The sequence below is a fragment of the Adiantum capillus-veneris genome, chromosome 7 (genome assembly GCF_014529385.1).
Source record: "Adiantum capillus-veneris isolate H3 chromosome 7, ASM1452938v2, whole genome shotgun sequence".
Taxonomy (NCBI): domain Eukaryota; kingdom Viridiplantae; phylum Streptophyta; class Polypodiopsida; order Polypodiales; family Pteridaceae; genus Adiantum; species Adiantum capillus-veneris.
Window position 1 is genome coordinate 168802051 of NC_140937.1, and position 139289 is coordinate 168941339.

Genomic DNA, 139289 nt, shown 5'->3' on the forward strand with positions numbered 1-139289 from the left:
AGTCTAATGGTAGACCTACATAGCTCATCAAGCTCTTCCCACTAAAACTAAGTCAAGTTCATGTCTTCAGTTCGTGCCGCATAGATAATAGGCAATTTCTGTTTCTTTTGGACAAGCACATCTTGCATTTGGTTTTTCCAAAGCTGAAAATTAGTGCCATCGAACTTCTTTAAGTCATAGATATCACGCTCCTTGGTAGTAGACATTATGACAAGTCCAAAAGATTCTGGGAAAATTTCAGCAGAGGCTCCTTTATATTTGGGACTATATCAATCGAAATGTAAGAGATAAAATGACCAATATATCAATCAAAGTGCATAAAGAGGACAATGCCACTCACAAGGCATACAATATAGAGAGCAACTGAGGCACATAAACTGTCACACTAACGATAGACTGCCAACTTGGCATCAAGAGCACCTATCCCACTCTAGACATGTCCTATGGAGAGGTCCGTAAGGGTAACTCCAGCTACCTGTATCACCGAAGGTATCTCCACATTTAAGATTACCCCAGCTCAAGAAAACCTCAACACGACCCTCTCAACGTAGGATACGCAACAAACATATAGCCAAGTCTCAAAAATGGCTATCTCTTCCAGACCAACTCTCAGAAATGGCTGGGACTGCCATATAAGCCAAAACTGGCTCCACAAAGGGTGTACAAAGGCAGTATCCACAAATAACGTACAAGATCTCACAATGCGCTCAAACAAGCACCAAAAGCATATGCATACAACCGCAAGTGACTCCCATTTTGCCAACAAATCACTCTTTCAAGAGTGTATGCAATGCATAGAAAATCTCAAATCCAAGATAACATCAACCGGAATGGCATTCCATGTCAAATCTCTGACAATGAAGAAACTAGTGTGTGTCAACTGTCACCTGCACTGAAGTACCTGTCACCTAGACTGAAGAAAACTCCCAATAGTGCATGCACAAGAGCTCTCAAGCTCAATCACATCATAAGTGACACATAAAAAAGGTCATGTTGTCAACAAAATGTATCGTGCATAAGCTCTATACACTATAACATGTAGCCGCTCATGAAAGAGCCATGCTACTCAACCACAATGACATACATCAATAGAGCATGCAAGCTCTCAAATCTGCAGAAGAACTTGCAACCTGTAAAGAGCACGGATATGGTAGCTCAAATGAAGGAGCTATGCAAGCCCTCAAACAAGAGGCAAAACACCTGTAGAATGCAGATCTACAAAATCCATGTTGTTGTCTGCTGCCTACAACCTGTTGCACGTGAAAGTTCACAAATATCTCACAAACGGTGAGGAAACAGCAGATGCACGTGAGAGGCAAAAAGTTGCAGAATGCCGTTTCAGTAACCAGTGCAGATAGACTTACAAAATCAAATTTTTATTCAAAATTTCTTTAATGAGCACTAAAAACGTGCTGAAATCTACAACCCAACCCCACTCAAATACATAACCACCTACAAGCACACTAATGTCCTGCAATGTCCCAGATATGTGGCACCTGTAGTATGCAATACAAGCTCCAAAAGCAAGTTGAAATTATAGGTAAAGAAGCACACCAATGTCGAGGAAAAACAGCCCCCAAAATCTCTCAACAATAGGGTCTCACCGCCAGCAACCTTGCTCTGATACTAGATGTAGGAGAAGAGCCAGGAGCACATATAGAGAGGAATACACACACACACACACATATCCACACATACACACACACACACACACACACACAGCTTGGAGGGGGAGAGCCAACACATTGTGCTCCCTTTATTTTTCTTTATCCAATTATACACACTAGACTTAGTGTTAGTGGCTCACACAAGTGTATAGTTGTACTCTAACGGTTAGTAGCAGTTAGGATGGGAAGCCGGCCACATGTCCATTAAACCTAACAACTCCCCTTTGTGGATTGATAATGTCCTTAGGGCATGGCACTTCCCTATACTCTATGTGCCAGCTCTCGTTCATTGCATCAGTGCCAGGGGGGACTTATTACTAAATACATGTGATAATGATGTGTGTGAACACACTTAGGACCACCGGGGCATTTTTCCCCTCACTAGGAGGTTTTTTCCCCCGTACATTGCCACTAGGACTTAGAGAATATGATTCGCTCTTAGTGCTTGCTATCTACGCGGGCGTGAAGGATCCTAGTGAAAAGGAAGAGAAGGTCAAATTTCAAATTGACTTTGAAGACCAAGGTCTCCCAACAAGCCTCTCTTTCCTCCCCAATGAAAACAAGCAAAAGCTGGTGCAAACGGTGGCAGGTACCCTTGTGGGAATCAAATCATGTGCCTCATTTTATGAAAGCATCCCGAAAAGCTCTTTTCATCCACACAAACCGTTGATTACAATGGGTGGAAACGATCGAACTAGCATCGACCTCATGAGGAAAACTCTTCAAGAGATTGACAAAGAAACTAAGGTAAAACATTTTTTAACCTAGTCGATTGTCTATTATTCCTTACAACAAGTGTTAAAGTCATATAAAATATTTTGCAGATTGCATACCATGTTGATAACTTTGCAATGCGAACTGGAGGTTCTTGCAACGTGCCCATGGGTAGGGATAGCTCCCTGTGGCACTACTTGAGTCACCTGGGGATTTCCATCCCAAATGAAGATTCCCTCACCCTTAATGCTCACAAATGTATATTGCTGGACTGGGACGTGGCATTGTATGCCTTTACATGCAAGCAACTTGGATCATCCCTCTCTCACTGCCTTAAGCCTAGGTCAAGGGGTGACAACCCCAGAAGAAATTCTAAAAACCCTTGGCATTAAGTCAGTCATTCGTCCAATACCCACAAATGTAATTCGCAAAAAAACTAATACCCCATGATGTAATATCCAAATAAATATAGAATAATTTTGTCTTTTTTATTATTTTTTATTCCATATTGTCCAAAAAAATCATTTCCACAATGCGTGCACAAAACCTCCACCATTCAAGCACCCGATGGTCGAGAGGCAAAGCCCGGTGATTTTTTTACAAAACCGAGGGATGGGGGGTGGGGGAAGGGGCGTGTACAAGGGTGCCAGGATACCCACGGCACCCGACGGCTGGGAGGCAAAGCCCGGTGGTTTTTTTACAAAACCAAGGGATGGGGGGTGGGGGGAGGGGGGTGTACGAGGGTGGCAGGATGCCCACAGCACACGACGGTGCTCAACGGGGTTGGACGGCTCAAAAAAATCCCTATGCACCACGGAGCATAGGGGACACATGCATCATGGGTGTCCTCCCCCCGTACGCCCCCTGTTGCCTGGTTTCCTAAAAAATTCACCGAGATTTGCCCTCCGCACACCGGGTGCTTGAATGTGGAGGTGAGTTTAAATTTAACAAGTTGAGTAATTCAAATACTAAAAGAACACAATGTAAACAATCGATTTTTACAATTGCACCGAATGGTAGAAATTAGACTCATTGACATTATCTGAAAAGATTAGATTTCTCATAAAAAGAGATTACATGGAATAGAGTGATTTTTATGCAAGTACCCTTCATTTCGCAAATTGATTGCTAGAGCTAAATCCGTATTTTTAAGGGTAACTCGCCTAGCATGCACCATACAGGAAACACCAACCTCGAAAAGCTGCACCAAAATGTCATCAATGGCATCCTATAGGGTCAATAAAACCGCACATTGCATGTGGGTCATAGAATCACTATATTCATCCATTATCTCTCACCACCCAAGAGAAGGCCGCTTTTGGTATGATCGGCTCATTGCTTTTCTGAGACTTTTGGATCTCTTGCAAAGCAATTGTGTCTGGCCTCATCCTCCGTTTCTTCTATGTTGTTGGTGGTGGTAGAGGAGCTTCTTACCTGGCCCATTGAGGAGGATCATTTTTGTACTTTTTCCTCCTCTCTTCCTAGGCCCATCGCTCTTCTCGTGCGAGCTTGTCCTTCTTCTTCTTTGCACATTGTTTTTCTTTTTGAGGAGTTTTGGAAGGCCTAGAAATCCCAGCATTCGCTTGTTGGGCGGCTTGAGCTCTGACTTCTGCCGCTTTCCTCTCTACCTCTGTTCGTGCTTGGAATTTAGCCAAGTGAGCTCTCTTGGCCTCGGCTCTCTGCCACTCCTCTTGCTCCCTCTGTCTTCTCTATTCTTCTTGCATTCTTTGTGTTTCTCTCTCAGTTGCCTGTTTCTTTTCCATCTCTTCGTTTCTCTTCCTTGTCTTGGCTTCTCATGCTTCAGAAACGGGGTCACCTGGTATTACTTTGATCACCCTTCATTTCCACCGTTGGGAAAATTTACGCAGTGTAGTTGACGTGGTTGCTTGAGAGCTAGGCGTTGTGACAACACGTGAGGGCTCCTCATTTAGTAGCGGGGACCCCACTATTCTTCTTTTCTTGCTCTTGTTTCTTGTGTGGGTCTATTTAGAGATTATATTGGTGGGGGATATTATAAAGGTGTGCGGTTGGCATGATGTAGTGGTTGGAGGTCACCAAAAATCTATCGCATGGTGGTTTGATCACCTAGATTTGAAGGTTGGGGAGACTATTGGGCTTCTGGAGTAGGTTGCAGTGTTGAATTATCCACATGTGATTGAGGATGTGGATTTGAATCCATACATTCTGCATGAGGTGTTGGCTACAAATTTTCAGTGGTGTGAGTGGTGGTGGTGACATTGATATGCCTAGTGGTCTACTCTTCTGAATCGTCCATGTGGTGCAAGACATGAGTGCGTGCTCGTTTGGGCTCAAGAGGATCTTCTAGAATGTACGAATGCAAAATGAACTTCAAGTTGTGACTTTTGACTTATATAGTACTTAAAAGTTTTTTTAAATAATAAAAACTCAATAAAACTAATAAATAGAAAACTCCAAAATAGACAAACTTGACCCACGGGACCACTGATTGGTGAGTCAACAAATCACTTGGCATCACAATGCATGTTTACAATAGAAATGGTTAGTGTCAAAAATTTATTAGTTTTCCACCCAACATCTACCATTTCGTCGCCTTTGTCTCCAACCACCACCGGAATCAATCTTTTGCACTTGAAGCACGATATAATTGTGATCACCTCACGCAAACCACTTTTTATATTTTGCATTTCAAACTTCTTTGCACTCTAGTCTTCTTCCTCTCTCTCCCTTCTAGAAATCTAAAGAACCAATTGAACATCTCATGTAGGGCATTGTTCTTTTCCCTTCTACCTCCATGCCGTGTATTTTTGAAATAACAGCTTTTGCTTGATAGTGTGAACACTCCATTCCTTGGCTACTCCAAATGATCAATGAACCATAAGTATTGAGAAAAAATGCATTATGTGCAAAAAGAATGTGCTAGGGAAAAAAAACAAAAATTAGTTCAAACACATATACATTTTGACTATAGAGACCAAGTGTTCAACCCACCATGTAATGTGTTATGTGTGTCTCCCCAAGGCATCCACCATTTGCATTGTGAAACTATTGTTTACAAACTTTAAGGTGGATATCTCATCACAGGTTAACTTTGCCTTTTCTAGCGGACAAAAATATTATCAACAGACTGCCACTCGCGAGAACACTTAATTCGTAGGACTGCTTCGATACCTCTGTAGGTGGTAATGTCACACACCTTTTTCCACAACTGAAACTCATTAAGACTTTGGAAGTCAGAATAGTTTAAAATCAAATACCTAGCTTTACTACCACCCATACATATTTTATTGAGGTGATCTTGTGTACTTCCAGATGCCTTCTTGTTCTTTGATAGCTCCATTGCACCACCATGCAGACCAACACTGGATAGATAGCATCAAGTTCTCTTTCCCTCTTTCTGCAGGCTCCATGTTCCAAGCATAATTAATATGGAGCATTAGTAACTTGTCAAGAATTTGTAGACGTGCATGAAGGGTGCACACATGCACATTTATCAATGGAATCAATAGAATAGGATCCCAATTTGAATTGTCAATGGCTCGATTATATGGTACACTTTGGTCACAACTGAGGATACCTTGAAACCATTGTTGTAGTGCTTTACCCACTGTTGTGTAGTGGACACCTTTCACAGAGTTGACTGCAACTTTGCCACCCTTACCCTTACCACCCTTTGACTTGATGTCCTTTGTACCCTTGCCCTCAGTTCCCATTGAGACTTTACGGTGGCAACAATAAATGCATGGAAAGAGGGTCATTGCACCTTGCTTGCACCCTAACATACACTTGAGAGTTTTCAAGTCTCCTATCATATGCCACTAAACTTGGAACATACCTAGACCCAAAACCTGCAATCTTTACCCTTCTTGTTGTTGTCGAATGACGGCAACAATTGCGGTGTGATTGCAATACCATTTCAGGTACTCATGTGTCTCATGCGGGAGATGATAAGCTGCCAACCACCAAATATTCTTCCTTGATTGAATACCTAAACATGTGTTTCTCTTCTTGCTGGCATTTAGCTTAATATCGACTCCCACCAAGGCCCTATTCATCAGTGTAACGCTTATCCTTTCGAGCCGTTGACCTTTGACAATCTGGCACTCATCAAGCTTCATTATAAACATAGCTTTTCCATCACACTCTTTGTATGTCAACCCATAAAATCTAATCATTGACCCTTGGAGCTTCAAGAAGTCAATATACATGTTGTTGAACTCATTGTAGCAAAAGGGATTTGTTATCTTCTAATGGCATGGCATCCTCCCCATGTTGAAATCCACCCAACAATCTTGCAACATCATAATTGGCTTTTTTTTTTTTTGCAACACTGACACTGTAAGGTGTTGGCAGCAAGTTGTAACCTAAACAGACCTTTTGTCCTATGACCTAGTGTGACAATTATGTACAAAGCTTCGTTGGCCTTGAAACTTATTCATGGACTATCACACACCTCCATCATCTCATGCGGTGACACATATTGTTGAACTCATTGTAGCGAAAGGGATTTGTTGTCTTCTAATGGCATGGCATCCTCCACATATTGAAATCCACCCAACAATCTTGCAACATCATTATTGGGGTTTTTTTTTGCAACACTGAGACTGTAAGGTGTTGGCAGCAAGTTGTAACCTAAACAGACCTTTTGTCCTATGACCTAGTGTGACAATTATGCACAAAGCTTCGTTGGCCTTGAAACTTATTCATGCACTATCACACACCTCCATCATCTCATGCGGTGACACAATTCTCTTTAGCTTATTGAAATACTTTTAGCGCAAAGTGTTGGCAATGCCACCATTGGATGGATCATTGGATAGCTCCACCAACTCCTTTGTCTTGATGATATGCTGCAGTAGAGTATGTCCTGTCGCTTGAGCATCGAAATCAATTCCCATCATCATCTGAGCCAAGTTCTTGCATATTGAAATAAAGTTACATCAGCCTGCAAAAAAATAGAAATTCACAATTCGTATTCTTACCGAGTTGGACGGACACGTTTCTTTCGAGCTCCACCACTTGAAGATAGCATAGACATCGCGTGTCTCTTGCATTTACGAATGTGATAGGGTAACATGTGTGAGATGATCAATTTGCCAGCGCATATTAATGCAGTGTGCTTTAGCTTAATGTAATTGTATAGCCGGCACTCTTGCTCCTTTTTTTGTTGCTCTACATTTTTATTAAGTTTCACCATCTCATTGTTCAGCTTCTTCGTCTTCTCGTTGGCTTCCTCTCTAACTTGTTGAATTTCTTTCATGTACTTCTCTTGCAATGATGAATAGGCAGCAAAGAAATGTTTTCTTGCTTTCCTTTCATTGACAAAAGCTGAATACAATCTCAAGCAGTAGCCAAACAGTCCATCGCTTCCATCTCCAATAAAACTCAATAGCTCAGTGACGTTCTGAAAGGGTGGTGATGTATTGGTCATTGGATTTCCAGGGTAAATATGACCATCAATCCATAAGTTGATTGCCTTGTACCCAATGTTCCGTAGCTAATCTGCAGCATTGGGATTATATGTGCCAAGTCGCACAATAGTGTACTCTTGCTCCAAATCATTGTTTAATCGATATCATTTTGGCTATTAGTAATGTCTTGTAATGGTAGGGGATTGAATGACATTTGTGTTAGCTAATCAAGAAAATTAGAGAGAGAATGTGTAATGGTGACTGCTACAAGCAAGTGAAGCTGGCTATGGAGGGAAGAAGTGGAGAGTACTCAGAGGTAGGAGAAAAGGATTATGTTATGGAAGGAAGAAAGAGAGGGAGTGTAACTCAATCTCCTTTGAATTCAAATTGTTGATTATGAGTGTTTTAGAGAGACAAATGTTGGTACACACAGAGGTAATGGAGTTTTCCATTACCACACAGAGGTAATGGAGGTAATGGTGTTTTAGAGAGACAAATGTTGGTACACACAGAGGTAATGGAGGTAATGGTGTTTTAGAGAGACAAATGTTGGTACACACAGAGGTAATGGAGTTTTAGAGAGAAAAAAGTTGGTACACACAGAGGTAATGGAGTTTTCCATTGCTCACATGGAGCTGGAGTGGGAGAAGTATGAGAGAGAGAGAGAGAGAGAGAGAGAGAGAGAGAGAGAGAGAGAGAGAGAGAGAGAGGGGGGGGGGGAGAAGAGTGTAAGAGAGAGCAGATCTACAACCTTGGAGGATTTACACTTTTTGTCAGAAGTAGGCAGCATAGAATGTCCCCTCAATGATTGGGAGGGGGGAGAGAGAGGAGATCTGCAACCTTGGAGGATTTGCACTTTTTGTCGGAAGTAGGCAGCATAGAATGTCCCCTCAATGTTGAGAGGATAAAGTGACAAGATAGAAAAGGGGGAGGAAGAGAGAGAGTTGGCTCACGTTTTAGAGAGAGAATGCAATGAGAGAAATTGAAAATTCTACTTTTCTAGCAAGGGGGGTTGAAAAGTGCTTCCTTTAATGAGATCTAAGTGAGAGAGAGTGTTTATATGTAAGAGAGAGAGGAGAGGGGTGGGAAAAAGACATTCTAAAATTCAATTACCCACCTCTCTTTTGGGTTAAAATAGACTATTTTCAAACGCAAAACATAGAAATTGTATTTTATTATATCCCAACAAAGTCTTTTTTGCCCTCTTTTAGGCTTGGTCAAACTTAGCTTAAGCTTTAAGCATTTCCTTAAACTACCAAATAAAGAGGCCCTCCTATATCCCATTTACTTCCTAATGAATATTCTATCGAGTCAAGAATAATCCATCTCTATATGGAGGTATTTACCTCTTGTAAAGTCCTCTTGTAAAAATAGAGTGTGATCACAGGTTTTGAACTCACATAGTCAGTGATGAAAATCCCTGCTCTAAGCCATGCGAGAAAATGCCCTGCATGATGCGCTATGCATTGAACAAATTATAAAAAAGACTCATCAAGCATTCCCCTTCCCCCCCCCCCCCCCCCCCCCCTTCGGAAGTAGAATTTGCACTTTTTGTCAGAAGTGGACAGCATAGAATTTCCCCTCAATGATTGGGGGGGGGGGGGAGAGAGAGAGAGAGAGAGAGAGAGAGAGAGAGAGAGAGAGAGAAGATCTGCAACCTTGGATATTTGCACTTTTTGTCAGAAGTAGGCAGCATAGAATGTCCCCTCAATGACTGGGAGGGGGAAGTGACAAGATAGAAAAGGGGGAGGAAGAGAGAGAGTTAGCTCACATTTTAGAGAGAGAATGCAATGAGAGAAATTGAAAAATCTACTTTTTTTGGCAAGGGAGGCTTAAAAGTGCTTCCTTTAATGAGATCTAAGAGAGAGAGTGTGTTTATATGTTAGAAAGAGAGGAGAGAAGTGAAAAAAAGACATTCTAAAATTCAGTTATCCACCTCTCTTTTGGGTTAAAATAGACTATTTTCAAATACAAAATATAGAAATGGTATTTTTTTAAAATCCCATCATAGGTTTTTTTGCCCTCTCTTTTAGGCTTGGTCAAACTTAGCTTAAGCTTTGAGCATTTCCTTAGACTGTCAAATAAAGAGGCCCTTCTATACCCCATTCACTTCCTAATGAATATTCCGTCAATAGTCAAGAATATTCCATCTCTATATGGAGGTATTTACCTCTTGTAAATTCCTCTTGTAAAAATAGAGTGTGATCGCAGGTTTTGAACTCACATAGTCAGCAATGAAAATCCCTGCTCTAAGACATGCAAGCAAATGCCCTGCATGATGTGCTATGCGTTGAACAAATAATGGAAAAGACTCATCAAGCATTCCCCCCTCCCCCCTGGGCCCCTTTTTTCTCATATGTGCTCTCCAATGCTCGTTGTGTATTTTGGAACCTCAAGTTAATAGCCCAATGTGATTCTAGTTTTTTTATTTACAAAACTCACAAACTGTGAGTTATTTTATATTATAAAATCCAAAAAAATTGACCACATACAGACCGTGCCATGGCTCTCAATAGCAGACCACCCAACCAAACAAGACATTGTCTCGAGGGCTTTTATAGGGAGCCCCCAAACTCTACGACATTACAAAAAAAAGACCATGTCCAGGCTTTTACAAGCATCCACAACCTTACATACAACCAACACATAATAATGCCAAAAAAATAGACAAAGTCAAACCTTCATAGTGGATGTCACCATGCTTGGTGGTCTGTCACCCTAGCCCAGCATGTCCTCCGTGTAGGAGAACCCCCGTAGATGCACTATCTACTTAAAGCAGCCACTAAAAGACGGACAAGAATCCCGAACCAGTTCAGAGCCAGAAGATAACAGTGAACCTTTGGCCACCACCACCCGGGCACACATGATCCCTTCTCAAGCATCGAAAATTGGAGACCATCAACAGATACCAAACCATCTGGAGAACCGAGCCAATCCAGGCAAAGCATCACCTCTACAAGCTCTTAGAGGTGAGCCAAGTGCTAGCAAAAAGGGCCACATCCTCGACAACTAGAGCCACCAAAGAGGGGAGCCCTGTCATGAAACCTCCACTTCTTGCACTCAACAGGACCCTCATGAGCATTAGCCACCATTTGCCCCCAAGCAAGGGGAGAGGAGGGTGGCCTCCCTCGAATCCCAAAAAAAAGGGAGATGGCAAGGATGGAATTGAACCAGCTTGGACGGAGATGCAGGATCCTCTATCCGTAGGACAAACCACCTTCGTTGGGGTGCTGTCACCAAGAGGACAAGCGCTATCGGTAGACTTCAGTGAAACAAACGCCTTGCCTTAAGTGAGCGCCTTGAGCCTCCCCGCTTTCCTGAGCCTCTTAGGGCTCAATAGAGAACGCTCCCTCAAATCCTAAGGCCGTTTTTTTAGTACCTACCCCCCCCCAATCCAATTCCCAATATTTATTTTGGCTTTAGGTATTTATTTTACTTATTCGTCAAAGCCTTGGGTAGGGCAATCTGATGAGGGGAGTATATAAGCACCCAATGTATAATTATCTATTTCATTGTCGAGTTGGTTGGTTCAATAAAATCTCTCTCTCTCTCTCTCTCTCTCTCTCTCTCTCTCTCTCTCTCTCTCTCTCTCTCTCTCTCTCTCTCTCTCTCTCGTGTATTCACCCATTGATCTACGCTTCTTCATTGTCAACTTTGACATGGTATCAAAGCACTCGGCCCATTGATCGTGTGGGAGAAAGCAGCACCATGGAGAAGAAGAAGATCCGAGGCAAAAGAACCTTGCCTCCAACGTAGATTCGGGTAGAACTATTAAAGTTATAGCATCTGAAGTGAATGGCCAATGTGATCCCAATATTTACTATGGCTTTAGGTATTTATTTTGTATTAAAGAACTAGACTTTGCAACTCACAAATACCATTTTGAGAGTCGTTTCATATATCAAATTAGCATAGAAATTCATTGAAACAACAATCAAGAACTAGGCTTTGATACTAAAGGACGCGTACAAGGGCAAAAGGCAAGCGGAAGGTATAGATTACAATGCGAAAGAGAGAATATGTAATACAAGAGTGTGCAAGGGACCGCTATGGAAATTTATAAAAGAGGCTTAAGTGAATATGTATACAATAGGCTAGACTAAGCTTGTGAGAGAAGCTTCACTATGAGACTCAGGTTATGAGATAGTTATGCTCATTTGAGATACGCTCAGAATGAGATGCAAGATCTACAAGATGAATTTCTCATTTGAGATTATTTTCAATGATGTGTGGCCTCCTTTATCTATAGGAGCACAGCGGCTTGAGGAGCACGTTAATGCCTTGGTGGGAAAGGTAGTGGGTTTCCCTTTACAATAGTGGGTATAATTGTACACTAGTGGGTGTCAGTGTGCAAGGTGGTTAGGTCAAAAGGTGGTGGTAGGTGGAGAATCTTATTGCACACGCTTTTTTCTAGTCACATAGTGTTAGCATAGCCGTGGTGGATGACATAAGTAATTATGTCACTTGTAAGATTCTTCTTGCTTGGCTAAGCAGTGTTATCATCCCACCCCACTTGTAGAATGAGTCGGTGTCACAAAAACCGCAACAAAAGTTATTGCCAACATAGGCAGAACCTCATTCAAAGTCCCTCAAGGTGTATCAATTGAAACAATTAATTTTACATGGGAAAAAAACTCTAGAAGGAATATGACAAATGCAAAAACTAGAGCATGAGTCAAAGACTGGTTCAAATGCTATAATGGAAATTGTCAACAACTTGACTACTTTCATGAAGATTCAATTTAAAATGGTCATGGATTTGTGAGGACGACATCCCATCAACTCGAATGTATGTATGTATACCATCTCAAATGACATCATTGCCTAGCCAAACAAGAAGAATCTTAGAGATGACATGATCACTTATGCCATACGCCATAGCTGCGTTGACACTATATAGCTAGAAAAAGCGTATGCAATAAGATTCTCCACCTACCAACCCTTTGACATGTCCACCTTGTTAATCCCAATTGGATATGACGAATGCAAAAACCACAACAGGAGTCAAAGATTTAGTTTGTATTCTATAAAGGAAATTGGCTACCATTCGACTACTTTTATAGAGAATCGTTTTATAATGATCTCTAAGTAGAATGCATTCCCAATGACATCATGTCTCCTCCCTTTGATTATGAAGGTGATGATGATAAATGATCCATGCGAATCAAAAATAGATGAAGAACCTTAAGTTCCCTTACAATTGGATAAATATGAGCCAATGAAAGAAGCATCAACTAGCTCTACCAAAGCACCATCAGTTCCTTAAGTTCCCTTACACTTAGGAGAAAGATGAGCCAATGGAAGAAGCATCAACTAGCTCTGCCAAAGCACCATTAGTTTCTCAATCTGTACAAGGTATAAAGAAGGTTGCCAAATCACCTTCTACAGACTACAACATTGGATCTACCATCAAATGCTTTTTGGTAGAATGAGACAGCTGACCACAACTGACCACAGATGAAGCTACAATCGATGGGTTTACATAAATTCTTAAGCATTGGTGGGAACTCCTTGCTAATCTAATGAAGAATTGATCTTAAGGCCTCAAGTAAATAGCTCCCCTCTTCTTATCTTGATTGAAAATATCTATAAAGAATTTATAACATAGCACTGCAAGCATTCCATGAAGCACAAACCTACAACTTCTCTTTTGTTTGGGATTTTTATTTACTGCAAAAATTCAATCTATAAAGCACATAAATATCACTCTGGAGAAATCCAAGCAAGAATTTGTTCATTGGCTTCCAAAGCCCATCACCAAACTACTTTTAGAAAACTTGGATAATCAAAACCTGGACCTCCATTCGACAACATCAGGAGATATTATCCAAGCTTTGTAAGTGGTAATGCATGAACTCTGCATACAAAAACTAGCACAGAAAGAGTTTAAAAACTCTAAACCGTCAAAGAAGTTAGGCAAACATAACTACTACGCCAAAGATTTTTGACTATACTGATTATAAAAAGAAATACTCCAACAAACATAAAAAGAAGAGGTCCAAGGAGAAGAAGTTCAAAGGAGAACCAAAACACCGATTCTTCAGAGAACGTAAGTCTATTTCCTTAAAAAATGATAACAAATGTTTTTCATGTAGAAAAATAGGAGACTAGGCATTTGAATGTCCTAAGAAGAAGAAATCAGTTGTCTTCAAAAATATTATTTTGGAAGATGGATATAGCTATTCTAAGCTATCATCAAATGAAATCTTTGACTTTGAGTCCAACGTTACTCAATTTAAAAGTGAAGCCTCTTCATCAATAAAGGACACCTCCGACTCAGAAGTTGAAGGTTACCCCATAGCTCTCAATGTAAAGATCTTCGAAGATTTCATGCCAACTCCTTTCAATCCCCAACAGCGGAAAAAGCTTTACAAAAATACAAGATTGACGAGTCTGAAGCAAGTGATTTCAAGATCCAAAAAATTAGATAAAAAGGTCCAAGCCGAAGTATTTGCTTATTACTTTAAAAGAAGCAAGTAAAATTGAAGCACTTGCTTTTTTAAAAATGGTCATTCCTACCTTAGCCTCTCTTTGATACCGCTTTCATCAGTAACTTGATAAGTGGAAAAATAAAAGCCACACTAATGTACTATCACCAAAAAGAGAGCCTTCTTCCTCTTCCTTCAGTTATGAAGAATGGAAATATCTTGAAGATCTTCCCTCTACTTTGCAAAAACCGTGTGCTTTCTCCTACGACCAATTCCTTCAAAAGAGAAAAGGTTTAAGCAACGTGAAGAACTTCTTGAGAAACAAGAAGCGCTGCTTCAATGGCAAGCATGTGTCTCAAAACTAGAGAAAACTCTTTACTCTCTACATGTGGGGAGATAACCAGTTCTTACCAAAAGATGTTCAAAGCCTCAAAAAATTAATAACTCTATTCAAGAAGCAAACGATTCAGACACCCATAAGAGAATCACATCCAATTTCTTCAAAAATTAAAGGTAAAAAGTCTCGAGCAAAAGACTATGTCTCAATAAAACTAAGAGGCAAGTGAAACAAAGAGACAAGAAATCTTAAAGTCTCCAACTATCAGTATCAATGGTATTCCTATAGAAGAATTTCCATTTCTAACTCCTGAAGAAATGGTACACTCTTACATCCAAAATTCTTATGAAAAGTATGAAACAATTTTAAATTTGGAATACCCTCTTAGAGTTCATTGTGATAAATCTCAAAGGATTGACACTGCTATTGCAATACAAACAGCATCACAGTGCATAGACTAGAGAAGGCTTTATAATAATACCAACAATATAGATATCAGTAGAGAGTCAAATATCGCATAAGTTAAATAATCCCTAGCAATTAGATGCTAAATAGGTTTTGCCACTTAACTTTCAAAAGCTCTAAAGAAATCTTGGATCAATCATATCAACAAATAGGTTTGGCAAAGGATTGATGACCCAGCATGGCTTAGGATCTTTGCTCAAGTTGAAGATAAATGGGAAAATCCAAGAAGAATCGTCTATACCAAGCATAAGAAAGTGTAAGCAACTGAAATAAGATAGGTTCTAGACAAGCACTCAATCAAGAATTCAAAATGATACAAGCTTGGTCATCACCAAAATAGAGAGGTGAAAGGTTAGAGTTAAGGTATCATGACTAGTGTAGCATCCATAATGAGCAATTAGAGCGAGCAATTAAATAATGCACAAAATAGAATACGAATGACAATACTTGATTATGAAATAAATAGTCAACAACACTAGTGTGTGTGCAGACTACTATAAGAGTAACATATGGCTAGGTGCACCTCGCAAGGACCAAAATGCATCTCCTAAAGGGAAAGAACTAACCTTCCCAAAGGGTAAAGGTCTACCTCCCAATGTGGACCCCAAAGGGCACTCTTTTGGCTCCTTCTGCAACTCATTTAAGGCCACATGCTAACCGAATATTGATTAAACTAGAGATGGTACATACCAAAAAGATGTGGCATAAGCTAAAGGCCACATACCCAACAACCATTCCCTGGACTTAAAACTAATGACCATCTGCAATGAAACTACACTGTCACAAAGGCAATGCCACAAAAGCTATGGCATGAAGGCTAATTGAACCATGTAGGTTATGTTGTATCTCAAAGGAATATGGTGCCACAAAGGCCAAAGACTCCTCCCCTTGAGCCAAGAATCTCTTAGAACCAAGCTATTCGCAAAGATGACTCCAATAATGAAGCTGAGATTCACCCATATTTGCCTTCAAGCTATCAATGTCACTACCAAGTTATTGTCTTCCATCTTTGTTCGTCGCTCCTTTCATGTTGCTTCTTCAATGCTATTGTTTCCTTGGCATTTGGAAGAGGGATGTCTACTTTCCACAATGTGCACATGCTTCAAGTTTCAGCAATCATTGGCTATGTGCCCTAGTTTTCTACACTCGTAGCACTTTCTAATGCCTTCATGCTTCTTGCTACTACTACTACTACTATGCTTGGCATATTTGTCACACTTATCTAGCCTAGATGATGATGGTGATGATGCCCTAAATGGTGATAATTCTCAAATTTCCCAATTCCTCTATCCCCCATAATGCAAGTAGAGGGGTCTTAGCTATTAGCAATGTGCTAATTCCAATGCCTAGCTTCTTCACAGGTGCACTAAAATCAAATCATCAACATACACAAGAATAATTACAAACATTGCCCAAAAAATATGCCTCGGTTGCAATAATTAAATTTATATTTCCTTTGGTTCTTGAGAGAGAGAGAGATCCTTCTTGGTCTGTGCTTAATAGAAGACTCCTGTTGGCTTTGAAACTCAATTATCATGTCCTTTGTGAGAAAGCTTGCTAGTAGTTGCAATCCCCTTCTTGAGGCTCAATTCGAAGCGCCTCAGAAAAGCTTTTGTTGATTTAGAGCTTTGATTGTTAAATCTCTCTTTGATGTTTCTTGAAACCCTTTCGAAGACTCGATGAATAAGCCCCTTTGAATGCTCGTGAGAATGTAGCACTATTGTGTATCATCACCTTGGGAAAGATGTGAGGCTTGACGCCTACAAGATGGGAAGAATCCCCTAGTAAAACAAGAGCTTGAAGTTCTTATGCACACACGAGATAGGCAGCTTCAAAGCTGGCTTAAAGCCAATTTGATAGGGGATCATATCCAGACAGTAAATGACAAAAAGAAAGTGTTGGTGTGGGATACGCCTCTTGCAAACCAACGAAGGACCATCAAGCCATATTTGAGTTTCAATCTCATGTTCACCAAGGTGCCTTAAAATAAACAGCATAGTTATGAGTCCACAACCAAAACACATTATACATATATATATATATATATATATTATAGGGTGAAACCTTTAACTACACCACCATGTGCTTTTGAGTGGTTATGGAAGCCTCCACTCTGCAATAGATGCACACATAAACTCACACACAGAGAAATGGATAATGATGTTGAGAGGGCTCTTGACGTCAGTATGAAGAGCTTGAAGGATTTATGGAAAGCTCAAGTATGGGGCCTTTTAAACAAAAAGGAAGGCTATTGATAATGAGCAAAAGGGAGGAATTGATTATTGGCTTACAAGTTCACAAAAAAGACCAAAAATGAACACAAAAACCAAGGATATGTGTGTGTGTGTGTGTGTGTGTGTGTGTGTGTGTGTATCAATTATCAATTTATGTCCATATATATGTCAGCTTATCTCAAACATATCAATCCCATCCTATATGCATAACTACGGAGAAGAATTTAAACACTATATGCATAACTATGGAGAAGGCTTCAAGTCATGTGCCAGAAGTAAAAGCATCACACCGATCTAGTACTCTGTGCTTGACTGGTTAAGTGGCAATATCAGCGAACGTGAGGCTTCCATGATTGCAGCAATCGGGTCTTTTTCAATAGGTAAAACCTGCGCTTACTTGCAATTGCCAGTTCTTAAGTACATGTGCTGTAAAAACTGGATTTGAGGCTTTGTTTTGCAGCAGCTTCAGCGCATTGGAGTAGCCCCTTGTATGCTAACTTCGCATTCCAAAAGGCACAACTGGCACTTACAAAGTTGACCATCACATCCAACTTGAATGCTCTGAATACATACAGAGCATCGACAATAAATAATAAATGACACAATGTAAGTGTTACATCGTGTTTGAAAGAGACATGGCATCAAAGAGGTTTGAAAAAAAAGGGATATCTCCATTAGCACGCCAGCAGTCGAATGCCAGCCACAGAGAGAAGCCCACTACAGTCTCAACAACCAGCCTTGAAAGGACCTGTCTCATTTGTTTGCCTGCATCTTGTTTTGTTGCATTGGCTCCTATTCCAGGCAGGTCGCGAAAACGTAAAGTCTCTCTGTCATGCTTAAGTGCATGCACAACTCCTTTCATATGGCCCCGCCCAACAACACCCACAACTTGTGGACTCCCATTCACTGCCTTGCTGCGAGTCAATGCCCATGCTAGATACTGTTCATTAGTAAATGAGCACAGCTTATCTCTCTCTCTCTCTCTCTCTCTCTCTCTCTCTCTCTCTCTCTCTCTCTCTCTCTCTCTCTCTCTCTCTCTCTCTAAAGAGGCTGTGACTTGAAAATCCCCTCAGGGCACCCAAATGGTGCCAATCCTAGAGGGGCACATACAAAACTAGAAGTACAAAGTAAGCTCGTAGGCTGAAAACTGTAGCTGCTGATACAATCATACAACTGAGCCACAACAGCAAAACTGCAAGACTGAAAAAACTGAATACTGATGGGGGGGAAAACCTCTCATAAAGAGAGCAAAAAGTGTGCTGGTCAACAACAAGGAAAAGTGGACTCCTGGCACCATCTGGGAGAGAGGCACCTCAGACCAACTGATCTCCAAAGGCAGGAATGACAACAAGCCAGCAATCGATAATGGTACTACCTGCTGCCCTGAGGAACAGTAATCGACGATCTGGCTCAATGCCTCCAATCAACGTCAGCTCCTGTTGCACTCGTGGTGCATGCGCGGGGGGGGGGGGGGGGGGGGGGGGGGGGGAGAAATGAAATGAATGTTATATTAAACGTCTTGAGACCAAACTCATTCATTCTTGGTGGATCTAATACAATGTCTGGGTACATAATAAATGAAGTAAAATAAAAGCTAAAATGAACATCAGTGTCCGAGGATGCCCATTGTCCAAGGATATACTGCATCGGTCGCTGAAGAGCATCGTCAATGTCCACCTCTGTAAATAGACGTACTCAACATCTTTCATGTCATGCTAGAATAGTCCTCATCCTCTGATGGAGCCTCCGTCGATGTCGTGGTGGCCCTCGTAGACGTGGGCATCTAGCTCTCCCAAGTTCAATGGCTCTGTCAGTCAATATACCTCTCGCATAGTGGACTCTTGAGTTTCCTGTGAAGCTTTCTCATCCAACTGCGGAATCTCTACTCTAAAGAAGTCAGTGATCTCTCTTTGTGAATGTCTCCCACTATCTAATCTCCTCAAGAGACTCTCTCTGTGTCTGCACAGCTCTAGCAAAAACAACCCGAGGCATCTCTGATCCTGATATCTCAGGACTCTAGCTAGTGGTCCAAAGCCCTCTCTGAATAGACACTGAAAGCGGCCTCTATCTCATAGTATACGAGACAATGACATATGAAACCGGCCCATAGGGTGATAGACTTTGGCTTTCACCCGATACTTTATATTACTTGAACTTTAGGACACAAAGGAACTTCACGAATAAACCTGTGATTGGAATTCAACACTTCAAGACATTTTACGACTTAGTAGCTAGAGCGCTACCAAGCAGACAGCGACACCCTGTAGGCCCCAAAGACTGGCGCCCCTTTCGGTATTTCTTTCTTCTTATTAAACTTGAGAAAAACCTGTAAACTTCTACAAGCTGTCCCACTTTTATCGGGCTGAAATTCCTCTACTCCAACCCGATTTCGGTAACATAACCACAATAAAAGTCTTCACAAAATTCTCTGTTTTGTGCTCCAATTCACGTGCCAATCACTTCTGTGGATAGCCCTCGAGCTCTCACACCTGAAGGGTCACTTGCCCTTTGAATTAGACGAGATTCCTCGCCGGAAATCTCTCTAAATTGTCCTCTACAATCACCCGAGGCTTTCCCGAGGCTCCCTTGGCATTACCTTGCCGTTTAGGTGCGAAACCCTAAACCTGCAGAAACCACAGCAGGCTGTAATTTTCAGTTTTGCATCATTTTGAGCAGAGCAAACACGTCTATGCGAGCTCCCGCACGCAATGGGACAGTTCCCATGTAAATCGGACGAGTTTTCACGCAAGAAAACTCCATTTTCGCATTCCTTCGCGATGAATTGTGCATACTTGAAGGGGATTAGCAATTAGCTAATCCGGTTCATGTACAAGAGGCTCTTGCCTTGGCAAATGTGCATAAAACCCCCAGAAATGTACATGATCGTCTGAAAAGCCCAACTAGAGGGGCTGTCACAAAGTGATGACGTGTCTGCCCAAGAGCATGCGGGAAACCCTAACCCTAAAACCTGCAAACCCTAAAATCTACCAAAAACCCTAACCCTAGAACCTTGTCCTAAACCCTAACCCTAACCCTAGCAGCAAAGGGGCAGATTTCCGGATAATGCGCTAGAATGCTGACGTGGCACCGTACGAAAAAAGCTGACTTTTGCGTTGATTTTCAACCCTCCAGCAACGGCAGCTTGTTGCTTTTTCTCTACGCATGGGCAAGGAGAGAGAGAGAGAGAGAGAGAGAGAGAGAGAGAGAGAGAGAGAGAGAGAGAGAGAGAGAGAGAGAATTGATTGCTTTATTTTGTAAAAACTCAAGTGAGTTTGTGAGAGAAACAAAAAAGAGAATTTGCTTTTGGAATTGAAGCTTTTGGGACTCTGCTTTTGGGCATCCCTTGTAATCTTCAAATAAGTGGTTTAGGGCTCACTCTGCAAAGCATCTGGACGCAGAGTCTGAGAGTGAAACCCTAACCGCTCTCTTGTACTTTGACATTGATTTAATACATAAAGAAATACCGAAAGGGGCGTCAGCCTTTGGGGCCAATATCTCTAGGCACGGAACTCCGCCGGGCCAGTGCAAATCTATTGTGATCTGTGAATTGTTTTGAAGTGGTTATTTGGTGATGTCGTGATTGATTCTTGACTTGAGTGTCCAAATCTGTTACAGTGGTATCAGAGCACGGCCGATTTCTCTTCTACGGGACATCCGATCCCCAATTTTTTTTCCGCGGCACCTATGGCTTCACACAAGGATCAGTCAACTCCCTTTGCATCTGAGATGCGGGCAAGGATCACAACGAAGATTCTGGCAGAGAGTATGGCCCGCCCTCGGCCTACTCAAGCAGAGCAAAGAGAGATGAAGCGTCGTCAACTGATCGATGATGCGACAGAGATGATGCTCAGTTTTGCGAAGGATCCAAAATTGGCAAAATATATGAACGAGACTTCTTTTCAGGAAGTGCATGCGCAATGGCAGAAAACCACACCACCACCCCCGAAACCCGCTCTCAAGAAACCTTCTGAACACAAACAATATTCAAAGAAGCAATTAGAAGAGGTGGTTGATGCACGGATTGCTCAGCTTTTTGACGCGCAAAAGAAAACCAAAAAGCACGGCAAAAAGCAGAAGAAAGGCACTGACTTCCCGGGTTATTTGGGTCGTCAGTCGACATTTGACAAAGCAAAGAAACAGAAGAAGCGTGTTCACTTTGAAGGAGTACCCAATTCTTCTTCTTCTTCTTCTTCTGACAGTTCTTCTAGCTCTTCAGATTCGAGCGAAGAAGATAGAAAAGGCAAAAAGCGAAGCAAGAAACAACGCTTCGGAAAGGGCAAGAAAAAGGCAAAGAAGCCTAAATCTCACCCAGTGACTCACTTCCACGGAGGACTCGTCTACAGACAGTTCAGACTCCAATGACGGAAACTTTTATGCGAACAAGAAGAATTTTTATAAAGCCAACCAGTATGACTTTCTGCAAGATAAAAGCAAGAAAGTCCGAGAGTTCAAGGAAGGTGGACAGTCGATCAAATTTGACACTTTTTCAGGTATACTCAGATGCTTCGAAGGCTTTGTCTTTTATACAACAGTTTGACATCGCTTTCGCGGGAGGACGCTACTCAGAGCACTCCAAGATTCGGAGAGCTGCCTCTTACTTTAAGGGGAATGCTCGAAATTGGTGGTCCACGCTTCCTTTAAACAAGACTCCGCCAGTTAAATGGCTGAAATTTAAGAAGATTTTTATTTCTTCTTGATTGACGCAAGAGTATGAACGCGATATACGAGCTGCTTGGAACCATCTTCGGATGACCAAGAGAGATACAATAAATACTTACTCTGAGAGATTCTCGAGCTCTTTTCTACCCGCCTCTTCATTCAAGAAGATCTCGTTCAGAGAACAGATTGAGCGGTTCACCCTGGATCTACCTACAGAGATCCGAGATCACTGCTTGGAACAGAAGTCGGCTTCTATTCAAGAGTTGATGAGTCATGCGAAGCGGGGCTTTGCCATTCACTCTGGCAGTCTGACCTACCCCACAGATGAGGCCATGACACAACAAGCCGAACAAACTTCTGGGAATGGAAGTAGAAAGAGAAAGAGCAACCCAGAGAAGAAGGATGCACGACCCAAGCTTACTCCTCACGAGCGAGCTCGCTTCATCAAGGAGGGGAACTTTGGATGCGGGGAACATGGACATATCTCCGCGAAGTGCCCTAAAAAGGCACAGAAGAACAGAATGATAAGGACGACAACAGGCCTCAGAGTTCGAGAACGGCTGAGGAACGTGGACGAAAAGACAAGATGAAAACAGGACTAGTTCCAGATTGTGTGGGTATCGATCCCAACACCATGGACGAGAGTACAGAACTTTGTCGAGCTTGGGGCAAAGTGAAAGATCAAGAGGCCCAGATCTTCTTTGATGGAGGAGCCACGGCCAACTTCATTTCACCGGAATTGGCGGCGTGGCTCGAGATCAATCCCGATCGGATAGAACCACTTGCGGAGGCAGTTCTAGCCGCACCCGGTAGAGACGTAGCCATTACACCTGTCATTGGCAAACTTCGGTTGCATTGTCAGGGGTATTTGGGGCATGAGGACTTTTTCATAATGCCTTTGGAGGGTTGTGATGTTCTCTTAGGGATTTCCTGGTACCATAAGAACAACGTTGTGGTCGATTATCGGGCGAGGAAAGCGACATTGACTACAGATAAGGGCAGAACAATTGTACTTGATATTAAACTGAAGGGCGAGTCTGTCCCCATTGTATCGGCTTCGGCCATTTCTAAATTAATGAAATCCAATCTGTTTGTTTACTCAATCTTTATGAAAGAATTGAGCGATAATGATAGGACAAATATGTCTAAACATGATAAAGAACGCCAAGATTTTCTCCACTCTCACGCCGATTGCTTCTCAGAGGGCCTAACAGGCGAGTTACCACCTGCTCGTCCTGAAGATCATACCATTAATCTGATACCTGGAAGCACACCACCGAACAGGCCACCTTACCGTGTGAGCCGACAACAGAATGAAGAGATTATGAACCAAGTGAAAGACCTCTTGGAAAAGGGTCTTGCCCAGCCTAGTACTTCACCGTATTGCTCTCCAGTGTTGTTGGTTTTGAAGAAAGACAGATCTTGGAGAATGTGCATCGATTATAGATCTCTCAACAAAATCACCATCAAGAACAGATTTCCAATTCCTAGGATCGATGATATACTCGACAGGTTACAGGGATCCTCGTGCTTTAGCAGGATTGAACTCAAGAGTGGATATCATCAGATCAAGATCGCGCTAGGAGACGTCTACAAGATAGCTTTTCGGACGACTTTTGGGTTATTTGAGTTTTTGGTGATGCCTTTTGGCTTAACCAATGCTCCTGCGACATTTAACCGGATGATGGTCAGGATTTTTCGAGAGTACAGGCTATTTGTTTGCACTTTCTTTGACGACATCAGTGTTTGGGGCAGAACATAAAGATCATCTGCTTCAGGTCTTTCAAGCATTACAAGATCACAAGTTAGTGATTAATGCAAAGAAAAGTGAATTTTTCCTACCAGAGATACACTTTTTGAGACACATTGTCTCAACAACAGGAGTGCAAATGGATCCGGCCAAGATAGAGACTATCCGTGATTGGCCCGATTTGAAGAATGTCCATGAAGTTAGAAGCTTCTTGGACTGTGTTCGTACTACAGGCGGTTCATTCAAAAGTTTGCAGAGGTTGCTTCCCCTCTGCGTATCTTGACACAGAAAGGAGTCCCTTTCTCGTGGTGATCCACAGAGGTGACTGCCTTTCAGACATTGAAAGAGAAATTGACTACGGGACCAGTTTTGACTTTGCCGGACTTGCAGAAGTCATTTGGAGTATATTGTGATGCTTGTGGTCATAGTCTGGGTGCAGTCTTAATGCAGGAAGGTCATGTCATTGCTTACGAGAGCCGATTGTTCTCAAGGCCGGAGATGACAGCACAGATTTATGAGAAAGAGCTTTTGGCGGTTATCCATGCTCTTACTCAGTGGCGGCATTACCTACTCGGAGCGGATTTTACTGTCTTTACAGACCATCAGAGTTTGCGCCACTTCTTGTCAGAGATGCAGCTTTTGAAAAAGCAGATGCGGTGGGCGAACATCTTGTCACAGTTTCACTTCCAGATTGTCCACGTGCAGGGACAAAGAATGTGGTGGCAGATGCTTTGTCTCGGAAGCCGTTGGTTCAGGCTATTTCCGCGATACATCATAGGAGCTTCGAGGATATGGTCGACCAGTATGCCACAGATCAGATTTTGCAGATATTTTCACACGGATACGAGATGGGGAGACAATAGCAGGATACTCCATTAGGGAAGGCTACTTGTTATGTCCCGCTCACAGGAGAGGGGATCCAGCCCAGATGCCGTCGGGATGGACATCCAGTGTCCGGGCAGACGTAGTGTGAACACGGCCAGTGTGGCCGGCCATTGTTATAAAAGGGAGGCCAAGGCCTCATTTGCAATTATTGACCCCCACTGGCAGAGTGCCAGTGGTTAGCCCACGAGGCTAGGAGTGCGCGAGGTCACCTCGAGGAGGTGAGGCCGGGTGGTATGGGACACTCGGTCTTACACGCGGTCTGTGTAGCCGGGAGATCCTCTCTCCCTATGTTCGGTTCATGGTATCAGAGCTAGCTTGGCTACACGAAGGACCGTGTGCACACCTACGGATTGGTTCGAGTCGAGGAGCCTTAATTTCACGTAATCTTTAGTGATTAATTTGCTGAAATTACTTACTTTTCTTCTCGAAAGCATGTTTGAAGGTAAGAAAATAGTGTTTGGTTGCTGATTTTTGATGAAAATCAGCAAATTGGCAAGTGACAGTGTTGAGAATTGATGGACTTTTATTGCTTTTGCTGATTTTCGATGGAAATCAGTGGTTTATTTATTTATCTGCTGACTTTAGACTAAATTCAGCACACAAAACTTCTAATCCTTCTCTGTGCTCCTCTTTTGTGTGTTGTACACAGAGGGAGAGAGAGAGAGAGAGAGAGAGAGAGAGAGAGATACCTCTCTCTGTGTGTTTATTCGCACCTACAGGAGACAGTGGAAGGGCGACAGGTTTGTAGCGTTGGTTTCCAGCAGCGTTGCTGTTTTTTTTTCCAACGTGGACAGCGCTGGCATCTGAGTTGGGCTGCGCAGCGTGTGTTGGGCACGGAGGGGCACACGCTTGTTTCCTTTGGCGCCTCTCTCTCCACACGTCCGTAAGCAGCAGCAAGTCGGTGATTTTTTTTAACGCAACAAGCTCACGCTGGTCTTCTCATGCTATCAAGTTCTTTTTTTTAATCAATTGACCCTTTTTTATTAAGGGTGCCCAGGACACTTTGTCTTTTTTTTTAAAAGGGTCTGAAACCTATAAGTTATTAAAGAAATCACTTACAGAGACTTCAAAATCTACAGCGAGCTTATTTCTCAAGTCTCCTGTTTCTCTCTCGAGCTTCCTCTCTCTCACCTACTCGCACTCCCGCACTCCTGCCATCACCTGCTCGCCTTCAGACGCTCACGCCCACGCGTGGAGCTCCTCGCACTTCAACTTTTCGCGACCGAAAAGTGCAGAAAAGGCCCGGTTTCGCGTGAAACTTCCAGTTTTTCACGCACTTCGCCATGGATTCCTCCAGCTCAGATGTGCAGCGTGACGACGCGCCAGGTAACATCCAAATTCCATTCACGCATGCTCTCTACACATGGATTACAAGTACTTTCCAAAGTTTCGACCAGCATGTTACCGCTCTGGAAAACGCGAACGTTCAGACGAACCTTCGCTTGGCCTCTCTCGAAGGGGTCGTGCAGGGACTCAGTTCCAGACTCTCTACTCTCGAAAATATGGCTCAATCGACGACTGCGCGTATTTCCGAGGGCGAAACCCTTTGGGCGTTCACAGGGTGGTCCAACTGCCACGATTCCGTACAAAACTACAAATTTCTCAGGGGAAGAGAAGGAGTGTACGGAACTGGCCATGAATAACTGGTTGCACCAGTGGACCACATACTTTAATCTCCATGGGGAGCATGATGAACGGAGGATTCAAACGATTCCTCTCTATCTGCACAGTAAGGCGCTTACCTGGCGGCACGACATGACAGAGAAGCCTACGACGTGGGCTGATTTTTGTGTGAAATTCAAGAGGGATTTTCCTAAAATGGACCCTTTGAAAGCTTATGCCAAACTACAGAGTCTTTCGATGAAAACTCTGTCTTTTGATAAGTATACGATAGCTTTCAAAGAGGCGCTCACCTTCTGTAAGGTGGATTCTACACACGTTGTGCACATGTATCTACTGGGGTTGCATGAGGACTACCGTTGGGCCTTAATTAAGGACAAAGCCCCGACTGATGTCGAGGATGCAGTGGCAAAGGCTAGGACGTTCCATTTAATAAATGGAGCGAATTATGAGAAGCAAAGAACTGCAGACCATCAATCCGGTGAGGGTGCTTCGAGGAAGCGACCCCGATTCCAGCATAAGTCCAAATCATCGCCGAGATCTTCTCAGGAGAAGAAGAAAGCCAGAAATGCTTCAGTCGCTGATGCAGTGAAGAAGGAGGCTTGTTTCGGATGTGGCCAGGCGGGTCACCAAATCAAGGATTGCCCCAAGAAGGAGAAGACACAAAAACCGCAAGGTTGTCCTTCGGTTCAGATTCACGAGATCTCAGGTAACTCTGACGTTGTTCAAGTTGAAATCCATCATTTAGCGCACAACTCATGCACTAACTGTACTTTTAGCACCAAAGTGTTCGGTAAGTACGATCTTCTCCGTTTCCCCGAGAAGATCAATGGTCACGACGTGACCGTACTCCTTGATAATGGAAGCTCACACAGTTTTGTGGATGCAAAATTGGTGCAGAAACTGAGCCTGTGGACGCGGGACAGTGACCATGAGTATCGCGTGAAGATGGCTCGTGGCGTGGATACGGATATATGGAATCGGATGGTTCCAGACTTGTCGCTCGAGCTGGCTGATTACAAAGAGAAGTTAGAACCTGGATTTCCACATCATGCGCCTAGACAGAGCAGATGTTATTTTAGGAATTCCATGGTTTTATGATAAACAAAACTCATTGTGTATAGACTATGTACATCATTCTCTTGTTTTTGTTAAGCAGAACATGCCCCATGTATCTGTGTCGCTTTGTAATCAAAGGTCTGTAAATAATGGTTTTGCAATACCATTATTTAATGGTTTTGCAATACCAGTTGTTACTGCTTTGGAAATGTATAAAGAAATAAAGTCTTCTGATGTTGACTTTTATCAATGTGTACCATCTGCTTGGTTTGATTCATTAGTGCTTGGTACTTGTGTCACTGAATTTCGTAAAAATGTTTCATGTGCTTCTGTTGAACTTGGGGATTCCGACGAATCCAACCTTATCCGAGGAATCATGACTGATTTCGAGGATGTTTTTCCTGATGATCTACCTCCTGGCTTGCCGCCTTCGAGAGGAGTAGATCATGGCATTGAGTTGGTGGCTGGTAGCCAACCCTTCTCAAAGTAACCCTATTGGTTTAGTAAAACCGAAGAGGACGAGATTCAGCAAGAGCTGAAAGATTATCTCGACAAGGGTTTTGTTCGACCAAGTCCCCATGGGGAGCGCCAGTGTTACTTTCTCGAAAGAAGGATAACACTATGCGCTTCTGCGTGGATTACAAGGGGTTGAATAAGCTCACTGTCAAGAACAAGTATCCGCTCCCGCGCATGGACAATCTGATAGATCGGCTCCATGGAGCGTTGTATTTTACGAAGATAGACCTGCGATCAGGCTATCATCCAATACGGATTAAACTGGAAGATATTCCTAAGACACGCTTCCATACGCGTTATGGTCACTACGAGTTTTTGGTCTTGCCTTTTGGTTTGACCAATGCTCCAACAGATAATGAATGATCTGCTGAGACCATTTTTAGGCAACTTCGTTGTTGTATTTCTCAATAATATCTTGATCTACAGCCGAAGTTTTAGCGCATATACACGCTGTTCTCAAAGTACTGCGAACTGAGAAGCTTTACGTTAAGGCTTCTAAGTGTGAATTCTTTAAGAAAGAGCTTCTGTACTTGGGTCACATCATTACTCGCGATCGAATTCGCGTTGACCCGGAAAAATTGGATAAAGTGCGAAATTGGCCCATTCTGAAGAATGTACGCCAAGTAAAGTCCTTTTTAGGCTTTATTGGATTCTTTCGCAAATTTATCAAGGATTACTCTAAAGTTGCTTCTCCGTTTACGCAACTTTTGAAAGGAGGGATGAAAGGGCCGAAGACTTGGGGTCCTCATCGTAAAGGTAATCCCCCTGTTGTCTGGAATGAGCGTCTCGACGAGAGCTTTCGGACACTAAAGCACTTGGTGACTACTGCGCCAATATTACACATTGTGGATCCTAGCAAACCGTTTGTGGTTGAAACGGTTGCTAGTGATTATGCTATTGGTGCGGCATTATATCAGGATGGACGTCCTGTTGCGTTTGATAGTAAGAAGCTTTCTAACGCTGAGATGCATTATCCAACGTATGAGAAGGAGCTTTACGCCGTAGTCCACACCCTGAGGAAATGGCGGCACTACTTGTATGGCTCTACGTTTGTTGCATGGACAGATCATCACTTGTTGCGCTATATCTGTGATCAGGGTGATCTCAGAGGCCGGAAGGCTAGATGGGTTGAGCTTATGCAAGAGTTTTGACTTTGAGATCCGTTATAGAAAAGGATCCAGCAATCGAGTTGCCGATGCGCTCAGCAGGAGTCCTGAGGTTAATGCCTTGTCTATGGCTGAAATCTCGACGAATTTCTATCTCTCTCTCCGAGGGCTATGTCGTTCCGATGGCCATTTTGGCAAGATATGGAACGAGTCGAAGCGGGGCATGACTCGCATACAGGCTTGGGTGATCCGGAGACCCAAGTGAGTTGTGCTGGAGAGACAAGACAGCGACAATATTCCATAAGAGGTGGACTATTGTTCAGAAATGGTAAAGTCTACGTGTCGGAAATCGATGAGATTCGACAAAGGATTTTGTGTGAATGCCACGATGTTCCTAGCACTGGGCACCCAGGCATCCACAGAACTTTGGCTTTGGTCAAACGATATTTCTATTGGCCAAGAATGCGCTCTTACATAGAGAGCTATGTGAAGAGATGCGCTTAGTGTCAGGTCAATAAGGCAGAGCGCCTTAGGAAAGTTGGCCTGCTACATCCATTGGAAATCCCAGATGCCAAGTGGCAAAGTATTTCCATGGACTTCATCGTTGGTTTGCCAAATACTAGTCGGGGCAATGACGCTATTTGGGTTGTGGTCGATAGACTCACAAAAATGGCGAAGTTTATACCAACAAAGTCGACAATAAAAAGCCATGAGTTGGCGGTTTTATTTGTCGATCAACTTTATAAGCTGTATGGTCTGCCAGAAGATATCGTCAGTGATCGAGATACTAAGTTCACTGGCTGATTTTGGCGAGATGTGTTTGCTCATCTTCAGACGAAGTTGAGTATGTCGTCTTCTGACCATCCTGAGTCCGACGGACAAACTGAGAGGATGAATCAGACGTTAGAGGACATGTTGAGAGCCTATGTCTCTCATAGGCGGTCTGATTGGGAAAGGTATCTTCCACAATTAGAGTTTGCCTATAATAGTAGCAAGCATTCTGCTACTGGATTTAGCCCATTCATGCTGATGTATGGATTTGAGCCTAAATCCCCAATTGCTATTGGCTTAGAGAAAGTCAAGGAACGCCAAGCTCGTGATTTCATGTATGACATGCAAGAAATGCTCGAATTGGCTAAGGATAGTATAAGAACGGCTCGTGATCGAGTCACTACTTATGCTAATCAAAAGAGATCTCCAAAGACTCTAGATGTGGGACAATGGGTCTATCTAAAGATGCCCAAGGATTCCAAGACTATGCGAACATGAATGCATTATAAGCTTTCAGCTAGATATTATGGTCCGTTCTTCATCACAAAGAAAATTGGCCAAGTTGCCTACAAACTGGCTCTTCCTTCGGATGTTAGTGTACATCCAGTGTTTCATGTCAGCCGCCTTAAAGTGAAATTGGGCGAAGCCGACGTTGTTGTGCCTATCGAGGAAAATGTATGGCAAGATATGCAAACTGAGTATATTCCTCGAGGACCAGAAGCAGTTTTAGATCATCGTACCCGTCATTCGCGTCAAAAGGCTTATGACGAGTACTTAATTAAATGGAAGGGTCAATTTGAAAGGTTTGCTACTTGGGAACCCGTTAGAGCTCTCAAGGCTCAATATCCCCACTTCATTGATAAGGACATCAATGGTTCTTAAGGGGGGAAGTATGTTATGTCCCGCTCACAGGAGAGGGGATCTAGCCCGGATGCCGTCGAGATGGGCGTCCAGTGTCCGGGCGGACGTAGTGTGAACACGCCCAGTGTGACCAACCATTGTTATAAAAGGGAGGCCAAGGCCTCATTTGCAGTTGTCGACCCCCACTGGCAGAGTGCCAATGGTTAGCCCGCGAGGCTAGGAGTGCGTGAGGTAACCTCGAGGAGGTGAGGCCGGGTGGTATGGGACGCTCGGTCTTACAGGTGCAGGCCTACGTCCTCGAACGCTGGTCCCAGCACGGGGGAGCTGCTGGATGGTGGCTATGGTCGGGTGGTTCGTCCGACGGGTATCTCTAGGCGGTCTGTGTAGCCGGATGATCCTCTCCCCCTGTGTTCGTTTCACTACTTGATGAGAAAAACCATGTTGTGCATTACACAGCCGTTGAGGGAAAAGGTTATGAGTGAATGCCACTGTCCACCTTTTATGGGTCACCGCGGCATTGCTACCACCATGAAAGGGGTAGAGAGATACTTCTCTTGGCCAAGACTCAAAAAGGATGTGGAAGAGTTTGTGCGCAGTTGCTTGGTATGCTAGAAGGTCAAGTTTGACAAGCATAAGGCACATGGATTGTTACAGCCTTTACCCATACTCACCCGCCCCTGGGAAAGTATTGCAATGGATTTTATTTTTGATCTCCCGAGAACACAGAATGGTCACGATGGTATCTGGACTGTTATTAACGGATTTAGCAAACTAGCTCATTTCATTCCAGTGAAGAAAACAGTCAAGCCGGATTACTTAGCGAGACTGTTTGTGGCCCAGATCTTCAGATTACATGGCATGCCTGAGACGATTGTCTCCGACAAAGACCCCAGATTTACGAGTTTGTTTTGGAAGGTAATTTGGGAGAACATTGGCACGCGGTTGCAGTTCTCGTCATCGTTCCACCCGCAGATTGATGGGAAATCTGAGATTGCAAATTCACTGGTTCTAGATTTATTGAAGTCTTATATCTCAAATCAGAAGTCTCAATGGGAAAAGTACCTACCTTTGGTGGAATTTGCCTACAATAACACGATACACTCCTCGACGGGGAAGGCGCCATTTGAGATTGTTGAAGGTGCTGCGAAGGTTCCACCCTTCCTAAGCACGAACGATAAGATTTTTGAAGCGGATGAATATACGCGAGACTTGAATACGGCTTTTGCCAAGGTTTGCGAGACTTTGCAGAAGTCTCAAGAACGACAGGAAAAAGGCAGCGGATCACCATCGTCGCGACTTGAAATTGAAGGAGGATGATTGGGTGCTCTTACGTTTTGAGAAGGCACGCTTGAGAAAGAAAAAGGGAGAGGAGAGGCTTTTTCCAAAGCCTGATATGCGATACTACGGCCCTTTCCAGATCACTGAAAAGATAAATGATATCTCCTTCCGACTCAAACTGCCTGATACTTGGAGGATTCACAATGCATTTCATGTGAGTCTCTTGAAACCTTTTAGAGGTGATGTGCCTGATGATGGGGAGCCTAATGAGCAACCCGAAGTGGAAGAAAACGAGGAGATCCTTGTTCCTGAAAAAATTTTGGCACATAAGGATACGAAGAATAAAGGTAAAGTCCGAAGGTGGTTCTTGGTTAAGTTCAAGAACTATCATGCATTGGATGCGAAGTGGATGGAGGAGGAGGACCTAGCAGATACTCCTCAGATTGTGAAACTTTACCTCGATGATTTTGGTTTAGCATAGTCTACTCCAAATGGAACCCAGAATTCAGCTTGGCCGGAGATCTGGTGCCGTGGGATGCACAAGAGGGGAGTCACTCTGCTCCTTTGTCAATAGATGCCTTGATTTAGATACTAGAGTCACTGATGTCTCTTTAAGCTTCAGGGATACTAAAAGCTGACAGTATTCTGCTGTATGACTTTATGAAATGGAATTCCTGATTATGATACTAATTTGTTCTTGACTTCTTTTAAGTGCAGTAAGTGATAGACGAAATGATTGCAGCATTTTGGTCTAAATTGATCTCGAATAGACATGGTTGCAATAGGGGTTAGTCAATCGGACATCGATGAGGTCTCGATTGGATCTAGATGCGATTGCTAGCTACATTGCCGATAAATCATGGTCTAAGATCCGAATGAATGTTGGATGTCTAGTGATGTCATGTGATGTCGTGTGATGTGACTGTCGATTTGGTACATGTGCTAGATGTGTGTTCCTAGTACGTAGGTACAAACAGTCAGTGTCTGCTCAAACAGTTTATGGCTTCTGTCTATTTTGCAGGCGTAATCGAGGGCGATTACAATGCTTTCAAGAGGGGGGTATGTCACAAAGTGATGACGTGTCTGCCCCAAAGCATGCAGGAAACCCTAACCCTGACTGCTGTGGAAAACCCTAATTCTGCAAACCCTAACCCTAAGACCTGCAAACCCTAAAATTTGCCAAAAACCCTAACCCTAAAACCTGTCCTCAACCTTAACCCTAACCCTAGCAGCAGAGGGGCAGATTTTCGGATAATGCGCTGGAATGCTGACGTAGCACCGTACGGAAAAAGCAGATTTTTGCACTGATTTTCAGCCCTCCAGCGACAACAGCTTGTTGCTTTTTCTCTACGCATGGGCAAGGAGAAGGAGAGAGAGAGAGAGAGAGAGAGAGAGAGAGAGAGAGAGAGAGAGAGAGAGAGAGAGAGAGAGAGAGAGAGAGAGAGAGAGAGAGAGAATTGATTGCTTTATTTTGTAAAAACTCAAGTGAGTTTGTGAGAGAAATAAAAAAGAGAGTTTGCTTTTGGAACTGAAGCTTTTGGGGCTCTGCTTTCAGGCATCCCTTGTAATCTTTAAATAAAAGCATCTGGACGCAGAGTCTGAGAGTGAAACCCTAACCGCTCTCTTGTACTTTGACATTGATTTAATACATAAAGAAATACTGGGCACCAGTATTTGGGGCCAATATCTCTAGGCATGGAACTCCGCTGGGCCAGTGCAAATCTATTGTGATCTGTGAATTGTTTTGAAGTGGTTATTTGATGCTGTCGTGATTGATTCTTGACTTGGAGTGTCCAAGTCTGTTACAGGGGCATTACCATATGTGCAAAGGGGGGAGAGAGATGCGCGAGAGCAAATCATTGCGTTGCATGAGACAAGGGAGAAGGCAAGCTTTACATTAAAACTGTGATCACCTACACCCACTACTCACACACATTGTAGCACACTTACTGAGCCAAAATCAGCCTCCCGTCTTGAAATGGGCGCCCCCTCTTGCTGATGCTTCTGGCAAATCGCTCTAGAGTCGCCATGTGTCCAGTTTGCCTATTTAGAGTCAAAATCCTAGTACCCACCAACTTATAAGTGTAGCGAGGGGGCCTGAATGACTTTGAACTGAGCCTAGACACCCTTTTATTGCTCGGATTCCAGTGTCGATTGGCCCGACCATCTCGTGGCAACTTGCCCTTCCCATCTGCGGGTGAGACTCTCGGCCGTTGGTTGTTTCATACTGGCCATGCAATGTCTGGCCATTTGTGACTTCAAAAAGAGGGTCCCAAAAATCAAATAAAAATCATCGAAAAGAAACCAACAACTAAAGTTAGCAATTGCCACGTCCTCGTGACAACATATGTGATGTCTCTGACTCTATATGACACAATTGGCAAAATCTTGGTCTCTATAGGTACTCTCCTAAATCTGCCAGTCTCAATCTTCAGCTAATGTGATGATGTGCGCATGTGACCAATAGCACATTGTATCCCATGGGATAAATGAGTGTCTACATAAGCAAGTTTGATCACATATCCATTCTCTGTGAGCTGCAAGGTAATTCAAAACGTACTGTATGTGGCGTGTATGTACGTACTGTACGTTGTTCCGTACATGAAAAAAATTTATGTACATAAAAATACGTACTCTTGTAAAACAAACTCAATTTACCAAACTTTCTAGGACATTTCTTATAAAAAACAAGAGAGGGCAACAACTTTTAGAGACATTTCAAGACATGTTTTACAAGACAACCACATACTGTAACTACTACAAAAGACTTCAAAGTTTAGGCAACATTGGTGATTGAATATGCATATCAAAGCTCAAATGAGAACTGGTTTGGTCGCCCAAAAGTCAGCAAAAATGCATCAAAAACCCTCAGCCACGCTTATCTTCCAGATAAAACATATTTAAAAAGTGCCCTATACCGTATACGGATCGATCTGTACCATATGGATCGTACAATACGTCCATACTGTACGGAACGGATCCGTATGTACATTTTGATCCTACCTTGGTGAGCTGGAGAAGATGCTCTCTTTAGAAAGCCATCTTGGTGCCAAGCTCTCATGTCGGCTATGTCCATGTCCTCCTGGCTGAATCAAATCCTGTCTGATGAGACGGGTAATCTTGCTTCGTGTGAGGGATGAGGATGCACCCAGCGAGTACTAGAAAGGGGGTAGTTTGTCCATACTAAATCCATGTAGCTGAAACCATGATGTCATCTGTGCATACCAACAAGATGTGTCTCCCTGTGAGGCAAGCTGTCGAGAAGACTCCAAGCTAGGAGAGCACACCTACCTTTGGAGAGATCCCAGATACTATGTATAAAAGAGACGGATCTGGTAAGTGCCTCTATGACCATCATAACTTTGTTCTTGACAAGGTTCATTGACAAGTTGCTATCAGTAGAAAAAGTATGCAATGCATCCAAAGTGTCACTGCATCCCCTCTGGCAAATCTAACACCAACACAATATCATCTGCATACAGTTAATGAGATCCAGTTCCATGCTAAATGTGCTCCTCTGTCTCCTCCCCTCTCAATATAATCTAAAACCTCATCTAAATGCAAACCAAACAAGGTAGGACAGAGTGGGCATCCCTGTTTCACTCCAACAGTGGAGTGCATAAGCTCAAATCCCCTTGGGGGTACGAACCTGCCCCACGACTGACCTGTATAAAGCCACGACTCCCCAATCAACTTTGTGGGTACTCCAATCTCCTGTAGTCTTTGCATCAGTTGAGCTTTGGGGACCGTATCAAATGCTTTGTGAACCACAAAGGTACAATAAATCCTCCTACCATGTCATCTACTTTCCTAAATAACAAATCTCGGTGTCAATATATGATCAAGAGTAGAAAAACCCCTTATGAAACCTGCCTTGCCTAATGCCCGAATGCCTCCTCTCTCTGTCTATCTACTCAGATATTACTCAAGAATGGATGCATACAACCTAGCTAGCGTGTGCCCAATCATGATAGTACGGTCATTTCCCGGTACCATGGGATCTCTTACCTTGAAGATAGGCACAATAGTAGACATCCTCCAAGTATCTAGAAAACCCTCACACATGGCTCAATGTGCTTCATCTTCAAAAGAAACACTGGATTCCGTGCTAGCTAGATAGCACTTTGACCCTCACGATGCAAAACTGGAACTTCTTCGTTGATGTCCAAATCTCCCACTAGATAAGTAAGCCAAATAGCTTCCTTGCTTGCCTTTGACGCAACAACATACTCGGATTCTGTGGTGGACTAAGGCACACCATCTTGCAAACAATATCACGATGAAACTGCACCACCAATGAATGTAAAGACATAATATTGACGTAGCCCTTTTGTTGTCCACATTCTTTGCATAATTTGCATATGGGTAGAGAACCACACATACTTCCTTACCTCCAAATCAGCTCCACAACTCCTTTGTACCATTCAAATATCTCATCAAACCTTCCATTGCCTCCCAATGCTACTAGCATGGATTGGCCATAAATCTAATAGCGACTCTACTGCAAATGCAATGTTTGCACGAGTCCCAATCGTGGCGCACGACAAAGAACCAACTACAGATGCGTAAGGAATCTTGACAATCTGAGGCTTTCCTCATGAAATTTGGGGCAATCCTCTTGGCTCAGTTTCACATATGGAGGCACTGGAGTAGATAACAACTCCCCCCCCTTCCATAATGAAACACTTCAGTCCACGGCATACATACTCTTTCTGTGACAGGTAAAGAACCTTCTTTGACCTGTCCCGCATAATGAGCAGCCAAGAATACGGTTTGCTCCACCAAAACTTTCATGTCAAAGTTTTCATGTAACTTCGCCTTCAATGCATCCACCTCAAGACTCTTCTTCTTAGCGATGAGTGTATCATCCACATATAGGATCAAAATCAAAAGACTACAATCTATAGCTTTATTCTTATAGAGACAATGATCGATTTCACTCTATATCCTTAAAAGCATCCAACGTATGATACCATTCCCATGGTGCTTGCTGCAAACCATAAATGCTTCTTTTAAGCTTACACACAAACGTCCCTTTACCATTCTCAACAAAACCCTCTTGCTCCTACATGTGAATGTCCTCATGAAGATCATCCAATTAAGAACGTTGTCTTGACATTCATTTGGACTAACTCCATGTCCTCTTTGGCAACCAAATAAGATATTGCTCACTAGAAATTTGACAACTAGCGAAAAAACCTTGTCAAAATATATGCCTTGCTTCTGCTTGAAATGTTTGGCTACTTCAGCTTGCCATCACTGGCAATGAGCTTCAACTTATAGACCCAATTACACAACAAATAATTCTTCCCTTTTGGCAAAGGTACCAAGTCTCAAGTCTCATTCTTCCCAAAAGAATCACTCTCTGATTTCATAGCACTCTCCTACTTAAGCTTGTCATCCAATAACATAGCCTCATCATAGGAGCACTCACCAATCCATCAACATAATGTAGTCTAGGCTCGGCACAAACCTCTCAAATGGTCTAGAAACTCTTGCTCACCTCTCAATGCAGTAGAGTAATCAGTTGTGTCACTTGCATTTCAACACCACTTGATGCCCTGCCACTACTTTCTGTAAGGTTAGACTACTGAGAGCATCACTTTGCACACTTTCTTCACTCACTATGAAGTGAACAAACACAACAAATTGTATTCTCATAGTAGACTTTGCCAATGCATCTAACTCAAGCCAATCCTCGTCAGACACGGACCATGGTAGAAGGCTTAAACACCAAGCCAAACAACGGCTTTAACAGCTTACATGTTGAATTTTCTCTTCCCACAAAGAGTAATTGCTACCCCGCATGAGAGGCATTATGAGAGAAAAACATTGCTCTCATAATGCATATATCATAGGCTGGTATCAACAAATCATCGAGTATCAAAGTAGCGTAAAGATGCTCTAGTCTCGCATCATGAGAGCACATAAACTGGCATGCATAGCTCAATGATAAGGAGAGCAGTAATGTAGTGCCACATTACATAAGCAAGACCATAAGTTGGCTCAAATCAGCATAAGTCTGATGTCTCTACCACACACAATCAAGAGTGCATAAATTGTGCACATAAGCTCACATAAACATAAGAGCATCAAATTTGTAGCAAGGTATTACAATCTGTAAATACTCTCCATAAAATGTCAAGACAGCATCAAAACTGAGATAATCATTATCGATGCACAAACAGCCTTAGCCACCATACATACGTAGTAGTAACAAAGCATACACTAGCAATGCACAACAGCTCATAGAGTAGCATAAATGGCATCCATATTGAACAGTCTACCATCACCAGAAGCCGTTGTGGAACAACGAAGATACATAAGCTCGAGAGTATCCAAGGGTGGGCTGATACATACGCGCTGATCTCTAGACTGCGTGATCTGTCGTAGGGTAGTCTGTCCTGTGAAAAGAGCCTCATATTTGTCTTTAATACTCCCGTATGCTCTACATCTGCAGACAAACTGCTCCTCATCCTCAATCACCTTCTCTGTGCAAAGAGAGAGAGAATTGTTTGTCACCATGGGCTTTCTTTAGGTCAGCCACTCCTTCCCTTGTGAAGCAATGTGGTCCTCCCCTCCGACTCCCACTGTGGGTTGCCTCCTTCCCTCCCCCTTTTCTTGCTCTTGATTTTGCTTTCTTCCTTGTTTCTGTTTTTGCTTTCTTCTTGATTGTTTTCTCTAGTTTTGTTTTCTAAGTTTCTTGTCTTCTTCTGTTCCTCACATCAAGCAGAATTAATTAAAAAATACAGTCTACGAGCTTGCTATAGTTTTGTGCTTCCCCTCTATGACCTGCTCCCCATGTCACAAAACCTGCATGCAATTCTACACGCTAAAAGAGAACGCAAATCACTTGCCAAACCCTTCTGTACACAGCATATTGCACCCCATGTCACAAAACCTACATGTAATCCCACTCGCCAAAAGAGAATGCAAATCGTTCACCAAACCCTTCAGCATGAGGGCAAACCCATGAACAATGTCGTACGCTCATCCACTTGAAGCGGGCAATGAATGTGTTAAAATATACAACATAACCAGCCCAAAAAAAACCGCCAGCCTGCATGTGTTGTCATCCACACGAAACACCAGATCCAAAGATCCAATAGAGTAGACCAAAACTGAGTCATAGCAATACTCAGAAGAGGACATTAAAAACAGGGGATTGCTGCGGAGATGGTAGCACCACTCGGGAGTCCCAATTCCCAGAATAGTTGAGATAGTGGTAGGCACTCCCGTCCACAATAACACGGGTGAGAAAGTGCGGTGAGAATGATATACCTGGATGAATACAAGGGGGAGGGGACGAATGTTGAATCTGCTCGACAAGGATAGTGTAAGGCGCAGCGGAAGTGAATGTTAAACTTTGCTCAAGATGAGTGCTCTGAACTGTGCTCAAGGGTTCCTTTTACTGACGGAAGGGAGAGCCTTCCGTTCCTTTAGTGGGAGAGTGCAAATGATCACAAACAAAGTGAATGACACTGTGAATGAAGGTGTTGAGAGAGAGAGAGAGAGAGAAGACGACACCAAAATGTTGTCAAACCCTCCTCCAAGGGCCCCACTCTTTATGACGAGAGAGGTCTATGCTATTGATTGCACAATCCTCATACAATGGTCTAAATGCAATGGACTTGCCGACAATGTCGACGACGATAATGACAACGACGAGATGGGCTGAAAACTGATAACGCTAGGGGCTGAAATCTGCAAATCTTGTATCTGCTGAATTCTGACTCTATGTCGGTGACGACGGCTATAACCGGCTTGTACAACGTAGAGGGCGGTACTATTTCAATTACCTATTAACTTTATACAGAGCACTGAGAAGGGAAGAGAACACAGTTGCGTCCAACGACTAGAATGTCACTGCGCACACGAGACCGACACCCTGTAGGCCCCAAAGACTGGCGCCCCTTTCAGTATTTCTTTATTCAAATTAAGGTAGACGATCCGACCACTTCGCACAAGCTTTCACAAAGCTGTCCAAACCTGGCGAGGGCTGAAAACGCAGGTTTTCAACCTGATTTTGGCAACATAACGGCGCAAAAACCCCTGTAGGTCAAAAGCACCTGTATAGGACGGATTCCCTCGCTATCTGGAAGCTTTCTGGTGAGCTGTCACAGAATTTCAGCAGGCTGTAATTCCCTGTTTTTCATTGCCGGGTGCCCAAAAGCCTGTACACGCATCCCAAGGCTCTCACGAGGCTCCCCCGGTCTTCCCTTGCAGTTTAGGTGCCAATTCCTAAACCTGCAGAAAAACACAGCAGGCTGTAATTCGCTTTTTCGAATCGTTTTTAGCGGAGCGAACACGCCTATGCGTGTCCCAAGGGCTCCCGCACGCAATGGGACAGTTCCCCTATGAATTGGACGAGTTTTCACGCGAGAAAACTCTCCAAACTTGCAATCTTTTGCGATGGAACTGTGCGTACCTGTGGGGGATTAGCAATTAGCTAATCCGGTTCCTGTTCAGAAGGCTCTTGCCTTAGCAAACGCGCATAAACCCCCAGAACTGTACATGTTCATCTGAGTAGCCCTACTAGTGGGGCATTACCATATGTGCCAAAGGGGAGAGAGAGATGCACGAGAGCAAATCATCGCGCTACATGAGACAGAGGAGAAGGCAAGCTTTCCATTAAAGCTGTAAACCTGCACCCACTACTCACACACACATTGTAGCTCACTTATGTTCAAAAATCAGCCTCCTCTCTCAAATTGGGCGCCCCCTCTTCATGCTGGAAGTGGCAAAACTGCCTGGAGCCACCATGTGTCCAGTTTGCCCCTTCTGAGTTAATTCTCTAGTTCCCACTGACTTATAAGGTTTTAAGTGACTTTCCGAGTGGCCCAGACTTCATTTGGCGCACACAGGCTTCCATACTCATCAGAATTTAGTGCTAACTGGCCCGACCAGTCCGAGACTGACCGACCCAGACTCCCGCTGTGAGAAACCTATTCGGCCGCAGCCGTTTCACACTGGCCATGCAATATCCACTTGCACCTTTTCAAGGGTTCCTGGGAAAACAAGTAAAAATAAAAATAAATAAAAATACCTAGTACTTATTTACGGAAGGCAACAGGAAAAATACACCTCCTGGTGACACACCCCACCCTTGAAATACTGCAAGCGACCTGGCTTGCATGCCAATAATACATGCGGTATCTCCTAATATCACATATATTCTATGATGGGAATCCAAGATATACATGCTTCCGGAAATCTAGCGTTGGACGATTAAACAATCCCACCAACCTGGCTACAACACATATATCAAGCATAGAAGTCTTCTAGTGTACTCTCAAGCACAAACTTCTCTAGCTAAATTCTCTATGGAAAGAGTAGATACAATTGCTTAACTACTCTCTTGAGCATCATGAACCATGCTCTTGCCTTGCTCCAAAAAAGGCTAGATCAAGTCACTGTGGGTTCCATCTGAAAGGCTTCAAGATACAATTGCAATAGCTAAGGTGAATCAAGCAATTCAGACTCTTCCATCCATTTGGCATCCAACAATGGATAGTTCTTGAACTTCACCAAATAGCGTCTTGCAACCTTTCCTCTAACCTTTCTTTCTTTATGTGCCAATATCTGTTCAGGAACAAGGATTTCATCCAATTCTTCCACTTCGGGTTGTTCCTCATCAACCATATTCTCTGGCACATCACCAACAAAGGGCCTTAGAAGGCTGACATGAAAAGCATTATGTATTTTCCAGCCTTCTGGTAGCTTTAACCTGTAAGCTACATCGCTAATCTATTCTGAAATCTGAAAAGGACCATAATATCGCATACTGAGCTTAGGAAACAAGCGTTCCTTGCCTTTCCTTTTCCTTAACCTGGCCTTTTCAAAGCGCAAAAGTACCCAATCACCAAGTGAAAATACAAGTTCACGACGGTGACGATCAGCAGCTTTCTTTTGCTTAGCCTGAGTCTTCTCAAGAGCAATCTTTATCTTCCTGTATGTTTCATCCATATCTTGCACATACTTGTCTGCCTCAAAAATCTTGTTCTTAGTCTGCAAAATGGGCGGGACTTTCTTCCCTCCTTCCACTATCTCAAATGGTGCCTTACCTGTTGACGTATGCACAGTGTTATTGTAAGCATATTCAACCAATGGAAGATGGTGTTCCCAAGTTGCCTTGTGCTCTGACACATAACATTTGAGCAGGTCCAGAACAGTAGAATTTGCCTCTTCTGACTGTCCATCGGTTTGTGGATGAAACGAAGAAGAGAACTTTAGCGTAGTGCCCATGTTCTCAAACAATGCCTTCCAAAAAAGACTCGTCATACGTGGATCCCTATCACTGACATACGTGGATCCCTATCACTAACAATTTAAAGATATTGCTCATGAATATCTTGACCATGTGTTCTGGCTTTATCTTCTTCCTCACAGGAATGAAATGGGCCTGCTTACTGAACCTACAAATAATAGTCCAAATCCCATCATTGCCTGTTTGCATCCTTGGAAGATCAAAGATAAAGTCCATTGCTATGCTTTCCCATGGCCTATCAGGGATCGGCAATGGCTGCAACAATCCCGGTTGCTTTTGTCTGTCAAATTTGACTTTTTGGCATACTCAGCATGATCTTACAAATGTGTCAACATCTTGACGTAAAGTTGGCCAATAGAAGAATGCCTCAACCCCTTTCACAGTCGCATCAATTCCACGATGCCCAGCATAAGGTGGAGCATGACTTTCCATCAAAATCTTTGGCCGTAAATGTTTAGTAACGCATAACTTTCCATGCATCATGAGAAAGTCATTCTTAAGCATATAGTGCTCATGATGTTGCCCATCAACAAGCTGGTCATAGATCCTTGCAAAATCTGAATCTTCCGCATATTGTGTCTTCATTTCGTCTAGTTCACAATGGTACGGAATTGACACTGCTGAAATTTGGGGCTTTTGTGACAACGCATCAGCCACCACGTTCTTTTTCCCTTGCACATGCACAATCTGAAAATGGAACATTGACAAGATGTTTGCCCATCGCATGTGCTTCTCAGACAACTTCGTCTGTGTGAAAATATCGCAAGGTTTGATGATCCGTTTGGACAACAAAATCAGCCCCTAGCAGATAGTGTTTCCAACTAGTGAGAGCGTGAATTACTGCCAACAATTCTTTCTCATAGACTTGCAAGTTCCTTTCAGTCTTCAAAAGAATTATGCTCTCATATGCGACTACTCGGCCATTCTGCATTAGAACTGCACCACGACTATGACCACACGCATCACACTGAACCACAAAAGGTTTCGAAAGATCTGGCAAAATGATTACCGGATCTGAAATCAGCTTCTCTTTCAAGTGTTTGAACGCTAAAATTTCCTTGGCTGTCCACTTGAAAGTAACTCCTTTTCCTTGTAGTGCATGGAGTAGAGAAGCAATCTCAGCAAAATTTCGGATGAACCTCCTGTAGTAGGAACATAAGCCTAGAAAGCTTCGAATGTCATGTACGGACTTCAAGTCTGGCAATGATCTAATTGCTTCCACTTTAGCAGGATCCATGCGTACCCCATCCTTTGAAACAATGTGCCCAAGGAAGTGAATTTCTTGCAAAAAGAATTCACTCTTCTTCACATTAATGAGTAGCCTGTTCTTACATAACTCATTGAAAACTGCAGTCAAGTGATCCCTATGCTCCTCTTCGGACTTCGAATAGACAATCATGTCATCAAAGAAGGTACCCACGAAGTTTCTATGTGGTCTAAAAGTTCTGTCCATCATTCTATTAATCGTGGCAGGAGCATTTGTGAGACCAAAGGGCATAACAAGAAACTCATAGAGACCAAATGTTGTCCTGAACGCAGTCTTATGTACATCTTTTGGCCTAATGCGTATCTGATGGTACCCACTCTTTAGGTCTATTCTTGTAAACAATGACGCTCCCTCAAGCCGATCAAGAATGTCATCTATCCTCGGTATGGGGAACCTGTTCTTGATGGTATTCTTATTCAAGGCGCGATAGTCAATGCACATGCGCCATGAACCATCCTTCTTCTGCACTAAGAGTACAGGCGAACAAAAAGGGGATGAACTGGGCTGAATCAGCCCCTTCTCTAAAAGCTCGTTGACCTGACGCATAATCTCTTTCTGCTGGGCTGCACTAACCCTATATGGTGGTCTATTCGGTGGACTAGAACCTGGCACAAGATCTATGGTATGATCCTTAGGTCTCTCAGGAGGTAACTCCCCTGGCAAAGAGTCCGAAAAACAATCACTGAAACCACTCAAATAAGTTGACCTGTCTTTATCTAAGGTAGACAAATTAGATACAACTTGAGGTACTTCTTTTGCAAAGATCAAGTACGCAGAAAGATGATTCTTTATTACAGATGAAATAGCAGAAGCAGAAACAACTGGAACAGACTCGCCTTTAAGCTTTACATCAAGGACATGAGTCTTTCCTCTATGTACAAGGGTAATTCTTTTGTTGTAAGTATCCACCATAGCATGCAACCTGTAACACCATGGGATACCCAGTAACACATCACAGCCCTCAAGTGGCATAATATGAAATTCTTCCGCATCCACATAGCTCTGAATGTGCAGACGAAGCTTTCCCAAAATGGGAGTAACACGCTCTGAATGACCTGGGCATGCCAAACGTGCTTCCCCTGTCATACCCATCTCCTCTGCACGAATGCCCAACTTTAATGCCAATTCTGGTGATATGAAATTTGCACGGGCTCCTGGATCAAAGAAAACCAGCACTGTCTGGTCTCTAACTTTGCCCCAAGCTCTGCACAGCTCCGTGGCATCTGTGTTTGGCTGGTCTCCAACCAAATCTGGAACAAGTCCTGCACTTGGCTTTGGCTTCTTCCCTTTATGGTCTGACTTGTCATCCTTATCCTGTGACTTCTTCTATGGGCATGCATTTGCAAAATGTCCTTCCTGTTTAGAAATGTAGCATTTCTTGGCCTCCCGAAGAGCTTTCCGTTCTTCAAAAGTTTTGCTAGAAAAATGTCTCTTTTGTCCTTGTCCTCGTCCCGAAGAAGACTTAGACTGCTTCTTGGACGTATCACCTTCTTCAATGGAGGGCTTCTTTGTGGGAGGCTCAGAAGGCTTTGCTGCAACATTGCCCTTGACTGAAAACTGTTTGCCCTAGGACCCTTTCTTGTGGCTATTAAATCCATCGGAATCTCCCTTTGACAGATTGCTGGCCACTCGTGCATTCTCTATCAACTGAAACATATTCATGACAGTAGTCTTTGTGCAATAGTCCCTGATTTTCTTGGGCAATCCGCAACAGTACTTCTCAATTTGTTCTGACAATTGCAATAACCTGTAAGAGGTGACTGGCAACAGTGCGGCCCAAAACTGTTTATTGTACTCTTCCAGATTCGCACACTGTTTAGCATTCAACTCGTGCCATTCTGTCATCACATCCACTTCAAAAGTGTTTGTCAACCATGCAGGCGCAAAAAGCTGTTTGAATTGGACCCACGTTGTTGGGGCTTGACCCTGGTTCAACAATGCGGTCCACCATTGAAGCGCATTCCCTTTCAAGAAAGTGGCAGCCTTGCGTATCTTTGAGGATTCCGTGAAGTTTCCTCCAGCATAAGCTGCATCGAACTGTTGTATGAAGGTCAAAGCCTTCAATTGATCCTCAGTTCCTCTAAAAGTTTCAAACTTCACTCCCTGCCCACCTTCCTTGTAATCCTTAAGCTGACTCAAAGGAGCCACATTATCATAAACAGGTGCCTGTAACAGTGGTGCTCCATGATTGTTCATTCCAGCACTCGCATCAACTGTTTACCTGTCATATCTGCATTTTGTACGTATGGCTGCGAAAAACCAGCCATACCAAATTGAGTTCCAGGCACTCGAAACTGGCCATAGGCACCCTGAAAACCTGGTTGGACACCCATGTTCGCGTACATAGGGTTACCCATGCCTGTTTGCATTGTCCCAAACACATTCCCTGGCATATAACCTGTGGAAGGTCCAGCCATAGCTTGAAACACTGAACCACCTCCAAAATAACCAGGATAAGTAATAGGTAATGGAAGGGTCTGACGCATAGCGTGTTCATTACTCCCTTGACCATTCACAATTGGTTCCTGTCTAGCTAAATCAAGTTGCTTTGGATCATTGGACACCGCTAGTTGCTCAACCACATGGGCTTTCCCTCGAGCATCATGAGTCCTCTGCGCATTGGAAATCTCCTTTTCCAGCAACGGCTCAGTAGTGCCCTGTGTAGGAGGCTGAAAACCCTATGTCGGAGCCTGTAAGAACTCCTGCATCCTTGGGTTGTTAGCCAACTGCTGAATCATGTCCATGCAACAACGCAGCTGAGTTCTAAACAACCTGTCCTCTTCTTGAAGAGTTGAAGGAGCTTTCTACGTGCCATGTGAGGAAGATCCCTCTTCAGGTACTTGGTCTCTCTTCTCTGCCATATCGACAAGCTCTGTGTTGCTTTCAGCCACAACAATCCACGCTGCACTTTTTGAAGAAAAAGTGACTATCCCGTCGATGGAACCATATAACCGGCTTGTACAACGTAGAGGGCGGTACTATTTCAATTACCTCTTAACTTTATACAGAGCATTGAGAAGGGAAGAGAACACAGTTGCGTCCAACGACTAGAATGTCACTGCGCACACGAGACCGACACCCTGTAGGCCCCAAAGACTGGCGCCCCTTTCGGTATTTCTTTATTCAAATTAAGGTAGACGATCCGACCACTTCTCACAAGCTTTCACAAAGCTGTCCAAACCTGGCGAGGGCTGAAAACGTAGGTTTTCAACCTGATTTTGGCAACATAACAGCGCAAAAACCCCTGTAGGTCAAAAGCACCTGTCTAGGACGGATTCCCTCGCTATCTGGAAGCTTTCTGGTGAGCTGTCACAGAATTTCAGCAGGCTGTAATTCCCTGTTTTTCACTGCCGGGTGCCCAAAAGCCTGTACACGCATCCCAAGGCTCTCACGAGGCTCCCCCGGTCTTCCCTTGCAGTTTAGGTGCCAATTCCTAAACCTGCAGAAAAACACAGCAGGCTGTAATTCGCTTTTTCGAATCGTTTTTAGCAGAGCGAACACGCCTATGCGTGTCCCAAGGGCTCCCGCACGCAATGGGACAGTTCCCCTATGAATTGGACGAGTTTTCACGCGAGAAAACTCTTCCAACTTGCAATCTTTCGCGATGGAATTGTGCGTACCTGTGGGGGATTAGCAATTAGCTAATCCGGTTCCTGTTCAGAAGGCTCTTGCCTTGGCAAACGCGCATAAACCCCCAGAACTGTACATGTTCATCTGAGTAGCCCTACTAGTGGGGCATTACCATATGTGCCAAAGGGGAGAGAGAGATGCACGAGAGCAAATCATCGCGCTACATGAGACAGAGGAGAAGGCAAGCTTTCCATTTAAGCTGTAAACTTGCACCCACTACTCACACACACACTGTAGCTCACTTATGTTCAAAAATCAGCCTCCTCTCTCAAATTGGGCGCCCCCTCTTCATGCTGGAAGTGGCAAAACTGCCTGGAGCCGCCGTGTGTCCAGTTTGTCCCTTCTGAGTTAATTCTCTAGTTCCCACTGACTTATAAAGTTATAAGAGACTTTCCGAGTGGCCCAGACTTCATTTGGCGCACACAGGCTTCCATACTCATCAGAATTCAGTGCTAACTGGCCCGACCAGTCCCAGACTGACCGACCCAGACTCCCGCTGTGAGAAACCTATTCGGCCGCAACCGTTTCACACTGGCCATGCAATGTCCACTTGCACCTTTTCAAGGGTTCCAGGGAAAACAAGTAAAAATAAAAATAAATAAATATACCTAGTACTTATTTACGGAAGGCAATAGGAAAAATACACCTCGTAGTGACAACGGCGATGACGACGACGCGACAACGATGCGATGAAAACGCAGATGCTGAAATCTGCGAATAGCAGGCTGAATCTGCAAACTCTAGCTGATCTAACCATGCGGCGAGCATCTGTTGCGGGAAGGTGAGATCTGCGAGGTTTGGGGGCTGCGGTGCGGAGTCTAACTGCTGAAAACTGAAACGCTGATGCACTAGATGGTTCTGTCGCCGGGAATCTACAAAACGCTGAAGGTAATCTGGGGCTGATTTGCTGTAAACTGCTAACTCCAGGCTGATCTGCAATCAGCAAAACGCTAGGGCTGATCTTGACGAAAAACGCTAGCTAAGTTGTTGCAGAAAACACTAGGGCCATCTGCTGCAAAAACGCTAGGTGGTCTTGTTGGGGTCTTGGTGAGAAGGTGCACTGTCACACTAGGTCTCTACTGCCTCTTCTGCCAGAAAGTGCTAGCGCTAGCTTTTCTTATATACTAACTTACCAGAATTGCCCTACCCACTTTCCCAACAAAGTCACTTATTAATAATAAGTGAAAAATAGCTAAAATAGGGAAAATGGGATCTATGCACTGTAAAATGCTCCTAATGGGTACTGACTGTAATCCGATGATCATGCTGTGTGCAACCAGAGGAAATGCAACTACTCTAAGTGTCTAGACATGCACGGTCTCCGAACAGACTCACAAAGGTGCCAGAACACTTCCTAAGCTAACCGAACCCTAGCCATGAAGTAGCTTGTCCACTTGTGCATAGGGTTAGATGTGCACGTGAGAGATAGAGGGAGGCCTTTAGTGCACAATAATACGGTCTACAAGCTTGCTACAGTTTTGTACTTGCTTTGTACAAAGTTTGGTACTTACCCCTCGAGAATTTGCTCCTTTGTACCAGGGTTGTCCTCATATAATCATACTGTAAAATATGGTATTGTTTCATACGATGTTTTACAATTTATTTTTATACCATTTGGATTTGTCCAATGTGTTTTTTATTTTTAACTCCTAGGAACCATTTAATAAAGTACGGTGAGTTGTATCATACGATCATAGAGTACGGTCATAGAGTACGTCGTACAATGGTAAAGGAGTGCCAATGGTTTGCAAGTGTCCAATCCTGACAAGGCAATTCTATAGTCAGGCTCACTTCGTATCAGTGAAGAAGACAATGAAGGCCGATCATTTGGCAAAACTGTCTCTCTATATTTTTCACTTGCATGGGATGAGACTATGGCTTCAAATAGAGACCCCAGATTTACTAATTTGTTTTGAAGAGAATGTGGGCACTATGCTCAAAATCTCTTCATCATTTTATTCGCAGACCAGTCAAAGATTACCAACTCTGGTATTAGACTTGTTGAACTTGTATCTCAGGAAGGTCAATTTGTATAGGATTTGGAGACTGTTTTTGCCAAGGTAAAAGAGGCTTTGCAAGGGTCTCAAACACGGGAATGAGAACGTAGTTGACAAGCATCAACGTGACTTGCAATTGAAGGAAGATGATTGGGTGCTTCTTAGGTTTGAGAAGGCATGGCTTAGAAAGAAGAAAGATATGGAGAAGCTTTTTCCAAAGCTATGTATGTGATACTATAGAAAAGATCAACAATGTATCCTTCCGATTGAAGTTCCCAGGGGAAAAAAATGCTATTTTGATGTTCAGATAGTTTGGGAGGAAGTTTGAGAGGAGAAAATGTCACATTCGAGAATTTTGGAAAAAATCATATTTCTTGGCCTTGTTTTGTACATTGATTTGCTTTTTTAAAGAGGGGTGGGTGGGTCTTTTTCCCTCAAAGGGTCCCTCTCTGTCATGGCAGTCTCCCCCCCCCCCCCCCCTTCCTGGGAACAAACACATATTAAGGGATCAGATTAGTGGTCCCCCTACCATTTCCTAAGGTAATAGATGATATCACCACCCTCCTCTCATTGCCAATTCTTAACCTTCATTTGATCCAAAAGCCCCTTCCAAGGTCCAAATATTTCCTAATGCCCACAACTAAGAAGGAAACCGAGGAGAAAGAGTTTGAATAGCATTGTATAGATGTGCCTAGACAATCTACATCATCCAAGCAATGCAATGCCAATACGTTGCATCCTTGGGGCACTCCCCAAATTGCCAACAAATAAACCAAACCATCGGGACAACGTAACTTAGGATTGGATACGTTGAATCCTCTATCCACAATGAAAAGAGCAAGCACACTGACAAATCTCATGTACTCCAGGGACAAAACATCTCTTGAACTATACCTAAAATACGATCTGCATCCAATCGGTAGAAAGTCTATACAGAACCCCCAAATAAAAAGCAATCCTTCTACACAACCAAACTATTGTCCTAGGGAGGCACCCTTCTCTAAGACATAACTTAAAGGAAGGTACCCTAATGACCGATAAAGCACACTGCCTCCTCATTCGGTCGAGGAAAATATATACCTAGATAAATCCAAGATAAGCCCACGATCACCCTTAATAGTTTCAAAAGTGCAAGGTAGAGACCCATGGTAGTCACCCACAAGACAATATTACCATCACCTCCATCAAGCTGGTCACTCAAGGCCACCTTATTCCATTAGGGATAATACGCTATATCGTCAATAAGCAATATGCATAGCTCAGCCATGGATTTTATTACGGATCTTCCTAGATCCAAGAATGGAAATGATGCAATCTGGACTATTGTAGACAGATTCAGAAAGCAAGCACATTTCCTTCCAGTTAAGAAGACGATCAAAGCTGATCACATGGGTAGAATATTTCTAGCCCTGATTTTTAAACACCATGGATTGCCAAAGACTATTGTCAGTGATAGAGATCCTCGCATAACTAGTCTATTTTGGCAAGCATTGTTCGCGAACTTGGAAACTAAGCTTGATTTTTCATCAGCTTATCATCCTCAAACAGATGGTCAAAGAGAAGTCGCTAATGTCACTGTTTTAAACCTCCTCAAGTGTTATGTTTCGGAAAGACAATCCGAATGGGAACAGTACTTACTGTTAGTTGAGTTTGCATATAATAATACCATACATTCCTCAACTGGTAAAGCTCCCTTCGACATTATTTATGGGAAGCCACTCTTACTTCCTATTATGGTCACCTAAGAAAACATCTTTGCCGCAAATGAATTTGTGCACAATATTGATACTGCCTATCAACAAGTACAGCAAGCAATCCTTCATACTCAAGAGCAACAGAAAAGAAAAGCAGACAAGCACAGAAAGAATCTCAATCTTGAAAAAGGACAATATGTCCTACTAAAGTTTGAGAAAGCTAGATTGAAAAAGCGGGTTGGAAAAGGGAAAGTTGTTAAACTTTTCCATAGATTTTACGGCACTTTCAAGATTACAGATAAAGTCAATGACATGACTTTTAGATTGGATTTGCCTTCTCATTGGTGCATCCATAATGCTTTTCATGTCAGTCTCCTCGGACCATATGTTGGACCTCATCCAGTGGCGCCAGTACAAGAAGATCCTCCAGAAGTCGAAGAGACTGAGGAAATCCTTGAACTCTGAGAGACAACTAAAGTCCGGGAGCTTACATCGAAAGTATTTAGTCAAGTTCAAGAATTACACCCCTTTAGATGCAAAGTGGATGACTGAGTCCAATCTCAAGGACTATCCAGACATCTTGCACAGTTATGTTGACGCTCTACAGTTGAGGCCAACTGTTTAGAACCAAGAGGGATGTAACTACGTCAGACTTTGTAAATAATTATTTATTTACGAGAAATAATTATCTAATTAGTTGTGTGCACATCAGAATAGATCTAACAATTATGGAGCCTCACGTGCGCCCGAGTTTGGGCCAGAGCACCTCAGGGAGACCCTAGCAGAAAATACCCCGAAGCCCTAGTGATTGGGAAATCGGATCTTTAATGAAGGGGTAGATAGTAGCCTCAGATTTCAGGCTCAGAAAATTACGCGCGCTAGTGCAAGCACAGGAATGAGATGGGGTCTTTAAAATAATAGTAACCCTAAGGCTTGAATTATTTTTACGGCCTTAGGATAAGTCAGTTCAAGTATTTTTAAATTGTTTATACTGGACCAAATGGCCGGACAAGTGCGAACAGGTATTGCCAGAGCAGTGTCGGTACGGCATTGCATTGGGGAGCAGCTAACATTTTCATTGGTTGCATCTATGTGTGCAGTTGTGGTTCAATTTGCACATTTCATTAATAGTTTGTAAACTTTTAAAAGTGAAAGTTGAAGGGTTTTTAAGTTATTAAGTAAGTGTGTCAAGTGGTACACTTATCAATGCAAACTAACCCTCTCACTCTCACTCTCACTCTCATCCTCTCTCTCTTCCTAGCGCCCCCTCTTCCTGCTGGCTTGATAAGAGCATCCCCTCCCCCACTTCTCAATGTTGGTAATGCTCCTAGCCCCCTTATTGTGAGTATGCTCTACGCATTGGAGCCCTCCATGGAAGCTTGAGAGCAGCCCCTTGCGACATATGTGGTGGCCTCGTCATCTAGAACAAGTGTTCTCATAGCCATAGCCAGCTTTTGGTGAAGTTTCATCGCGAGAAGTTACAACAAGCACTCTCTTCGTAGAGTGTGGTGGCTGTAAATTCTCTGCTTTCAGCCCTTAGTCATCTCTTTTAGGGTGAATTTCAACAAAATACACATAGAATCCAGTTCTTCTCTACCTACACTACACGTACACAAAGTTTGGTGCGATTCCATCGCGAAAAAGGTCTCTATTTCGGCTTTGGAAGGTGCTCAGGTAACATTTTCAGGTTAATTTCAGAAAATTACAGCAAGCATGTGGGCGTGCATTTTTGCGTGTTTCCCCCTTGTTTTTGTTGCAAGAATGACTATGCATAAAGGGACACGGTTAGCGATGGAAGATAGACTCGTTTTTTAGAACTTCCCAAAATCTCATAGCAGAGGGAAAATCCTCTCAGTATTCAGAGATTAGCTTTCGCACTCTCTCAGTTAGAAGCAGAAAAGAAAGAATAGAGGACGGGCTATTGCCTCGTTCCTGTGCTTGTAAAGATTCTCCCTTAGTAATAAAGATAATCTCTTTATGGGGGGGAACCAGCCCATCTTCTGGTCCCCAATGAAGTGTCAAGCTTTTCCTCTCTCTCTCTAATTCTCTTGAGTATTTAAAATACAATTAAAAGTCAGTTTACGCTTCCGTATTTTTGTGACAACGATAGCCATGTCCTTGCTCCCCACACTTAAAACATTTGTGGTCCTTGCGAAAAGCTACAGCTTTTCAAGAGAGAGTTTATTTTGACCTTTGTAAACTCCCTTCTCCTTAAACCGATTGTTGATGTTGTTGTTGTTGTTGGAATTGCCTTGGCAAGAATTTTGGGCATTGATTTTCTCCTTTGCATCACTTTTGTCTTTGCTTTCCATGGGCTTGACATTCCTTCTAGACCCTTGTTGGAAATTGATGCACGAAGCAACCATAGTGTGGTGGATTACTTTGGTAATAGAACCAGGCCGTTGGGAGTTGATATACTCGGCCATCTCTTCAGGTAATCCCGCAAAGAATTGTTGCTTTCGCTCGGTGAAGTCTATCTTTTGAAAGACAGCAGCCTTGAGATGTAAATCCCAAAACTTTTCCATGTATTTGTGGATAGACTCATGGGAGAGAACCTTCAAATCATTCGGTAAGCAGTTTGTCATTTGCATCGCTTGCAAGAAATTGCTTCATGATGGGAACTCGTAGAGTTTTCCATGTCTTTGGGGCTTCCCCATTGCCAGGAAGACTAGCCCACCATTGACGAGCCGATTTCTGGAAGTGCATAGCTACATGGCGTAGCTTGGAGGACTCTGTGAAGCCCTCGTCTCCAAAGGCCGCATCAAATTGTTGGATGAAGGCCAATACTTTGTCAGTAGCACCAAAGGTGCTATCATAGGTGAGAAAAGAGATACTCTTTTCTCCCTCTTTGAACTTCTTGAGCTTTTGGGACCTTCACCATGCAGGATAAGATTTGCGATGTCCTCCCCTCTTGTATTCTCTAGGAGAACAGCCATAGCTTTCGTCGGAAGAGGAGGAAGGTGAAGAAGAAGGAGAAGAGGGTGACCTCTTTCTTGCCCTTTTCTTCCTTTGTTTCATCTCTTCCCTTTCGGAGTGACGAGGACTATGGGTTGACCATTTCCTCTTGGAAGGAGTTGGCGACCGTTTAGACCGCCGCCTTCGTGGAGCCACATCTTCAAAGGAACTTAGGGATTCATTACTTTCTCGTTCTTTCAATTCCTCCTCTCGTATGGGAGAGTCTTCTTTTGGGGGTCTCATCAAGAGGCCTCCTAAGCTCTCTCTCCTCTTGGAGAGAAGGAAAATCCCATAAGCCCATAGCTTGCTGCAACCTAGTAACAAGATAATTGACAAACATGGAGGCGTCATCATTAGCACCTTCATGTGTAAAATCAAAGTTATCAATTTTCATTTTACTCTCTTGGTTATTGTCAGCCATGGTAATTATACTTATGTATAGATTACTTTGTGCTTTGGTACTCTCAAAAATCTTAGTCGTTACTCTTCTTTACCTTTGAAAATCAGTTCTCAAGCAGCCACACCCGTGGTTTAAACACTGTTGATTGCAAAGACTAGAGGAGAGGGTCTAACATTGCTCGTTGATTATGGTTCCTGTTGAGCTTGCTCGTAGCTCAATAATGGTTAAGCCAAAGGCAAGCCCCAAGAGGCTCCACTATTAAGACTATAGTTCCCATACGGTGTACCTCGAACTAAGTCCTTCTCAACCAAGATAATAGATCCTTGTCCCACTTACCCTATTGCAATAAACAAGCCCAACCTTTCATGGACAACTTAAGGACCTCTCTTTTTTTTTTCCCAAGAAAAAGATCCTCCTAGTAGTTAATGAAACTGCCCATAGGGCTACAACCACCTCTCAGAGAGAGGGCTACAACAACCATGATGGGGAGACTCTCCCAATGACAAAACAGCATATGTACAATGAGGCTAAATCAAGAAATGGAAGGAGGGAAAAGCCACACAGGTGAACGGTAGTGCCATCTGAGTACACCCTGAACCATGGTGAAAAAAGACCCAGGACGCCAAAGTTGGAGGAAGGCCTCTCTGCGCTCCCTCATGCGATCGAAGGACCTCTCTTCTTAAATAAGAAAAGAGAAACCAATAGCTCTGATACCAATGTAATGGAAATGGCCTATGAAGTTTGAGAATAGCGGAATTAGGAGAGTTAAAGAGAGTATTTATGTGACTACTTTGAGAACATAGAGGGTGAACTTATTTAGCGGTAGCAACTTAACCATAATATTTAATTGACTTTGCATGAACAATACTTTTGCAAGAGAAAGAGTTTAGAGAACTTGACAACAGTTGAGGACTGGATCTATGTGGAGCCGGTCCCCCCTCCAATAGGCTTTTGTATTATAGATTCTCCCATTAAGAGAGACTTGGTACAATACAATCTTTGTGTTCCTTGTGACCTAGGTGATGCAATGAAGATGGAAAGCTTCATCCATCACGAGCATAACATAAACTTTGTAAAAAGCATTAACCATCTCGAGCCTCAGTCCCAAGGCCTCAAACACCTTCAAAGGTGGAGAGAGCTAGTGGGAATGAGGGTAGGGAAGAGGAAAAAGAAACATTTATAGTAGAAAGAAATAGTTCCTCACTTATCATCACTCTTCTTGCTAGCATACATAATAGCATAGTAATGAAGATGGAGAAGATGGCAAGCTTAAGCATTGAAGCATGGCTCTTGGTTGGATTTGCATTCCATAACCAAGAGTGTTGATGTAGGCTCTCAACTTCTCTACTAGCTTGAAGAACTTTGCACTTCACACAATCAGAGAGAGAGAGAGAGAGAGAGAGAGAGTGTACCCCCCAAGCTAGCCCCCTCCTTGCTTTGGTCGACCCCCTCTTCTAGCACTCTCTTACACATTATTGGACCTCCTCAAGCTTGGCCAATCACAGGCTTAGTGTATATCAAGCAGCAAGGGTAGCCTTGGGACAAGTGTCCCCCTCTCCCCTTTGAGAGAGAGAACTTTATGAATGCATAGACAATTAATTAAATTAACTAAATTATCATTGGATCCCTTGGGAGACCAATCAATAGGCTTTAGGCACACCATGAGGGCAACATGAAGAGGAGCTTGAGAAGTGTCCTATTTGCTTTCTTTGTACCAAGCTTGCCTTGTGTGAGGGTGTGTGTATTCTCTCTCACCCCTTCCCCTCAAGCACCTTAGTCATAGAGCACCTTAGCACCTTAGTCATGGAGCACCTTAGCACCTTAGTCATTAAGCACCTCAAGCACCTTAATCAGCAAGTACATCAAGCACCTCAAGCACCTTAGTCAACAAGCACGACAAGCACCTCAAGCTTGGGCCGGGTTCCCACCTCAAGCACAGCCCTAGCTTGCCTAAGGTCAAAGGACTTTTAACACTAACCATTGGAGGTCTTTAATGAAGCTAACCCTAAGGTCTTTAAGCTCCATTAGCTAGCCTTGCTCTTTGACAGACCATCTCATTTGAACCCCTTTACCATTGGCCCCGTGTTGAGATAGATTTGTAAACACGTGTCTATATTCTAACCCTTGTTCCCGTTCATTCTCCCACATCAAATGATTATACCTAGATGAATCCAGGATAAGCCCAGATTCACCCTTGAAGGAAAGTGCAAGGTATAGACCCATGGTAGTCACCCACAAGACAATATAACCATCAGCTCCATTATGCATAGTATTGACTAAATACCACGACATCCCCACTAACGTCGTCAGTGCCCAATAGTGGGTGTCTAGGTAGTAACATATGCTCCGCAACACAACACACCACACGCACACACACATGAGCATACATCAACACAAAGTTCAACGTACTGAGTTTCTGTCATGACTCCAGAGATCAAGGGCAGACTCAACCATAATGAATCCTAGCACTAAAAGAAGCATTAAATCGAAAAAATTAGCACAAAAATGAGGTAGTTGATAGGGCATGCGCACCACAAAAGATAGAAAGAATTAGCACAATATCAACTGTTTGTAACTCCGACGAAAACTTCACAATGTGAAGTATGCATGTCCGCAATTCGACTAAAAAATATACCACATTAAATGATTAGTTTAAAATGAGAAAATCATTTGGGTTGGTTAGATATTAGATTTTATGACACTCTCAATGTGAATGAGCTGGGAGTGGCTACTGCCCAGGTCGAGGATAAGTCTGTTGTAAGGTTACCGAGAGTGAGTGTAAGCAACTCTAAATGTAGCAATCCAAATGATCAGAAGTGTAGAAGAGCAACTGCACTACCATTCAACTTTCACATTAAAAAGTTCCTAGGCTATTAATGAAATGTGCAAATTAACTCACAACCGCACACATGGATACTACTAATAAAAACGTTAGCTGCTCCTAGCACAATGCCGTACCGGCACTGCTCTGGCATTACCTGTTCGCACTTGTCCGAACATTTGGTCCGGTACAAACAATTTAAATTATTTTAACTTACTTATCCTAAGGCCTTAAAAATAATCCAGGCCTTAGGATTACTGTTCTAAGGACCCCATCTCATTCATGTGCTCGCATTGACACGTATTTTTCGAGCCTAAAATCTGCGGCTACTACCTACCCCTTATTGAAGACCCGATTTCCCAATCACTAGGGCTTCGGGGTATTTTCTGCTAGGGTCTCACTAAGGTGCTCTGGCCCAAGTTTGGGCACACCTGAGGCCCTAGAATTGCTAGTTCTATTCTAATGTGCACACAACTAATAACTATTGTCTCGTAAATGAATTAATTATTTACAACGTCTGACATTGATGAAGTAATCAAGTGATCTGACGTGTCGAGGTAAGTGGTAAGTCTCCGTCCACCCAAGATGGTGGTGTCTTCTTTGGGAATGTCAGAATCCCATACGCCATGAGCATGGCCATATCTCGTGTGAACTCCTCTGATGAGTGCATAGGTGTGTCCATAGCAAACCACAAGTCACCATCCCCTCTGCAGTGCGCAACCGCCGAATGATGGCTGGAATGAATGGATCTCCCAAGGATCGTACGCCCATAGATGATCAAGCCGATATCAAAAATACCGTGTACTGCAGCAATCACTGAAAGACCGCACGGACCATCACCGGATGGTGTCCTGGCAAGAGGTAGCTTCATCCTTTGTGAAAAACACAAGCCATGTGGCTGCTGTCCACCCAAAAACGCAACTAAGAGGTGATGCAAACGATGCTGTCCAGCGATTTTCAGCGTGCTCGTACGCTCCCGGTAGGGTCCGGAGCGGTGCAGAGGGTGTAGGGAGGGTTTGTCTCTGTGTGCACAGCCGTCGGAGGGGTGAAAACAGAGACAACAGCAGTGGATGCTGGCTGAAATCTGAGGGAAATGGAGAGGATACTCGCCGGCAATGCACCGGATGCAAAACCAGTGAGGAAGGCAAGATCTGTAGAGGGCAAGGCCCAGTGCCCCCCTGCTGAAAATGCTGCTGTTCTGTCCAAAAAACACAGGTATTGGCTGCCCAAAATGCAGGTAGAAGGAGGCAATGAAAAGCCTGGGAATGGCCAGCGCTGGTGATCGCCATGTTGATAGCAGAAAATGCAGGTTGAGAAGGTGAATCTCCGCGATGAAAACTCTCCAGATTTCATCGAAAACGCTGGCAGATTTTTGCTCCATTTGCAAAAACACTGGCTGTTGAAGAAAACACTGGCTGGTCTGATGTTCTTCTTGGGAGGAGAACCTCTGCAGGTGATGAAGCGTTGGTCCCATGGAGAGCCTGAAGCTGTTTGATACCATGTGAGAGTGCGAGAGAGAGAGAGAGACGTTGGTATGGGGAAGAGGGGCGATCAGCCCCCCATGACTACCAAAACAGAAGACCATGTCTATACAATCAAATGTGTGTGAAATGTGTACCCCCTCGCCCCATATATATGAGTGCCCAAGGTGGGCGCCAAACTCAAGTGGACGGCCGGCCCCAAACTCGGGCGGTCGGACAAGGTACAACCTATGCTATGGGTGCCCAGCCCAAAGACACTAGCCGCACAAGGAATGCCCTAGACCTGTGTGAAGCAGCAGAGTGGTGGAAGTCTAAGAACTGTATGCCATCTAATCCCTCGAGAACTCTTGATGCACTCACGACATTTCCATTCAATCATTCATCATGATTCAAAATTCATGATTCTTATCGTTATAAGGTTCATTCTGGAGCTGTCATTGCTCTGAATTCATCATCATCTCATTCTCGACCCTTATCTATTCACAAATAGCAAGATTTTCCATAAAACATTAGTTTCATACGTAAATCAAAGTCATCTTCAAAAAGTCCTACTTCAAAAATTATTCATTCATAAATTCACAAAGCAAAATAATGCCAGTTCATCCGTAATTTTCTATCTAATATCTGTTCTGGAACGAGTATCTCCTCGCCTAGTTCTATTTTTAATCTGTCAGTCATTCTCATTCTTGTGTCTTTTTGGGGCATCGCGCAGATATATGTCCTTGTTTCCCACATTCAAAACACTTTCCCACTTTAAAATATTCGTCTTTCTGTTCTTCTGTCAGTCAAGGTCGTGTATCTTTCTGTCGTCTGCTTCTGTTATGACTTGTTGAAGGTTCATCTGATGGATAGGTCAAGTTACCCAAATGCATAGCAAAGCCTTGCTTAGCATGTCAAATCAACTACTGTATGGACTCAGATTTATGTAACAAGAAATAGTCTCGTATTTCTTTGGGCAATCCACAGCAAAATCGCTCGATTTGCTGCTTGAAACTGATCTTCTTAAAGGTGAAGTAGGTAGAAAAACATCCCAAAGTCTCTCACAATAAGCATCCAAAGTTTCTGCTTTGACCATCCGAAGATGATTCCGGTCAATAATCACGTCTCGTTCGTATTTTTGAGTGAGCCACGAAGAAATAAAGAGTTTCTTGAACTTCAGCCACTTTGTCGGTGCTTCTTTTCTTAACAAAAGAGTGGACCACCATGTCCGTGAATTGCCTTTCAAAAAGGATGTTGCTCGTCTAATCTTGGAGTGCTCGTCAAACTATTGAATAAAGACTAAAGCCTTAGGAGCATCTCGAAACCCTGAAAAGGTTTCGAACTTTACTGCATGTCCACCCTCTTTAAATTCCTTGGTCTTTTTGCCTTTGTCTTCGAGAAAACCATATTGGTTGGCTCTGTAAAAGTGCTTCCTTTTTGAGTGAAAAGTATGGTCATCGGAGTTCGAACTCTCAGAAGAAGATGAATCCTCATTAGAGTTGTCTGAAAAGTGTCGGGATCCCCTTTTCTTGGCCTTCTTCTTGTTCTTTCCCAATCTTTGGTTCTTTCGTCGTTTATTGCACTTTCCATCCTCATCACTCGAGTTAGAAGAGGATGAGTTGTCCAAGCTGTCGGAAGAAGATGAGGACGAACTGGACAATCCTTCGAAAGCGCACATGCTTCTTCCGTTTTCTTGCATTCACAAAAGAGGATTTTATGCACAAATAACCAGGGTAGTCAGTTCCCTTGTTGCGTTTCTTCGGTTGCTTCTTCTTTGCCCCCAAAAGTTGGTTGACTGGTCTTACGACGACGTCCTCAAGTTCATCTTCAATAAACGTCTGCGGGACAGGAGGTTTCTTGAGGACTAACTTTATTGGGGAATCGATGGCTTACTGCCAAATGGGAATGTACCTCATCGATCCGCCTGTCGGGTCCAAAAATAGACAGAATTAGCACAATATCAACAAGTCGTAACTCTGACAAAAACTTCACAATGTGAAGTCGGCATGTCTGCTATACAACTAAAAAAATACCTAGATGAATCGAGGAGAAGCCAAGAATCACCCTTAATAGTTTCAAAAGTGCAAGGTAGAGACCCATGGTAGTCACCCACAAGACAATATTACCATAACCTCCATCATGCATAGTATTGACTAAATACCACGACATCCCCACTAACCTTGTCAGTGCCCAATAGTGGGTGTTGAACTAGGTACTAACATATGCTCCCAAACACAACACACACCACACGCACACACACATGAGCATACATCAACACAAAGTTCAGCATACTGAGTTTCTGTCATGACTCCGGAGATCAAGGGCAGACTCAGCCATAATGAAGCCTAGCACTAAAAGAAGCATTAAATCAGAAAAATTGAAAAATTGGCACAAAAATAGATAGTTGATAGGGCATACACACCATAAAAGATAGAAAGAATTAGCACAATATCAATTGGTCGTAACTCAGACAAAAACTTCACAATGTGAAGTCTGCATGTCCGCTAAACGACCAAAAAATATACCTAGATGAATCCAGGATAAGCCCAAAATCACCCTTAAAAGGAAAGTGCAAGGTATAGACTCATGGTAGTTGTCACAAGACGGGCACCACATGCCAATAGAAAAGAACAAACTGAACAAACTTTTAGCACTTCGATAACAACTGAACTGAAAAAGAGAGACGACACGCGGCACGGAGTGGCGGAATTCCACCCCAGAGAGTATTGGCCCCAAACCTTGGTGCCCCTTTCGGTATTTCTTTTTATTGCATCAACACAATACAAGGCGGTACCCTCCACGCTTTGCACCTTCTCCCAAAAGTGTGCCCGAGAATGAGCCCTAGCCTCATATTCAAAGGCCCTTGACCATTAAAAGCTGTTTACATAAAAAGCCTTCAAACTCAAAAGCATCTGGTCCAAAGCCAGATGCCCAAAAGCTGCCAGCGTGATTTACAGAAATCCGTACAACCGCCACGTCAACAACGCAAATCGCGGAAATCCTTACAGGCTGCCGCATCAGCATGCTAGCACGAAATCCGTACAATCTGCCACGTTAACAGGCCAGCGTGAATTGCGAAAATCTAATGCTTCTGCTTCTTCACTTAGGGTTTAAGCCCCTCGCCCGGGATCTGCAAATCGGCTCCGTTCTTCAATGGCTTGGCACGTCAGCAATTTGTGACATCCCCCCTTCTTGAAAGAAAGTAATTGTCCGCAATTACAGCATATCTGCAAAACAACTCAAGCTAGCTCGAAAATTTCTGAGGGTCGTTCTGAGAGACAATCAGTTTGCTCTTTTTGTTAAGGAGTTGGCTTCTCCTTTCAGCTCTTTTGATCAAAGAGTTGGCTTCTCCTTTCGTCCAAATCAGAACTCTTGATATTCCGATATAGTAAAATTAGCGATCACACCCAGACCGCACTGATCTTCCACGGGTGTCTTGATGCACTAAAATTACATACCCAACCAATCTCATCCACTTAGGAATATTCAGTATGGCACATCACTATGCAACACAAATGCTCGCATGCTACAAGACACAACAAACAGCACCGCTGAACACTCCCGTGAGACAAACGATCTGCGGTATAAAGCTACTCAAGGACTAGCTCGTCACTCCCCCTGCAAATAACCTAAAAAGGTCCGGGCCATGAGCTCAAAGGACTGTACAACCAAACACTCCCCAATTTGCAGTCTTGGTCGCTTGGAGGTTCAAGCATACAACCAAACGCTCTCCAGACATCGGCCTGCGTCGTTCGAAGGTTTTCTAGCATACAACGGAATGCTTCCCAGACATCGGCATGCGTCATTCCGAGGTTTTCAAACATACAACGAAGCGCTCCCCAGACATCGGCCTGCATCGTTTCGAGATTCAAACAATAGCAAAACAGTATTTCTCACTTCTCCACCCGAGAGTACAATCACCACTCAATAAAACCAATAGAGTCAAACAATTCAAATCGGCACCAAGACAAGTTCAAAACAAATATCATCCATTTCAAACAAATTTCAAACAGGATCACCAAAAAAGTTCTCAAACAGAACTCAAACTTAAAAAGCAATCTCGACATCAGTCGAGCTCGAAAAGTCGACTGACTTTCCATCCTGAAACCTGCACCAAAAATTAGGGTTACGTTCCTTCCACAAGGTCGTAGCCGACCGCAGCATGATCCACAAACTCTTGAATAGTCGAAACAAGCCTCGACAAGCAATATTCTTGTGGCGGTGATGGTAGTCCCAAGACCTGGCAATCACACTGGACCTCCAAGGTTATCAACAAGAGACACCTGTTGAGAGACGTCTAAAGACTGCAAGTTGTAATCTGCTAGGGTTTCCGTGGCAAGCATTTCAGGATACCCCACTCTGCCAGCAGCTGCCAGAAACCATATAACTTCGGGCAACAATTTTCTTGAAAGCTTGCCAAGTCCTTGAAGTGAGCGGCTTGGTAGCTATAGACATCCACCACTACATCTGAGAAAAACAGTAGCTCGAAACAAACTTGATCCTTCTATTGCAAGTGATCTTTATGGCTTATGCCTTGAAAGACATGAGTGGTGAAGGTGGGAGCACGCCCGATGCGCGATGAAGTAAGGGTGGAAGTGGCTAATAAGTCCAAGGTCAGAGCACGAAGATAAAATTTCCAATGAGCTTTGGAAGTGCGATCTTGCTCTATCTGCTCTTTGGAAGGACCGGTATGCCTTCAGAAAAGCACACGCCTCATGCTCTGATACCACTGTCACAAGACAGGCACCACTTGCTAATAGAAAAGAATAGATTGAACAAACTTTTAGCACTTCAATAACAACTAACTGAAAGAGAGAGACAACACGCGGCACGGAGTGGCGGAATTCCACCCCAGAGAGTATTGGCCCCAAACCTTGGCGCCCCTTTCGGTATTTCTTTATATTACATCAACACGGTACAAGCCGGTACTCCACGCTCTGCACCTTCTCCCAGAAGTGTGCCAGAGCCCTAGCCTCATATTTAAAGGCCCTTGGCCATTAAAAGAAGTTTACATGAAAAGCCTTCAAACTCAAAAGCATCTGGTCCAAAAGCAGATGCCCAAAACCTACCAGCGTGATTTACGAAAATCCATACAACTGCCACGACAGCAGTGCAAATCGCAAAAATCCATACAGGCTGCCATGTCAGCATGCCAGCGCGAAATCCGTACAATCTACCGCGTCAACAGGCCGGTGTGAATTGCGGAAATCTGCTGCTTCTGCTTCTTCACTTAGGGTTTAGGCTCCTCGGCCGGGATCTGCAAATCGGCTCCATTCTTCAGTGGCTTGACACGTCAGCAATTTGTGACAATAGTCACCCACAACATACCAGCTCCATCATGCATAGTATTGACTAAATACCACGACATCCCCACTAACGTCGTCAGTGCCCAATAGTGGGCATAGAACTAGATACTAACATCTTCTTTCAAACACAAACCACACACACACACACATGAGCATACATCAACACAAAGTTCAGCGTACTGAGTTTCTGTCATGCCTCCGGCGATCAAGGGCAAACTCAGCCATAATGAAGCCTAGCACTAAGAGAAGCACAATTCAATTCATGGTTAAAGCCAAATAATGAAGTAGGAGGTTGCCAACTGGGTGTGAGGGTATGACGCTAACACAAGCAAATTTATTATGTAACTTCCATACAAATTGGATGGTGGTCCATAAGATATTATGTAAACTTCTTGGTATGCTGAACACAATTGCAGCAAGTTTAAACATTCCCAAGCATTTGACTCATTCAAGAAGGCTTGGTCAATCTACTTGAACGCACAACCACTATCTACTACGATCTAAGCAAAGGGTCAATCTACTTGAACGCACAACCACTATCTACTACGACCTAAGCCAAGGGTCTACCGTCTCAATGCATTCAAGCATATTTCTAGTTGAATGCATTCAAGCATATTCCTCGTTGAATCCTTGAGAAGCCCAAATTCACCTTTTAAGGAAAGTGCTAGTTATAGACTCATGGAAGTAATACACAAGACAATATACCCATCAGCCCCATAATGTATAGAATTGACTAGATGGACTAGATACTGCATAAAATTGACTAAACACTATGACAACACCACTAACGTCATCAGTGCCAATAGTAGTGGACAATTAGGTACCAATGTATATCCAGCACACGCAAGGGTGCACACACTCACACACCCACCCAATGCACAGTGCCATAGTGACATAAAAGCCCGTTTCAGCCCTCTGAAACCCCGAAACGGCGAAACGATCGAAATGTTTCAATGAAACGGACGAAACGAGTTGATTTTTCTTCGTTTGGCCCCCTTTTGACCAGTTAACCTCAAGCCACCCATATGGGGATTTTTTAAGCCGTGCACAAAGGCCGCCTCAAAAAATCGATAGATTTTTTGACCCTCACGCACATCGAATAATTCTCTCTCTCTCTCTCTCTCTCTCTCTCTCTCTCTCTCTCTCTCTCTCTCTCTCTCAACCTTACACGTTAACCTAGCCCCCTCGTCTTTACATGTACCTTGTTGCAACTGGCTGCTGACTTACCTTGTTCACTCGTGACTCAAGTCTTACATCTAGATTTTGGAATTTCACATGTCTTGACGGGTGAATTTGTATCTATATATCAATGTATAATTATAAGAACATACATATAAAAGGAAACCTGTGTTTCGCTTTCTTTGAGCTCCGAAACGAAACGTTTCAGAAACCTTGAAACACACAAAACCCCGAAATGTTTCATGTCAAACTGAGCATTGCACACACACAAAACGTACAGTAACACAAAGATCAGCATACAAGTTTCTGTCATGCGTTGAACTAAAACCACTGGAATCTGGATAGACATAAACCATTTTCTCCCACCATCCCCCTCAGTTAGATTGTCTCTGTAAGGAGCCACTCATCTTTTGAATGAGTAAAGTTTCGTTTGTCACTGTTTCAGCTTTCATTCAGTTTGAATGGCAAATGGATGAAATGGTTGTCAGTTTCATTTAAGTAGTGTATTTGCCTTTATTCATGGGCCCTTCTGCTTAAATTTCAGGATTTGCTATAAGGTTTCTTTTTTACTCTCTAACGTGTATATGAGAGGAAACCGCACCTACAAATATACACATGTGCATATGTGCGCACATACATACACCCTGTATCATGGCCAGTAAGCTATTGCTCTCTCCAAAAGACCTCCTGAGCTTCTTATGCTGATTGAAACCCTTCTTTTCATCATGCACGAAAAAATCCTGTTTCTGTAAGCGTGTTTATTGTGAATCCATAAGCTTAAGCTTACAACTCCTTCGGTGGCAACATACAAAAACATGTTTTTTGAGATCCCCCTACTCTTGTGACTTCTAGCTAATAGTGTTTGGCAATAAAATGTTTATTGAGGGTTACGTAGATCTTTACTAGACTTCCATAGGAAATCTTTAGTTTAAGGGCTTAGCCATACCCTATCTCGCTCATGAATAAGTGGCTGTAGTAGAGCTGGAAACTCCTCGCTCAAATAGCTAAAGACGAAGGAGAGAGCATCATCACTCCTCAAGACCTGGAATACGCATAGAGATCAGACAGCAGAGGGAAGCAGGATAGCATGTGCAATATAAAAATATTTGTAGAACAAGAAAAACCTGAAGCCTTTCCTCTGAGAGATCCAGCTTGGAGGAGCTAATACCCTTTAGAAGAAAAGCCGTCAGCTTCCACCTGCTGACCCAATCAAGCGCCTCCCATGCACGTCGTAACTGCACTTGTAAAGGACACCACAGCCAGATGTGATTAAAATGTGTACGTGTTGGGGCTTCTGTGTGTATGTGCGCGCACGAACACATATTACTATACAGCAATAATACATATCTATAGACGCATACACATTAGCTATTACATACATTTATAGATAGACATGGACATACACAAACACAAATTAGATTTCATCATATCACATGCGTACTTAACAGAGACACACACCCACACATATACATACAACATATGCACCTGCACATGTTACAGAGGAACATCCGTACGTTGACTTTCATGGGCACTGCACGAATATATTACAAGAAATGCAAACACATGAACGTTAGTGTTGACAAGTAACTATCAACTCATAGACACACATAAAGATATTACGACTTCATCTTCTATTCATTCAAGAGAAGTAATCTTAATAAAAACTAAAGAGAATTCAAACACTAGAATTCCACCTCATACACATTAGAGCTGTCAGTGTCCGGGAAAAATGTGTCTCAGCTTAATATTGTGCCGTTTCCAATTTCAAAAATGCCGGTTGAGGGCAGGGGGAAAAGGAGAAATTCCGCCCCAAAATAGTGTAAAAATGCAAAAAAGAAACTTAATTTTCTAAAATTTCCCCTTGAATTTTATATGTTTGGAAAAATGGTTTTTCCCGAACACTGAGAACTGTACTCAAAACATTCCTTCTCTGACAAAAAAACAGGCAAGCAGAAATGTGGGACTTCATCAATTTAAAAACTACAACGCAGAGACAATAGGGACAAACTCCCCTTTGAGTTTTACATCAATGACTAGATCCTTGCCTGGCTTCTTCAAATGGAGTTTTGAGAGTTCACTATGACACTGTTCTTATGATGTCACGGCATCCCTAAGAGAACAAACATCACTGCAACCACATGCCCTGGTGTCGCCAACATTGCGTCCAACTATGATCTCATTTCCTCGAGCTTCACTCCCAACTTTTCGCCATCCAGTGAAATGAAGCTGGCCTTGGGTGCTATTGGTGAAGAAGATTGAGTCCCTCAATCCCTCGCTTTGCCCCACGCTCCGAAGCTTTGTTGACTCACCATCCTGCTACATCCCTCAATAATCCGACACAAGTCCTGCATTTGCCTTTGTTTCTTAGGCTTCCTCTCCTTGGCCACTTTTGATGTCTCTACTTTATTTTCCTCCTTTGTCAAACACTTAACCAAAATGTGGCCGTGTTCCCGGTACGTGTAGCACTTGCCCTGATTGTTCCATTCTAGCTTTTGCTTGGCTGATATATGTGGCTCATTAGTCTTTGACCTGACTTTCTCTTCATGAACCTCTTTGCCTTCTTCTTGCCTTTCTTTTGGTCCTTGTCCTACGACTTCTCATCCAATTTCTCATTCTTGAATTTCAACTCCCCTGCGAACAAGGCACAACCACCCTGTGGATGGGCCAGCATCCTCTATATGTTGATAGCCTTTTGCTTTAGGCAATACATCTCCAACTCAAGGGGCAACACCCTCTCTATCTGCTCATCAAGGTTGACTATCCTAAGAGAAGCCACTAATAGAAAAGCGTACCAACTCTTTTGGTTGTATGACTGAACAGTGTCGCTCTTCTTGAACCTGTCACGTGCACATTGCACTTGAGCCACGTGGACAAGCTAATGCTACAGGTCAGCATAAGTCTTAGCTAGCTTAGGATCTAGCCTGGCATTTTGTGAGCCTCTAGAAGGACGTGCATGATTAGGCAAGTCATAGTTGCATACCCTTACTTGCACAGTACAGTCACTTAAGCATATAGGCATATGAACAGTCACTTAAGTCATTTCACTTTGACGTGACATTTTTAAAAGATAGGTAGCGCAAATGCAAAAAAACCTATAAAAGAGTCATTTGGCCTTGTTTTTAACATCAGAACCCACTACCCATAGAGGCATCTAGCACCCAAAGCACTTCAGCACCTAGCGTTTCCATCAACACCCGAGTATCATCAGCCTTTTTGCATCAATTCAGCCCAGCATTTTCCATCAGATCAGCCCAGTGTTTTTGCATCAGTTCAGCCCAGTGTTTTGTTTCCGTTCAGCCCAGCGTTTTTTCATCAGTTCAGCCCAGCGTTTTGCACCAGTTTAGCCCAACGTATTTCCATCAGTTCAGCCCAGCGTTTTTGCTCCAGATCAGCCTTTGCATTTTGCACCAGAAATCATCAACATCAACATCAAGTATTCAGTATTTAGCCCTCTACACAGTCTCGGGGTAGCCACTCTTCCAGATCCACCAGAGCCATGCCCACACACGTGCTTTCTTTACCACTGAGATGGTAAAGAAATCCATTGACGGGATGAAGACTAGGAGAGCATATGATCACGATGGCTTGGTAGCGGAGCATTAAGCTTGCAGAGCTTCTAGCAGTGATGTTCAATCGTGCCATGTGCGAGGGCCTACCGGATGCTTGGAGTTTGTCCGCTATCGTACCTATCTTCAAGTCAAGGGACCCTATGGAGCCTGGGAACTACCCCACTATCATGATTGGACACACATAGGCACGGTTGTACACATCCATCCTTGAGCCGCAGTTGAGTAGATGGGCAGAGAGAGGGGGGGTATGGGCAACAGGACAGGCAGGTTTCAAGAGATGTTTCGCTAATCTTGATCATATTCTAACACTAAAGCCATTATTGAGGAGGGGAGATCACGTGGAAGACGGCTCTATTGTTGCTTTGTGGATTTCCACAAAGCCTTCGATACAATAACCAGAGCTAGATTGATGCGCAGACTGCAGGAGATGGGGGTACCCAAAGAGTTGATTTGGGGGATGATGGCTCTATACAAGTCAGTAGTGGGGCATGTCCGCACTCCAGAGGGGATCTTTGATGTGGTCCACTCCACTATTGGGGTGAAACAGGGCTGCCCGCTATCCCCTACACTATTTGGCATGTATGTGGATGAGGTTGCTGACTACATTGAGAGGGATGGTGATAGAGGAGCACAGTTGGTAGGGACATGGATCCCACTATTGTTATATGTCGATGATATTGTGTTGATTTTTGACTCCCTGGAGAGGATGCAGCATCATTTAGATGCTTTGTACACATTTCCCCACGATAATGGATTGTTTGTTAACCTGGGGAAAACCAAGGTTGTGGTGTTTAACACCACACCACACCACACTGGGTTAGGAGACCAGCATCCAATTTTACATATGGCCAAGAGACGGTGGAGTATACAGATGCATACTCTAGTAGCTTCAGCTATGCTTTGTGGGGTTCAGATTTGGGGACCCTCAGTAGACCACCATGGTAGATCTGGTAGCATTGATGGATGGAGATGTATGGAGAGGCAATGAATGAGTTCAAGCAATATAAAGAAATACCGAAAGGGGTGCCAGCGTTTAGGGCCAGTGCTCTCTTGGGGTGGAGCTCCGCCACTCCCCGTCTCGTGTGTCATGTATCTCTTTCAGTTCGGTGTCATTTGAAGTGCTTAAAATTGATCGGTCTGTTCTTTTCCGTTGGCACGTGGTGTCAGAGCTTCACGCATGTGCTCTTTTGAAAGCATAATGGTCCTATCAAAGAGCAGACAGAGCAAGATGGCGCTTCTAGATTTGACGGAAAATTTTATGAAAGAAGCTTCGTGTTCGACCCCGAACTTATTAGCCACTACCACCCTTACTCCATGCGCATCGGGTGCGCTCCTGTCTTCATCGCTCTGTCTTACAGGGCCATAAAGATCACTTGCAAGAGAAGGATCCAAGATTTTTTTTCGAGCATATCTTCCTTCCGAGTGCAACTTTTAGCGGAGTGGGGTCTCTTGAAATGCTTGCCACAGAAACCCTAGCAAATTACAACTTGAAATTTCTCGACATCTCTCAGTAGGTGTCTCTTCTCGAGCTAATAACCTTGGAGGTCCGGTGTGATTGCTATGTCTTGGGACTACCATCGCCACCAGAGGAACTCTGTCTGTCCAAGAGCTGATGGACCATGTTGTGGTCGGCTATGACCTTATGGAAGGAACCTAACCCTAATTTTTGGTGCAAGTTTCAAGATGGAAATTTAGTCGACTTTTCAAGCTCGACTGATGTTGAGATTGCTTTTTAAGTTTGAATCTCTTTGGAGTTCGATGATCCTGTTTGGAAATTGTTTGAAATGGATGGTATTTGTTTTAAACCAAAATTGGTGCCAATTTAAATTGTTTGACTCTGGTTTTAAAACTCTTTTCAATGTTTGGTGATTTACTCTCGGGTGGAATAGTGAGAAATGGTATTGTCTGAACCTCGGAACGACACAGACGGTGTCACAAAATGATAACGTGGCATGACCACCTGCGGACAGAGAACTGCAGAATGGTTCGGAATCCCGAAATTTGCGCTGACATGGCAGACAGTACAGACTTCCGCGATTTGCGATGATAGGTGCTAACAAGGTAGCCTGTAGGGATTTTCGCAAATTGCGCTAACTACTTTTTCTGGCAGATTTTGGAACCATTTACTTTTGGGAATTTTTGCTTTTGAGTTTAAAAGCTTTTGGGGCTTTGCTTTTGGGGCATCCTTTTTAAGAATAAATAGACCCTTAGGGACCTCAATCTGCAGGGCATCTGGACACAACGTCTGAGAACAGAGGACCCCTCGAGTATTGTACTTTGCTCAAGCATTAATATAATAAAGAAATACCGAAAGGGGCGCCAGGCTTTGGGGCCAACACCTCTGGGCACGGCACTACGTCGGACCGTGTCGACTCAAGTTTTAAAGTTGTGAAGTATTTTTAAGTGATCCTCTCGTGTGTCGTGCCCGATTTCCGACTTGGGGTGCCCAAGCCTGTGACAAACGGGATGTCTGGGGAGTGTTTCGTTGTATGGTTGAAAACCTCGAAACGACGTAGACGGGATGTCTAGGGAGTGTTTCGTTGTATGCTGAAAAACCTCCGAACGCAGACGGGATGTTTGGAGAGCGTTTGGTTGTATGCTTGAACCTCCAAATGACGCAGGCTACGGTCTGGGGGGCGTTTGGTTGTAAAAGGCCTCTATATCTCCCAGCCCGGACCTTGTTAGGTTATGCCGGAGGACTCACGACTGATGAGGGAGTCATTGAATAGCTCATGGCCCAGACCTAGATGGTTTTCTGCGATGGTTTTTTGCCTTGGTCAGCCATAATTGCAATTTCTTGTGTCTAGTCTATGATCCCCTGTGTCTTCAAGCCCAAACTGACCAAGGCTCACTTCTATGGGAAAAAGTGATTTAATCCCGACGATGGAACCATGAACCCGGTCTGTACTTGCGGTAGACCTTAGACTTAAACCTTATTTGCTTTCACCCATTTAATTTGTCGCCCACTTTACCTGTACTTTCAAGACACAACAAAGGGGAAAGGGATACAGGCTGCTAGAATGCACCTGTATAAGAAGACCGACACCAGATCGGCCCCTAACTTAGGCACCCCTTTCAGTATTTCTTTATTGTTTAAAAGAGGGAATAAACATTGTGGTTCCCTACAAGCTGCCCCGCACAAGCTTGGCTGAATTTCAATTGTTCCGACCCTATTTCTGCAGCATAACTGTACTAGGACCCTTCACAGTCAGTATTCCCACGCATTGAATGACTTTCCCGACGCATACGAGCACTTTGCAAAACCTGGCGAGAATCTGCAGCACACTGAATTCTCTGTTTTCAGCCCCAAAAATGCGTCAGATCACCTATACAGCGGTCCCCTTGCGTCCCCGAACCTCCTGGGGGTATTAGGGTCCGTTTAGGGCAAAAACCCTAAACCTGCAAAAATGCACAGCAGGCTGTAATTCACTGTTTCGGGCTCCGTTTCGCGTGCCGGTCGTATCCGTAGCAAGTCCTCTAGCTCCCCCACCTGTAGGGCCACTTGCCCATTGAATCGGACGAGATTTCGCACGTGAAACCTCTCCGAATCACCTGTACCTGCAGGGGATTAGCCGCTAGCTAGTCCAGTACCTGTGCAAGAGGCTCTTGCCTCGGTAATCGCGCATGAACCCACACAACTGTACATTGGTCAATTGAAAAGCCCACTAGAGGGGCATAACATACTGCCATAGGGGAGAGAGAGGGCAGTGCGTAGCGTGCAGGACATCACTCCTGGCACCGCACTGTACATAAGAGGGAAAGGAAGCACTCCATAGCTCTCAACCTGTGTGACAGGTTCTCAATGAAGCATCCCCCCAGCATAAATCGAGCGCCCCCTCTGCTGCCCTTGACCTATAATGCAACTGTGAACAAATAGATGCAAAAAAGGGAAGATTTCCATGGCTGCCAAAACCTGCGTATCGCTGAAAACGCAGAAAAACAGCCTTGTAAACACGCATCTGATGCCTTCCAATGCTGAAAATGAGCTCCTTAGACCTAGGCAAAGTCATGGGAAGCTCAAAAATGGAGAGAAATGGCTGAAAATCAGTGTTCTCAACCTCCAAAACTGCTCCAAAAAGTCAGTTACGAGTTCTCTTCTCCCAAACTTGGTAAATTCACCAAAAAGTGCCACTTGGCACTCATGCATGCAATTTCCCCGCATTGGGCTTCTCGCTTAAAAATCTCTCAACTGGTGTATCAGTTGACTTTGCAGCAGAGTAATAAAATGTTCCCCTAGTCATCCCGGAGGTAATGACGCGAACACATTTTCAAGTCCCAAAATAGCAGTTTCCTAAATTTTAGGAGATGTTGCCATTGTATCTTTCTAGGTCATCTGACCCTCTTTGTACACTGCAGCCACACCAAGAACTGAATGTAGCCTCTGTAGCAAAGGATTCCACTTTGGCTAGTCAATGTCCCCACTTTAGCTAACCATAGTCCTTGTCCAACCTTAGTGCTCTCTTGCCCTCGGGCCTGGACTCCCTCTGAACAGTTCCACACTAGCTATGCAATGCAGGGCAGTTAGATTTCCCGAGAGGTGTTTCCACAAAGTGAATAAATAAATAATAAGAAAGAAATCAACAAAAAGGATAGATAGTAGTCACACGCTGGTGACATACCCCCCTCTTGAAATCTCAAACGTCCTCGTTTGCATCTATGTCGTACATGCTCACAGTCAACACTGGTGTATTCAACACCTGTCGACACATGTACGACACATACATGCTCATTGTCAACCCTGGTGTATTCAACACCTCGTTGACACATGTATTGCCTGCGCGTGTGAACCCTAACCCAATGACATAGTGGTAGCTTCGCACTCTGCCATTGCTTTGAGTCATTAACTTTCCAATGACAAAATGGTAGCTACGCATTTTGCCACTGTCTTTTAGTACACGTTGGATCCAGTAACACTTTCAAGCATACCCAAACCAACAGTTTAAGAATGCAGTTACACATGTACCCTTTAAAAGAAGAAATTACTGTATCCTTGACAAACTGACAAGAAATACTCACTTCTATAGCACTAACCACACTTTTGGACATTCCTTAAGAGCAATTGCCAAACTGACAATCTGTACAGCTCTAACATTCATGTAACATGTACTTGATTTGAGCTCACTTTAAATACCATGTACATCATTTGTTTCAGAAGCCATTGTCATACTGACAATCCATGTAGCTTTGAAACTGAAGGGGTCAAGGTAGGTTGCAAATCGAAGGCTTCAAGGTAAAGTGATAACACAATTGGTGACTCTGCAAGTTCACCTTCTTTCATCCACTTAGCATCCATTGGTGGATAGTTTCTGAACTTCACCAAGTAACGCCTAGCGACCTTCCCTTTCACTTTTCTTTCTTTATGTGCCAAAATTTGTTCCGGGACCAAGATCTCGTCATGTTCCTCGACTTCCGGCTGATCTTCAGCTGGCATATCCTCTGGCACATCACCCACATAGGATCTGAGAAGACTCACATGAAACGCATTGTGAATCTTCCAACTGTTAGGCAATTTCAGCCTATATGCAACATCATTGATTGTGTCGCACACTTGAAAAGGCACATAGTAACGCATGGTGAGCTTTGGAAACAGTCTTTCCTTGCCCTTCATCTTCTTTAACCTTGCCTTTTCAAAGCGTAGAAGCACCCAATCACCAAGTGAAAATACCACTTCACGACGGTGACGATCAGCTGCTTTATTTTGCTTTGCCTGAGTCTTTTCTAAGGCCACTTTGACCTTCTTGTACATTTCATCCATGTCCTGAACATACTTATCTGCTTCAAATATCTTGTCCTTTGTATGCAGTATGGGAGGAACTTTCTTGCCACCTTCAACTATCTCAAAAGGTGCCTTGCCAGTTGATGAATGCACTGTATTATTGTATACATACTCCACCAATGGCAAATACTGCTCCCACTTTCCTTTATGCTCTGACACATAGCACTTCGTCAAATCTAGGACAGTAGAATTTGCCTCTTCTCACTGCCCATTTGTTTGAGGATGAAATGACGAAGAGAATTTGAGCGTTGTGCCCATATTCTCAAACAAGCGTCTCCAGAACAAACTTGTCATGTGTGGATCACGGTCGCTAACAATCGACTGTGGCATGCCATGATACTTAAAAATATTGCTCATAAACAAGCGTGCCATCTGATCTGGCTCTATCTTCTTCCTGATAGGAATAAAATGAGCCTGCTTGCTGAATCTGCAAATGATGGTCCAAATACCATCGTTTCCTGTCTGCATTCTCGGAAGATCAAAGATAAAATCCATAGCAATACTTTCCCATGGTTTATCTGGAATAGGTAGTGGTTGCAATAACCCTGGTGCCTTTTGCCTGTCAAACTTGACCTTCTGGCATATTAGGCATTCTCGCACAAAAGCATCCACATCTCTTCTCAATGTAGGCCAGTAGAAGAACGTCTCAACCGCTTTAACTGTAGCATCGATACCACGATTTCCTGCATACGGTGGGACGTGACTCTCTTCCATAACTTTGTGTCGCAATGGCTTTGTGACACACAATCTGCCATGCATCATCATGAACCCATCTTTGAGAAGATAGTGTTCATGACGATGTCCATCCATTAGCTGCTCGAAGACCCTTGCAAAATCTTCATCATCCGTCTGTGGTGGTCTTGAAGACTCGCCCACTTCATGTGTTTGTTGACCCTGTGAGGAGGAAACCTCTTCAGTCACATCATCTGGTCTGTCAGCCATAATTGCAATTTCTTGTGTCTAGTCTATGATCCCCTGTGTCTTCAAGCCTAAACTAGCCAAGGCTCACTTCTATGGGAAAAAGTGATTTAATCCCGGCGATGGAACCATGAAACCGGTCTGTACTTGCGGTAGACCTTAGACTTAAACCTTATTTGCTTTCACCCATTTAATTTGTCGCCCACTTTACCTGTACTTTCAAGACACAACAAAGGGGAAAGGGATACAGGCTGCTAGAATGCACCTGTATAAGAAGACCGACACCAGATCGGCCCCTAACTTAGGCACCCCTTTCGGTATTTCTTTATTGTTTAAAAGAGGGAATAAACATTGTGGTTCCCTACAAGCTGCCCCGCACAAGCTTGGCTGAATTTCAACTGTTCCGACCCTATTTCTGCAGCATAACTGTACTAGGACCCTTCACAGTCAGTATTCCCACGCATTGAATGACTTTCCCGACGCATACGAGCACTTTGCAAAACCTGGCGAGAATCTGCAGCACACTGAATTCTCTGTTTTCAGCCCCAAAAATGTGCCAGATCACCTGTACAGCGGTCCCCTTGCGTCCCCGAACCTCCTGGGGGTATTAGGGTCCGTTTAGGGCAAAAACCCTAAACCTGCAAAAATACACAGCAGGCTGTAATTCACTGTTTCGGGCTCCGTTTCGCGTGCCGGTCGTATCCGTAGCAAGTCCTCGAGCTCCCCCACCTGTAGGGCCACTTGCCCTTTGAATCGGACGAGATTTCGCACGTGAAACCTCTCCGAATCACCTGTACCTGCAGGGGATTAGCCGCTAGCTAGTCCAGTACCTGTGCAAGAGGCTCTTGCCTCAGCAATCGCGCATGAACCCACACAATTGTACATTGGTCAATTGAAAAGCCCACTAGAGAGGCATAACATACTGCCATAGGGGAGAGAGAGGGCAGTGCGTAGCGTGCAGGGCATCACTCCTGGCACCGCACTGTACATAAGAGGGAAAGGAAGCACTCCATAGCTCTCAACCTGTGACAGGTTCTCAATGAAGCATCCCCCTAGCATAAATCGAGCGCCCCCTCTGCTGCCCTTGACCTGTAATGTATCTGTGAACAAATAGATGCAAAAAAGGGAAGATTTCCATGGCTACCAAAACCTGCGTATCGCTGAAAACGCAGCAAAACAGCCTTGTAAACACGCATCTGATGCCTTCCGATGCTGAAAATGAGCTCCTTAGACCTAGGCAAATTCATGGGAAGCTCAAAAATGGAGAGAAATGGCTGAAAATCAGTGTTCTCAACCTCCAAAACTGCTCCAAAAAGTCAGTTACGAGTTCTCTTCTCCCAGACTTGGTAAGTTCACCAAAAAGTGCCACTTGGCACTCATGCATGCAATTTCGCCGCATTGGGCTTCTCGCTCAAAAATCTCTCAACTGGTGTATCAGTTGACTTTGCAGCAGAGTAATAAAATGTTCCCCTAGTCATCCCGGAGGTAATGACGCGAACACATTTTCAGGTCCCAAAATAGCAGTTCCCTAAATTTTAGGAGATGTTGCCATTGTATCTTTCTAGGTCATCTGACCCTCTTTGTACACTGCAGCCACACCAAGAACTGAAATGTAGCCTCTGTAGAAAAGGATTCCACTTTGGCTAGTAAATGATCCCGCTTTGGCTAACCATAGTCCTTGTCCAACCTTAGTGCTCTCTTGCCCTCAGGCCTGGACTCCCTCTGAACAGTTCCACACTAGCTATGTAATGCAGGGCAGTTAGATTTCCCGAGGGGTGTTTCCAAAAAGTGAAAATAAATAAATAACAAGAAAGAAATCAACAAAAAGGATAGATAGTAGTCACACGCTAGTGACACACTCTCTATGATGAGAGCGGTCTACTTATGATTGCACAAATCTCTACAATGCTTGGACTTGCCGACGATGTCGACGACGGTGAGGACGACGACGAGACGGGCTGAAATCTGGAAACTCTAAGGGCTGAAATCTGCAATTCTTCTATCTGTTGAATTCTGACTCTATGTCGGTGACGATGTCAATGACGACAATGCGACGACGACCCGCTGAAAACGCAGATGCTGAAATCTGCGTTTTCCGGGCTGAAACTGTAAACCTTGCGGAAATTGACCGTGCGGCGAGGAATTGCTGCGGGAAGGTGACATCTGCGAGGTTCGGGACTTGATCTGCGCTGCCTAAGGGCTGAAAACTGAAAACGCTGAGGTTTCTTGATGTTCCGTCGAGGTGAATCTGCAAAACGTTGGGTTATGATGCAGATGCAAAAAATGCTAGGGCTGAAAATCTGCAAATCTGTGGCCGGTTGTTCTGCAAATGCAAAACGCTAAGCTGATCTGATGTTCTGCTGTCGCCGGAATCTGCAAGTACAAATCGCCGGCTGATCTGGTCGAAAAACGCTAGGTTGTTGCTGTGGAGCAAAAACGCTAGCGCTTGGGGTTCTGCTGAGATGTTGCATGTTAAGCAATGGTGCTCCTGCTGCCTCTTCTGCCAATTAGTGCTAGCCTAGGTTCGCTTATATACAAACTTACTCCATTTGCCCTACCTACTTTCCAACAAAAGTCACTTAAAAATAATAAGTGAAAAATGTCAAAAATAGGGAAAATAGGCTAAATGCACTAAAAATTTCCCATGAAGGATTCTGATGGATTCTGATGGGAATGCTTATGATCATGCTGTGTGCAACCAAAGGATATGCATTTACACTAAGTGTCTGGACATGCACGCTCTGTGAACAGACTCACAAAAGTGCCAGATCACTTCTAAATCTACATTGATTGGACTGACTGAAGCCTTGTCGTGCTGTAGCTTGTCCACGGACACATAGGGTTGGATGTGTCACGTGACAGGTATATTAGTGGATAGAGCCACTGAGCTCGGGACAAATAGACGCCCACGTCTACGAGGGCAACCATGACATCGACAGAGGCTTCACCCAAGGATCGGGACTATTCTAGCACGATATGGGAGATGCCCAATACGACTATTTACAGAGGCAAACATTGACGAAGCTCTTCAACGACCAATGCAATACTTGGGCATTGACAATGATAATAATGATTTTAGTCTAATGAATTTAATCTTTTAGTTTTAGTCTTTTACTTTACTTCATTTTATTTTTGTACCCAGACACTGGATTAGATCCACAAGCATTGTATCAGTTTGGTCTCATAGGTCATTTTGGCCTTTTAAAGACGTTTAACATTTTATTTCATTTCATCTCTCTCTCTCTCTCTCTCTCTCTCTCTCTCTCTCTCTCTCTCTCTCTCTCTCTCTCTCCACTTGATAACACATGGAGATATATCATGTTGGTATGCACAAATGGCAACATCGTTTAAGCTCCATGGCTTCTCTATGGACACACTCTCCCGCTTTTGGTATTCTAGAATCTATGGATCCACCCTCTCTCTCTCACACACGGAGGGAGGTTACTAGACATATACAACAAGCCTTGTTTCTATTGGATAACCAGAGGACATGGATACACCCTATACACGAGTTGGGCATGAAGATGACTACATATGAGCACACAGAGGATGGGTTCTTATCTAGGCCTACCTACATGGACACTCACTTGTCCCACGGCTTACGATGTGCTATTGGATAGACTAGCCGATTTCGAGAGATCTGAGCTGAGGCCAGGTTGTGCCAGTTGTGTCACGGAGAGCCATAGACAAATGTAGCTTCAGCCCAGAAAACACGAGATAAACCAGAATGAATCAGCAGACATCTTACAGCATTGAGAATAGTGCGATTCTTTCGTTCAGCAACGCCGTTCTGTTGAGGTGAATATGGAATAGTGTGTTCATGATGAATTCCACTGCAAACACAGTAATTCACAAACTCTCGAGAAACATATTCGCCTCCATTGTCACTACGAAGCTTCTTAAGGCGACGACCAGTTTGAAGTTCCGCAGCCTTGTGGAATTGTTTGAAAACAGATAAGGCCTCGGATTTTTGTATAAGTAGAGTCGTATACCGTGAGAAATCATCAATGAAAGTAATGAAGTAGCGATATTGTGATCTCGAAGAAGGTTGAGGTCCCCATATATCAGTATGAACAAGATCCAATATGTCATGAGAATGAGTTGTATTTGAAAGAGGAAAGGGTTTATCCAGTATACTAGGAGATACGTGGCTACTTTCACTGCCTCTCTAGAGAGGGTTTTGGGCCATGAGATATTATGATTAGAGATGTCTGGGACTCTATGTTACAGGCTTAGACACTCCTAGCGAGAAATCAATAGAAACACATAAACAGAAACTGCAAAATCACTAAACTTTGACTAAAGAGAGAGAGAGTCGACACGGCACGGAGGAGTTCCGCGCCCAGATGCATTGGCTCCAAAGACTGGAGCCCCTTCTAGTATTTCTTTATTATTGCTCGATGCAAAGGTACAACTCCTGAGGGTCCTTTGCTCTCAAACTCTGCGTCCACATGCTCTGCAGAGTGATGTTTCCAAGGGCTCTTATAAACAGTACAAGGGTTGCCCCAAAGCAGAGCCCCAAGAGCACTTCACACTAAAAACACTAACCCTAAGAGCATTGTGAGAGTGCGCGTGTGAGGAAGCAATAGAGAGAGAGAGAGAGTAGACACAAACACCAGAGATGGTGAAGAGGGGGCGATCAATCCCCCCATGACTACCATGAGCAAGAGACCCAATACACAATCAGTATATATGTGTGGAAGAGGGTAGCCCCCTAGCCCCATAAATAGGTGCTCAAGGGGAGGTAGGGCAAGGCCTGATAAAAATCCCCTATGACCCAACAAGAAAATGATATATGGAAAAAAATGTGGACGCCCGGACAAAAGTGGGCGGCCGGACAAGGAGCAACCTAGGCTATGGGTGGCCAACCCGGAGACATACTAGCCATACAAGTATACCCTAGATCTGTGAAGCGGCAAAGTGGTGTAAGTCTAACACCCCCTCTTAGCATCTGATGTTGAACAAACTGCATGAAGTTGAAGATGTGAGGCAAATGATAAAGATGTCCGCTGCGATGTCCGCTGAAGGACAATATTCCAGCGAACTTCGGGAGTGTAGCGGCAGTCTGAGGTGTCCGAACCGTCGAGAAATCTCCATGGAAGATGCCGTCACGAGCAGTGTAGCAAACTGTTGTACTCCGCCGATACAGGGTGAAGATACTGCGTGAAGTGCCCGAACTGAGTGTGAAAACAACTCCTTGTCATAAAAGAAGTGCCAATAGGCCTGCAAGTGTCCTGCCCAATAGGATCTGAGGTGTCTGTAGTCAAACCATCTGGAGAAAATGGGGAAGCCCAGGAACCGTTGTGAGAATGACCGGAAGCCTGTCAATGCATGAACCTGTAGCCCAGTGTGGCCAGGTGGCTAAGCTGTGAAAAACTCTAGGAAGGCCAGATATAGCAATCTGCGTCATAAGCGTCTGATCCTCTAAGAAGAGGAAAGGCCAAACCAAGATGTCTGCGCCGTCTTGCCTGTATCTCCTGCCTCCAATCCTCCAGTGTCAACCAAAACAAAATCCGCGCCAACAAACCGCGACTCGGTGTGGCTCTCAATGTGTGAGCTGGGAGTGGCCTACTGCCAAGGTCAGGAGATAAGTCTGTTGTAAGGTTACCGAGGGTGAGTGTAAGCACCTCTGAAGGTAGCAATCCAAATGATCAGGAGTGTAGAACAGCAACTACACTACCATCCAAGCCAGGCTCCGGGTGACTCCGGATGTAGTCGCGTAATGATGTCTGATCTCCCGCATCTCGCGAGTAAACTCTCCAAGAGAGTCCAAAGCACTGAAGCTGCACTCCAGTCTATAGATCCAAGCAATGAACTTGTTCAAAAAGAGATCCAGGATCCTCTCCGTAACTCCATGTAGATGCTCCTATGTAAGCAAGTGATCTGACGTGTCAAGGTCAAGTGGTAAGTGTCTGTCCACCAAAGATGGTGGTATCTTCTTTGGGAATGTCAGAATCCCATATGCCATGAGCATGGCCATATCTCGTGTGAACTCCTCTGATGAGTGCATAGGTGTGTCCATAGCAAACCACAAGTCACCACCCCCGCTGGAGTGCGCAACCGCAGAATGATGGCTGGAATGAATGGATCTCCCCAAGATCGTATGCCCGTAGACAATCAAGCCGATGTCAAAGATACCGTGTACTACAGCAATCACTGAGAGACCGCACGGACCACCACTGGATGGTGTCCTGGCAGGAGGTTACTTCATCCTCTGTGAAAAACACAAGCCATGTGGCATTTGTCCACCTAAAAACATAACTGTGAGGTGATGAAAACGCTGCTGTCCAGCGATTTTCAGAGTGCTCATACGCTCCCGGCAGGGTCCGGAGTGGTGTAGAGAGTGTAAGGAGGGTTTTTCTTTGTGTGCACAGCCGTCGGAGGGCTGAAAAACAGAGAAAACAGCAGTGGCGAATCGCTGAAATCTTTAGATTTGAAGAGGAACTTCCCCGGCAATGCACCGGATGCCAAGGCCGAGTGGGTGGTGGCAAGATCTGGGGTCCAGAATCTGAGCGCTGCCCTCCTGCTGCAAAAATACAGGCACCAAAAACCTTGTGTTTGCTGAAAAAACAAAGGCTTGATTGATGGGTACCCTAGGTGCCCGGCAACTTGTGGACAGTGTCAACGACACAAAGTGACCAATAAAACCGCCGAAAATGGGCTGAAAACCCAAAAACGCAGATGAAGGTCAAAAACGCAAATGGATCTGGAGGGGTTTTCCGCGACAAAGATGTCCAGAAATGGTAGCGCTAGCACAGAAATCAGCGGATCTGATGTTGCTTGCAAAAAATGAAAGTTGAGGTGAGGTCCTCTGCGACAGAAATGGCTCCTGTTTCTACGCTTACCTGGCTGATGTAAAAACGCTGGTAGATCTGGCTCTAGTTGCAAAAACGCTGGCTGATCCAGCCCTTGGGAGAAGAACCTGATACAAGGCATATCACTAGGTATCCTTAAGAATACCTCTCCTAGTGATCGAGCAGGCGAGCGGGGGAGATCCAAGAGGCCCAGGATGAGGGGATGCTCTTGACGCCGGGGAAGGTTGCAACATACAATCAGATTCATATTGGCGAGACACAGGAGGCACCCTGTGTAGACTCTCACCATGGAGGACATCGACACGATCATGCACCAATGCATGCAAGCTATCACCAGATTTTGATACGTACATATCCACCATATGTATATTGAGATAGCTACCCACTTTTTGTTTATATACCCATCAAGCTCATGCTACTCGCCTCACAAGTCTATTAATGTTCTTGTTTAGTTTACTTTCTTTCCTTTATCCAGACTTAGTATCAGATACGCCATGATGTGACTCTTCGGTCTCAGAGGTCATTTTGGCCTCTAGAAGGCATCATAAAAAGTTTCATTTCATTTCATTTTCCCCTTCAACAACTCCCTCCACACATAAGGGGTGCTTAAGGTCGCTCTTCCTCTTAGAGAGCTCTATCTTCCTTGTGTTGCCTCTTTCTCCAGTATCCACTACACTAGCTACAGAGGTAAGTAGAAATGTAGGCTTCACGCAAATTGAGAAGTGAATTCTGTCATAGCAAAATATGCAAAATTATACACTTGGCTTCCATATGGCTTCCTTTCTTTCTCCTTCCTTGCATGCACTCCCCACTTTTGTAGCCTTGCGCCATTGAGACGGGACAGTGGATTGCCATCCAACACACATTTCCACATAATCATCTATTGTAGTTCTCAACCTTAACAACCCAACATGTTTCATGAGACAGCTCCACATGACGTACGCTTTTTCATGCAACCATTATTAAAGAAAAGTCCTTCCAAGGGGGGTCGCCTCTGAAGATCAGGCCCTCAGCATTGTATCAATCTCAAAATTTGTGTTTTCTTAAATATCAAACTTGTTATCATTATCGATATTCGCTTGCTATTGTCTACAACATAGATTACTAGCCGAAAGAATCAATAGGCTGTTACATCTTGTTTTCCAAGATCCATTTGCACATAACATCACACAAGCACATACAACAAGCATAATGAAAGCCCATCAAACTTGTCTCCTAGTCATACAGCCGATAACAGCTCATACCAACTCTACTCGGGCCTCCCACAAGAGGGAATTCCAAGCCACAAACTCACATAATCCCCATGTTTGAATGAAACTTCCATGAGACTTGAGCGAAAGCATAAACCCGCACAGTACAGTAAAATCTATGTTTCATTGTTTACTTTTGTGTTCAGCCTCGCCAATCATTATCTAAGGGTTCTCTAGTGCAACTTGCAGGATGCATAGATCAGTTTCGCTCTTTAAGTGATCAAGAATCAAGCAGTATAATCTCCTACACTACCATTGAGCAAGAAGTTGAAGAAGGCATTTAAACAAGAAGTTGGTTAAACCAACTGGCATGAAGGTGAAAAAGACACAAACGTGAAAGAAAGGGAGATTACAGTTATTTCGATTGGTCTATCCCCTAACACAACTTGAGCATCAACTTCTGCCGCTGCTTTATACGCTGCTCGAAACTGCAGCAAAGCTTGTGTCACAAACCTTTCCCCAAGAAATAGTATCACCTTACAGAAGAACTCCAAACTAAATGCTCTTACCTCTTCTCCAGATGCTACTCCCGCAACAGAAGATAATTTCTCAGATGCCAAAGCCAATAAGAACCGTAAAGTCATAGCAGACTGGCCTCCTTGTATGCAAAACAATGCATAATTGGCATTAACCAAACTCTTGCTCAAGAAAAGACTGCAATCAAGCTTTACTTTGTCTTCCAATATTACCAGTTTGATCATTTCAGCACAAGCAAAATCATTTTTCAAGATTCTCACCCATTCCCAGACTACGACCCAATGCTGCAAAGAAGCTTTTGCCACTCATTGAGAGCAAATTTGATGGTGGTCTGGTTGCATCATTGAGATCTGGTATTTCATTCATTAGGCCAGCCCTATGATTCCAAACATTAGACAAAAGTTTAAACCAGGAAACCATTAAAATCGTGATATCAAGGAACTAGCAATTTGGCTACATATGATGAAAGAAAAGGCTCAGGATTCAATTGTGCACAAAAACTTCCAGTAGGATACCACCCAGTTTCAGCTTTGTAGTAACAGCTATTGGTCCAGATGGGCATGAAAGAGAAAAAAGTACCTGCTCCGGCAGAGCTCGACCACAACACTCTGGGGGCGGACAGCCGTGACAACATTATGTACGTGCAGGGCAGAGACAGTAGAGAAATGAGACGTGCCAACGAGGAAGAGGAGCATCGGCTCTTGAAAACCATTGTTCCGGCGCTCCTGGTAGCAGGGAGAGCGCTCCAAAACCAGCAGAGTGCCATCGTCCACCAGGCTCACAAGCTGCGGGAAACGGTCCGCCAGCAGCCGCTTGCTCACGTCCCGCTCTTGCCTCATCAGCAAGTGAGCTGAATTTGAAGATGGCAGGCAGGCTGTTACGAGGCACCCCATGCTGGAAGCACGGCTCCAAAAAAAACCTCAAAATAAATTCGTAACTCCAAGCCGTCATCAGTCGATAGTATTGGGTGAGGCCTTTGTGATGCCGCTCCTTTTTGCTAATGAAAAATAGACTTTTTATTTTTAAAATTGATAAATTTTTGGTTGGTGCATGGAGTTAGTGGCCATTTACTTGACGGAAGGGAAATGATGAGAAATAGACAATGTTTTAATCATGGTGCATTCTTCTCTCTTTCTCTCTCCACCTGGGCATGTATGTCCTTGACTCTAGTGCCCTTTGTTGTGGAGAATCGTGTGCTCATTTTTGGGTCTTGAGAGTTTCCCAAGGGGGTCACATTCAACCTCTCTAACAAGGGAGTTGCCTTGACAACTCTTTGGCAAAGCCCCTTGTTGGTGTACCTAGTCTCAGACAAAGACAAGGAATTGGATAGGGATGGTAGGCTATCACTTGCCCGAAGAGGCTAGGGTGTTTATTAATTTATGGTTCTTGACAAGGGATTACGCTATGGTGTTTCTTGAATCTCTGTCAACCCGAAAGCCTACAACAATCCCCATTGTGATATATGATTCCCTAATATATGCCATGTTGTTAAACGAATAGCAGGGTAAAGTATTGCTATCAACCTATCTATTAAGTAGATGTATCAACTCAATTTCATTACGTTTTGTAAATTTATGTGAAAGTTGAAATTGATCTTGTATAGGGTATCTTTTTCTTCATCTTTGTTGTAATGGAATTGACCTATTAACTTTGAGAGTAGCGGAAATTAGAGAGAGTACTTTTGTGTGAGCATAGCCGGTGAACATAATTGATGGTGGCAACATAAACATAGCATTTAGTTAACTTGGCATGAACAATACTTTTGCAAGAGAGAGAATTTAGAGAACAGGACAACAGTTGAGGACCAGATTTATGTGGAGCCGGTCGCCCCTCCAATAGGCATTTGTATTATGGTTTCTCCCATCAAGAGAGATTTGTTACAATACAATCTTTGTGTTCCTTGTGACCTAGGTGATGCAATGAAGATGGAAAGCTTCATACATCATGAGCATAACATAAACTTTGTGGAAAACACTAACTATCCCAAGCCTCAGTCCCAAGACCTCAAACACCTTCGAAGGTGGAGAGAGCTAGCAAGGAATGAGGGTAGGTAAGAGGAAGAAGAAACATTTCATAGGAGAAAGAATAGTTCCTCACTTATCATCACTTTTCTTGCTAGCATACGTCATAATAGCATAGTAATGAAGATGGAGAAGATGGCAAGCTTAAGCATTGAAGCATGGCTCTTGGTTGGATTTGCATTCCATAGCCAAGAGTGTTGGTGTAGCTCTCAATTTCTCTACTTGCTTGGAGAAGGAGAGGAAGCTCTTGCACTTTGCACAATACACAATGAGTGTGTGTGTGTGTGTGTGTGTGTGTGTGTGTGTGTGTGTGTGTGTGTGTGGTAAGTGTGGGAGAGTATACCCCTCAAGAAATCCCCTAGCATGCTACAAGGGTAGCCTTGGGACAAGTGTCCCCCTTCTCCCTTTGAGAGAGAGGGCTTGATAATTCTGAAACAATTAATTAAATCCACTAAATTATCATTAGACCCCTTGGAAGGCCAACCAATAGGATTTAGGCACACCATGAGGGTAACCTAGCTAGTGGCTTGACATGTGTCCTACTTGCCTCTTGGGCAAGGGGTGCCCTTTGGGAGAGAGAGTGGTCAAGAAACCACCCCCCCTTCTTGCATGGCTCGCCCCCTCATTGTAGGGATTTGTTTTGACTTTTGTGCCACCTCAAGCCCCTCAACTTTGGGCCTAGTTCTCACCACAAGCTTGGGCCTTAAGCCCCTCAAGCTTGGACTGGGTTCTCACCTCAAGTACATCCCTAGCATCTCAAGCATGACAAGCACCTCAAGCATCAAGCACTTCAAGCATCTTAGTCATCAGGCATGACAAGCACCTCAAGCTTGGGCCGGGTTCCAACCTCAAGACAACCCTAGCTTACCTAAGGTCAATGGACTTTTAACACTAACTATTGGAGGTCTTCAATGAAGCTAACCCTATGGTCTTTATGCTCCATTGGTTAGCCTTTTTCTTTGATAGACCATCTCTCATTTGGGCCCCTTTATCATTGACCTTGTGTTGAGATAGATCTATGAGCACGTGTCTATATCCTAACCCTTGTTTCCGTTTATTCTCCCACATTAAATGATCACTTTAATATGAGAAAATCATTTGGGGTGGTTAGATATTAGATATTATGACATTACCTCTCTCCTAAAATCATAGTCGTCCTCGACTATGAGGTAGAAGAGATAAAGCCTTAGTCATTAGTCAATCTTTCCTAGTGGGTAGAGGGTCCCTTTTTACCCTACGACATCTTTCCAAGATGGATGACTAATCCCTTTGGTGCTTGGGAGACATAGCTGCCGCAAGCATGTCTACTCTTTAGTCCATTTCATTCTCCCAAGTAGAGTGACAAATTCTACTTGGTGTTTGAGAGACGTCGTCATCACAAACATGATTCTATACATGCATACTATTTTAATTTGTGCAAATAAAAGAGAACTAGTCTTATAAGACAAAAACATTGGTCATTTAAAAGAAATTTGTACATGTACTTACTCTAAGGTAACATTGTAAGCATTGACAAGGTTCGATCTATCCTTAAGCTGTATTCATTGCATCCATCTAGCATCTTCAAAAGGATAATTTTTTAACTTAATAAGATACCGTTTGATAATCTTACCATGCCGTAGTACCTTGTCTTCATGCCGAAGGATAGCTTCGGGTTGTACAACCTCTTCTTGGTCTTCAACTTCGGGAGGGTCTTCAATAATTGGTTCACTTGGTGGCTCGCCTTTCTAGGGCTTAAATAGGCTCACATGAAAAGCATTGTGTATGAGCCAATGGTTGGGCAACTTGAGTTGGTGAGCCGTCTCATTGATAGGATTCAAGATTTGGAAAGGACCATAGTATCTTTTTGTTAGCTTAGCATAATACTTTTGATGGCCCGTAGGATTTTTGCCCATCATTTGCCTCAATTGAGCTTGAAGAAACTTAAGCAAGACCCAATCATTTTCTTTAAACGTTAAGGTCCACCTGTGCTTGTCAGCATCAGCTTTTTGCCTGTGTTGAGAGATGGATATAGATGGATATAGCCTCCTTAATATTTTGAAAAGATTCTTGTAGGTCACGGCTATACTCATCAGCAACGAAGATCTTCCCATGTACTTTAAGTAGCAAGGGACTTTTAGGTCTTCCCTCTATGATTTCAAAAGGTGCTTTTCCCGTAGAAGTGTGGACAGTATTATTTTATGCATACTCTACAAGGGGTAAGTAATTTTCCCATTGTGAGCGTTGATCTACTTCTGTACCATAGGGTGATAGGCCGAAGAGAAATTCAAACATGAACAGGTAGGAAATTTCTTTTTGTTCGTTGCATCATGAGTAAATAGGAAGTGGAAAACTACCTAAACATGGGGTCATTGACATCCATGATATCCTCTAACTTATTTCCATATGCAAGCATGCCTCTCACCTCAAGTGCATCAATACATGGCTTAACAGCCACTCCACCTACCCTTTATATTGAAATAGAGTTGAGCATGGTGATGTTTATATTGTGGAGGATTCTTTATCTATAGTTAAGTGCAACATTGATGAATGTAGTTGAAATTCAAATGTGATGAGGCCATCATTAGTCAGGCATAATTTAGATCATATGGGCGAACTTGGAGCCCACGTTATGACCTCTGCACAAGGTACTCTCCAACAATAGCATGATTACCTCATTGCAAATAGTGACCTCTTCAATGCCTTCTTGTTGCATAAATTCAAGTACCATTTGTTAAAATTGATTCAATGCATAGACCAAAGAGAGTTGGTGACACGAACATCCTTGTGCTTGCAAGAAATTCTAAAATTCCTCTTCCCATGAACAATTGACTTATCACCTTCTCATAGATTCAAGAAGCCATAAGCACAGTCTTGTACCTAGATTTTCAAAGAGACCTTTTCAAAAATTACTAGTCATTCTAGGATTTCTATCTGACACAAAGGATGTTGGCAATCCATGGTGTTTGAAAATCTGAGATATGAAGAGAGTTGCCATTTGGTGTGCCTTAATAGTCTTTTTGATAGGAATAAAGTGTGCTTGCTTGCTAAACCTGTCGACTATTGTCCATATTCCCGTGTTCCCATGGATAGACTTTGGTAATCCAAAGATAAAATCCATATACTCTCCCATGGTGAATTAGGGATTGGCAATGGCTGGAGTAATCCAAGTTGCTTCCTTCTATCATACTTGGTCTTTTGGCATACTACACATTTTTAAACATACTCTTATATGTCCATTTTCATGGTAGGCCAATAGAAATACGTCTCTACTCCTCAAAGAGTAGGTTGAATGCCTCTATGCCCCACATAGGGAGGAGCATGGGATTCATACATAACTTTCTCACGAAGGGAATGGGTAACACATAGCCTATTGCCATGGAGAAGATAACCATCATGCAAGGTGAATGGTTCCTCTTTCTTCCCCAAATCAAGGGCTGGCATTATGTCTCTAAAGTCAGGGTCACTAGCATACTCATCTATCATAAAAGATAGATCATTGTTGCGAGTAGCTATAGACACCGCATTAACTTTTGGTCGTAGTAAAAGTGCATCAGCCACTTGATTGTGCTTGCTAGCAATGTGAGCAATTTGGAAATTAAATTGCGAAATAAAATTTTTCCACCTCATTTGTTTGTCGGAGAGCTTGATTTGCGTCATGAAATACTTGAGACTTTGGTGGTCAGTTCGTAGAATAAATGGAGTCCCCAATAAGTAGTGCTTCCATGTGTCTAGGACATGTAGAACAACTAAAAGCTCTTTCTCATAAATGCCCAAGACGCGTTCATCCGTATTGAGCCTTCGGCTCTCATATGCTATGGCATGCCCTTCTCGAATCAAAACTGATCCAAGGCAATCACCACAGGCATCACATTGTACCTCAAATGGCTTTGAGAGATCAGAAAGCATGAGGACTGGTTGGGAGGTAAGCTTCTCTTTTTGAGCTTGTTAAAAGCATTTGGCTCCGTAGCAGTCCATAAATACTTAACGTTGTTCTTTGCTAAGTCATGTAATGGTCATGCTATTTGAGAAAATTTTGCTATGAAGCGACTATAGTATGCACACATACCAATAAAGCTTCTTAGCTCATGTAGATTCCTTGGATTAGGCCATGCTTTTATTAACTCTAACTTGGATGGATCCATATGGATACCATCTTTAGAGATAATATGACCTAAGTATTGAATCTCTTGGAGGAACTTCGCTTTTGTTTCGGTTGAGAAAAAGCTTGTTCTCCCTTGATGCTTGAAAAATCACTTGGAGATGTTGCTTATGTTCCCCCAAAGACTTGGAATAGATGATGATATCATCAAAGAACACTCCAGTAAATTTGCGGTAGGTCTAAAAATTTTCTCCATTAGATAATTGAACGTGGCTGGTGCATTAGTCAAGCCAAAAGGCATGACTAGATATTCATAAAGGCCAAAGGTTGTATGAAACGTGGTCTTTTGGATATCTTTATCCACTATCCTTATTTGATGATAGCCACTTTTAAGGTCAATCCTAGTGAAGTGGGTAGAGCCTTGTAGCTTATCAAACAGATCTTCTACCCAAGGCTTTAGTGCTCGATAGTCCACACACATATGGTATGTACCATCTTTCTTTTGCACTAAAACGATTGGAGAACAAAAGGGAGAGGAACTAGGCCTCACCATCCCTTTGTCAACCAATTCTTGTACTTGCCTCATGATCTCCTCTTGTTGAGATTGTGAGACTCGATAAGGAGGCTTGTTAGGCGGTGAGCTTCCTGGAAGGAGCTCAATGCGATGGTCATCATCCCCTCATTTTGGAGGTAAGTCCATAGGGATATCATCGATGCACACATCTTGGAATCCTTTTAGAAAATTAGACAAGTCTAACTCTTCTTGGTTTCTACCATTTACATTTGATGAAACATTAGGATCTTATGGGGACTCTTTGACAAAAATTATGTATGGAGAAACTGAGCTCTTCATCGATTTATCAAAATCAAGAGGATTTACAAGTGGTATAGAATGACCACACTCACTAGCATCTATACACATGTTCTTTCCCCTAAAGGTAAAGTAGATTCTCCTTTCAAGGAACTTCATGTTGGTAGCCATGCGATCAAACCATGGCGCCCTTAGGATAGCACCTCATGTTGGAGAGGAGAGATGAAAAAGTCTTCTTTGTCGACATAGCTTTGGACTTGGAGCCTCAACTTCCCAATTAAGGGAGTACTGGAGGCTTGTTGTCCCTTGAAAGCTGTGTCAGTTGTTACAATATCTCCCATCTCGAAAGCTTGAATGCCCAACTTAGTGGCCAACTCCATTGATATGAAGTTGTGAGTAGAGCCAGGGTCAAACAAGATGAAGGCATCATTCTCCCTTACCCTTTCCCCAAGCATAGGAGAGAGATGATCCTTTGCAAGCATCCTCTTTTGGAGCTTCGATGGTGAAGACCCTAGGAGTCTCATTGAGAACATTTTTCTTGGGGCAAGAACGATATCCATGTCCTTGATCCCCACACTTAGAACACTTATGGTCCTTGCAAAAAGCTTCAAGCTCTTCAGAAGAGAGTTTGTTTTGCCTTTGTAAACTCCCTTCTCCTTGGACCGATTGTTGTTGTTGTTCTTGGAAGTGCCTTGGGAAGAATTTTGGACATTGGTTTTCCCCTTAGCATCATTTTTATCTTTGTTTTCCATGGGCTTGACATTTCGTCTAGCCCCTTGTTGGAAATTGATGCATGAAGCAACCATGGTGTGATGGATTACTTTGGTGATAGAACAAGGCCATTGAGAATTGACGTATTCGGCCATCTCTTCAGGTAATCCTACACAGAATTATTGCTTTTGCTCAACAAAGTCTGTTGGAATTAGGGTTGCAGAGAAACACACACAGCTTGGAGAAGACGAAGGAAGCTCGAGGCACACAATAGAGAGTCTGTTACTTAGTGTGCAATGGAAAGATAGATAGCCCTAGAGTGATGGGCGTATATACAATGCACGGGGGAAAAAACCTCCTAAACAGGGAAAAAATGCCCCGGCGGTCCTAGTGTGTTCACACACATCACTACCACATGTATATGGTAACAAATAACAAATCCCCCCTGGAGTGATGCGGTGAACGAGAGCTGGCACATGAGTAAAGGGAAGTGCCATGCCCTGAGGACATGATCAGTCCACAAAGGGGAGTAAGCCCAAAGCTTTGTGGAAAGCTTCAAGCTTCTCACGAGACAATGCCTTTGTGAAAAGATCTGCAAGGTTGTCCTGTGTTGGCACATAAGCCAAGCTGATCTCTCCTGCTAAGAGCCTCTCCCTGACATAGTGGTAATGCACCTCAATCTGCTTTGTGCGAGCATGAAAAATTGGGTTCCTCGCAACTGCCAATGCGCTCTGACTGTTAGTGTAGATAGTGTTGGTAGTGTCCTGTCCAACACCCAAATCAGCCATAAGGCGTCTGAGCCATACACACTCAACTGTAGCTGTGAAGACTGCCCTGTACTCAGCCTCACAACTCGAAGTGGCCACAGTAGGTTGCTTCTTGCTCAACCATGATATACATGAACTACCAAACATGAAACAAAAACCACTTGTGGACACTCGCGTGTCAAAACAACCAGCCCAATCTGAGTCCGAAAAAGCATATAAGTCTGGCGGCAATGATCCCCCCTTGGGATAAAACAAGCCAAGATGTAAAGTGCCACTAAGGTAGCGGAAAATCCTCTTGACAGCCTGCCAATGCTTAGACCCTGGGCTATGCATAAATCTGCTGACCTCTGAGACTGCAAACTGAATATCCGACCTCGTGTTGCATACATTAATGAGGCAGCCAATAGCAGTTTGGTACAAAGTGACATCAGCAGGATCACCAGCATCATGTAGACTCAACTTCAAACCTGTTTCCATGGGAGTGGCAATAGGTTTGCAATCCTCAAGTCCAAACTTACATAGCAATGTCTCTATGTAACTTTTCTCACACAAGGCAATACCACCATCACACTGCTTAAACTGTATACCCAAATAATGATGCAACAGCCCCAAATCTTTCATCTTGAAAGTAGCATTCAAATCAGCCTTAAATTCAGCAATATGTCTCTCATTTGGTCCAGTGATCAGCAAATCATCAACATAAAGAACCACAATGAGAAGTACATCACCCTCACGCTTTACATACAATGTGCTTTCTGTTGGACTGTTACGAAAGCCTTGTTTGACCAAATGAGTGTCAGATTTCTCATACCAAGCACGAGGAGATTGCTTCAACCCATACAAAGCCTTCTTACATCTGCACACTTTGTCCTCTTGTCCTTTTATGACAAAACCGCGAGGCTGCGTTACATAAACTTCCTCAAATATGTCACCATTCAAGAAAGCAGTAACAATGTCTGATTGATGTACATCCCAACCAAAATGAGCTGCCAATGCACATAAAAAACGCACAGTAGTCATACGACAAGTGGGAGCAAAAGTCTCTTCATAATCTATGCCTTTCTGCTGTGCATAACCCTTTGCAACAAGTCGAGCCTTATGGTGATTGATCTCACCATCCGCCTTGGGTTTCAACTTGTAAACCCACTTCGTACCAATGGCCTTTTTGCCAGGAGGCAAATCACACAAAGTCCATGTGTCATTCTCTATAAGTGCATCATATTCTAATTGCATGGCAGCCATCCAATTTTCTGAATTCTGTGCTTCATTAAAAGACAGAGGCTCCTCAACATCATGTAAACTAGACACAGCCAAAGCATAACAATCTGATGCATAAGATGCATGGCGAGAGCCTGAACGAGTACGACTAGACAAAGGTGCATCCAATTTACTGTCACGCAAAGTGTGCATCAACCATTTTGGCATACCTCTAGCCTGCTCATTTTCAGCCCTTCCCTCATCAAGTACATCATGTACATCTGCATCAGTAATAGGCTGATCTAAAACATTTTCAGAAACCCCCATAGGCTGTACATTTGCCTCATTGGAACTTACATTCGTATTTCCACCACTGAAAAGAGGCAACAAAGTGTCATAAATGTCCTGTGAGCTTACATTACTGTCTCTAGTACATGACAGCAAGGGTTGAACAGAATCTTCCACAAACACTACATCCCGAGAAACCAGAATACGTTTTGTTTGCGGATGATACAACCTGTAACCTTTGCTTTCAGCACTATAACCAACAAAAATACATTTGATAGCCTTATCATCCAATTTTCTGCGCTGCACTTGTGGCACCAAAGCATATGCCAAACAGCCAAAAACACGCATATGCTCAATAGAAGGTTTCTATCATGCCATGCTTCATATGGAGTAATAGACTGCAAAGCTTTCGTAGGACACCTATTAAGTACATAAGTGGCACACATAATGGCCTCAAGCCAAAAAGAATGCGGCAAAGCTTGACTTTTGACGATACATCGTGCCATTTTCGTCAGTGACCTGTTTTTTTTCTCAGCAACACCATTTTGCTGAGGTGTATATGGCAATGTACATTGGTGTTTTATCCCATGACTAGCCAGAAATGCATTAAATTCATGAGACATATACTCCCCCCCTCGATCGGAACAGAGGGTGCCCATAGTACATTTCGAGAAATTTTCAGCCATAGCCAGAAATTGTTTGAAGCACATAAAAACTTCGGACTTCGCTTTAAGCGGAAATACCCATGCATGCCTGGAGTAATCATCAATGAAAGTCACGAAGTATAGGTAATTGCCCAAGGACGGAGTTTGCATGGGTCCACAAAGATCACTATGCACAAGCTGCAACCTGCATGTGGCCCGAACTGAACCATCCTTTGGAAATTTAGAACGCTGCATCTTACCCAAAATACAGCCTTCACAAACATGTTTGACAGGTGCTTCGAGAGGTGGCAAAGAAGCAACCATATTAGATTTCTGCAAACGCAGCAAACTGGCAAAATTCAGATGACCAAAACATGCATGCCAAAGTTTTGCATATGAAATAGCCCTTGAATCTGCAACAGCATTTGCAAAATTTTGTCCACACTTGTCATACAAAGTGAGCTTATACAGCCCACGGCACAAAATCCCAGATGCAACAATTTCATCACCAAAAGTGAGATCATGAACTGTACATCTGTCATCCACAAATTCGACTACAAGTCCAAGCCTAGCAAGTGCGGATACAGACAAGAGATTCTTCTTGATCCTAGGTACATAAAGTGCATGAACGAGTGTGAAGGAACTGCCATTAGCAGCAGTGAGCACAATCTTTCCAACTCCCTGAACTGGATAAGAGGCGTTGTTGGTACAAGTGACTGAATTCCCATGAGGGACAGACTCAAGAGAGGTAAACAATTCACGATGTGAGGTAATGTGCTTTGTAGCACCACTGTCGAAATACCACACATGTGAATCTGCAGCAATTGACAAGCATGCATCATGGACAGCAGGATTGTAAGTGCACTCTGCGCTAAAAGCCCATTCTGCATCAACATCAGCAACACAGTCTCCTTTCACAGAAGACTCAACAATGGCTGCATTTGTAGTGGAACCAGCATTTGCAGTGGAACCACCCTCTTTCTTCTTAGCCTCTTTGGCCTTCAACTTAGGACACAACTTGATCAAGTGATCATTGTCTTTACAATAATGGCAACGCATCTTCTTTTTGCCCTTATCACCAGAATTGCCAGACGAAGTACTGCCAGCAGAAGCATTAGGAACATAATTTTTGCCACTCGCAACAGAACCATAAGAAGTGGTTGCATTGCTGTTACCACCCTTTCTTTGAGAAGCAATAAAAGCCTATTCAACTGCACGCTGCCTAGTCCTGTTTTTTCTAGAAAGCGACTCTTGCAACAGCAATGTGCATAATGCATCAAACTTGACAACTTCAGGATTTCCTTGGGTCATCAGTCTCCAAGTACTAGCAAAAGTCTGGTAGGAATCTAGTAAGGCATCAAGAACAGTCTTCACAAGGGAACTCTCTGAAATGACTTCACCTGCAGAAATAAGCTGCTTATTGATATCCTTGACACTAGCAAGGAAAGTGTCCATATCATCTTCCTCATGCATAATCTTCGACTCCAACTCTTTACGTAGCAAAGCAATTTTAGCCTCATTGCGGCTTGCATAAAGACCTGCTAAAATATCCCAAGCCTGTTTTGCAGATTTTGCTGAACGGATGTGAGGAACAATGGTGCGCTTCACAGACAACGCAATCAATGCATGAGCCTGCGCATCCTTAACATCCCAACGAGCTTGTTCTACCGTAGGCAAAACAACTCTAAGAGCTGCAATCCTTGCAGCAAGACCTGCAACATCCTCAACATCGCCTACATCCTCAGAACTAGGATGTACATCAATGCCCTGCACAATGTTCCAGACACCCTTTGACACAAGAACATGTTGCATCATATAAGCCCACATAGGGTAGTTGTCCCCATCCAACCTGTCCTCAGCAGCAAACATCTTGAACACATCCGTGTTGTTGTTGTCAGCCATGGTAAATGCTGCACCTGATGTGAAAACTGCCCGAAAATAGGAGAAACGGAGCGAGAACAACCTGTGCTATATAGCACAAACCGTAGAAGACTATAAGGCACCTGTTATGCAGAAAACGGCACTGACAGAAATTCTGCACAAAATGACGAAATAGCATGTGCAATACTGCCTGTAGTGGAAACGGAGGCCGATATGAGCCCAAATCAAAATTCTGAGCAGACCAAGCTCTTCGAGTTCTCCCAAAAATTTTGTCGACCTGCGAACGCTCGCCAAAGCTCACTGAAATCGGAGAAATTGAGCAGGCCTGTGTTGGAGCAGCTGGCGACTAAGCCCGGGAGGACGTGACCTGCTCTGATACCAATTGTTGGAATTAGGGTTGCAGAGAACCACACACAGCTTCGAGAAGATGAAGGAAGCTCAAGGCACACAATAGAGAGTCTGTTACTTAGTGTGCAATGGAAAGATAGATAGCCCTAGAGTGATGGGCGTATACACAATGCACGGGGGAAAAAACCTCCTAAAGAGGGAAAAAATACCCCGGCTGTCCTAGTGTGTTCACACACATCACTACCACATGTATATGGTAACAAAGTCTATCTTTTGGAAGACAATAGCCTTGAGATGTGAATCCTAAAACTTGTCTACATATTTGTGGATAGACTCATGAGAGAGAAGCTTCAAACTGTGCCATTCGGTAAGCACTTTGTCCTTTGCATCGCTTGCAAGGAATTTCTTCATGATGGAAACTCGTAGAGTTTTCCATGTCTTTGGGGCTTCACCGTTTCCATGAAGGTTAGCCCACCATTGACGAGCCAATTTCTGGAAGTGCATAGCTACATGGCATAGCTTGGAGGACTCTATGAAGCCCTCATCTGCAAAGGCCGCATCAAATTGTTGGATGAAGGCCAACACTTTGTCGGTAGCACCAAAGGTGCCATCACAGGTGAGAAAAGAGATACTCTTTCCTCCCTCTTTGAACTTCTTTAGCTTTTATGACCTTCGCCATGCAGGGTATGATTTGCGATGTCCTCCCCTCTTTATTCTCTAGGAGAATAGCCATAGCTTTCGTCGGAAGAGGAGGAAGGTGAAGAAGAAGGAGAAGAGGGTGACCTCTTTCTTGCCCTTTTCTTCCTTTGTTTCCTCTCTTCCCTTTCGGAGTGACGAGGAGAAGGACTGTGTGTTCATCTTTTCCTCTTGGGAGGAGTTGGCGATCGTCTAGACCGCCGTCTTCGTGGAGCCACAAAGGAACTTAAAGTTTCATTGCTTTCTTGCTCTTTGGATGCCTCCTCTTGTATGGGAGAGAATCTTCTTTTGGGGGTCTCTTCAAGCGGCCTCCTAAGGAGGGAAATTCCATAAGCGGGAAGTTGTTAACTTTGGCTTGCAAGGCAGGGTTGCCCATAGCTTGCTGCAAACTAGTAACGAGATAATTGACAAACATGGGGGCATCATCATTAGCACCTTCATGTGCAAAATCAAAGCTATCAATGTTCATTGTACTCTCTTGGTTATTGTCAGCCGTGTTAACAAATTTATGTGCGTACTTAATGTATGCTTTGGCAATTCAAAACCTTAGTTGCCACTCCTCTTAGTCTTTGAAAATCGACTCTTAAGTATCTACATCCACGGCTTGAAATGGTTAATTATGGAGAGTAGTGGAGTGGGTCTAATATTGTAGAATTGCCAAGGGCTAGCTCCTTTCGGACTTCTTATGGCTCAATAATGGTAAAGCCGTAGGCAAGTCTAAAAAGACCCCATTATTAAGTCCAAAGCTCCCAAGGTGTGCACCATATCCCACATAGTGGGCTCAACAAAACCGATAATAGATCCCAGCCCCACTTACCCTAATATAATTAACAAAATCATCCATTTATAGGCTACTTAAGGACCTCTCTTCTTAAGAATAAAAAGAGAAACCAAATGCTCTAATACCAATGTAATGGAATTGGCCTATTAACTTTGAGAGTAGCGGAAATTAGAGAGAGTACTTCTGTGAAAGTACTTTGTGAGCATAGCGGGTGAACATAATTGATGGTAGAAACATAAACATAGCATTTAGTTAACTTGGCATGAACAATACTTTTGCAAGAGAGAGAATTTAGAGAACATGACAACAATTGAGGACCAGGTTTATGTGGAGCCGGTCCCCCCTCCAATAGGCATTTGTATTATAGTTTCTCCCATCAAGAGAGATTTGTTACAATACAATCTTTGTGTTCCTTGTGACCTAGGTGATGCAATGAAGATGGAAAGCTTCATGCATCACGAACATAACATACACTTTGTGGAAAGCATTAACTATCTCAAGCCTCAATCCCAAGACCTCAAACACCTTCGAAGGTGGAGAGATCTAGCAGGGAATGAGGGTAGGGAAGAAGAAGAAAAAACATTTCATAAGAGAAATAATTAGTTCCTCACTTATCATCACTCTTCTTGCTAGCATACATAATAGCATAGTAATGAAGATGGCAAGCTTAAGCATTGAAGCATGGCTCTTGGTTGGATTTGCATTCCATAGCCAAGAGTGTTGGTGTAGGCTCGCAACCTCTCTAGTTGCTTGGAGAAGGAGAGGGAGCTCTTGCATTTTGCACAATACACAAATGAGAGAGAGAGAGAGAGAGAGAGAGAGAGAGAGAGAGAGAGAGAGAGAGAGAGAGAGAGAGTGGTAAGTGTGGGAGAGTATACCCCTCAAGAAACCCCCTAGCATGCTTTGGTCGACCCCCCCTTTTAGCTCATGCTTGAAGCTCATTGGACCCCTCCAGGCCTAGCCAATCACAAGCAAGAGTCATACCAAGCAACAAGGGTAGCCTTGGGACAAGTGTCCCCCTTCTCCCTTTGAGAGAGAGGGCTTGATAAATGCTGAAACAATTAATTAAATATCATTGGACCCCTTGGAAGGCCAACCAATAGGCTTTAGGCACACCATGAGGGTAACCTAGCTAGGGGCTTGACATGTGTCCTACTTGCCTCTTGGGCAAGGTGTGCCCTTTGGGAGAGAGAATGGTCAAGAAACCACCCCCCCTTCTTGCATGGCTCGCCCCCTCCTTGTAGGGATTTGTTTTGACTTTTGTGCCACCTCAAGCCCCTCAACTTTGGGCCTAGTTCTCACCACAAGCTTGGGCCTTAAGCCCCTGAAGCTTGGACTGGGTTCTCACCTCAAGTACATCCCTAGAATCTCAAGCATGACAAGCACCTCAAGCATCTCAATCATCAATCACTTGAAGCATCTCAAGCATCTTAGTCATTAGGCATGACAAGCACCTCAAGCTTGGGCCATGTTCCCACCTCAAGCACAACCCTAGCTTACCTAAGGTCAATGGACTTTTAACATTAACTATTGGAGGTCTTCAATTAAGCTAACCCTAAGGTCTTTATGCTCCATTGGTTAGCCTTTTTCTTTGATAGACCATCTCTCATTTGGGCCCCTTTACCATTGGCCGTGTGTTGAGATAGACCTATAAGCACATGTCTATATCCTAACGCTTGTTCCCGTTTATTCTCCCACATTAAATGATCAGTTTAATATGAAAAAATCATTTGAGGTGATTAGATATTAGATGTTATGACATTTTTAGTGTTATTTATGAGTGTACGTGAAGTTCAAATTGTTGCATCAAAGGGTGTTATATTTTCTCGAGTCAAAAAGATAAAAGGTTGCCCTCTGAACATTTGCTTGATAAACATAGTTATCAAGAAGATAAAGCTTTGGTATCTATACTATAGTGAAAGGAGGAGGGACCCCCCCCCCGTTGGGGTGGTAAAGCCCAATGTGCCACGCCTGAGTGTTGGGCGGCCGGAGACTAACCGGGAGTGTTGGGCGGTCGGAGACTAACCGGGAACTAACACTTACCATTCATTCTACATGAAAGAATAAGGACTCATAACCCTAACACCATTGTGTTTGGAGTCCACCCAAACATGTGTCTCCTCTCTTCTTCTCTCTTCTCCATTGCTGCTCACACACACGCTCTCACATGTGCACTTCAACTGGTATCAAAGCTCAAGGATTGGGAGCACCATTGGAGCTCAGTGGGAAGGCAGACGGAGAAGCAACAAAAACTGCAGCACATTTTTGCAAATCTATTTTGGCCTACCAAAACATCTTCATTCAAGCCAATTCTTGCGAATCTTGATCGGGTTTTCGTCCTCTTCAACTTTGTAGAAGAAAGTTTTCTCAAAATCTTTACCAATTTTGAGATACGTCACTCAGACTGCCTGTAGGTCATGACGTAGAAGCTGCAGATTTTTACAGGTCTGTTTTGACCTGTAAAAATAGATTATTTCATGTCCATTCCCACGATCTTCAACCGTTTTCGTGTGGTCTACAACTTTGCAGAAGGAAGTTTCTGTAAATTTTGCACAGTTTGAGAGATATTCAGTTCAGACAGCATGGTGGTCTACCTTCGTCGGTTCTTCTATGTACAGTTTTTTGTTGCAAACTCTTTCTGCAATCTCTGTCGCATGCATATTTGAGGTAAGTTCTTGAGGGTCTGTTAATAAGACAAACCGCCGTAGCGGTTAAAGAAAAGGGTTCATGTGGTTGATGTAAGATCTTATGCGGTTTATGTATTGTGATATAAATATGCAAAGCCTATTGTTGAGGGTTGTGGTAAGGTTTTATTGAGCTGGGGGATTTTCAAATGTGGAGATCCTTTCGACGATACAGGTTTTGGAGCGAGCCCTCGACATCCCCATAGTTTCAACATTGACATAGGATGTATGTTTATGCGGTTAGTGCAATATTGGTGTGCATTCGCTGGCCCGCCATTGTTGGCATTGCTGTCATCTTTGCATATGCGTTTGACAGTGTTCAGTTGGTCAGAGACACTCTTCTAGAGTTGGAGACATTGACAGTGATAGTTCTTTGAGATTCTATCTTGCCAGTTTAGCCACTTTGATGAGCGTTTCAATCATTGTACACATTTGTTTTGGGTTCAAAAATCAGTTTTGTAGGGGAGATTCTGCTGAAAATTTCAGGTTTTCTATCATCTTCTTTAATGGAGCGGATCTATCACTTTCTGTTTCTTGTCGAGTCATGGCTTCACCATAAGAGAACTCTTTGTTCAACATTGAGAAGTTAGATGGCACTAACTTCTCATTTTGGAAGGAACAAATTTACAATATCTTAGTACAGAAGAAGTAGATCCGGCCGATAAAGATGAAGGGGATAAAGCCTGAGGATATGGATGAGTATGATTGGTAGGAGTTGCATGAGCTTTCCAGGTCCACCATCATGCTGACTTTGTCAAAGAATGTGTACTTCAATTTGAACATGGAAAAGACTAGCTATGAGTTGTGGAAGAAGTTATGTGACTTATATGAGAAGCAAAGTGCAGCATCACAGGTTCATTGGCTGAAAAATTTAGTTGATTTGAAGATGGATGAGGGCACACCCATGTGCAACCATCTCAATGAGTTCAACACAATTTTCAGTGCTTTTTGCACATCCATAAGTAACTCAGCACCTCCTGATGGTTTAACATGTGCTGATGTTGAGGGCAGTTTGCTTACTGAAGAGGTCAGCAAGAAGAATCTTGATACTTCTCGTGGTACTAGCAATGCTCTTGTTGTTCGTGGTCGATCACAAGAAAAGGGCAAGCAAATCAGAGAGGAAAATCTCGTAGCAAATCATGTGGCCAAAAAGACATTGAGTGCTATCATTGTCACAAAAAGGGTCATATGAAGAAAGACTGTTGAAACTGGAAACAAGAGAAAGATAAAGACAAGAAGTCAGAAGAAGGCAAGACTAAGGAAAGCAGTATAAAGATTGAAGAGATCAACAATGTTTTTGTTGAAGATTCTAATGGAGACATTTATCTCACATTTGCCATGGATCCAACATTTTTGGTTGCCACTGATAACTATGCTTTATAGGATTGGGTTATTGACTCAGGTGCATCGTTTCATGTGACTCCTCACAGAGAGTGGTTCAGTACATATGATGCAACCTGTAAAGGTCGTGTTCGTCTCGACAATGATTTTGCTTGCGACATAGTTGGTGTCGGTGATGTGCAGCTAAAATTTCAGAATGGTTCTTCATTCATGCTCAAGAATATGAGACATTTGCCAAAGCTTACCAAAAGCTTGATTAGTACAGGACAATTGGATGACGCAGGATATTACTGCACATTTGGTGATAGTTCGTGGAAGATCACTAAAGGTTCTTTAGTGGTAACACATGGTTCAAAGTCTAGGACTTTGTACATGCTACATGTATCCAACGTTAAAAACCATGTAATTTGTGTAACCGAGCAGCCAAGTGTTTCTTTGTGGCATCACCGGTTAGGACATGTGTTTCAAAAGGGAATGAAACTCCTGTCTCATTTTGGTTATGTGCCTGGCTTCAATTTCTCAAACTTTCCAGTTTGTGAGCATTATCTTCAACTTGTAGACCTATTTGCATGGAAAATCCATCTCTGATTTCATATCACTCTCCCACTTAAGCTTGTCATTTTGAAACATAGCCTTATCATAGGAGGAGGGCTCACCACAACCCTGACAACATAATATAATCTATACTCACAAATGATGGGTTTCAACCACTTCAAAATTCTTCTCAAATGTTACTAGTTTCAACCACTTTAAAATTCTTCTCAAATGCTACCACCGTATTAATAAACCAAATGAACCGCAATCTTAAGAGCTTTATCCCAAAAGCCATATGAAAACTCGGCACGAGATAACATGCAACAAATTTAATTGTGAAGTATGCGATTCACTGTCTTAGCAAGTCCATTTTGGGCAATGTATGAGTAGCAATAAGCTCCTTATAATCCCTTGTGTATCATAGAAACTTTGGAAGTCATTGGAGACATACTACATACTATCCACTATTATTAGTCCTTATGGAGTTAAGCTTCCAAAGTGATTGATTTTGAACAAAATCAAATCCATTTTTGCATGATAATGTTTATTTAACAGATATGCCAAAAGCTTGCGAGTTGCAGCATGTATAAAAGGGATAAAACATGCATCACCATCGAGTGGCTTAGTAGGCATAGGCCTACACACACATCCAAATGCACTAGATGTAACTTCTCAAGCTTCTTCTTATTTGATAGACTAGAACAAGTTGATCTACCTTGCTTACCATAAAATTGTAGCAGGGTTACAATGTCACTGGCATAGGACAAGTAGTTAGTTACAATTGATCTAGACTTCACATTGGATGGACTCTCGCTTGGGCAGTGATACACGTGGTGGTCTAGTGGACACCATGGCCAGACCACCACCATCACAGCTTGGAGATAGACTTAGTTGGATTGGATATTTTGCTAGTCGTTGGTGACTCTTTATGATTGTATATATTTTAGTTGGTTCTAGTCAACAGATACAATATCATTATCTACTTTCTATGGTCTAGCATCATGAGTGTTGAGTCTTAGGTCCAACAATGTGCATTTGTACCCTCCTTGCACATTGGAGCCTCGACACCACCATTGTACTTGTGAGTCCTTGGCTTGGAGTTGAGTGTGATGCCAGCCAAATTCTATAAGTTTCAATGAGTTTTTCGAGTTTGATTGAGTCTTGAGTTTGTTGTTGTGCTTTGAGTGTTACTCCATTCTTGTGTGATGATTTTTGACAATAACATAATTCTCCGTCTCTTGTTGAATCGAGCATAGTCTAGCTTTGCTCAAGGTTGTTGGCAAAACTCTATGCTTCAAATACTCCACAATGTAATTTCCCCACTTGGGTGTTGCTGCTATCTTGAATAGTATAGCATGCTCGATTGGCTCCCTGATTGCACAAGCATCAGATGAACTAACATAGTCATGAGTGCTCTTTTTGTATGTTTGGCCAATACACTCCAAGTAGCATCAGTCTCTGGTAAGTTTGTATTTTGGCATTGTGAATTACCGTAGTTTGTTGCTTCAGATATATCTCTTTCTCAAATAGCTCGATGCATAATCTAAGTATGTCGTCGTTTCCCTGCTTAAAATTGTCTGACTATAAGCACTAGGGAGCGAGATTGCTTAATGATTGATGGTTGCCTTTCAACTTGCAGAGAACCAATGGTATAAAATGTTCACTTCACCTTGGTATCATCTGGATATTAAAGAGATAAGCGTCAGGAAGACCATCCTCAACCCATAAAGGTGCCTCCCCATGTAGTAATCACGATAAATGGTCGGCTCTCTGATGTGTAGTCTCTTTCTTGACTACTACATTGAAATCAAATTAGGAACCATCGAATGATGCGGCCCGTGTTGCATGGTTTGTTCATTAAGTATAATAGCACTTGATGATCCACAAAGAATATGAACTTGTTTGCTAGAAGGTAATGTCTAAACTTTTTGATAGAATAGATCATTCCCAAGCCCTCTCTTTCTATGGTCGTGTAATTTTGTCCTACGCTATTGAGCTATCTACTGGAATAACAAATTGGAAAATCCATTTTTCTTTCCCAGGTTGAGCCAAGATACACTCAATAGCATAAGCCAATGCATCAACATGGACATGGGAAATCTTGGTTCAGTGAGGATCTTACAAAATCGGAGCACAAATAAGTCTCTGCTTCAATTGTTGAAACTCTTTCTCACATTCCTCATTCCATTCAAACTTAGTAATAAGTGCAGAGAGAGGTTTTGCAACGATTGTGTACATGTAAATAAATATGCAATAATATCCACAATGGCCCATAAAATCATGTACCTCTCTAACTTTAGGTTGGTCTCAAAAGAGCAAAAATCACTTGTATCTTTTCACGATCAGTAGAAATGCCATTTTTTAACACATTATGTCCTAGAATTCTACCATATCTTACCATGAAAACTTATTTTTTAGGGTTTAGGCAAATACGATATGTTTTGAATTTCTCAAAGACCTTCACAGCCTTTGGTTATAGCCCAAAAATCCATCGAGAAAGCTACAGGCTTCCTTTCCAGCAACTCTTCAATCACATGGTTGGTGATGGGCAATGGATAGTTGTCTCGGATTGTAGCAGCATTCACGTGTTTGAGATTTACACACACACATAATTTATCCTTCTTTTTGGCACCATTACAATTGGTGACACCCACTCCGTGTGTTCTATCTCATAGATAAACTCTACCTCTTTAAGCTTGTATCTCTTCTTGGATTTTTTTGACAAATGTTTCGTTATAGATGTAGGGACATTGTCGACGTGGTTTAGCATCACTCTTGAGGGGTATCGTGTGTTGGTGGATGCTTGAATCTACCCCCTTAAAGCTTTGTATGACCAAGTAAACACATCTCTATATTGCTTGAGGGTAGCTATCAAGAATTGATCCTTACCCTCTATGAGATCCGTGGCTATATAAGCCGGTCTTAGTTCTTTCCCAGGTTCTGCCAAATCAATCCTCTTTGCATTTTCAAGCCCATCATATGATGTTCCCCATTCTTTAGTGTTGAGTATTCAAACACGGATTTAGTGTGTCAACACATGGGAACAATCCCTTGAAGCATGCAGATGAACTTCACTCTTTTTAGAAGTTTGCATGGCAATCTTTTGCTTTATATATATGTTAGCCCTCTTTTAAATTAATATACAAGTAAGAAACAATAGCGTTGCTTTTTTCTCTTGTGATGTTTCGAATCTCTCTCTCTCTCTCTCTCTCTCTCTCTCTCTCTCTCTCTCTCTCTCTCTCTCTCTCTCTCTCTCTCTCTCTCTCTCTCTCTCTCTCTCTCTCTCTCGTTTAATCTCTTTTGCACACTCCCTCAGCGCCATGGCCTATTCAAGGTGGCAACCACCATAGCTCGCATACCCAACACTGGTATCACAGCCTAGGCAGGCAAGTGAAGAAGCCTCTACGTATGGCATCTCAAAACGCTAGAGAAAGTCGGCTACAGGTGGAACTTGAAGGAGCAAAGCGTTGTTGGTGACTGTAGCAAGGCAAAGGCGGTTGCATATAAAAACGCATGGAACTTGGTGGTTTTGCTAGGCGTTGTCGGCTAGGAGAACTGGCGTAGGGTGGTGCAGAGCCTGTGGCAATTTTGTTAAGGGTTCTAAAATGCTGCGGTTCCAAAGGCAGCTCGCACGCTCACATGAAGCAAGGAGGACATTGCGGCAACATATCAAAAGGTGGCATCTTTTGTGCCGGGCAAAACCTAGGAAACTGCAAGCATATCAAAATGCCCTATTGGCGGCCTTTGTTCTGCAAAAGGCATTCAAAACGTAGTTTTGGAGTACCCATCTGCTAATGGATATCAAAAAGCCTACGCCTTGGTTGCATTGCCAAGAATTGAACCTCCGACAAGCCCTCTCAAAAGGCAGGCAGTTTTGGGACTATTGAGGTGCAAGTTGAAACACTTCGTGTAGAGTTGACAGTTATTGGTTAAGCTTATTATAAGAGCTGCATATTGAAACGCCCATGCATCTATTAGTCATGGGTAAGTTGTAGGTTCACAAGCCTTTTGCAACGTTGCTAACAATGGTGTTTTTGGTTAGTAAGTTAATCTGCATGGTCGAGGCAAAGGGTTCCCATTGGAAAAGCTCATTGATATTGAGACTCAAAGTTAAAGATCTCCTCCACAAAGCGTGTCAAAGCTCGTTGATAATATCTCAAAGCTGTTCGATGCATGTAAAAAGTAAGAGCCAACTTCAATCCTTATCAAATATGCCCAATCATAGCATTATCTCCGCAGAATTAATCGGAGTGGCTAAATGGAATGGCAACTGGCGATGGGTCCCGAACAATTGCAAAGCTCCAATAGTTTTATACTTGTTTTGGTTTTATCTACTGTCGACTTCATCATCTTTTTTGTCAAAGCCTATTTTTCTGTCAAAGTCTTGTTTTAGCTTATCAATTATCAGTTATTGTCATGATAAAAACTTGTACAGGTTAGGCACTGCCACACATACATAGGTGGTAAGACCTCCTAAAAACTTTTGTTCTTGGCCCATTTTTGTCCCGCTTCTCATGAGGTTACTGGGTACACCTTAAACCAAGGTTTGGTAGTGAACCAAAAACTCCATTTGACGGTAGCCTAACAAAAGCACCAGGTTATGGATACACCCAAATCCTTGGTTGTGAGAGAACCTAAAACTTATAGTTGCCGAGTATACAAAAAAACTCGAGGTATCATGAGAGTGATGTATGTACTTCGGGCTTGAGGGGGGGCTGTTGGGTATTCAAGCCCAAATTTAGTGTGTCAGCCCATGGGAACACTCCCTTGAAGCATGTCGATAAACTTCTCTCTTTTTAGAAGTTTGCATGGCAATCTTTTGCCTTATATATATGTAAGCCCTCTTTTAAATTAATTTACAAGCAAGAAACAATAGCGTTACTTTTTTCTCTTGTGCTGTGTCGAATCTCTCTCTCTCTCTCTCTCTCTCTCTCTCTCTCTCTCTCTCTCTCTCTCTCTCTCTCTCTCTCTCTCGTTCAATCTCTTCTTTACGCTCCCTCAAGCTGCCTTGGCCTGTTCAAGGTGGCACCCCATCATAGCTTGGACACCCAACATTTAGGCTCTTGCATTGGTTGCTCCACCATAATACGTCTGTCTTGAATTGTGTATTTTTTATAATGAGATGGTGCATCAAAATTTTCAGAGTTAGAGTCCCCTCACTTGCCATTTCTATAGTCCAAACCTTTTTCAATGTCCGTTTTAACTTTTGGTTTTCACTTTTGCGTTCAATTTTTGGCATCGGCGTTGTGTTTTTAGTCTCGTCTTTCAATTGTTTTTTGCCTTGTTTTTTTGAGTTTTTCCTAATTTTGCCAACTTCAAGGGTTTTCTGGTGATTTTGTCTCGAACACAATCATCTGCTCCCACGAGCATGAGATATTGCGTTTTGGTCATCAACTTTGGCATTGGTTTATCAATTTTGTTTTGTTGTTTCTTTGTTCGTCTCACTGATATTTATTTTGTCTTCGCATTTTCTGGTTAGGAAACTCCTAGAAAATCGACTCATCTTGTTTTGTTGTATTTACGTTTTTAGAGCAACTTGAAAGTTTTTCTTTCGCATCATTTCGTAAATTCTTGCTCCTCAAATCATGGTATTTGTCCTCATCATCGTGTGGAAGATCCCGTACGAAAACTTCATCCAGTATCTGTTTGCAAATGATTGTTTTTTTTTGTTTTAGTCGTTTCAGATATATTGTCTACATTCTGGACATAAAAAAGGGCATTATGTCGTATCCATCCTTGTTGCAAAATGTTGTATTGGTTATATTGTTTACATAGACATCAAGAGTCGCTAGTACTTTCTCCCATCCAAAGGGTTCAAACATCTTCTCTGTAAATGGTTCCTTCATGTAGTAATTATCCTCTACTGAGCGCTCTAGGATGCAATCCTCCTTTCTTAGGCTTCCGCATTCTCACGCCCTGCACATCCAAACATGAGCATCCTTCATTAACCAACCAGGCAAGTGTGTTCCATCATTCGTAGTGATAGCAAAGTCTTCTATCAGGCATCAGTTTACATCCCTGTAACTATGGTCTTTCGCGTTAACCGTGGTTGTGATTCCTTATGTCATAAGTAGAGATGGACATAACCCCAGTCTTGAACCATCTTGAGTTGACGCATAAATGATCGTCCCAAAATAAGTTCAAAGTTGTTGCCTTTTTTGAATTCTTATACAACAAAGGTATGTTCATATTCTATCCCGCATGAGGATTAAATTACTTGTTCCATCATTCCTAAGGGTTTATCCACATACCCGTCGGCTAGTTGCAATTTCATGCGCATTTTTTTAAGAACTGGTCTGTCCCATTTTTCCCAAATTCCTTTTGTAGCAATGCTACTCTGCCCCCACTGTCAAGTATCGTTATCATCTTTACTCCTTTGTATTCCAGGTGTAAGGTGGTTTTTCCTTCTTCTCCTTCACAATAATCACCTACTTTATTCACTGGGACAGGTTCTGCTTTGGCTTTCTCATGATGATTTTTTTCTTAATTTCTTCTACGAAGTCATCTTTTGGATGGATATTTAATCCCATCTTTTCCAGGTTTTTACTCATTTGTACCCACAAATATGGTTTGATCTGGAAGCTGCGCAAGAGTGGTTGTGCATCTTATAGGAGAAGAAAATAGATCATACAAGCTCTTTGTCTTTGTCACCCATGGAATAGAATTCCACTGTGATGGCACAATTCTCACTTTAGATTTTGTCTCATATTTCCTTATAAAGGACGGTAAAATTATTATGGACGCCTATTTACTCTCTATCGATATCTTCACTCCTGCATCTCCATACAACAAATGAATATCTCCTAGATAGATCTCATGGTCCATGTTAATTTTAGGGATTGGTGCTGATAGCAATATGGCACTTCCATCTTTTTTGTTTCTAATTGTCTCCCACAATGATTGTGGCCATGGCCCGTCTACTTCAGGAACTGGCTGAATCTCGAAGGATTTGGCCTCATCCGTGGTGTTTGTGACAATCCCCATAGTTCAAGGTTCTTCTTTGTTTGATCTCACAGGTTTGATTTTGTTGTTGGGATTTTTAGTGCAATGTATGAGCAGGTGGTTCTTTCAAAAACGATAAGAGAATCCTTGCATTTTAAGTTGTTCGCATGTGTTAATTTCCTCACAAGCCTCGTTTTTACCTTTTCCGGCTCATGCATTACTGGCTCAAGAGTTTTTAAACTTTTTGAACGCATCAGAACTTGAGTAGCTTCTATGAGTTTTTTGCACATCTCCATGTTGGATTTAGGGTTGCAGAGAAACGCACACAGCTTGGAGAAGACGAAGGAAGCTCAAGGCACACAATAGAGAGTGTATTACTTAGTGTGCAATGGAAAGATAGATAGCCCTAGAGTGATGGGTGTATATACAATGCTCGGGGGAAAAAACCTTCTAAAGAGGGAAAAAATGCCCCAGCGGTCCTAGTGTGTTCACACACATCACTACCACATGTATATGGTAACAAATAACAAATCCCCCCTGGAGTGATGCGGTGAACGAGAGCTGGCACATGAGTAAAGGGAAGTGCCATGCCCTGAGGACATGATCAGTCCACAAAGGGGAGTAAGCCCAAAGCTTTGCGGAAAACTTCAAGGTTCTCATGAGACAATACCTTTGTGAAAAGATCTGCAAGGTTGTCCTGTGTTGGCAGATAAGCCAAGCTGATCTCTCCTGCTGAGAGCCTCTCCCTGACATAGTGGTAATGCACCTCAATGTGCTTTGTGCGAGCATGAAAAATTGGGTTCCTCGCAATTGCCAATGCGCTCTGACTGTTAGTGTAGATAGTGTTGGTAGTGTCCTGTCAAACACCCAAATCAGCCATAAGGCGTCTGAGCCATACACACTCAACTGTAGCTGTGAAGACTGCCCTGTACTCAGCCTCACAACTCGAAGTGGCCACAGTAGGTTGCTTCTTGCTCAACCATGATATACATGAACTGCCAAGCATGAAACAAAAACCACTTGTGGACACTCGCGTGTCAAAACAACCAGCCCAATGTGAGTCCGAAAAAGCATGTAAGTCTGGCGGCAATGATCCCCCCTTGGGATAAAACAAGCTAAGATGTAAAGTGCCACTAAGGTAGCGGAAAATCCTCTTGACGGCCTACCAATGCTTCGACCCTGGGCTATGCATAAATCTGCTGACCTGTGAGACTGCAAACTATATATCTGGCCTCGTGTTGCATACATAAATGAGGCAGCCAAAACACCAGTTTGATAAAGAGTGACATCAGCATGATCTCCAGCATGATGTAGACTCAACTTCAAAACTGTTTCCATGGGAGTGGCAATAGGTTTGCAATCCTCAAGTCCAAACTTACATAGCAATGTCTCTATGTAACTTTTCTCACACAAGGCAATACCACCATCACACTGCTTAAACTGTATATCCAAATAATGATGCAACAGCCCCAAATCTTTCATCTTGAAAGTAGCATTCAAATCAGCCTTAAATTCAGCAATATGTCTCTCATTTGGTCCAGTGATCAGCAAATCATCAACATAAAGAACCACAATGAGAAGTACATCACCCTCACGCTTTACATACAATGTGCTTTCTGTTGGACTGTTACGAAAGCCTTGTTTGACCAAATGAGTGTCAGATTTCTCATACCAAGCACGAGGAGATTGCTTCAACCCATACAAAGCCTTCTTACATCTGCACACTTTGTCCTCTTGTCCTTTTATGACAAAACCGCGAGGCTGCGTTACATAAACTTCCTCAAATATGTCACCATTGAAGAAAGCAGTAACAATGTCTGATTGATGTACATCCCAACCAAAATGAGCTGCCAATGCACATAGAAAACGCACAGTAGTCATACCACAAGTGGGAGCAAAAGTCTCTTCATAATCTATGCCTTTTTGCTGTGCATAACCCTTTGCAACAAGTCGAGCCTTATGGCGATCAATATCACCATCCGGATTGCATTTCAACTTGTAAACCCACTTCGTACCAATGGCCTTTTTTCCAGGAGGCAAATCACATAAAGTCCATGTGTCATTTTCTATAAGTGCATCATATTCTGATTGCATGGCAGCCATCCAATTTTCTGAATTTTGTGCTTCATCAAAAGACAGAAGCTCCTCAACATCATGTAAGCTATACACAGCCAAAGCATAACAATCTGATGCATAAGATGCATGGCGAGAGCCTGAACGAGTACGACTAGACAAAGGTGCATCCAATTTACTGTCACGTAAAGTGTGCACCAGCCATTTTGGCATACCTCTAGCTTGCTCATTTTCAGCCCTTTCCTCATCAAGTACATCATGTACATCTGCATCAGTAATAGGCTGATCTGTAACATTTTCAGAAAACCCCATAGGCTGTACATTTGCCTCATTGGAACTTACATTCGTATTTCCACCACTAAAAAGAGGCAACAGAGTGTTATAAATGTCCTGTGAGCTTACATTATTTTCTCTAGTACATGACAGCAACGGCTGAACAGAATCTTCCACAAACACTACATCCCGTGAAACTAGAATACGATTTTTTTGCGGATGATACAACCTATAACCTTTTCTTTCAGCACTATAACCAACAAAAATACATTTGACAGCCGTATCATCCAATTTTCTACGTTGTGTTTGTGGCACCAAAGCATATGCCAAACAACCAAAAACACGCATGTGCTCAATAGAAGGCTTTCTATCATGCCATGCTTCATATGGAGTAATAGACTGCAAGGCTTTCGTAGGACACCTGTTAAGTACATAAGTGGCACACATGATGGCCTCAAGCCAAAAAGAATGCGGCAAAGCTTGACTTTTGACCATACATCGTGCCATTTTCTTGAGTGACCTGTTTTTGCTCTCAGCAACACCATTTTGCTGAGGTGTATAAGGCATTGTACATTGGTGTTTTATCCCACGACTAGCCACAAATGCATTAAATTCATGAGACATATACTCCCCCCCTCGATCGGAACGGAGGGTGCCCATAGTACATTTCCAGATATTTTCAGCCATAGCCAGAAATTGTTTGAAGCACATAAAAACTTCGGACTTCGCTTTAAGCTGAAATACCCATGCATGCCTGGAGTAATCATGAATGAAAGTCACGAAGTACACGTAATTGCCCAAGGATGGAGTTTGCATGGGCCCACAAACATCACTATGCACAAGCTGCAACCTGCCTGCGGCCCGAACTGAACCATCCTATGGAAACTTAGAACGCTGCATCTTACCCAATATATAGCCTTCACAAACATGTTTGACTGGTGCTTCAAGAGACGGCAAAGAAGAAACCATATCAGATTTCTGCAAACGCAGCAAACTGGCAAAATTTAGATGACCAAAACGTGCTTGCCAAAGTTTTGCATTTGAAATAGCCCTTGAATCTGCAACAGCATTTGCAAAATTTTGGCCACACTTGTCATACAAAGTGAGCTTCTACAGCCCACAGCACAAAAGGCCAGATGCAACAATTTCATCACCAAAAGTGAGATCATGAACTGTACATCTGTCATCCACAAATTTGACTACAAGTCCAAGTCTGGCAAGTGCGGATACAGACAAGAGATTCTTCTTGATCCCAGGTACATAGAGTGCATCAACAAGTGTGAAGGAACTACCATTAGCAGCAATAAGCACAATCTTTTCAATTCCATGAACCGGATAAGAGGCATTGTTGGCACAAGTGACCGAATTCCCATGAGGGACAGACTCAAGAGAGGTAAACAATTCACGATGTGAGGTAATGTGCTTTGTAGCACCACTGTCGAAATACCACACATGTGAATCTGCAGCAACTCACAAGCATGCATCATGGGCAGCAGGATTGTAAGTGCACTTTGCGCTAAAAACCCATTCCGCATTGACATCAGCATCACAGTCTCCTTTCACAGAAGACTCAACAATGGCTGCATTTGTAGTGGAACCAGCATTTGCAGTGGAACCACCCTCTTTCTTCTTAGCCTCTTTGGCCTTCAACTTAGGACACAACTTGATCAAGTGATCATTAGCTTTACAATAATGGCAACGCATCTTCTTTTTGCCCTTATCACCAGAATTGCCAAACGAAGTGCTGCCAACAGAAGCATTAGGCAGAAGTTTTGCCACTCGTAGCAGAACCATAAGAAGTCACTGCATTGTTGTTACCACCCTTTCTTTGAGAAGCAATAAAAGCCTGTTCAATTGCACGCTGTCTAGTCCTATTTTTTCTGGAAAGTGACTCTTGCAACAGCAATGTGCATAATGCATCAAACTTGACAACTTCAGGATTTCCTTGGGTCATAAGTCTCCTAGTACTAGCAAAAGTCTGGTAAGAATTTGGTCAGGCATCAAGAACAATCTGCACTAGGGAACTATCTGAAATGACTTCACCTACATAAATGAGTTGCTCATTGATATCCTTGCCACATGTATATGGTAACACTCCATTCATTTAGTTTTGAATTCAAGATGCGATTGTTCTCCAATCTCGCCTCGTAGGCTTGCAACATAGTATCTAAATGCTCATTCACCTTTTCCACTAAGTCAGTCGTCGACTTAATGGAAAAGGGTCGAAAGAGTCTTCGACTCTTTTGACCCTTTTTCTTTTTCTTGCTCTCTTGCTCACGTCTAAGCTATTTGTTCCTTCAGGATCTTTGCTTTCATTTTGTCTTGTTTGGCTTTCCATGATTTGAGTCCTAATTGATCCGTTTTCAAATTTGGTTTGTTCAGGAAGTTTCGAATCGTCTGCAACAGGTTGATCTTTTTATGCTTCTTGAGCTTGAGCTCTAGTAAACACTTTGATTGGAATCATTGGCTCAAATTTGGATTCGCTGTTGCACAGTAAAATTCCAATGTCTTTGATGGTGGCGTTTCCCAGGTTATCAAGATTGTTCATAGAGTTTTGAATCAAGTGATCTCTCCCACACTCTTCATAAAATCCAAAAAAATTTGTCTGCTAACCTTTATGTGGACACTCTCGTGCCCAATGATCGCCTCCACATCCATAGCATGGGCCCTCTTGTCGGCCTGCTGGTGGTGCCCCCGTTGGCTGGCTTGCCCTAGGCGAATATCCCCTAGGCTTGTAGTTCTAGTTCTCTATGAACATGAGCATGTTTCTATCCATCATGAATTGATTTCTAGTAGTTTGAGCTATATATGAAGGTTTCATCACCTCATCAGTGCTAGCCCAAAATGGACTTTCTTCACGGGCATAAGTTACATTCTTTGTCTCCCTCACATGGCTCTTGAATGGTTCCTCATAGTAAACAATTGGTGGCATCATCGGTTGAGTTATGAGTGACTCTTCTGATTGCCCATAACGCACAATGGCCCGATTCTCATGAGGCAAAGGCAGTTGTTGTCCTATGACTGGTTGCAATTTGTCCCCTCGTATTGTGTTGTAGGGTCCGATTTGACACCTTGGAGGTGGTGGCAATTGTTGTACTGCAGATGGTCCATACAACCTTTCCCTTACATAATTTCGGTTATAGAAGCACTCACCAGTGTCATGGTTCGTGTATTTTTTCTCAATGGCACACCACTTCAACAGTCTGGGAGCATTGGCTGCGTGTGCTGCGGCCTCAAATTGGTGTTTTGTATGTAGGCCCGATTCATTCTGTGGACCACTTCTTCTATTAATTGATCTACATTTTGTGTGATTGAAGTAGGAGCACTTTGTTTTGTAGTTGATTCACTAGTGGTAGAAGAGGCCCTGCTTGTGTTTGTCTCTCCGTCTTCAGCTACCTCCCCATATGTTTTGCAATTGTCATCTAGGTACAATGCTTCCCTAGTGACTTGTTCGCATGTTGTGCAGATCTGTAAGTGTAATTCCTTTTTGAGAGTTTTGTTTTCCAAGCCCTTGATAAAGATAACCAATAAGTGATCATCCTATGCTAACCCTCACATCGGACATCTTTCGATGTATTGCTTGAAGCGAAGTAAAGCTTCTTTCACCTTTTTATTTTCTTTTTGTTTGAAAGCATAGATATGAGAAACCGTGTTGTGCTTGATTCCCTTCTTAGAGAATTCCTCGGTGAACTCTTGTAAGAGTTGATCAATGCTCAAGAAATCTCTACTGTTTAGTGGATAAAACCAAGTCAACACCGTTCCCTCCAATGTTAAACCAAATCCCTCGTATTGTGTGTAGAAATCCACTACTTATTTTGCTCGAGGCTTGCTTAAAAATGGAAACATATACGTATGGATCTCCCAATCCACTGTACTTCTTTGGCACACACTTAGACACTTGAGAAGGTCACATTCTTTGAGTTTCTTCTACCATTCTCATCATTCTAGATTCTCCTACCATCACATCTCTTGTCTCGTAACCATTGACGGGTGCTCTAGAAGGGGTTCGGTCAGTCACTCTTTCCTCAGGTTTTACATCCCAACTTTCCGTTCTGATATCTAGCACCCTTGTGTTGTAAATATTGTATGGGGTATCACTACCTCCATGGGTAGACATACGAACCTAGGAATCCAAGGATCCCATTGGTCTCGGCTCAGAGAGACGTTGTCAATTGAATGAATCTCCCACATGACATTTCAGAGGACTTACTCTCGTAGGTTTCAGTCGTGTTGTTTTTGAGACAGTAGGTCTGTGCATGCTAGGGGTGACCTAATATTGATGGAGTGGCCCCCCAAAGTACGTATATCCCTTGATCTTGTTATGGCTCATTGCCGAATACTTCCGACCATACTTGTCTAGAATGACTATTTGCATATCTCTCTCAACTTCAAACGTAAATACATACAAGCATTATGCTCAGTTAGCTCCCTCACATTGGGCTCCTCACACATGTAGTAGAGTGTTTGCTCTCCATTATCATACTTATATAAGCCCACATGTGTATTGTTGGTGTTGACACGAGTAGCCACATTTACTTGTCTAAGCTTGGCATTAGGAATCTCTAGCTTCGACGGCTTCTCCTCAAGCTCTACGTCAACCTTTTCTTTTGTGCCTGTTAATCCCCACTTCTCCACAATAAAGGAATTAAGCACAACTACATACATTTTTCCCTCTTCATTGAAATATCGATCGCCACTATAATCTGCGGGCACTCGAGCTTAAGCTCACTAGACCTCTCTTGGATTTTAACACAGATACCGTCTTTATAGATTTGAGCACCCTGCTCATTTTCAAACTCATATTGCAAGTGTAAAAGTCGATGGTCCTGCTCCTATTTTGTTTTCTTTCTTGAAACTCACGCTTTAGGATCCTGCAACCGTATAGGTGTATGACCTCTCCAAAGAAATATTAGACAGACTTTCCTCCAAGTTTGGCTCTAAGGTAGGTATGGTCCCTTGATTGAAACTACCCTTGGTTGAAATATGGCTTGATTGGTCTCTAATGGTAGGGTTTCTACTTCAAGTGATAAAGTTTGCTTGATCGCACATGCATCAAGAAGATCAAGCTTGCAAAACCCTGACCTGTTACCTTTTATGGTGCATTCAGCCCTCTGATAAAAAGTAACTTGCTGCAACTCTGACTCCCAAAATATGTATAAAAATCACTTGGTGGCTATAGCTTTACAGCCGCCAATTTAGTCAAAATCTAATGGAATCAAAATTTTATCAAAATTTTGACACAAACTCTTATTTTGCTTGCAATATGCACTATCCAAATCCAAATTAAAATTTGAAAACACTACTATGCTATCAGGGACTAGTGCTATCTTTGGTATCAATCTGGGCTATTTCTATGACAGGGGTCATGGATCGCAATCCATATATCCCAGTGTTAGAATCACTTGGAACTTGGCACACATGTCTGTCATTGTCTCCTCATCCCTCATATATGATTTTTAGGTGGATTGATCCCCTTAGGTCTTCCAAAAGTCACTTTGTCAATCTGTTTTTCGGTTTTTGATCTTGATTGACCTTGGCTCTGTTTGAGCCTCTTCTTGAAGTTTTTTGGTACGCTTGTTTTTGGAGAAGTTGTTTGTGCTGGTCTTTGCTACAAGTCTGTAAGGTTACAATTCAAAATCTAGCAAGGAGACATGGATCGCGATCCATGTTCCAACAGATCAGAACCCCAAACTTGGTCAAATGGTTACTTGAAGTCTATGGAGTCTGCCTATCCACTTAGTTTTGGATTTGAACACCTTTCTCCTTGCCAAAAGCACAATTTTGTGGCTGCTTGCAGTTTTTGATCTTCAGCTTTGTATTTTGGTATTTTGGTCAACTTTTTGTTGTTTCTTGCTACGATGAACTTTACAAAAGTTGTTCCAAATGATGTTAACTACCCATTGCCTAAACCTCAGCCTCAGATGCTTCAAGGGGTCATGGATCGCAATCCATGTTTCACCTCATATGGTCATGAAATTTTGTCAATTATATGCCTAGACCCGTAGAGATAAGATTTTCACTTATTTTTGAGTTTGGACACCAAAAAGTCAAAAAGCCTCAATATTTGTTTATTTCCAAGGTTTGTGTACTTTCTAGCTAATTTCTTGATTTGACTAGGTCTTGAGTGTGAATTTTTCACCAAAAGTGTGTATTTGGAGATTTGAAATCCCACAGAACCCTCTGGTATTAGTTTCTATCCAAATTTGTCTCAGGGGGTCATGGATTGCGATCGATGTTCCTGCACTTTTTGGCCTAAAACTTTTTAGTTTCTATCCAAATTGTCTCAGGGGGTCATGGATTGCGATTGATGTTCATGCACTTTTTGGCCTAAAACTTTTCAGGTCAGCTCTCTTCAACTTGTTGAACCCCTTTAACCACTTATTTTTGGGTTTGAATTTTCTTTTAAGCTCAAACCATCATATTTCTAAAATTCAGAGTTTATGGTCTCGACAAACAAAAAAAGGTTTTGGTAGTTTTTTCTCTGATCCTTTTTGCTCAATTTGATGGTTATAGATGTTACATAACTTACTCCTAATTGCAAAATTGTATCCTATGACTAAAAACAACAAAAGGTGCAAAACTGGAAGAAAAACAGAATAGTGAACAATACTTTCAAAGCATCATAGAATACTCAAAATGAAATGATTTTGTATCTCATTCACAACTCCTAATACCTCAAGAGTAGACCTAGCAAGTCCTCGACTTCTAGCCTCTACCAAGCACTAAACCCCGTGTCTAGCTGTATGACTGCTTAAGTGTAAATGAATTGGAAATCAAAATCAAAAGTCTATAAGTAAAAAAATACGACTAGGTCACTAACCACCTAAGGATAGCTCTCCCCGGTAATGGCACCAATGTTAGCGGGTCTCCCCGATGGACATCTATAACATAGCTTTCTGGCACTCACATAATGTCAATACTCAGGGAAGTGACTCGAATGGGGCACGAAGATTCTTTGAGGGTGTCAACTTCGAGAAATAAACCTACGGAATGACAATATCTCTAGCACCTGCAAATCTATCACTCTTGGATCAGACAATCTGCTTATGTCCTATGTCATTGCACTCAAACATTGACACATTTTGACACTTGAATGAAGTCCAAATGCTACGAAACTTTGGGAGGAGGTCCATGACACTTAGGGGCACTAACCTACCAAGTTTGATCTCAATACGATGAGGTACCAAAATCACGATCCATCATGATCAAGGTCCTGTAAACTGCAACTAAACATACCGCCCTAGAGTCTAGGAACACTCTCCTATGGTCGGAATGTCAAAAAACAATCATTAACGTACTCAAAACAGTAGATTTAGGCTACTAACACGTAGTCGTAAACCACATCAGAATTGACAATGAATATACTTGAATGAAAGAGCATAGACAAGGAACACATTGCAAGTTTTGGATTCAAAATGTGATTACTAGAGCTCAAGATATAAGGATTACAAGGTGCATGAGAGTAGCCGCTCTCAGTCGTACACTCCAAAACTCAAAACTTTGATAATGATAAGGGTTCTTTTTCCATTTTACAAAACGAGCTTTATACCTAGAGCTCCTGGCCAGTGGTCAACTTTACAAAGCTCAGACTCATTTGTAAATTATACAACTCCGATGTAGCACAGATAGACTCAAGATGATCTGAATAAAATCAGAGACTCTCACATAATCACAAAGGCTTTCCAAAAAATTAATAGATGTCAAAATTTGGGCTAAAAAATGAAGGGGTCAACTCGAAGGGCGCCGGTGTGGTTGGTTTGACTGTTTTGGTTGCCAAACACTTCCATATTTAACTTCAACCAACTACACCACTTCCTTCTTCATGTGTCCCTTCTGTTCAGTCGTCCTGTGTTTTATTCTTTATACATTCCTCCACCACCTTCTTGTGTTTCCATCTAGTGTGATTGAATTCAATTTCTAGCTCAAATTACCCTCCCCTATGAGTTAACAACAGCCCATTTTGAAGTGTCAGCGACATAGTCCAACTTAGTTAGCAAGAGTTTGGTCCTAGTAAATGTGCATTTGGTTTCATGCAAGGACAAGAAAGCCTTTATATTTTAGTGTTAAATTTGGTCATTACAAAGATCAAGTTGGTCATCATAGAGAGGCCCTCTCAATTTTCAATGAGGAATCTTTAGTTAATAGTTAAATTGGTCAACTCACATAACCCCCTTCCCCCCCTTCTCTCTCTCTCTCTCTCTCTCTCTCTTTCTCTCTCTCTCTCCCCCTCCCCCCCCCCCCCCCCCCCCCCCCCCCCCCCCCACACACACACACACTCGCCCCATCACCCTCTCCCTACCTACTCCCTCACCCCTAATCACCTACTCATCTCCCTACTCACCAACTCGCCCCCCTACCTGCTAACTCACCCCTACCCACCTACTTGTCCCTACCCACTTACTCGTCATGCTACCCACTGACTCGACCCCTACCCACCTAACAGTCCCCCTACCCATTAACTCGCCCCTCGACCCACCAACTTTCCCCCCTACCCACCTACTCGTCCCCCTATCCACCTACTCATCCCGCTACCCCCACTAACTTGCCCCTACCCACCTACTCGTCCTTACCCACTTAATCATCCCTTCCCACCAGCTTGTCCCCTCCCACCTAATCGCCCCTAATTTCCCCTACTCAACCCTCTCTCAACCCTTAACCCTACCCATAGCCTCTTGCATCCCTACTCATACCCCTCTCTCACACTACCTACGGTTGGCTACACTCAACCTTCTCGTTGAGCAATCTCATGATTTCTCGCCCTTCTCTACCCTCGACCCTATTCAACGATTTCAAGTTACACAATTTTTGTAGCCCAACAGTAGCCCTTCACTTGGTGAATCTCCTATACACAATAGTTCCTAATCAAATGGACAATCAATAGTGACTCGTATTGAGGAAACAGATGCATCGTCACAATCTACACAGGTGCAATGAATACTTTTGTACACGATTGTAAATCAAATGTATGAAAATTTTGTGGCTATTTGGCTATTTTTAGCCTATGTATGCACTGTGAGGAAGGGGATTTGTGTACAACATGTATATAGTGACAGTGCAGGTGTGCAATAATAGACACAAATCGTACAAAAGGAATTTTTTGTAGCATGGCTAGCAAAGCTAGCTATCGCCAAAAACAAGTGCGTGCTTGGAAATTGCAAAAGTTAAATGCATAGGTTATAGCTTCTAGTGAACGTGAGGAAGAAACTAGCTTCGTTTCAAGCCCCAGTGATGAGAGCTACCAGGTTTCTCGGCAATATGAATCAGACACATCTGCTTTCAATGACAAAGACACCCCCCCTACAATTTCTAAGAAACCTTCTAGTGCTTTGATATCAAACCAACTCATGCGTAGAGTCATCTTGCATGTAATTACAGGCGAGAAAAGTCTTAAATTAAAAAATCATTTTCCTTGTTGATTCATTTGCAGCCACGTGACACCACATTGCTAGAGATTTTTTCTCATAGCAAACTTCACACAATGGGTTTAGAAGGATTAGCTATTATTGTTTTCCCAGATGATGTTTTTGTCCAAATGATACATGGCCTTTTGTGTGCTTTTGCAAAGGTTCGAGGGCGCACTCTAAATGCTGACCGGATTGACCATGCAATGGGAATGGTAAATTTTCCATCTTTGCATAGAACAACACGCACGGATTTCGAGCTATCAAAAGAGGCTACTATTCAGGCGTGTCGAGATTTGTTTCAACCATAGTATCCTAAATTTATGTGTAGCAAAGTAGTTTTTAAAGGTGTTTTGTTGTTATCTGTTAGTGCAAAATCAATGTCAACAATGAAAGAAGAATCTACAGTTTCCTACTGCTATATAACATTGTGATGTGTTGTATTGTTTGTTGCATGCAATGCCGTGTGGGTATCACCAAGTACTCTACACTGCTCGGCAATCATGAGCTAATGCTAACCTGATCAAGTGCTATCAGTTTTGTTCGGCTTTCATTGCTATGCACCCCCCATGTTGGCCTATATCATCAACATCCACGTTAGCCTTGTCAAAGTGGATGATTCACGACAATTTCCTTCCAAAGGAAAAAGAGAACCTATTGGCACTGCTACACGTCAATAACAAAAGAAGCAAAAAATTAGGGCCAAAGTGGTGAAAGATATAGCAGAGTCGCTACTTCCTTTCCATTCTTTGAGAGCCACAGTAGGGTGACACACACTACATGCTGCTCTTATTCTACTTCCCTTCCCGGTTCTACAAAGCAGGAGCAGGTAGTTAGCTTTGCCATTCCTGATCCACCCCTTCCTATTACAGTTGTGGACTCTCTCTCCCATGCACCTCTACCTACTCCTATCTTGACTCATGACATAGTTACTACTTCCACCTCTTTATCTCAGAGATACCCCTCCCCGGGGGTCTATGCACAAAATATACAATTTATACTTTTATACAATTTTCAATATACATTAGAGTTGCAGAAGTATTTGCATAGGGGAGGAGTTCTCAATGCCCGACCCTGAGCCACACCGACTTCCACCTTAAAATTTCAACCATGATCCATGAGGGAATCTTAGCTCTTAATCATAAATCGTAATCACACTGAACTAACTCCCACACTTGGAGTTTGACATAACCCCTAAAATCAATCGGAGTTCATACACATGTGACCCTTAAGATGTGATTCTTTCATGCATAAAAAGAGTTTGACCAGCAACTAATCATGATATAAAAATCCAATTTTGACAACATCCAACCATGCAAAGTTGATGCATCGTACATGCACTTCACCTCCCTAGCAGATAGAGCTAGTACTGACCTAGAAAGTGGAAAGCAGTCATAACCATGCATATGAGGCATCCACATCACTCCATGAGTTCCTATATATCATATGATGACATTCCATCACCATAAACATGATGCAAAACAGCTCCGATCTTTAGGTCAACCATAAACCATAACTCCACACATATATGCAAAAAACAAATTTTTGGCATTTTTGGGAGCGTGCAAAATATGCAAATGGAAATATTTGACCTCGAACCAATGCATCAAGCTCAGCTCTATAATATAAGAATATCACTCTATCACATCACTTTACCCAATGGTACTTACACAACAAACGGTAACCCAAAAAGAAAGCCACTTTAATCATGTCTGCCTATGCGGATCGGGATGTTTAACCATATACTCTCATATAAGTTTATGGTCATCTAATAGCTGAAATCAACTCACCAAAACAACCCATAAATCATACATAAACAGCTCGGCTAACTCACGACGTCATATGGTACCCCCCCTTGGTAGCGTCCCTACACGTGTAGGTAAAACATGTTATGGAATGATTAATAACTCGCCTTCCCAAGGTGATAACGGAGACCTAAATACATTTGCCATCAAGTTTCATCAAGCTTTTCAATTGGGTAAGTGGGTTTGCCCATTCGATGAATCTATATAGTGGTTCTCTAAGGAGGCTGGAGTCAACATTGATTGTGCAGTGGACAACAAGCTATTTTTTGACCATATCTCTTAGCTTGTGCATGTTTTTCATATGACACCAAAGAGAGAAAATGTTCTAAATGATGTGTTTTATCTCTGGCATAAAGGGTTCGGGTTGATTCATAGGTTTGTGATTTATGACCAAAACAATGCATAACTCAGCGTGTTAAACATGATGGGATAAACATGGGGCAACCTCATACGTACTCGGTTAATCCATACATGCACTCCTATACGAAAAAACAATCTCCGAGAGAGTGACTACTCAGAAAAACGAGAGAGAGAGAGAGAGAGAGAGAGAGAGAGAGAGAGAGAGAGAGAGATGATGGCTATGGAGTTTAGAAATTCTCACCGTGCTTTAGAATCGATTAGGGGCTATTGAAAGGCTTCTTGCTTTGCCACAAGAGAGCGGTGATGAGAGCTACGTAGAGATATTCATAGGCTCTGTAGCAGCTGGCTGGAGTGAGTCCCGAGCAGAAAACTAGCGCTAGTTCTTGAGCCAGGAATAGCTGCAAGCTTTTGGCAACTTTGCTAAAAAGATGCCTTTGCTTTTGGTGGTCAACTTTCCCACTTACCATTCAATTTTTATAGTAAAATTGGCCAATTAAAAAATATCTGGTCAACTAATGGAAACAGTAGCTAGACTATGCAGTATTGTAATGTCCCTACATAATTATGACTTCTTTGTACTGCCCTGGCGTATTTACAATACCGCTTTTTATAAAAATAATTTGTGTAAAAATCCCATTTGGTACTGTTTCTGCTCTGGGTGATCATTTTTAAATCGGACGGAGACTTAAATTTATAGTTTTATGTTTAGGTCATCATAAAAAGCACATTGCTTTTCAAAAATGCCGAAAAGCACGAAAAGTTAAAAATAGAGTAAAAAGCAAAATTTTCTAAAATTGAACCACGGATTTTTGTCGTCCACTGGAATAAGAAAACGGACTCACTTTTCACTAAAAAACACTAAAAATACTGAAAAGCTAAAAATAGTGTGAAAAGCACTCAAAAAGGAGATTTTAATAAAATTGAACTATAGCTTCCCTGGAACATGTATATCAAGGATCTGACCTTGCTTTTGCAAAAAAACACCTAAACGCATAAAAAACATGAAAAAGCTAAAAATAGTGGATTTTTTCAAAATTGAACCAAACGTTCGTCTAATCTACTGGAACATGGAAACGACCTTGCTTTTTAATTTAGAACCTTCCAATACTGTCAGTCAATCATCTTAAGTTAAAATTTGACAAAATAGATATTGAAAACTATTTTTCTCATTTTTAAAAGAGACCCAAAAATTGGGGATCTTACATCCTCCCACACTTGATCCCCGCATGAAATCTGGATGATTTAGTCTCATTACATCATCACGTTACCAAGTGGCATCTTCTTGAGGATATGTTGACCATTTAACAAGGTGTTCAATAATGGTCCGTCGATTACGTAGAGGCTTGGTTCTGCTGTGAAGTATTAGTTCGGGATACACTTCAAAAGTTCCATCGGTAGAGGTAGATAATAGAGAATCATCAAGAATATGTTGTGGATCAGGTACATACTTCTTGAGTAAGCTAACGTGAAAAACATCATGTACCTTTATGTGTGGTGGCAACAAGATTCTGTAAGCTTGATCATTAATCCGCTCTGTGATTACAAAAGGTCCACAATATCTAGCACTTAGCTTCTTACACTTACCCATTGATAAAGAACTACGTTTTGGTTTTACTCTCAGAAATACCATTTTTCCTTCTTCAAAAAGTATGGCAGATCGTCTTAGGTCAGCATAACTTTTCTGTCTATCTTGTGCAGTCTTAATATCCTGTCGTATAAGATCAGTTTGTAGTTGCATTTCATCCAACATTTCTTTGGATGCTTGAACTCGTATGAGAGGGTCTGTCCATTTGAGCGGAGTAAGACACTCTTGTCCGTACAATGCTTGACAAGGTGACATTCCAATTGAGCTTTGGAATGAGGAATTATACGCAAATTCAATCAAATAAAAATATCTAGTCCATTTACTCTGCTCATGCATACAATAAGCTCTTAACATGTCTTCAATGATTTGATTTGTCCTTTCTGTCTGCCCATCAGTTTGAGGATGATAAGCAGTACTAAAGGCTAACTAGGTTCCTGTAGGTGAGAATAAGGCTCTCCAAAAATTAGAGGTGAACTTCGAATCACGATAAAAAATTATCCTTCGAGGTAAACCGTGATACATGAAAACACCTTTCATGAAGACTTGAGCTATATCCTCAACCGTAAATGTCGTCTTGACTGGAAATAAATGGGTCATTTTTCTAAACATACCAACAACCACAAAAATAGAGTCCTATCCCAGAGATGTAGGAAGTCTTGTAATAAAATCCATGGATATGCATTTCCATTTCATTTGTGGAGCATCAATGGGTTGAAGCTTATCAGGGTATCGAATTCGTTTAGCTTTAATATGTTGACATGTTAAGCATCTTGTAGCATAGTTCAATACATCACGCTTTAGTCCTAGCCAAAAGAAACCCTTTCTTACTGTAGAGTAAGTTTTAATATATCCTAGATGTCTTGCTATAGGTATATCATGAGCTTCCTGTAATATTTGAAGTTAGATTCCACCTTGATTTGGAATACAAAGACGGTTCCCAAAGTAAAGGTCATCTCCTTCAATGTGAAAGCCTTTGATTTGACTTTCCTGCTTCTCTGTGCGATTATTTAAGTTCATCAAGTAGCGGATTTTTATGTAATACGGGTCATGAGTCATACCTTCTCGAATAAGGACAATTAAAGAAGTAGTAGAGGTTGTGACAGCTGCTCTACAATACTCTTCCTCCTCAAGGCCACAAGATTTTTCTTCCCAAGTTTACATTCAATTCCAAATTCATATTCGCATAACAACTTCATCCATATTCGTTGCCACATATTAAGGTCAAATTGGGTGTAGATCCACTTCAGGCTCTTATGGTCGGTATGTAGTTCAAATCTCCTTCCAAGAAGATAATGTCGCCATACTTTAAGAGCATGCACAACGGTCAATAATTCCATGTCATGCGTAGGATAATTTAACTCATGTATATGTAGCTTACAAGATTTATAAGCTAGTGATTTTCCTTCTTGAGACATAACACCACCAATTGCTTGTCCACTTGCATCAATGAGCACAGTGAATGTCTTTGAGAAGTCTGGAAGTTGTAGTATGGGAGCATTCACCAAAGCTTCTTTGAGTTTCTCAAAACTAGCTTGAGCACGTATATTCCAAGTAAACACTTTAGACTTCTTAAGAATATTAGTCAATGGAGATGCAATCTTAGCATAACCTTCTATAAATGTACGATACCATCCTATCAAACCAAGAAAGCCACGTACTTCTTGTATTGATTTCGATGTAGGCCAATCTATAACAGCTTTGATCTTACTTGGATCAGTAGAAACACCATCCTTAGATATAATAAATCCCAAATATTCCACCTTGTTAGTGAAGAAGGTGCATTTGCTACGTTTGACATAAGGTTGATTTTGGCGGAGAAGTTCAAGTACTCATCGAACATGAACAATCATGTTCTTCTCTGTTTCTTGAGTAAACCAGGATATCATCAAAGAAGACAAGAAAAAAATCATCAAGATGCTCTCGAAAGACGTCAGTCCATAAGATAATTAAAAGTTGTAGGAGCATTAGGATCAAAAAGCATAATTGTAAATTCATAATGTCCAAAACGAGTATTAAATCTTGTCTTTGGTATGTCCTCCTCCTTGATTCGGATTTGGTAATACCCTGACTTAAGATCAATCTTTGTGAAGATAGAAGCTCAATGTAATTGGACAAGCAGTTCACCAATCCTTGGTATTGCATACTTGTTCTTAAATGTTACCTAGTTCAATCCTCGATAATCAATACAAAGACGTAGAGTACCATCCTTCTTCCGATTAAAGAGAACAAGAGTACTCCATGGAGAAACGCTGGGTCGAATGAAGCCTTGCTCAAGGAGTTGACTTAAGTGCTCCTTGAGTTCCGCAGATTCAGGTAGTGACATTTTGTAAGGTCTACGGGCAATTGGTCGAGCTCCTGGAGTAAGCTCTATTGTATGATCAACATCACGCTTGGGTGGTAACTGTGAAAATTCTTTGAGAAATACATCATAAAATTTTGTTATCCATTCGGGTCCAGGTGAATCTATTTTCTTCTCCTTAGGGTTAAGCTTTACTGCGTAAATTCTTTCATTTTTCCTATGACTCTTCATAAGTTTGGTAAAGTTCACTAGTCTGAGCTTAGGCTTCCCCCGTTTCTCGGTAACTGTAACTCAGATTTTTGGTCATTTTTGAAAGTCAATGAAGCGTCTCTACACTGTATGTGAGCATCATTGGCTTTAAGCCAATCCATTCCTAGGATTCCATCGTAGATTCCTATGGGCGAGACTCTGAAGTTTGAAGAAGTATTATGGCCATCCAAAACAGAATTCAAGCTCCCCATTGAAGTAGAGGATCTAACCTTCTTACCCGTAGCTAATTCTACTCTAAGGTCTGTATCAGGGTGTTCAGGCAAAATGAGGTTTCTGATGCACTTAAGAGATATGAAAGAATGTGTACTCCCTGAATCAATCAACAAGGTAAAATGGTTACCTTGATACTCCGTTGGGGTTTGAATTACTAAAAATCGTTCATTCACTCCCTGATGTTCAATTGCAGCATCAACATACGGTTTGCCTGATTTCCTTCACCTCTAGCCCCTTGAGCTCTGTTAACTTGAGGTCTTCCTTGAGGTCTTTGATTTCCTCCTCCTCCTGGGCGAGGTTGACGATTAACATTCCCGTTATTGTTATTGTTGACAGGCGGTCCATTCTAAACAAAAGGTGGATTGCCTGGTCTAAAATTCCCTTGGTTTTGAGGTTGTCTGTGGTTTTGGTTTAAGTTTTGCTGATTGAAGTTCCTCTAAACTACCGATGGTTTGGGTCTAAAGTTTTTAAAATTCCGATCTGGATTGAAGTTGCTATGTTCATAATTGTCCACCAATCCTGTGAAGCTTGAATTGTTAAATGGACAATCCTTGGATTGATAACCAGGATCAAGACAAGTGTAGCACAAATGATCCTGCCTGGCTTTTATACGTAATAAGTTCTCTCTTCTTTGTTGTGGATTTTCAGATCTTTGTTCCTCCTCAGGAAGAGGCCTTTTGATTTCACGAACAGGAAAAGGTTCTGGTTCTCTTTCCGGTAGTAGACAACTCTATTTCAATAGGTTTTCGTGCATTAAGGATATCTGCAAAACTGGTAAGGAGAAGACTCTAGAGTCTAGTCTTCATAGGACTATATAACCTTTTGGTTCCTTGAGTAGAATCAAGAAACTCATTCATATGGTCTGAATGATAAACTTTGTTTTGATAGTTCTTCTTGACCTGGGTTTTAAGGTAATCCCAAGTTGCAGCATTAGGATCAACATTGTTTTCTCTGCAATGGTCTCTCCACCAATGCTTGGCTCTTTTCTCTAGTTTGAAGTTAGCAATGATAGCTTTGTTTACTGCTGGCGAATGAGCCAAATCAAAGTAGTCATCCATGCGCTCAATCCAATCTTTAAGAACTTTGCCTACATCTTTGCCTTCCCCGCTAAAATTTCTTGGTTGAGACTTGTGTAGCATAGCATCGATGTCTCTATCAATGATGGTGTGTTGAGGAACAATAGGTGCATTTGCGTTAGCAACAGTCGCATTCCCTGTAGGAGGCATGGTAACTTACTGCACCATATCAACGAAGGTCACACTTACTAAAATATTCTAGTCCGCTCGAAGTCGTCAAATCAAATAGAATAGACAATTAAAGATAAGATGAGAGAGAAATAGGAGAAAGAATAACAAATAAATTAATATAATTTCTATATCACAAAACTTTGGGTTTTTTAAAGTTTACAAGTGTCTTGAAAGCTTCTAATAAATCCTAATGGCTATGACATAATGCACTCGGTAATATCCATTGTGACATCCTTTCACCAAAGGAGCATAGTTGTCCCATTCCTTGAGTATATCGGATGGGTGATTCCAATAATCCTTCGTGGTATTTGGCTGGAACATATCTTCGTTGGCGTGCGAGTCGTACCACTCTTGACTAAGAGATTTGTTTGTTACAGGTACCCCCATTTCGGTGTGGACAATCGCCTTCTTATACCCGAAGTAGACAAATTCTTTTGGAAACACATCCGGTGTGTCCCATCCAACTGAGCTGTGTATGTTTGTATAATCTATAAGGCACTGCAATCTGTTGTAAGCATTGTATAAAATTTTTACATGCGAGGATTGTAGATTAGTGACTTTCCAAACAAGTCAAAGAACAACTTTCAAGGTACCGGGCTAAAGGAATGTCGGTCGTTTTTGCATTGCCGGCCCCATATATTAAACATAAAATGTCAAAGCATCCCATAGCCATTACTAAAGGAAGTTTGTTTCTCGCTATCCATGTTTCCTTTGTCGATCTTAGGGTAAGTTCATAAGCATTTATATATAATATTTGATTAGTGATAACAATCTCCGTTCCCAACTTGGACTGTATCCACTCGATACTCCCAACAGGCAAGGGTTTATGCTCAGGTGGTCTAAATTCGGGATTCCCTGCAACATAATGATACCAAGCTTGGAAGGTATTAGGTACAATGAAATCCATAGACATCAACGTTTTCTTCTCTTCCCCATTTTGTGTGCTAGTGACAAGTCTTTGCACTTTCACTCCAGTTTGGAAATGCTCCTCCACTCATAAAGCGGGAGAGTATATCCGTCCATATCCCTTGAGCTAAGATGTCACTCATCTACACACACACACCCCATTACTCAAGTTAGTTAGAATGATAAAACCAAGATTCAAACTCAAATATTACATCCTCAGAACAATATGTGTTATATCAAAATCAAATTTATATAACCGCAAAAGACCAAATAAGTACATAGTGTTTTTTGGAAGATACATAAATACGAAAGGGTCCCTCAAGATAAGATATCAGTCATCTACACACACACCCTATCACTCAAGTTAGTTATAATGATAAAACCAAGATTCAAACTCAAATATAATATTCTTAAAACAATATGTGTTATATCAAAATCAAATTTTTATAACCGCAGAAGACCAAAAAAGTACATAGTATTTTTAGAGAGATACATAAATACGAAATGGTCCTATGAACCAATTCTTGGTTCCTACAACTGAGGTCCTACCCATATATTTGTTCACATATTGGGTGTCAAAAGTTTAACACTTTAACTTGTGCACTAAAAGTCACGTCTTTCTTTTCGTACCATTCTTCCCCCCGTGATCCATCCTTGGGTGTTAATCCATTAAAGAAGTTTACATGAGCATGTCGCTCATTTACATCATCTCTATAGAAATATCTACTCGAGTTCAGTGCCATTCACTAATGCACCTTGGTTTTTGTAGTCATCAAAGGTAACACTAACATTGTGAGGGTTGTATTTGAGAATATGTCCATAGACTCTATTAAACCAATCCTAGGGTACATAATAGAATTGGTTGCCACCATTTGACTTCTTCCATATCCCGATTATGACCTTTTCACAAAATCCGTATCTCTGATTTAGCATGAGGGCCTTCTTACTAAGTATAAGCTCTTGATTCGGTATGTCCAAAAGAGAACATGAGTTAAGGTAAAGAACATATCGTTGCACTTTAACATTGCCTTATTGGATCTTTTCCTTTACCCAAAGCTGTGGGTTGGTCATAAACCTATCAGGCACTTGTGTTTGATGTTCTGGCTGAGCTTCAACATATAACTCCCATGCTACGTAAGTGTTCGGTACAAGATAATCTCTAGTCCCCTTTGAGATTCGAACCACTTCAATTCCCTAATGGAGACTGAATCCAATCGCATAATTGTAAAAGACTCTTTGTGCAAAGTCACTCGGGGGTTCATCTAGACAAAGAAGGTCCATCTAAAAACAAGACAAGGAGAGAGAAAAACTTAGTACACAAGTGAACCAAAATTGAGTCTATGCTTCTTTTATAACTCTCATAACATGGTATTCTCTCATACCTCCTATGCGACAACGTGGTCTGTAGTTATCCTCTAGCTTCTCCTTTTCTATCACAGCTGCAAGAGCTTCAAACTGCTCAGCAACTTCGGCAATATTTAACATTTGGGAGCGCATTGCCAAGTAGTAGAACATATCTTCTAAGCCCAACCATATTCTGAGTTGAAGTAGTCTGAGGTTGGCAAACCAATCTCTTGGATTGTCGTCAATATAGATGAAGAATTGAGGAAAGGGTTCTGCGTGACAGGTAAGGTAACTACAATCAACACTCTTCCAACAAGTTGTGCTTCATGGCATGCCAAAGACTTTGGTTTTGATTTCTAAGTAAAAGAGTTCTCGTTCATCCCTAGACAACCGCGTCACCATATTGTTGAACATTATGGCCAAAACCTCATTCCCATGGCTAAAGCATTTAGACGTCACTCGGGGAGCCATTTGAACTACAAAACAAGCATTCAAAGAAATTACAACGTTGTTGTTTAAACACTTCAACCATAACTCAAACCATACACTTCCACTCAAGAAGACAAGTCAAACAAGTATCACAAACCAATGTCACTTATAGATGCATCATGAATATAATATCTTTTCTCAAACAGCATACATGAATGCGTGCACGATGCATAACTAACCCGACTAGTACCAGGCTTCAGGCTATCCCCTATAACTTTAAGCATTGGCTTTGATACCAGGTGAGAGATACCCCTCCCCGGGGTCTGTGCACAAAATATACAATTTATAGTTTTATACAATTTTCAATATACATCAGAGTTGCGGAAGCATTTGCAGAGGGGAGGAGTTCTCGACGCCCGACCAAGCATGGAGTTTAGTCCATGAGCCGGACTGCATCCAGAGGTTCTAGCGACTAGTGGTACCCCTGAATGGGTGTTATGGATGAAAGCGTACTCAAGAAAAAATATATAATTGTGGAGGGTGAATATATGTGTACACCGCGTTGCGGGAAGAGAGAGAGAGAGAGAGAGAGAGAGAGAGAGAGAGAGAGAGAGAGAGAGAGAGAGAGAGAGAGAGAGAGTAGTGGAGGGTGAAATAGAGTGCACAGAGACATGAGAAAATGACAACAGAGAATCTTTAAATGCCCCATCTAAATGAAATAGGCAACCATGTATTACTGCCATGACAACAACTAGGTATATCATAACATCAAAAAGTTTATGAAAAAATAACTAGCAGAGCACCGGACCCTGTGTAGGGATCGACCAGTCCACCCATCCACATCGGCTCTACTACGGACAAAGAGAATTTCACTTCGCCAGGAGCGAGCCAGAACACTTCCAACCTACCTGAGCCAGACATAAGCTGAGGCTGCTCCGCCTCAGGAAGCTGAGGCTACCTGAGCCAGACATAAGCTGAGGCTGCTCCCCCTCCCTCCATGAACTCGAGCTCTAAAAGGATCCCAAGTACCAGTAGGTGGTAGGGTATCAACACCAACCATACCAGTTTAAGCGCCACGCCTCTTCGATACCCAGCATCGGGTGTTTAGGCAAAGCCAAGGCAAAATCCCCAACGTGTTAGCCATGTAGGTCATTCAACCCCCGACGCACTAACCGTGTAGATGAGCCTAACAAAAAAAAAAAGAAGACCTAGGCAACACCCCCGATCCAGCAAAGCCCCAGATCAAACGACCCTTTAGTCTAAAGTTAAGCAATGTAGGTGATCCTAGTCTTGTAGCGACGCTGCCATGAGAAACATAACACATGAGTCGAATCAAAATAGCACTTTCAATGCACAAACAATCTTTTCAAAGCAGCTAGACTGTAGAGGGTCTCTACCCTTACACGTCTACCATAAACCATCTAGATCACTTCATGATCCATTCCCAAATTCATAAACCATAATCCAATCACATCACACGAGTGAGTACTCTACCCAACTTGGGTGAGGCACGACCAATCCTGCATAACCACTTTAGAACATAACATGGATGCAAAAAATTTGGCAGCATAACCACATCCAGGAAAAAAAACCATGAGCCACACACCAGCTTCCACCATAAAATTTCAACCATAATCCATGAGGGAATCTCAGCCCTTAACTATAAATCGTAATCACATTGAACCAACTCCTACACTTGGAGTTTGACATAACCCCTAAAATCAATCGGAGTTAGTTCATACACATGTGACCCTTAAGACGTGATTATTTCATGCATAAAAAGAGTCCAACCAACAACTAATCATGATATAAAATTCCAATTTTGACAACATCCAACCATGCAAAGTTGATGCATCATACATGCAGTTGACCTCCCTAGCACATAGAGCTAGTTCTGACCTAGAAAGGTGGAAAGCAGTCATAACCTTGCATATGAGGCATCCACATTACTCCATGAGTTCACATACATCATATGATAACATTCCATCACCATAAACATGATGCAAAGTAGCTCCGACCTTTAGGTCAACCATAAACCATAACTCCACATATATGCAAAAAACAAAATTTTGGCATTTTTGGGAGCATGCAAAACATGCAAATGAAATTATTTGACCTCAAACCAATGCATCAAGCTCAGATCCATAATATAGAATATCACTCTATCACATCACTTTACCCATATGGTACTTACATAATGAACGGTAACCCAAAAAGAAAGCCACTTTAATCATATCTGCCTATGCGGTTCAGGATGTTTAACCATATACTCTCATATAAGTTTATGGTAATCTAATAGTTAAAATAAACTCACCAAACAACCCATATATCATACATAAACAGCTCGGTTAACTCACGATGTCATATGGTACCCCCCTTAGTAGCATCCCTACACGTGTAGGTAAAAATGGAATGATTAATAACGCGCCTTCCCGAGGTGGTAACGGAGACCTAAATACATTTGCCATCAAGTTTCATCAAGATTTTCAATTGGTTAAGTGGGTTTGACCATCCAGTGAATCTATATAGTGGTTCTCCAAGGAGCCTGGAGTAAAAAAAAATTGGTTGTGTAGTGGGCAACAAGCTGTTTTTTGACCATATCTCTTAGCTTGTGCGTGTTTTTCATATGACACCAAAGAGATAAAATGTTCTAAATGATCTGTTTTATCTCTGTTACAAAGGATTCGGGCTGATTTATCACGCTTTGTGATTTATGACCAAAACAGTGTTCCTATCGTCTCTATGACGTGAAACGAAAAGCGCTTTTTATGCACGCACGTGATCATAAACGCATCATGTGCATAAATCAACGTGTTAAAGATTATGGAATAATCATGGGACAACTTCATAAGTACTCAATTAATCCATACATGCACTTGTATATGAAACAACAATCACCGAGAGGGTGACTACTTAGAAAAACGACATAGAGAGAGAGAGAGAGAGATGATGGCTATGGAGTTTAGAACTTCTCACCAAGCTTTAGAATTGATTAGGGGTTGTCCAAAGGCTTCTTGCTTTGCCACAAGAGAGCGGTGATGAGAGCTACGTAGAGATATTCACCACGAAAGCTTCCGGAGAGCGCGTACACCGTGAAATGAGAGAGAAGATAGTAAGCAAGTAGAGAGAGAGTATCCTTCTTCTTCTTCTTCTTCTTCTTCTTCTCAAGAGAAGAGCTTATGGAGATGGTGATGAAGAGCTTGCAGGTATAATAGATACGTATAGCCATGCGGTAGTAGACACAACAGACCGGCACTGAAAATTGAGGCTTGCAAGTGAATTTATAGGCTCTGCACTCCAGCAGCTGGCTGGAGTGAGTCCCAAGCAGAAAACTAGTGCTAGTTTTTGAGCCAATAGCTGAAAGCTTTTGGCAACTTTTCTAAAAACATGTCTTTTCTTTTGGTGGTCAACTTTTTCACTTACCATTCAATTTTTATACTAAAATTGGCCAATTCCGGCCAACTAATGGAAACCGTATCTAAACTTTGCCATACAGTAATGTCCTGACATAATTATGACTTCCCCGTACTGCCCTGATGTATTTACGGTACCGCTTTTCATAAAAATAATTCCCGTAAAAATTCCGTTCGGTCCCGTCTCTGCTCCGGGATCATTTTTAAATCCGATGGAGACTAAAATTAATAGTTTTATGTTGAGGTCATCATAAATAGCACATTGCTTTTCAAAAACACCAAAAAGCATGAAAAGCTAAAAATAACGTAAAAAGCAAAATTTTCTAAAATTGAACCACGGGTTCTTCTCGTCCACCACCACTGGAATAAGAAAGCGAACTCGCTTTCACTAAAAAACACTAAAAATCATGAGAAGCTAAAAATAGTGTGAAAAGCACTCAAAAAGCAGATTTTTATAAAATTAGACTATAGCTTCCGTGGAACACGTAGATCAAGGATCCGACTCTGCTTTTTGCAAAAAGCACCTAAAAGCATAAAAAGCATGGAAAAGCTAAAAATAGCAAATTTTTCCAAAACTGAACCAAACGTCCGTTTAACCTACTGAAACATGGAAATGGCCTTGCTTTTTACTTTAGAACCTTCCAATACTCTCAATCAAGCATCTTAAGTCAAAATTTGATAAAATAGATATTGAAAACTATTTTTGTTATTTTTAAAAAAGACCCAAAAATTGGGGATCTTATATTACCTCCGGTCACCTCGTCATCATTCCCCATCTTAGGCTTAGCCATTGACCATGTTACTTGCTCACCTGCAGCGCCCTCCAACCCCAGTCACTCCTACTACAACTTCGGTTGGCTACTTCGTTGTTCCAACTATCTTAGGAAAACTTGACGAGTCAACGAACGCTATCACCATGATTGAGCTTGGAGCAGAGTGGTTGGGTGCTACTCACCAAAATCACTCAACCACATATGCGGTCATGGAGGTTTGTATGTGTGTTGCCAAGAGCGCAATAGTGGATAAGGATGCTACAACTTTTTCTTTCTGCTAGGCCTTGAGAGGAAATTCACAAATCATAGACAATCTAAAAGCGCAAGTGCATGGATTTTTGGAGATGCTATTACAACTGCCTCATACTAATATGGGGTATGAGCGGACTCATCATATTGCACAAGTACGGACTCCTATGAGTTAAGGGCAACCAAATCATCCTACACATTTTATGGGAGGTACTCAGTCGCAGTAGTTTGCATACTATCCTCACAGCTTCAGTAGTCTGCCTACATGGCACATGGTGCACATCGCCATGGCTATGTCAGTCGTGGCTTGAGTACACTTCAGGTCAAAGATGCTTCCATCGGCTAAGCAATAAGTGGTTGCTGCTTTTCAGAGAGCTAGGTTGTAGAGAGCAGGGTGCAGCCACATATAGCCCAACAGTAGGCTACCACCATTGATCTTATGGCTCCGTCTCTGGATGCTAACACTTTGGGTTCGTCAGTGGTGACGACTCTTTCTCTTGGGGTGACAAGATCAGGAGATTTACCTCAGCCTTTTTATTGTACATATGCGGTCCTTGTTTTCAATTGTTTTCATTCACTAGTAGTTTCTTTTTGCAATGACATGTGGTAGTGATATGGGTGGTGGTCTAGTGGACACCATGGCCAAACCACCACCACCACAATTTGGAGATAGACTTAGTTGGACTAGGATATTTTGTTAGCCATTGGTGGCTATTTATGATTGTATATATTTGTAGTTGGTTCTAGTCAACGGATACGACATCATTATCTTCTTTCTATGGTATAGAATCATGAGTCTTGAGTCTTGGGTCCAACACCGCACATCTACACCCTCCTTGCACATTGGAGCCTCGACACCCCCATTGTACCTATGAGTCTTGGGCTTGGAGTTGAGTGTGTTGCCAACAAGAGTCGGTAAGGTTTTATGAGTTTGTCAAGTTCCATTAAGTTCTGAGTCTGTTGTGCTTTGAGTGTTGTTCCATTATTGTGTGATATTTTCTTTCTATTGGTGTGAGGTTTCACTGTAGAGAGCACGACACACTTTCCCTGCTACAACAATCAATTCTTGCACAATTCAAAGTTTGAAAACTTGAAAAGGGACGTCATAAGAATGAGATTGGGCTTTCATTCCATAGACTACTTTTTGGTTGTTTGGTTATGTTATACTTCTAATTGGCCATGCCATAAATGGGTTTTTGGCTGATCGCACCTTGGACTTTAGACACATACAAAGGCTAAAGAGAACCACACTTCTCTCCTTTATCCAAGACTAAAGATCCTTTCCAAATCTTCCAAGTGTCGTTGCCAAAGCATGTATGATAGCAACAATTATCCAACTACCAAGCAAAAATCGAGCTCGTGGTGAGAATAAGAACATGTCTCACGTTGGTGAGTGCAAATGGAGAACCATTGGCAAGCCTCAAATGCATGTCTCTTGTATCAACCATATCACATGCAATTTTTGCCCAAATTGACACATCTACTTGTTGTATCATCATAGGTTGTGAACTATTCTCTATGAGGAGTAACATGAAAACGACACACAAAAATTCAAAAGCCAATCTTGGGAAAATGAGCCATTTTTCCTCGCCAAAAAATATGTAGGTAGAGAAGAGAAAAGTAGTATATCCTCATCATCACTCATAAGAGTATTTACTTTCTTAATCTTGGCCTTGTCCTTGTCCTATTTCTTGCCATATGGCATGATTTTCCTTATTCTGCTCTTCTTCCAGTTATAGCATTTCTGTTTTATGTGACCCTTCTTCCCACATTGAAGGCATGCAAGGTCCCTCTTATTTCAATACTTATTGTGATGCTCACGACATTTACTCTGCTCAAGGGATTTCCCCTTAAATTGCAATCAACACTAAGAGTGGCACTTTTCTTGCCTTGAACCATAGACTTCTGTCTTATGTCCTTCGAAAACAAGCTGCCAACTATGTCATAAAACCTTCATGGTATTAGTAGTTGGTTTGGAATTATTGATGGTAGTAACATGTATGTCCCATGATGAGGCAATAATTATAAAAGACCTATAGCTTTCACTTCCTCATCCAAGTCCAAATTTTGAGCCTATAATTGGTTAAAATGACATTGAACTTATTCAAATGAGAAGCAACTATGATGCCTTCTTCTGTCCTCAATACTAAGAGTTTCTTCAAAAGATAGACCTTTTTTGCAACAGTTTCCTTCTCATAAGTACTACAACAAAGCTTTGTCCATAAGGACACAGTGCTCTTCTTATTAACCACAATTAAATAAACAGACTATGCCAAGTGAAGTCTTATCGCGCACTTTGCCAATGCATCTAACTTAATCCAATCCTCGTCAGACAACTATCAAGCTTAGAAGACAAGATAAACAACAACTTCAAGTACTTCTTTTGACAAAACAATATTCAATTGGCCCTTTTCATGAAAAAAAAATTGAACAATTAAACTTATGTATATTGTACAAGTCGTTATCTGACAAAAAAATTTCATATTCGACCATGACGTTATTGTTATTGGACGGTCAAGCACGGGAAGTTTTGGCCAAGTCACGCTGACCCTTTAACCCCAATAGTACAAGATGGAGCAAGCATTAAAAGAAAATAATGTTATGTCTTCACCCACTGCATGAGTCGACCCCTTTTCAGGGGATGTTTACTTTTATGTAAAACTATCGTCTTTGTTCAAGGGGTATTACAAACTCCTCTATTTGTGAAATTTTCATGATCATAATACACCCATTTTTTATTTAGTTTACAAATATTTTCTTGAAGTTCCTTCAATGATACCGCTTTGTAAATAAACATGTAAAAATTTTCCTTCTGATGAACCCATGTGATAGGTATGTATTAGGTCACCCCCACAATGTCATGCAAGATAAAGAGTAACCTGGAAGTAATAATGTGTGTTTGTTTGGGATAAGCTACGGTGACAAATATTATTTGTGTCTTTTAGACTGCATCGCCTTTATGATGTATAGAAAGATTGGTCAAGCGTCTCCACCCTACATGTGACATGGAGAGAGAGAGAGAGGAAGAAGAAGAAGAAGAAGTAGAAGAAAAAAAGAAAAGCGGTGAAGTTTTCAACGTCGTCAGGACAATCCTAAGAGGTGTAAGATCTATCCAATGGGGCTTGAATTCAATATCTTCTACTTAAGATGGAACACACATACACACACACACACACACACACAAAGAGGGATGCACGATAGACCTGACCACCCTAGCTAACCTCATTTTACAAAGGCCTAGAGAAGGCTCCGAGTGCAACGTATGACTGCACTAGCAACAAAACACATGATAAAGGCAGTGCACATAATAGACGCTAGCCATTGTAGTCTACATGGTTCCGTCATAATAGACGCTAGCCATTGTAGCCTACATGGTTCCCTCCCTAGCCTTAGCACCACCT

At 42.6% G+C, this 139289-nt stretch overlaps 1 protein-coding gene across 5 annotated transcripts; it reads right to left on the reverse strand.

The window, feature by feature from the left end:
• Positions 1 to 17564: 17564 nt before the first annotated feature.
• On the reverse strand, positions 17565 to 84468 carry LOC147455022 (TraB family protein). Of its 5 annotated transcripts, none has more exons than XM_086516883.1 (7): positions 84101 to 84465; positions 83782 to 83897; positions 83554 to 83642; positions 83398 to 83472; positions 65841 to 65951; positions 65663 to 65758; positions 17565 to 18175 (listed from the first exon to the last, which is right to left on the reverse strand). In XM_086516883.1, the coding sequence occupies exons 1-7, from the start codon at positions 84412 to 84414 to the stop codon at positions 17849 to 17851; spliced, it is 1128 nt and encodes a 375-aa protein (XP_086373009.1). In that variant the 5' UTR covers positions 84415 to 84465; the 3' UTR covers positions 17565 to 17848. The 5 variants fall into 5 exon arrangements, with proteins under 5 accessions (XP_086373009.1, XP_086373010.1, XP_086373011.1 ...); XM_086516885.1 differs by having other exon boundaries at positions 17937 to 18149; positions 84101 to 84466; XM_086516887.1 differs by lacking the exon at positions 17565 to 18175 and adding an exon at positions 37796 to 38231.
• Positions 84469 to 139289: the final 54821 nt, after the last annotated feature.

Coding starts and splice junctions, on each gene's coding strand:
- LOC147455022 (XM_086516883.1), bottom strand. CDS start 84,414: ATGGGGTGCCTCGTAACAGCCTGCCTGCCATCTTCAAATTCAGCTCAC. Junction 83,473..83,553: donor GAGTAGCATCTGGAGAAGAG/GTAAGAGCATTT, acceptor GCTTTGCTGCAG/TTTCGAGCAGCGTATAAAGC. Junction 65,952..83,397: donor ATAGACCAATCGAAATAACT/GTAATCTCCCTT, acceptor TTACAAGTGCAG/TTACGACGTGCATGGGAGGC.